This window comes from Pelodiscus sinensis, chromosome 1, assembly GCF_052426305.1.
Source record: "Pelodiscus sinensis isolate ZL-2025 chromosome 1, ASM5242630v1, whole genome shotgun sequence".
In the NCBI taxonomy this organism is placed as follows: domain Eukaryota; kingdom Metazoa; phylum Chordata; order Testudines; family Trionychidae; genus Pelodiscus; species Pelodiscus sinensis.
Window position 1 is genome coordinate 334038579 of NC_143052.1, and position 143349 is coordinate 334181927.

Sequence of the window (143349 nt, forward strand, 5' to 3'; positions counted from 1 at the left end):
ACATTTCTAATGAAAACCAGGGCAAGAGAACTCATGTTAAAATTCTGACATCTAATCTAATGGATATTACTCCTGCTGATGCTAGAGCTGTCATACCAAACCTGTAGTTCATAAACATGCATCCAAGCCATTGAACTATATGCCATGCACCAAAGGAGAGGCATTTTAAATAAAATAAAATTCCTGAGTGAAAGCAAGAAACCCCTAGAATACTCCTCCCACAAGATCCCCTCCCCATACTTCTAGTTACAGAATTTGGATGCTGCAGTGCAACAAAATATCCATGGGTGTTGGATACCACACCAACCTCCCACAGATCACCCCCACTCAGGTCTCCTGGGGCCTGCCCTTCAGGAGAAAAATATACTGAAGGGAGGGAAGGAGGAAGGACAGTAGGAGGGAGAAGGGAGGAAAAGGTGAGGGTAGCTGGGGAAGGGAATGGAGGGACAGGTGGGGTAACTGGAAGGAAAGGGGGAGGGTGTCTGGAAAAGGGAGTGGAGGGATAGGTGGGGTAGTGGGAAGGAAAGCCGGAGGGTAGCTGGGGAAGGGAGTGGAGGGATTGGGGAGGGTAACTGGGGACAGGAGTGGAGGGATAGATGGGGGGAGTGGGGAGGATAGCTGGGAAAGGGAGTGGAGGGATAGGTAGGAGAGTAGGAAGGAAAGGGGGAGGGTAGGGAGCGGACGGATACATGGGGTGTGGGAAGGAATGGAGGGATAGCTAGGTATGTAGGAAGGAAAGGGGTAGGGAGTGGAGGGATAGGCAGAGGAGTGGGAAGGAAAGGGGAGGGTGGCTAGGGGAGAAAGTGGAGGGCTAGGTGGGGGAGTGAGAAAGAGAGGGGGAGGGTGGCTTGGGGAGGGAGTGGAGGGCTAGGTGGGGGAGTGAGAAGGAGAAGGGGAGGGTGGCTGGGGAAGGGAGTGGAGGGCTAGGTAGGGGTGTGGGAAGGAAAGGGGAGGGTGGCTGGGGGAGGGGAGGGATAGGTAGGGGAGTGGGAAGGAAAAGGGAGGGGAGGGATAGGTAGCGGGAGTGGAGAAGGAGAAGGAGAGGGGGTGGCTGGGGAAGGGAGTGGAGGGATAGGTAGGCGAGTGGGAAGGAAAGGGAAGGGAGTGGAGGGCTAGGTGGGGGAGTGAGAAGGAAAGGGGGGTGGCTGGGGAAGGGAGTGGAGGGGGAGGGGAGGGGAAGGGGGCGGGAGTGGAGGGCTAGGTGGGGGAGTGAGAAGGAAAGGGGGTGGCTGGGGAAGGGAGTGGAGGGATAGGTAGGGGAGTGGGAAGGAAAGGGGAGGGAGTGGAGGGCTAGGTGGGGGAGTGAGAAGGAAAGGGGGGTGGCTGGGGAAGGGAGTGGAGGGGTAGGTGGCGAGAGAGAACAGCGCAGGGCAGGCAGCCTGAGCAGGTCTCTAGTGTGAGGGCGGGCTTGGCAGCGGGGAACCTCCCCTCCCTGGAGAGATGCTCTTCTCTCATTGGTGCGAAGGGCCCGGCGGTTCCTGTCCTAGGCGCGGCGCTCACCTTTCCTGGCCCAGAGGCGGCGGCGGCGGCGGCCGGGGCAGCAGGGTCCTGGAGGCGGTAAGTCGTTCGGCGCTGGTCCCAGCTCGGCAGGAGGGAACTAGGGGCAGCGCCCTGATTCCTAGGCGGGGAGGCGCAGCCGAGGAGCCCTGGAGTTTCGGGGTGAGTGAGAGCGGAGGACTGATCAGCCCAGGGACAGAGATCCCGTCTCTGCTCTCCCGTGCGCTGCTAAACAAGCTGGGGCGATTCCTGAGCCCTTCTAGAGGCTGGCGCTGGATGGAGAGGGAGCAACATGCAGTTAAACTACTTTCCCCTCCCCAGCCCTAGCTCCCAGCTAGCCAAGTTGCCAAAGGACTTCAGTTGATAGCCCAGAAACATTAGATTCTGATCTCCACTTTCCTTAAATCGCCCGTTAGGTGGCTGCAGAAGCTAGGGGGCTGTATGGAAGAAAGCGAGCCTTAAAGTGCCATTCGGGGATGCCTGTTGAGTATTGTGGACACGGCAGCATGATCGTTTCCTCTAAGCACAGAGTTGATACAACCAGAAGAGAGACAAGCGAAAGCAATGCTTCCAGGTTGTGTGTCTGTTCTTATCTGGGCAGGTGCTAAGTGTTGTCCGATATGTTTATGTGGGTGTTCTCTTCAATAGATATTAATGGTGTGTGGTAAGATATTTAGATGGTGAAAGTACTACAGTATTGTGGCTATTTGCATTCATTGTAATATTTTCTCAACCCAATAGCTAAACTTTGAAGCTGTGTTTTTTTTACATATGTAAAACAAATATGTAGGGCAGGAGCAATTAAAGACTGTTTCATTTTGTCAGAAGTATTTAGCTAGAAAAATGGCAACTGCTATGTCATGGAGTTATTTTAAGAATCTAGTAAAGATGAGTGTTCTGTGGTAGCCAGTGTCCTTCTTCTGGGTCAAGGGGGAAAAAGTTTGGTATTCTGGTTATAGCATGGTGAGCATGTCCAGAAATGAATTGCCATCAATGTTCCCTCTAATTTTTTCCATCCATTTGCAGAATAAAATGTATTCTGTGCACTGAGTCATGTGAAGTTGTGCACCACCATAGAAACACAGGCTGCTGGCTGTGAGTAGCTTTGCCAATCAGCTGGGTGGCACTTGAATCTCCCCTGGGCCGCTGCCCAAGTGCACAACTTAGAGTAGTGTTTCTTAGACTTTTTGAGATCACGGAACACCAAACAATATTTTTTTATGTGGAACACCTATGAAAATTTTCTTAAAAAAAAAATTGTAGTCAGACAAAGAAGTAACACAAACAAAGAAAAGCTCGTGGTACACCTGCGACTTGTTCTCGGAACATGTTCCATGGAACATAGTTTAAGAAACACTGGCTTAGAAGGAGCACTGCTTACCATGCTCTGAACCTTTGCATTTGATGCTCAAAATGTCCAGATTGTGGGAGTTTAGCTCTTTATCTCTGTCTTCCTTCAAGTTACCTATTAATCTAGTTAAAAACATGGTTTATTTTGCTAATGTAGTGACTCAATAATAATAAAAATTGCACTAAAATCACCCATTCCTGGTAATGCTGAAACAACGTAAAACCACAACATCTAATAGAATGCAAATATAGTCTAATTTATTTAGCTTTCTGGAAATGAATGGAGAACAGGGATCAACTGGATGGATGCATAATTGCTCTGAGAGTCTTTTGTACTGAATGTTAACTTGATAATTGCTGAGATGGCTTATAAATTCAGAAGATACCTGAATATATGGTATGATTGTATTTATTATTTGTATATGTGTATACTTCTCATCTCCTAAAAAGTGGCTTTCTTTCCTCTGAAGCATAAGATATTGACCATGGCCAGTGGCAGGATACTAAACAGATCACTGTTCTGTGCTAAATTAATTTTATCCTGCAATGTAGGACTTGCCAGTTTCCTAATATCAGATACAAATATGGTTCTAGGTTTGTACTTGGGATCAAAAAATGTTCTGTAACACAGAATGTGGAATAGAGTTAGTAACAGAGATTAATCAAGAAACTAAACAGGATGAAATGAAGGAATTCATTGTCTTTTTTTTTTCTCCCTCTATCAAATTTCCTGTGCTCATGACTGAAAGGAATCTGGCTTGTCCATACTTGATAGAACACTTCTTTCTTCTGTAAAGGTATCAGATACATTCCCCTGAATAGGACTGAAAATAAAACTCTAACAAGCACCCACTATTTCAAGGGGAATGTAAAAATAATGCTTAAATATTCAGTGAAGGAAATGTTTTCTTGTATATTATTATAATTTTATTAATTTTACTTCCTCCCTATTTGGCAGTGGTGATTTCTATTAGTCAAGCCTGTCATTAGCTGTTGTAATAAAGAAATGGTGGCCTTAATCAGGTGGTAGACTTAAGTTCAGATGCTGCTTGCTATCCAAGCTTCTAAGGCAGTAGTTCCCTTTCAATGGGTAAAGTTCAGCAGCTGTTGCACAGTTTTCATCTAATACCAAATCAGTTTAATGAGGCTCTTAGATCCTGTCTTCAGATTTTAGGATGTTTCAACATCATTGCATGCCAAGTGCATGACATGGATTGTGCAGCAATGGGCTGAGGTTAGTTTCCAGTTATTTGGTTTGTGGGTGATTCAGAGGGTTGGCTGAAGGCATTGTTTTTTAGAAGACTTATTCAGCACTTCATTCCTGTGATAGGGAGTCATCTGACTTCACCCGGGTACAGCAACTAGCTCTGCTGGATTCTCACCTCACTGAAAGTATATGGATTGCTTCATCTCTGTAATTTGATGCCGTTTATTGCTTTGGGGATGGCAAAAGGAAGAAAAATGCTGGAAGAAATGTTCTCTTATGAATGTTTTCAAAAGTTCTGAGTGAAGCTGTACTCCTGACTGTGAATATGTGAGGAGATGTCAAGTCTAGTTCTGCTGACTCACTTTCCTTTTAACTATTTGACTTGAATTTTGTTGCATTGGAGGGAATCTAACTAAATCTCCTGGTACTGCACTTTGAAAAGTTTTCAAACATTATGGACTCAATGTTGTTGTCATTAAAGCCTTTGGAAGGTCTGCTATTGACTTAATTGGAAGCTATTTCTCAAACCATATACCTCTGGTGGCTTGTGGGCCATAGTTAGTGGTAGGCGGCATGGCTTATAAGAATTGATTATAACTAAATGTATTGTAATTCTGAAGGTGGTGTGCAAAGTAGTAAGAATTTTAGATGTTATGCTAACTCAGGAAGCTTTAGAACTACTGGGTTAGATAAATGTTTTAGTTCGGTAGCATCAGGAAAACAGACTTTAAAAGTGTCGACAAATCTCTCTTCTCCTACCCTGTTTTGTTATATGTAAATGGCTTATTTGCTTTCAGAAATGAGTTTTTAAAACTGAACACATGTTTCAGAGAAAATTCAATTATTTGAAACATGGAGAGCATAATTCAGACAAACACTTGGGTTGCTGAGCAGCACAATATCGTGTGAAACTCAATTTGCTGCTGAGAGTGACGCTTTCACAGTTGACTGACTTCATGTTATGGTCAATATCTGAAATCACAATTAAGGGGGACTGATGCTCCAGTTTTCAATTTTGTTTTCAGGTTTTTGTGCCAGGATGAATCCACTAGCCAGGAAAATATGAAATTATGAAGGTGGCGCAAGCATAAATGTGCCATGTGCATCAGTGCTGATTTCTCCACTGAAAGGCTTAAGGATGGCATAGTGCTATTTAACACTTTAAATTTCTGAACTAGTCAATTTGTTTTGTTGGAAAACCCAATTTGTGTTCAAGAGAGGATGAGGTCTGTCTCACGTTATTATATTTTTCAAAAACACACATAGTTTGCAGTATCGATTTGAGTCATGATCTAAACTGGTGTAGTGTTTGCCATCCCTGCTCCACTGATGTCTTTATCACTGCTGGAATCTTGAAGACAATCACCTTTTTTTTTTCCTGTTGGTAGTGTCAGTCTCAATAATTCACTTGGCTCTGAGCAGAGTGCTGCTGTTGGAGTAGGTGTGTGCTTAAGCACTAGTACTGAAGCTGGATTTATGTTTACTTTATACAGATCATAAAAGGGATGCCCAAACTTTTCAACACTGAGATCTTGCCAGAAGCCTAAATAGTGCCCTGATTTCCCCCCCTCCTATAAATGTGTATGTATATTTAGTCTCAAAAAACATTTAAAAAAAGGGATTCCAGTTGCTTAGAGCCTCACATAAGAGAAAACTGATGGAGAACTTTGTTCAGTCTCTTGGCTGTTTGCAGGGAGTAGTCATTGGTTACAGCAGAACTATGTGTTAATAACAAAAGCAGTGGCTATGCTTGCAAAACAGGGTGGTGATAGCAAAAAGGTAAAATGGGACAGTAAGGCATGATCTAGCTAGCCACACTCTGTTTCCTACCCTATTAAACATGTGTAACAATGGCACGTTGGCCTTCGGCAAGTTAATGCATGACCTCAGCTTAGTACTTTGCCACAAGCAAAACCACTCTGTCCCGTTGTGGAATTCTGTGTGTTGAATATTGAGATTTGAAGTTCAAGGCAGTGGAGAGTTGGTCCCTTCATGCAACCATTTCCTCCAGTGCAAACATGGGTATAAAATGCTACAAATTCTGATTTTAATAGAATTTGGCATTCAGTTTGCATGGATATTAATGGTGCCATCAGGAGCAGGGTGATGGAGACTTAGACTAATAGGCTTGCAGTGGTGCATCACTGTATATAAGATATGCTACCATGAGAGGGCCGCAGGCTGCATGTTTGCAGCTTCACTATTAAGTCTTTTAAATGCTAGAGGAAACTTGGCAATGATTTCCTAGTATTGACAACATTGGCTTAGTTCCCTGAGTGTCAGCTGTGTTGTGAGCCCACATGTAGATAAGATAACTGCTGCCACCAATGTTTTAAGTTTCTATCTGTTTACCGCAGGTCTAAAGAATGATGCCAGCAACCAATTTACACTAGGGCTTCTGATGTTAACTTTGGTGGTAGTATTTCACTTGCAATTGAGAGCCTCCAACTTATTCTGTAGTTCTTGTGCCTCTTCATAATGCTGGGCTAGAGTCAAGCTCAACAGAATTCTCTTTCACCACTGATTCTGCTAAGCCGCAGTTCTGGTAGATGAGAGGTAGGGACAGGAGGAATCTCATTCACCATCAATGGTGCTGAAGTGAAGATAGTAAGCCAGCAGCTATTTTGAACCTAGGTTGAACCAGGGACCTCTAAGGATGAAAACATGTTTCTGTAGCTTGATCTGAAGAACCAGGCTTTCTAGCTATGGACTATAATAGGCATATCCTTTGTGAGGCACAGGGATGGGGCTGGAGGTGGCACAACATCTGTAAAAGTCCACAACATTTTCCTGTGTGTGGACAAGTCTTTGAAGTGAATCTTCATTTCAGTCTAGTTGCATTCCACACTGATAATCCTCCTGGAGTGCAGCAGTTACCACCTAGTGGACAGGTCTTCAGAACTGTCTTTCCAGCCTGCATCTGCTCAAGGAAACATTTAGAAAGAAATTACTGCTGGTTCTGTAGAACCGGTGTTAGCATTGGTGGGTGCCCTAATATAAACATGTATCTGAGGGTAACATTGGCAAATGTGCACAAAACCACACTTTTCTTAGAATCTTCTATCTATGTATTAGATGTAGTGGATATGCTTGTTTTTCTACTCTGGTTCCCAGTGACTATATAAACTTCAGCTGAATAATCCTTCCCCCACCCCCCTACAGAGAGATGCTTTGTAAATTGAAAACAAAAAAGCAGGAAATGTCTCACTTCCCAGTAGCTCCTAATGAAAATTTCTTGATAACTAACTGCTTTCTTTGTTATGTATGTTGCTGTTCTTGACTCATGTAACTATCAGCCTGAGTCCCACAGTGCAAGCAGAAATGAGCTCGCATGTTAGCTACTGGGCGTGGGGGCATGTCTGTCAGCATTTCCACTTTGTAAAGTGATATATTGCAGAAGCCTCATAACTTGACTGTAATTTGCTGAGGCTTAACTCTGGCAGTAGCTACTGAAGTCTGGAAGCAATTTTTTTAAAATTAAAAGCACAAAACTATAGGCCTGTTGAAATTATAAGAAGGCAAAGAAAATTAGAGTCTAGTCAGAGGTGCAGAGATTGTGTTCCTATAATTTTTGGGAAGGACTTTCTCAGACTGTTACATGTTCATTCCTGAGAACTCCAGAGCTCCTAGGGGAAACTTAAGTTAAATGAGTGAATTATCTCTGATTGGGGCTGAAGTATGGTTGAGTCAGTGATCATGGTTGTGTGAATCCTGCTCAGTTGGTCTCCTCAGCGTTTGCTTTCAAAGCCTGGGTGAGTCCACCCACTGACTTACTTTAGGAAATCTCTGGCCTAGGTTTGCCAGATGCTTTCACCAAAAATCCCAAACATGGCGCGCAAAAAAAAAAACCACATGCAAGGAGACAAAAGTTTTTGAGTGCCTTTAAGAATCCCTGTGGTCCTCACTTCCCCCCACCCATGCCAAGGGAAGTGTCCCCATGGGCCTTCCGTCCAAGAGAAACAGAAAATACCAGGCATTTTACTGGGCAGGGGTCAGAAAAAACTGACTGTTCGGGCAAAAACTGGACACCTGGCAACCCTACTCAGGCCATATAATTGGGTAATGGCCAACAGCAGTATTGAAAGAATATTTAATGGTCTTGCTGCTGAAGATGGAAGGTGTGGAGTGAGGGAAAAAAAGAAGGCAATTGAGTTAGTAAGCAGCTCTGCTCATCTGAAGCGTCTCCCCATTGGAGGCTGGGGAAGAGCAGACTGATTTGCTGCTACATGCCCAGGTTGGAAAGAGCAGGTCACTGTACTCTTGGAGGGAAAGGAATAACAGTCACAAGGCCTTCCTAGAAAACTTAAATAGGTGGCAACCTAATGGAAAAGAGAGGATAAAGAGGCTGGCCTCTTTGGGGTCACAGGAACTTCTGTGAGGTTTCACTTACACTTTTCTAGGCTGTGAAGGCTAGGACTATGAGAGTTTAAAGAGAAGCTAGATAATTTCATGGAGGTTAGGTCCATAAAAGGCTATTAGCCAGGGGATAGAAATGGTGTCCCTGGCCTCTGTTTGTCAGAGGCTGGAGAGGGATGGCAGGAGACAAATTGCTTGATCATTGTCTTCAGTCCACCCTCTCTGGGGCACCTGGTGTTGGCCGCTGTCGGCAGACAGGCTACTGGACTAGATGGACCTTTGGTCTGACCCAGTATGGCCATTCTTATGTTACGTTCTTCTCTCCTGTGTTTTGCATTTCTGCCTAAATTTTTAATGGGGTCCCAGCAGCTGGTCTGTTCATTGGTTCAACAGCAACACTTTTCAATGAGTTGAAAACAGTATTGCCTGGTGTACCTTGGGCAGAATTATGGTGGGTTTAAAGATCAGTCCACTCCTATTATCAAACCCCGCTGGAAGCAAGTTAGATGTTCCCTACGAAGGGGTGAGAGGCCTCAATTTAAAGGAGGCTGCAGGAAGGAGGCTCCTGTGACCATCTGAGAAAGTGAAAGGACACTGGATTTCTGCAGCCTATTTTTAGCTGTAAACTTTTGCTATTTTGGGTGGCTTTGTTTGAACTAGTAAAATGGTGCCCTGAAGGAAGGGCCTGAGAATTAAAAGCATGGCAGGGAGTCCTTCAAGGGCTGGGGAGACAGGCCATGAACCCATGTGCTGTATTTTTCTTTGATATGTTGCAATTGTGCCCACTGGCCCTGATCCTGACTGGGACCTCGGTTGTGTTAGGTGCAGCACAAGTACTGTACATAATTAGACACAGACCCTGTCTGTAATCGCTTACAGTCTAAAGATTCAATAAGCAGATTTAATAACTAGCAGCAGGGTAACGGTGGTGAGGTGACACCTTGGCATTGACTAGTTAATGTATTACTTGAGTAAGACCTGAATACGTCTTTTATCATCTGCCATGATGTGACCAGATGCATCCCTGTATTCACACTACACATTATTGTGATACTCGGTGCACAATATGCCTTGTGAGGTATCAATTAAAAATTAATTTGCTTAACAGTATCTTTAAAGTTAAGAATTCCCTCTGAATGATGTTGGTAGCACATGTTCAAACCCCCATAGCTCCAGTTAGGCAGGAGTGGTTTAACAGGTCTGTCTTAAAGGAATGTGTGTGCGCACCTCAGTTTACAGATAAGAATCTTGTTTACACTTAAGAACAGCAATAGAAAGGTCAGAAAAATTGGTGTTTGAGCATAGACAGGGGAGACGAGAGAGCATGGAGTCACCTTTACCCCCCAGATTCCGTATTGTGCCTTTACTGTTTGATTAAACTTTGCCTTGAGGTGTAATCCTTAGAATAATACTCTTTACAGAGGACTGGACTAAAAGAATGAGGGGCAAAACTGCCCTGGGGTGTGGTGCTCACTCTTACTCTTTGTCTTTCACCTAGGAAGACAAAGGGACCAGCCCTTCGGACTTTGTCCAGCCCTGACTTGAGAATTTGGTCACTATGTTGTTGGGAACTTGTTGTGGAAGGAATTTACTTTGATCCAAGTCTAGTGTGTTACATTTCCGTTACTGGGAAGAGCTTTATCTTTTTCTCTTGTAACCATTTCTGACTTTAGTGTCTTGTACTAATTTAAAATCAATCTCTTTGTATTTAAATCAACTTGTATTCTTTATCAAAACAGATCCCAACGTTGATTAAACTGAGCTGTTGGGTACTTTAGCTAGAGTTACCCCAGCTGTTGCATATTGATCCCTGTGACAAGGTGAAGTAGGCCCAAATGCACCCCACCCTAGGGAAAAGAGCAGAGGAGAGGTCCTCCAGCAAGCTGAAGTGGCTGCTTTGGCTGCAGCCAATTAGGGCCCAGAAAGCTGGTATACAGAAGCTGCAGGGCCAGGTCCTGGTAGTTCCTCTCTGGAGCTTAAGCCAGGCAGACCTAGGGACTGACTGGGAAGGCAAAGGTACCTCGGACAGCTCAGAGTGTGGGCTGGATTGCAGACCCAGGTCTAGTGTCTGAAGACTGGCTGTGGTGGGCTACAGCAAATTGCTGAACCCCGGACATAGTCATTGTGAGAAATTTATCTCAGACTCCAGAAAGAGAAGAGTGGACAGAGCATCTTCTTGGGGAAGCATCCCAGGGAGCGAATAGCAGTGGACAGTAAGGATACATAGCAGGCAATTGCTATTTTCAGGGTCCCTGGGCTGAGACCCAGACTAGTGAGCAGGCCTGAGTCTCCCTTAACTCCCACTAGCTATAAAAGGGGATAGAAAAGAAGTCTGGTCTCAGGCACCTGAGGAAAAAAGGGCATCTGGGATACCTCTACTCCCAGAGCCAGTCAGAACAGAGGTGCGTATGGGTACATGTCCTCAAAGGAGGGCGAGTCCTTTGCCATCCATTACAGGCCTATAATATCTGAAGAGGGCTGGACAGTGCAGGATGCACATTTTGCAGGAAGATTTGGGAGTGTGTTAGGATCACCCTACACTACAGGTAGCAACCAAGGCTGCTGGAAGCCTTAGTGTGGCTGGTGTTTCCTGACAGTCAGCTGGCATTAGAGTTGCTGCACAGGGCTGTGACTATATACAGACACTCAAGGTGAGACCTACATGCTGGTGGGTGGATTGTGAGCCACCAAAGTTGGGAGCTACCAAAGCAAAGCATTGTGAGACACCCAAGGTTGCAGAGGAGGGATTGTGTTACCCCCTTACTAATCTGGAGTGTATGCAAAATGTAGCACATGGATTATTTCCATTTATTTAAACCTGTGCCTATTTTCATTTTTAAGTATCTTTTTTTTGAGTATATGAAGTGGGGTGAGCAATGGGAGGATAAGTTCTCCAGCCAGGATGTAGTCTGTAAAATGCTTTCCCCTGCTATACCTACCTCTTGGGAAAAGGACTCATCTGCTTACTTAGCCAAGCATCCATTGTACACCAATTCTGTTTTAAATACAAGTATTTTGGTGACTGTCAATATGGAGACAAAAGGATTGGTCTACATAAACTGATGGTGGTATCAGTTTCTTGTAAGCTGTTTGCATAAGAGAGCAGAATCTTAAGGTGCCCCTTTAAAAAACAAAAAGAGCAATGAACTGAATTTTGAGAGAGCCAAAGCTTTGTAACTAGCAGGTGTAACCACACATCTGTGGATCAATATGGAGAGACAAATGGCATGCATTCACCAGTGGGTCACAATTGCATTTAGCATCCACGCTTTGTAGCTATGTTGAAAAAGTTGATCAAGAAGCATTCTCTTTGCATTTGAAAATCTCTTTGAATGCTGATTGTAGGATAAGGACCACAATGGCTCAGGAAATTAACTCGTTTGAAAATTTTCACAAGGATCTCAACAATGTTTGTGATGATAAAGAGATCTAGGGGGCAAAGGCAGCAGTGTCTTTAATTAGGTTTCATTAAGCTTGTAACTTTGATGCTGCAGGAGAGGTAGCAAACATGGGAAACTGACAATGGAAGACTTAATCTCTGTCACTCTACTACTGGTTCCAATTTTTGGAATGAGAACAGCCCTCTGTCAGAAGCCCTAACCATGATGATAAAACATAGGGAGCTCTACCATATCTTCACAGACCCATCCCTGTGAGCAATCAGAGTGAGAGAAGCAATCCAGAGTTTTTTTTCATTGGCACAAAAAGTCTCTTATGCAGTGGTTTTATTTTTGCACTGAAACTCAGCAGTTTCCACACACAACGCGCACTTCCAATGAAGACACTGGTGCAGGTTTTGCATAAAACCCTGACTTTTTGTGCTAAAACTGGTAAGTATAGACATAGCCTGAATCACTTCTTCGTAAGGTCTGTCTCTCTAACCTGTCCTTAGGTGACCAACAGACAAAAGATCCCTAACTTAAGGTGAAGCTTTAGAAGGTTGAGTTCTTGTGAGTTCCAGAGGGTGTACATTTGTGTATACATCCCGCCAGAGATTTTCTGGGAAACCATTTCACTTTAGAAGTTGACATTAATTGAACTAGTCCTGTGGAGCTCATAACACTTCCCTGGGTTTAGATTAGTCATCTCCTCTCCCTTTTAAAGAAATTACATGTGGTCCCCCAATAATCCACAAACATTTGCTTTTTTTAATACAGGTAATTTCTAAAATACCTGGACATAATTCAGTAAGATTCGTCCCACACACACATATTATGGTCTACCATAATATAAGTAAGCTGAATATCTCTGAACAAAGACTATATGCTGCAAATATGAATAGGCTTTTGTGACATATCTGGGCTTTAGAAAAGTAAAGAACTAGTTATCTAAAAGGAACAGCAGTCATCATGGTGTCAGTTTCTGCTTTTGCCAAAAATTGCATAGGCAAAAATATAACTCTTAAACTCAGTTATCGGATTTCTCCACTTATAATTGTTTGAAGTTTCATGATGATTGTTTTGTGTTAAGTGGTTCATCTGTTCCTATTGTACCATGTAATTGATGTCCTCAGGGAGTTACCTCCATATCTGCAGTTAGGCCCATTGTAACTACAATGATAATATCTTGAATAATGTGTACATAGTTTGGATATTATATCGAGGCAAAGGTTAAGAATTCAACCTGGAGAAGTAAGAAGCAGACTTTCCCTAAAAACAAACACTGACCCTTCTTGGATACAATATCTAAGTATAGCTATTATAGCTGGCAAGGAAAAAACCCAATGCTGCCCATATTGTTGATCCCTGAAACAAATGAGTAAGATTTTACAGTCTCATATTTAGAATTTAACATTTTGTTTCTTACCAGTGACATAATAGATCTCTCTCTAATAGGAACTGTTTTACTCCTTATCAAGATGCTAGCTTTGACATAAGTTTCCACTGCCAGCTCTGTTCTTGAGAACTTCTGCCAAGTCAGGTTGCCATAATTTCTGAGATTGGAATTAAACTAAAAAGCTCTTATCCTCTTAGTTTTCAGCTAATATCTTCTCATTTTTATGGTTTTAGTAAGTAACTTCTTGTCCTCCAGTTTAGAAAATGTTTGCCTGTCAACTCTCAACATGTTTGAGCACTTGGATCTTACAGGACAATAGTAACCTAGAAGGCAGACAGCTTCGAATGCATCAGAGAAGTACATGATATCGAAGAGGTTTGTGAGTGAAATTTTCCTAAGTGCCACTCACTGGCCTACTTTGACTTTCAACACTGCTCTGACTCTCCCTGTCTGAGATCCCTTCTTGAAAACCCTTCCCATAAGGTCAATAACTAGAGTGAGGTGATTCTTTTTGGCCAAAATGCTTTTTGGTAAAAAATGCAGATTTGGAGACCTCAGTTGTTTAATTCAGACACACTCATTGCCACTTCCCCCCCAAAAAAGTTTAATTCCCATATTTTTTTAAACAAAAGATTTTGTTTTTTGTTTGATATGACTCATTTCAAAATTCATTTTTATTTAAAAAAATTCAACAGTGTTAAATGGTCAAAAATCAAAAGATGGGTTTTAATTTGTACAAAAAAAGAAATGTTTCATTTGACGAGAAATTATTTTATTTTAAAACTTCATAGAATCACATCCATTCTTCATCCAGCTCTACCAATAGCTTTCTATTCTAGCAGGTTGAAGATTGGTATATCACTATATTGCCAAGCTTTTTCTAAAATATGAGTAATCATTATGACTGAGTAGGATTAAGGCTTGTTGCTGAGGATTTAACATTTTTCTCCATTATGAGATGATTTCTGCTGGGCATAACTATGGGAAAATATGAATGTTCTGTGCATGAGAGTTTTTAATTGTGACGTTCTAAAGCTGAATGAAATATTTCACCTTTTGTGTGTTCTAGGCTTATTACAATTTGGCCAAAAATCAATATGAAGTTATGCAGGAAAGATGACTATTCTGCGCATCCCTATCTAAATGCTAGCTACTAGGAAATAATTCAGCTCCCCTTGATTAAATATGTGTTTGATGCACAACATATACTGCAAGATAACCTAAGGCCCAGTTAGCATTCAGGCTGTATTAGCTCTGCATTGTAATGTAAACATTCCGATAACTGCTCATACATGAGCCGTATAGTAACATCTAGAGTGGTTCTGATGTGTGTATCTGCACCTCTTGTCAGTCTTTTTCTTTAAGCATTGGTCATCTTAGTTGGATTATCTGGGGCTGTAACACAAAAGTTTCTCTGTGAAAGAAAACGCACAAATAGCTGGGTTCTATTTTTATATACCGAATTGTAGACACAGAGTTTGTGGGGGAAAAGGAGTGATTGTTTTTGCTCTGTTGCCAGAACAGATTATCTAATCTGACCTGCATAACATGGGCAGCTGATGCATACCTAATTTTGTGCAGTATTAATGTAATTTGGCTTCCGTAATCTCTAATGCAGGGGTAATTCTATTTCCCTTCTGTGGGTGTAGTCAGGATAAACTTGATTGAGTCTTGCATAGGACAACAGTGGTTGCTATGTAAATGCAAATTGTTATTGTTGGAGGCAAAGGAGGAGCAAGGGGAGAGTTAAAATGGTGGTGGTTCTTTGTCACCTGTTAATGATGTTATTTGGTTCCCTAAACTGTTGGAGTGTTGTCTGTTAACCCCCTATCCCTTCCCTGAGTGAGTGTAGAAGAATGTCTGAGGTAAACAGCAGGAGTAAACAACAATGCACACGGCCCCAAGAGGCCCAGACTCTGTGGCTGATCCTTAAAGTAAAGAGGGACAGACACACAGTGGGTTGACCATCAAGTGGAGCCTCCCAGATCGCCCTCTGCTTGGTTTGCCTGGTCAGCGGACCAGCTTAGGAGTTAACTTGGGAAGATCAAACAATATGAACTGCCTTCTGCTCGCCTTATCATCCTGCCTGGGACTGTAAGTGTGATTGAGTGTATGAGTGAGATTCCTCTCCCTTCCCAGTTTTAACTGAATAAACAAACCCTTTACACTCCTATGTGGTGATCCCCTCTCCTTAGTGTTTAATCCACATCCCCTTGCAATATTTTTTTGCACACTTTATTTCCCTGTGCCCCTGGCTCCAAGCTTATCCTACTGACACTTCATGGACTCTAAGGAGCAAAATAGTTCCTTTTACTTGAGAATGCATAAATATAGCCTCTGTTTTCAAAAGAGAACCTGAGGGGATCATGTTAGCTGAGTAAAACATGGACTGGGCACAGATATAAGAGCTGCTTATCTGCAGGGCCTGTGATTGTTCTCTCCAATAGGAGTTGGATGCTCTAGGAAGCAGCATCCCTGCCAAAAGCCTTGTAGCCAGGAACTGTAGGACTGGCTTCCAATTTGCTTGTGTGATTAGAAGGCATAAGCTGGAGAGCAGCTTTCCCGAAACAAAAATATTTGTATCAACTGCATGAGGAATATTTGAAAAATGAAATTGCAACAGAACATATGTAGAATGCGTCTAGGTTCCTGCATGAAAGGGGAGGGTTGGTTGACTTAAGTACAAGGCAACATATTAAGGGCTTTGCTCCTCCATTTCAGGTTGTACTGTCAAGCTTAGCATCTGTCAGTACTAACTGCTCCAATGCTATTCTGCCCCCCCGCCTCATACCACCACGATATGTGCATGCGCACACACATTCCAATGTTCCCTCTCTTTTCCATCCATGTGTGGAATATTTCCATTCACGCAAGGAATACATTTTTCCATGTGCACTGTTAAATGGTACTTGAGGCATGTGTGACTGTGCACTACCAGTAGAAATAAAACCTAGTTGTGGGGGGGCTCTGCTAATCAGTTGGCATTTGAATCTCTCTTGAGTGACTGCACAAGTGCAGTTTACAAGGAACACTGACACACACATGTAGCATATGGAAGTCTAAAACTGTGGTGTGTGGATTTATGGCACCTCTTAGGGTCCGGAACCGTGGGGGACAGAATTCAAGTCTTTTGCTTGAACTCTGAGCTGATGGAAGAAGTGGGGCTGGATGTTACTTGTTTACAAGAATCCTCTGACTGGATTAACTTGATTATGATGTTTGGAACCAGTTTAAAGCCATGGATGAAGAATTAAAAGGCATAATTAAGTTTTGGGCAACATAGTCCATAGTACTGTCAGCCCCAAAGCACTAAAAAATCATGTTAGTGCCCATCCTTCCTCCTCCCCCCCCCCCCCATTGAAATTAATGGATATTTAAGTCAAACTTCTGAAAATATGTACTGGATTTTATTTAATTTCTGGTTTGAGAATTTAAAAAAAAATCATACCTAGTGGACATCTTCAGGTACTCTATGCATGTAACCATATAAGATAGAAACATTTTTTTTTAATTTCGAAAAAATTCCCATAATCACAAGCCTCCAGAAACTAGAGCTGTAAGAAAAAACTCAAATATAGTAAAACTCATAATTTTGAGTTATGGAGTTCCACTGAAGAAGTGGGCTGTGCCCACAAAAGCTCATGATACCATCTATATGTTTTGTTAGTCTAACTGTGTGATGTACCCAAAACTCCAGCACTCAGTGTGTAATTGTGATACTCTTTCACTGTCATGTAGCATTTTTTGGTATTCATGAAATACAGAGATGGAGTGGGCAAAACAAAACACCAAAACCAAAAAAACCATGCAATAGCTGTACCTATTACGGAAGTGCCTGCATTTTTTTTAAGAGTCAAGTTTTGCATCATGAATGAGTTGTTCCTGTCATTTGCATAAGACTTTTAAATGTTGGGTTTTTCTTTTTTGAGTCAATCAGGTATTGATTAAGTGAAGCTTAATCAATTAATCATTATAAACATGGGTGGCAGGGGATTAAAATAAAAAAAATTGTCAAACTTTTAATTCTTTTGGCCATGTTAAATAGCTATGACTGCCTCTTTTTTTTTTTTTTTTTTTTTTTTTTTTTTAAAGCTTACCCTCTTTCAGAATTTATGACATGGCAGACTAATGTGTGTAGGAGAAGTATTTTGTGAATTTTTTTTTGTTGCATGATTTGAAATGCAGATATGTCAAAATCTTACTGTCTTTGGAAACCTGGCTTTAAATTATGGAACTTGATATAAATCTAAGCCAACTGCCTCACCTTTTTACTCCTGTATTAAATGTTGTTGGAGGCAGGGTGTTTCTGCAGCAAATTAGCCTTGTTCCAACTTGCACTGAATGGGCTCACTTTTTTTTCCTGTGTAAGCAGCCAGGTGTTCTTTGCTGACTCTAGGAAATGACATCTGTAATATGCTCTACTTTGTTGCTTGTAATCAGTATGTGTCCAGTGAGCTACTGACTTGCTATTATGGCAAATGTAATTCAGGATTTATACCTTTCTGGTGTTCAGAGAAACTAATTACAACCACTTAACTACTTATTCAGTGACTCAGGTATCTAATTCCTTGAATAATTTCCCTTGCCCATTTCTTATGTGAGGCATCACACTTCTCATTGCCAAGCCAAGTGATAAGTCACTGAGGCCTGGTCTACACTAGGAGTTTTGGTTGAACTTAACCAAATTAGGTCAATTTTTTCCCCCCTAAACAGTGAATTCATACCACTAAGCCTGTTCTGTCACCTTTAAGGGCCATTAAAGTCTATTTTGATATTTCCTGCTTTTTATGAGTAACAATAAATTCGTCCTTGCATGGTTGGCTTTAGGGTAGTGCAGACAGAGCTGTAATAGTACATATTCTTGGCCTCCAGGAAATGTCTCAGTGCCCAGTGTGACCGCTCTGTCCAGGACTTTCAACTCTGCTGTTCTCCAGGTGCCTAGGAAAAGCCCTGGCAAAATCTGAATTTCATTTCCTATGTGGCCAGCATGGTGAGCAGACCTCAGAGAAGGCAGCACATAGCAGCAGCACACTTGGCCATGAATGCCAAGGGTCACAAACAAGCATGAGCTTAGAGCATGTAAGAGAGCTTGGACCTCATTGCTCTGTAGGGAAAGGAATCTGTTCAGGCAGAACTGAAACACTCATCTCTATACCAAGATGGCAAAGGGCATGGCAGAGAGGATATGCCAGGTGTAAGCGGGGGAATGGTCCCGCTATTGTAGAGAACTTTCCTGGCTTCTATACCACCCCCGTGAAATGGACCAGCAAAAGGATCTGAGTCCCCACTCCCACTTCCTTTACCCCACAGCTTCCCTGATCCTGAGGGCTCCCCCTCCACTCTCCTGAGTAGCAGAGTCCTTGAAACCCCAACAAGGCTGGGCCCAGGTTTCCTGGGGCTTAATCCCCTACCTTGTAGTCACTAGGGGCAGGAGTTAGGGTGTCCCCACTCTGAGGTGCTAAGAATGGTTAAATGAGAACACACAGCCCTGCTCTGTAGCACGGGGACATCAAAACAGCAGTCTGCAGAGTGTAAGGACAGTTCACAGTCTCTTCCTTATAGGCCCCTTAGAGGCCCTGAATGTGCTGCAGAGGGGCTGCAGGCTGGACACGCTTGCTCTGGCAGTGACCACACAGCCTCAAGCTCTAAGTGGCCAGACCCCTCTCCCAGTCTGGCCTGCTGGGCCTCTTGGCTGGTGATATCTCCCTGCTCAGAGCCTCTCCCCGCACTTTGCTGGTCCCAGCTGCTCACCACACCCAGCTGTAGGCTGTGCTGCTTTGCCAGTCTCCAGCTCCTTGCACTGCATTGTCCCTTTTGGCTTCTCTGAGCACTGCCAGTCTGCTGCTTAACACAAGGTCTGCACTCCTTGGGCTGTGTGTGCCTGGCTCTGTTGCTGCAGGATTTCTCCACACAGCTTGCACTGCTCTTAGCTGTCTCTCAGTTCTCTCCTTGCTCAGAGAGACCCAGAACAATCCCAGCTCACAGGGAGGACGGGGCCTGGCCTCTTGCTTTCCTCACTGGCCTGTCCAACCTGTCAATCAGGCTGAGCTGGAGTGTTGGCTGCTTTCCATTGTCTCTGGGGTCTGTCAGTCTCATGGACCCTTCCCCTTTTGATACTGGGAGCTGGCGAACCAAAAACTCCCACAGAGTTTTAGTAAGGGGCTAACAGTCCCCTTACACAGGAATGCCCAGCAGTGCCATGTGAAAATAAAGGAGATCAGAGAGGTAAACCAGAAAACAAAGGAGGCAAACAGATGATTTGGGACAGTGCCCCAATATGCTGCTTTGGCTACGTGGGATTCTAGTCGGGGACCCGACCATTATCCAAAGCCAATCCATGGATACCTCCCAAGACACTCCTCAGTCGTGCTGGAAGATCATAACAAGTAGGGTTCCACAGAGGTTTGTTTTGGGACTGGTTCTGTTCAATCTCTTCATCAATGATTTAGATACTGGCATAGAAAGTACAATTATTGAGTTTGCAGATGATATCAAGAGGGGAGTGGTTGCAAGTGCTTTGGAGGATAGGGTCATAATTCAAGATGATCTGGATAAAGTGGAGAAATGGTCTGAGGTGAACAGGATGAGGTTTAATAAGGACAAATGCAAAGTATTCCACTTAGGAAGGAACAAGTAGTTTCACACATACAGAATGGGAAGCAGCTGTCTAGGAAGGAGTACTTCAGAAAGGGATTTAGAGGTCATAGTGGACCACAAGCTAAATATGTGTCAACAGTGTGACACTGTTGCAAAAAAACCAACCATGATTCTGGGATGCATTAACAGGAGTGTGGTGAGCAAGATCCAATAAGTTATTCTTCTGCTCTATTCTGCACTGATGAGGCCTCAATTGGAATATTGTGTCTAGTTCTGGGCACCACATTTCAAGAAAGATGTGAGAAATTGGAGAGGGTCCAGGGAAGAGCAACAAACATGATTAAAGGTCTAGAAAACATGACCTGTGAGGGAAGACTGAAAGAATTGGTCTTGTTTAGTTTGGAAAAGAGAAGACGGAGAGGGGACATTATAGCTGTTTTCAAGTATCTAAAGGGGCGTTTCAAGGAGGAGGGGGGGAAATTGTTCTCCAAGAAACAATGGACTTAAATTGCAGCAAGAGAGGTTTAGGTTGGGCATTAGGGAAAATTTCCTAACTGTCATAGTGGTTAAATGCTGGAATAAATTCCCTAGGGAGATTCCATAATCTCCATCACTGGAGATATTTGAGAGCAGGTTGGATTGACACCTTCTAGACCATCCCTGATAGATGCTTCATCCTGGCAGGGGACTGGACGTGATGACCTCTTAAGATCCCTTCCAGTTCTAATATTCTATGCCTGACACCAGAGTCCAGCTGTTCCTTTAAGGTCTCTGTGGTGTACCTCCTGCATAGTGGATGCTTAAAAGCATAACTGTGGTCTTTTACATGACACATCCCTGTCATCTTGGGACAGACCTTCATTTATGCTAAGAGATTAGTCTATGCTCCACAATGTATCTCTTCCATCTATTGCCCCGCCACAGTTAGGGAGCCCCATCACAGCAAAGCCATCTTCTATGTCCTGCACATTTCCCAGAATGCCTGCTCTTTGTAGCAGAAGTGTATTGATTGCCTTGGCTACTTGGAACACAGCAGCCCCCACTGTAGGTTTCCCTACTCTGTATTGATTCCAAGCTGACTGGTAGCTGTCTGGTGTTGCAAGCTTCCACAGGGCTGTAGCCACTCGCTTCTCAGTTGTCAGAGTGGGTCTTGTTTTAGTATTGCTGCGCTTCAGGGTGGGGGGAAAACAATTCGCAAACTTCCATGGAAGTGGCCTTATGCTTGCAAAAGATTTGCAACCACTGCTAATTGTCCCATAGCTGCATGACTATGTGGCCCCACCAGTCTGTGCTTGTCTCACGGCACCAGAACTGGCGTTGCATTGTGTCCAGAGGATCAAATGATGGTGGCATTTGCAATTCACTCTGCAAAAGTACTTTGCAGAAGAGTATGTTCATGGTTTCCTGAGATTTTTCTTGTTCCAGTGGACCTTGGATACGCTCTGAACATACTGCAATATAAGGTGCAAGATGTTTGCTATGACTGCCATAGCACTTTGCTGCTGAATTGGTTCCATTCAGGTCTTGCTATGGTATCTGCATGGATAACCAGGCTAAAAAGGGTGCGAGAAGATTGCTTTCAAGCAAAGGGTGGAAGGCGAAGGTGAGTCCGTTATAGGACACTGATGACATGTACCCAGAACCATCGCTGTACTGTTTTAGTCCCATCGGGTACTGGGAGCATAAGCCTCCAAAATTCAAAGGGGCGAGAGGAACTGTGGGATAGTTACCCACAGTGCATCACTATCAAAGTCAACAGTAGCCACCTTACTGGGGGCACACTATATCAAATTCTTGCACACAGTGGGGACATGCACCTTCGATTTTACAAAAGTGTGTGCTAGAAAATCAACCTTACTAAATTCAGCCTTATCTTATAGTGTAGACCAGGTCTACAGTGCACTGAAGGATTCTGCACCATTTAAGCCTAGGCAGGTTTTTTTTGTCATTCATTTGAGTGGGAGTAGGAACAGATTCTAAGTAAACAAAACATCAGGTAAAACTGAATGCAAGATGAGGGTCATATATCAGCAAAGTAGCATTCTTTTAAAAAAATTTCTCCTATGAGATTTGGAGAAGAATCAGCTAGTCTGGCTAATGCAAGCAGCAGCGGCGGATTTAGGGCAGGGAGAGCGGGGCGGCTGCCCCGGGCCCCGCGCATGCGCTGTGGCGCCACGGCGTATGCGCCGTGTCAAAGGAGGGGCCCCGCAAAAGTTCGCTGCCCTGGGCCCCGCGGCACTCTCATCCGCCCCTAGCAAGCAGCAAATGGTATGCACAATTACACACTATCTCAATCCATCTAATACTCAGTCCTGGAGCCACATTCTTGAAGAAAGAGAGTGTACGTATCTTTCCAGGAGTGGTGGTCTTGTGTGAGAGTTTTTTAAAAAGAGGCGCTCACTATCATTTGGTAGAAATCTCCTGAAGGAAAGAGGAATGATAATCTCAGATCTAACTGCAGAGCAGAAAGAATCTTCTCCTAGACACTGTCCAGAGCCAGGTTTGTGCACTCTAGTCTAGCTGTTGAGCAGGGCTGTGTAGAGATTCAGGCCTTAATAGGGAGATTTGAGGTTTTGGTTCCTACGACTTTAACAACAATCTCATGAGAGAGATGAACAAGTCCCACCTGTTTAGTAAAGTAGTCTCTGCCCATCTTTTTATACTTAAATCCTTTAAATCAAAAATAAGAATTAACGTAAAACTTCTTCCCGTTCCTCTTGTATTTCTCCTGGAATGGCCTTTTATGGCAACATAAATCTTGGTAAGCCTAAGGCAAGTAGAAAAATTACTTGATAATTCCAGTTCAGAGTTGTCTGAGGTTTCTGTCCACATAATTTAGTTTTTGTGTGGGCAGCTGTACATCTGCAACTAAATCAAGGACCTTAGACATTAACACAACAGATGCTGACCAGGGCTGCTTATGTTGGATACACTTCACCTGTGACTGTCAGAGCTGCTAATATAGATGCTTTTTTAATAAACGAGATGATTGTTCCTTCCAAGTGACTGGAGGAAAGCATTATTCGAATTGGGCTATAAATCCTCTATGTTGAGATCTGTAGGTGGAGCTGTAAGTATCTGTGACCTGGAATTTACTTGGAAATGGAGATCCAGATGATGTTTTTTGAAGAATCTGGGTCAGAGCTTTTCAAACAGAATATAGAAGGGCCATGCATGGCTGCCTAAAGCTTCTCTAGATTGTTCATTGTGGAATAATTAAAGTGGAATTATTATTAGAAAAATGGAAAAAATGACACCTTGCTTTGGAATTCAAAGAATTTAGACTGAGTCTCCACCTGTTTGCTTCAGTACTATGTGTTTGAAGTTGGGGAGTGGAGAGACAGGCTTTAATCTGACTAGTACTGCAAAATCTTTTACTGTGCTGGACGATTGAATTGGACACTTTAGCCTTAGAGCATTGCCAACACAGTTGATGCCCAAATTCTAATGTCTGAACTTTATTCCTGGTGACATTAAAAGATTTTTATGGGATTTCAGGCTTTTTTTGCAAGGCTCTCTGTTCAGAAAAATTGTAAACAGAGCAAGATGTATATAAAATTCATTAAAAGAGGATAAATAAGTTATCCCATGATGTCACTTCCTGAAATGCAAACAGGCATTAGCTTATCTGCAGGTGTCTTTCGCCTATTAAAAATAAGGACAGTTATCAGTTGAGCTCAAGTTTTCCTGTTGTGTAATGCCAACATGATTATCTTGCTCTAATCGCTTGTTTCAGCGGTTTTTAGATTAGGTTGTCAAAGTGAGCAACTTGATGGATCAGTCACATGACTACATCTAATCATACAGTCACAGATGTAGCGAGATTTTTAGTGCCTAAGTATAAGGAGAGACAAAAAAACTGATAATGTTGTTCTGAAAGTCCTCTAATAAAGGCAGCTGGCCCAAGAGGGGGAGGCAAATTCACTTATCTCCCAATAGTTTGAGACTTTTATGTATGAGTAATATGAAGTTTTCACTGGTTCGTTGGTTTCCCCATCTCAAACTACTTTTCACTCTAGCATGACCTGTAGTAGCTGGGGAGTATGCTCTCTACCAGTGCTCCTTTTTTTCCCTCTGTCTTCATTCCTTCCCGAGTTGTGTGTCCAGCTAGTTTTACTGTCAGGTGACAGGAATTATCCTGCAAAGAAGCTGTTCTTCATTTGCCCTCTGTCTGTCTTGGCTCTCTCTGGTCTATGGGCTGGAGCCTTGATTCAAGAGAACAGAAACAAAGCAACATTCAAGACTTCTAACTGCTTTTTGAATCAAGTGAAATGGGATTAAAATAGTGTGCTCCTGCAGAACCATACACCCCTGATTCTGCATAATGAGTTGTGAGTGACCACTCCAGTGTTTATATTTTTGCTTTTTTTTTTTTTTTTAAATTCCATATGCCCTTTCTAGTAATGGAAGGGGGGAGGCAGTGCCTCTCTTTGGTCATATTTTAGTATTAATAGTAAAAATACAATATTGTTCCACAGGAAGCAAGACATCCGTGAAAAGGCTAGGATATCCTGTATTATGGCATGCCACACTCTATGGTGGTAGAAGGAGCAGAACTTGGATGGCCCTGCTCTGGAAACACAGGCCACTACCACTGGAGCACAAAGAATAGTTACTAGCAGAATATGCTCCCGTAGATGAGCCGTTCTGATACCATCTGGCTGAGAGCAGTAGCTTGCATACGCAGCAGAAGGCGTTTACTGGAAGGAATTTAGGTTTGGCAAACCTGGGACCTGACTCTGTTGTTCAATCAGAACTTGCACTAAAGTCATTTGGTAGTCTATACATATTAAATGGCAAGATTTTGATCATAGCCTTGGAGAGAAGCTGGGGAGTTAACACTCTTGTCAAGCTATTGCCATCTCATTGAAATCTGGAAAGCTGACTTTAATTTAAAAACAAAACAAAAAATTAACAGAATATATAAAGTAAAATCCTATAGAAACTGTTGCTACTATCAAATTAGTGCTGATATGGTGCCTCACTCTTTAATTCTCACACCAGTTCTTCATATTTGGTGTCTATATAGCACTGTACATCTGCAAAGCACCATGCAAGTGCTAGCCTATTCGTACCATGTCCCTGTGAGGTTGATAAGTTGCAGTATTTCCATTTTAGAAATAGGGCTATCAAGATGGTAAGATTCATCTATCCTACAGCTGTATCGATGGTACCTGTTATAACATAGGGTCCCATGTCCTAGTTATAACACTTATTACTTGTATCGTGGTCGCATCTAGGATCCATTGTGTGGCGCTCTATTACAATGGTTTCCAACCGCCGGCCCGCAGACTGGTGCCAAGCTGTGAACTGCTGGCTGTCAGCCTGCGGCAGCTGCCACCACAAACAGCCAGCTTCAGCAGCTGTCTGACAAGGCCTGGCTGTGCTGTCCTTTGGGGGGGGGGGGAGGGTGCACCTGGCAGCTTGGCCTCTCCCAGGAGCCCCCTGCACCCAGCCAGGAGAGGGTCTGGCTTCCTGGGTGGTGAGCAGCGTGGATGATCTCCATTAGCTCCTCAGTCTTGCGAGGTTAAGGCCTGGTGGAGGCATGGCTGTGCAGCTCATTTGGGTGAGGGGAGGGGATGGGGGCAGTTGGGGCTTGCCAGCAGCGGAGTGGTGAATGAGGATGGAGAGGTGAGCACGGAGACAGTAGGGTAGTGGGGTGGGGGGGAAGCATTGAAAAGGGGAATTAAAGGGCTCACCCACAATGGACCCTCAGCTTCTCCTTCAGTGGGGTAAAAAAAATCCCTGGTTAGGGAGCTGTTCAGAAGGAGCCTTCGGCCGGCTGGTCAGCGGGCGCATACTATATAGACATGAGCTCATTCATCCCTCCTTGCTGATGGGGCGGCAGAGGCTCTGCAGGATCATGCCACTGGCCCAAGAACACAGAATGAGCTCAGCTCAGGCCTCGGGCCTCCCAGCCTCTGCCACCCCCAGGCCACGCTGCCCGTCTGTCCGCCAAGTCCAGAGACAGACACAGGCTGCGGGACAAGAGAGAGGTATTTGCTAAGAGCTGGGGTCTTCAAGCTAATCAGGATCATCTGGACCATTTTGGGGTCCCCTCTCGGCTCTTGCAGGGGCAGAACATGGGCTAAACCCACTTGCCTCTACCCTACTGCCCTGAGAGGCCTTGATCCCCTCCAGAGAGCCAGCTGCCTCACTGGCACGTCCCCCTTCTCCTCCTCCACAGCGCTTTCCCATTAACACTAGCAGGCCAGGTCCCCACCACTGGTGTCAGTCGGTGTGGCGCCAGCAGATACCAGCTGAGCGTTTGTTGCTATCCTAAGATGCCCCTTGGTCCTGCAGGGAAGCTGGCTGCCCCCAGCAGAAAGGGCAAGGGCAGCATCTGTACAGCCGGCGGGGCGAGGTGGGGAACAGTCGGCTGAGCAGCTTGGGCGTATTGCCTTGACCTGGCAGAAGGAGCCACCCGCAGCGGAGAGGGCATCAACTGTAAAAGGCCTTATTGGAACCCCCCCCCCCCCCCCCACAATCCCATAAAGTACATGGCACTCAACATGCAGTCCTGCCATCCTGCAGCTCATGCCACCTGCTTGCCTGACGGACGCTCCAAAGAGCAAATCTCTCCAGATCTTAGCTATTGGGATGAGAGAGAGCGAGATCGATCCTATCTATCTCCAGCTTTCCCCTCCATCCCTTCTGTTTTCAGCTTGCCTGAGTCCTCAGCATGAGGGTCAGAACCTGCCTTTCTCTCCCCTCACACCCTTCAGCCCAGAATACTAATTACAGCAAGCTAAGGAAGAGATTTATTTTATTTTTCTGTCATTATTACGTGAGTATGTTAGAGATAATGGGAACAGCAGTCTGCATTAGAGGCCAATATTTCATGCGTCATCAGATCTCGGGACCGCCATGTGGTGGGCAGCTGCCAGAGCTGTACCTGGAATGTTTGCAACGGCACATTTTGGCGGATCAGTAACATTTTATTTGCACATTTGCATATTTGTTTTCATAATGAATATGCAAATAAAATGTTACCAGTCCACCAAAAGTTTGTGAATGGGTTTCCCAAACCACAGTATAAAAAGGGTTGGGAACCACTGCTCTATAAACACAACAAAAAGTTATGTCTAAAAGTCATAGTGTAAATGGGAGCAAACTGTCTCTCTCTGACCATGGTAATGTCGTGGACTCTCCCCTGCTACTTCGCTTCCAGGGACAGTCTTCTAAGTCTGTGTGCACAGTATTTACTGCAACAGGGTCCTACTTGAAGACTAAGGCTCTTTGAGGCTATTCTATTATAAGTAATAAAAAGAGTAAGTTTGCTGTTGCCAACTCAGAATATCATCATGAGGATTGGTAAAACAAAAAGAAAAAAATATGTAGCACTTTAAAGACTAACAAGATAGTTTATTAGCTGATGAGCTTTTGTGGGGCAGACCCACTTCTTCAGATGTTTCTTTCTTAAAGTCACAGATTTTCCTGGAGTCATGAATCTCGGATTTCATTTAAAACACAAAAGCATTGTGAGTGTTTTTGTTGTTTTTGTTTAACACCTCCTAGCTGCAGAGAAGGACCTGGAAATATTACCCTAGGGTATCTGAGGTTCTAAAACTAGAAAGTAAATAAAAGGGATCCCTCAACTATATATGTATTTTTAAGCACCTCCTGATATTTGGGTCCTGGACTAACAATATTTGAATGTTTGGAGTTGGCAATATTGTTCTGTCTGCCCAGTCTGTTCACACCTTTCATCTGTCTGTTAACACATTTCATCTGAGAATCTTTGGTGAATCGCTATTCAAATCTCCTGGTACATATATTTATTTTACATGGGGGGAAACTGAAGCATAGAGCAGTGAGCTGGCTTGTTCAAGATCATGTAGGAAGACTGAAACTGGACACTATTTCTGATTCCCAGTCCATTCTTCACAGGAAAGTAACCACAACACCACACACATAAGTCAGCTACAGTGTTGTGGTGGTGGTTTTGTTTCTTTAAATCATTTTATTTTCAGTTCTCTTCCTTTGAAAATTTAACATCCTGTTGGAACTTATTCTCTATCTTCTGATATGTAAGTTATGGCATTGGCCAGAAATATGTTTTAATGACCATTTGGTGTTAAGCTTGCAAAACAGGTTTGACTTGAAGTGGGTGGTGTTGGCTTTTTGCTTTTTTGTGGTGGTTGTTTTTTTTGGGGGGGGGGGGGAGGAGGAAGGGGAGGGTCAGACTAGAGATCTTGTGATGAGCTTCAAAAAAAAAGCCTGACAACCCTGCTCCATAATGCTAGAGCTTATTCTTCCTTGTCTCTTTTGTAGGTGATCTCTGACTACAACTGCTCTACACTGGTTAACAGCATACGCTTGGTCGATGAACTGTTACTATAGGAAGCAGAGCTGAGAGACTGGCACCTCCACTGAACATGCTTGTGATCTGAATAATCAGGAATGCAGCCCTCTATTGTGAGAGTCTCTGACCCAGAGAAGTACTTTCTCCTACAAGAAAAAAAAGTTCAGGGCTTTTTATCCCATTGACTGTAACTCAACACAACGGTTGGAGTGCTTTTTGAATTCCACAGATCGGGGATTTCTGTATTTTTGCACCTTTAGCATTGACTCCAACACCAGCCCCCAAAAGGACTTGTTAGGATTCGCTAAGCTTCCTTTAAATCTGGTAGCAAGATGATTGACCTAAGCTTCCTAACAGAGGAGGAACAAGAAGCAATAATGAAGGTGCTTGAACGGGATGCAGAACTGAAGAAAAATGAAGAGGCGAGGGTCAGGTAAGAGACCAAGGTGATCCCAGCCCACACAGAATCTTTGGCTAGTACAGGAGTCAGCTGCCTGCCTGCCTGCCTGCCTGCCTGCAAGGAGAGATGAGCAGGTTGTATGAGAAGTTGTTTCATAGGCCTTTTCTACACTGGGAGGACTCTATGGCTATAGCTATAGGTGTACCTCAGTGATGGGCAACCAGGACTAGTGAGCGGGGCTGTAGGAGTGGCCCTCCTTCCTCTCAGTAGACTAGATGATTAGTGGTGGGCTCTGTGTGACACTTAGATAAAGGTCACAGACCTGCCAGCAGCCTACCCAGGTGGGCCCATGACCCACCTTTGAAAAACCACTGCTTTAGGACACAACTTACATGGACACCATTTATCCTGGTTTCAAGCAGGAATAAGCTGTTCTAGTGCAAACAGAAGCTTTATATTGGCTTTGAACTGCCACTAGGGATGCCAAATGGTCAAAACAAAAATGCCCCCCCCCCCCGAAACCACACAGGGAAAAAATTCTGTTGAAATACAAAAAGGGGGGGAGGGGAGACCAAAGTTGTTGAGCAAAAGGAAAAAAAAGACTCCAAGGCTTTTTAAGGGGAAAAAAAAATTAAAATAAACCAGGGTTGAAATAAAAAAGCATTGCTTCCCCCTTAGTCGGCAGCCATTTTGTGCCAGCAGCCTTGCAGAACCAGGTAAGCATGGGGTCTGGGGGTGTTGGGAGCCGGGGGGGGGGGGGGGAAAGGGGGCGGCCGGGTGTTGAGTGTTTGTAAGGTTGCCAGGAGCCCGGCATTTTTGCCTTATGGCTGGGGAAAAAATCAGAAAATACCGGACATTTTAGGTGTCCAGCATTCGCTGAAATTTTTTTTACCGGACAGGAGGCGAAAATACTGGACTGTCCGGGTAAATACTCGACACCTGGCAACCCTAACTGCCACCCAGGCACATAAGTACTAGGGGTGCAAGCCAGTAATTGAGTCAAGTACTTGTTTGCCCCCCCACTTTCTGCCTATTAAAAGCTGGTTCCCCCCAGCACTGTCTCTGCGTTGCCGCCTCCCCCTACCCCCCCCCCCCCGCTGCCTCTATCGGGCAGCAGCGAGGGGTGGCTGTGTAGGGGAGGCTGCCACAAAGTAGCTTCTTCCCGCGGTGGGCTGAGGCTGCGCCGGCAGCAGCCCCTGTCCATGGAGGGTCCCAGCTCCCCATTGGGACCTCTTGCAGGCAAGGGCTGATGAATCCAGTGTGAGCCAGGACCAGCAAGCCTGGCTCAGTCCCGGATCATGCCGGTCTGGGACTGCTGCGGCGCTGCATTTTAATGTAGTAAGAGCTGGGCTGCCTGCGTGCCCGTCTCCTACTACATTTAAACTGCAGAGCTGCAGTGGGGTAGCTCCTGGACCAACACGAGCCAGGACAAACACCTTCCCTTATTGACTAATCATATAGTCGATACAAATTGTATCGACTACACAATTAGTCAGTTATCCACCTCTTAACATGCTTAGTAAGTACTAGAGTTATTAATTGTGATTTATCACGTGGTTAATAATAGAATAACATTTAAATATTTGTAAATTTCTTCTACATTTTCAAATACATTGATTTCAATTACAACACAATGTAAAGTGTACAGTGCTCATTTTATTTATTTATTTTTTGTTACAAATAGCTTCATTGTAAAAAAAACTAAAGAAATGGTATTTTTCAGTTCCCCCACTACAAGTGCTGTATAGCAATCTTTGTCATGAAAGTTGAACTTACAAATGTAGAATTAGGTATATAAAAAGCACATGCAAAACCAAAATAAGGTAAAACTTCAGAGCCTACAAGTCCATTCAGTCCTACTTGTTCATCCAGTTGCTCAGACAAACAAGCCTATTTACATTTGCAGGTGATAATACTGCCTGCTTCTTGTTAACAATGTCACCTGAATGTGAGACCAGGTGCTCGCATGGCACTGATGTGCATCTTGTGATGTCAGCCACTAAAGATTCAGTTGTCCTTTCATGCTTCAACAACCATTACAGAGGATGTGCTGATGACAGATTCTTCTCGATAATGATCCAAAAACAGTGCAGACAGACGCATGTTCATCATCTGAGTCAGATGTCACTAGCAGAAGGTTGATTTTTTTTTTTTTCTTTTTTGGTGGCTTGGGTTCTGTAGATACCATATTGGAGTGTGGCTCTCTTAAGACTTCTGAAAACATGCTCCACACCTGGTTCCTCTCAGATGTTGGAAAGCACTTCAGATCGTTAAACTTGAGTTGAGTATTGCTGTAGCTATCTTTAGAAATCTCCCATTGGTATCTTCTTTGCATTGTGTCAAATTCACAATGAAAGTGTTCTTAAAATGAACAACATGTGCTAGGTCATCATGTGAGACTGCTATTATATGACACACATGGCAGAAAGCAGGTAAAACTGAGCAGAAGACATACAATTCTCCCCCAAAGAGTTGTCAGAAATTTAATTTTTTTTTATGGACACATGTCCTCTGGAATGGTGGCCAAGCATGAATGGTCATACAAAATGTTTAGTATATCTTGCATATGAGTACCTTGCCGTGCTGGCTACAAAAGGGCCACGTGAATACTTGTTCTCACTTTCAAGTGATACTTTAAATAAGAAGTGGGCACCATTGTCTCCTGTAACTGTAAAAAACAAAACAAAAAACAAACAAAAAAAAAACACTTGGGCTGAACAAGAAGGATCGAGGGGCTTTATAAGCTCAAGTATCACCATTTTTTTTTGGTTTTTGAGTGCTGTTATATAACAAAAAAAATCCTCTCCATTTGTAAGTTTCACTTCCACAATAAAGCGATTGCAGTACAATACTTGAATGACATGAATCGAAAAATATTTCCTTCTGTTTATCATTTTTGCTGTGCAAATATTTGTAATAATAATATAAGGCGAGCACTGTACTTGTTGCATTCTGTGTTGTAATTAAAATAAATATATTTGAAAAGTAGAAAATCCAAAAATATGTAATAAATTTGAATTGGCATTCTGTTGTTTAACAGTGGGATTAAAACTGTGATTCATCATGGGTAATTTTTTTTTTTAGTTAATCACATGAGTTAACTATCATTAATTGACAGCCCTAATAAGTACATTTTTAGTTGAATCTGCAATGTAGCTCAGCCCGCAGTTTCCTCTGTGATAGAGTTGCATATGTAGCAACTATAATGACTACTTAAGTCAGTTTGGGTGGTATGATGATGGTTCCCAGAAAAATGGAACAGAGAATTATAAATGGGAATATTTTATTAACATAAATTTGCATTTGCAACTCTTTACTGAAGTGAGATTTGAATTTCATTCTCAGAAGCTTCTGAAATGCTGCTGGTGTCTCCAGGATCCTTTAGTTGATGTTCCTTAGATACCCCCATTTTATTTAAACTCTCCATAATGACAACAGGGGATGCTGCTTTCCTATTGAACCACCTTTCTTGAGAGACATTCTGAGCATGTGCATCTCAGAGGGGATGAGATGGCAGCCTGCTCCTTTGATCTGCAAGCTGCTTCTCTTTCTGCAGCAGAACAGTGCTGCCATAATTGCTGGTCTACTGCCAGTTACTGTACAACCCAAAGTTTTGCAGAGTATCAGACAATCCGTGTCTGTATATAGCAAAAACTCTAAAGCAATAGGAAACCAATAATTTTTGTGAAATGAGGATCTGGCATGAGAAACTTTACAGAAGGGCTAAATTTGAAAGCCACCGAAGAACACATTCCTAGCTTTATGGTACTTAATGGGGGAAGCTTACCACATAATTTTGCCTGTTGCTTCAGAGATGGGTGTTGCTGAATATAAAAGCAAATTAGAGAAACAAGGGTAGCCCTGGGGCACCTTAGAGACTAACAAAAATATATAATATCGAGAGCTTTTGTGAGTAAAACCCACTTCATCTGAAACAAGGGTGTCCATCCTATCTGTGCTTTAGAACCATCAGCACTAATCTTGGTGCGGTTTTATGTGATGCAGGCCTCAGAAGGGGGAACAAAAAAGGGGGTGGTTTAAGCCAGCATCCCACAAGCACTGGATCCCACGGAGCTGTTTGCTCCCCCTCCCCGATAGAGAGGCAGCAGTGCAGAGGGTGAGGGGAGCAGGCGGGAGATGGTACAAGCGGGAAGCTAGCTTTCAAGCCGTCTGCCCATGCATATCAGCTCCCATGGAGACGCTTGCCTCAGCACGCTTCTGCCTCTTTTAGATGCACCAATGTATGTGGGGGGGAGGTAGGTGGGAGCCTATATGCATGGGTATCTGGCTCAGTGGAGCTGCCTGCCCCTCTCCCCCTCCCGTAGCCTCCCACAGAGGCAGTGTGGGGGGCAGGCAGGCAGGAGCCGGTGCTCAGAGGGAGCCAGTTTAAAAGCCCGTCCCCACGTGCACCGGCTCTGCGGAGCTGCCTTCACCTCCTCACCTATGTGGGGGAGGGGCGGCCAGGGGAAGCTGCCACAGAGCAGCCTCTGTTCGTGACTGACCCAGGCCCGTTGTGGACAGAGGCTTCTCTGTGGGATTCCAGAGCAGCCTCTGTCTGTGGGGAGCTCCAGCCCCCCATGGACAGAGGTTGCTGCTGTCCTGCACTTCTGTCTCTAATACAGAAGCAGCAGTGCAGGGTGGCCGGGAGCACACTGGCTGCCAACCCTGTGCCCCGCGGGGCTATCAAATAACCGTGTAACCATTAAAATTTGATGCTGTTACACAATTATTCAGTTAACCGATATCTAACATCCCTAATTTGCAGTATTTTGCTTTTGCCCTGTTGAAGATAGTGTGCTTTTATGAACATGACTGTACAGTCATGTATCTGATCATGTGAGTTGGCATGTTTCCTTGCAGGAGAGGTTTATATCCTCAATAGGAAACAGTTTCTCAGAAGTTAGAATGAAAAAACGAGAAGTGTATGCCTCAAGTTGTCTACTCAGGTCATGAACCATGACAAACTTTAAATTCCTCCTTTTGTAAATAACTGCTTGGTCTTGGTCTCCAACTAAATTTGCTCTTGTGGCTGTATAAACTTCACAGATGTTCCTGAAGAGTTGAAATGAAGAATGTAATGTAATATAAACATTACACCTTGATGGGGTGCTGAGGGGTGTTTGTTAGGTTTATAATCTCAGTTTTATATTGATACCTTCCTATATTTCACATGATCTTCTGCTGCTGGAGAGAGAATCTGAGCTTTGAAGGACCTTATAATAGCGATTTAGTCTATCCACAGTCTGTGGATTTATACGTTTAAGTGTGCTCTTAGATTAATGTCACAAACACCTCTCAGCTCTGAACTCCCTTTAAAAGGAAATAGCTGTAAAACTCCACTGGATCCTTCCTGCACAGTTAATCTCTGCTAGCAGCTCTCACTGTTGCTGGCCAGGAGCTGTAAAGATGCTCAGGGAGAATAGTATGGTGGTAATTACCAGGCTCTCCCATGCTTCCCCCATGATTGCTTCCTACATGTTCAGTGCACGTGGACTACCTGCTTGTACTCCTGCACCGTGGGGTATGATTATAGAATGGCCTCTCCCCCCCAGTCAGCACAGTAGTACTGTAGACACCAGAGTACTTTCTGTAGCTTTTCCTCTGTTGTCTAGAAGAGCTGCTGAAGAGCTGAGAGTGGAGTGGGTGCATCTCCTCACCCCAGTATGCCTCCTTCATGGGAAGGGAAGAGGGGAGTGGTTGCCTCCTCTTCAAACTAAGAAGGACGGTGGAGATCCGCCTCCCATATGGAGACTGAGATTTGGGAATTGGAAAGTTTTCACCCCTTTCACCGTGTCTGTCTGTGAGGTGTCTCCCTTCTCCCTCCATCATCCCATTTGGGGCTGGGTCACAGGCACATTCATCGCACTGTGGTGGGGAGGTGGGCTGGAGCTTGTGAGCTGAGTGAGAGCTCCAAGAGGAGAACTGTCCAAAGACTTAATGCTACTTCTCTAAATATACTACAGGTTGGACCTCCCTAGTCTGGCACCCTTGGGGACCTGATCAGTCCTGATGAGGGATTTTGCCGGACCAGGAGAGGTCATATCTTGCTCCCTCCCAGCCCTGGACCAGCCGCTGGCCTCCTGGCCAATTTCCCCCTTGCCAACAGCCTCGCTGCCCTGCTGGTCCCTCCACCTCCTTTCCTGCTGCGCCAGGCAGCTCAGCTCCAGCCCAGCTCCCTGTGCGCCGGGCTCCTGGCCCACAGGGCTGCCCAGTGCTGGCACGCGGGCTCCTGGTCCGCTGGGCAGCCCGGTTGCAGGGAGCCAGCCACCAGCCCTTCACTGGGGCTCTCTAGTCCTAGAACATCTATGGTCCTACTGGATGATTGATGTTGCCGGACCAGGGAGTCCCGGATTACAGAGGTTCAACTTGTGTTACTGTGGGGGAGGGAAAGAGGGAAGATAAAAGAATTAATCCCTTCCCAATAAGAAACAAAATTGGGAGTAGAATTTGAAATATGTCTCTGCTGTTCCCTGTTCTGGCTTTGGACAGGGGAGGTGTCCTTCAGAGGACAAGTGTGGTTGCCACATGGTGTGAGCGGCTGTATCTAATGGTAAGGTGTGTTAAGGAAAGGGCTCTGGATTTCCTGGGATTGGCTGCAGTGCAGTCCCTGATTCCTCCTTACTATTTTGTGGTTCAGCATAACTACAGCATGGGGATCTGTCAGTAGAGAGTAACATACAACAAAAATACACTGAATTCTTAAGTTCTAGACTGTGATTTGATGACGTGTGGTGGAGCAACTGACCGCTGGCACCAGGGTGTCTGGGGAAACCCTGCTGTGGCTATATGCCCATCCTCCCCAGCAGGAGCTCTTGGAATTGTGGGTGGTGACTTGTATAGGCTCGTGCTCCACCTATGTGAGAGCACGGGAGTCCAGCTCCACCAAAGTTCTGGCCCAGGCCTCTCCTCTGGTCCCACCTGTGGCCCCGCAGCAATTTGAAAGGGCCAGGAGGTCCCCACTGCTACCCCACCAGCAGCACAATGGGACTAAAGCAGCTTCCTGTTTGCCTGCTTCAGACTGCAGGGGTGTGTTTGCACAAGGATGTGTGTGTGTCTGTGCACTGCCCCTGTCCCAAGCGCCCCTGCAGCCAATGGGAAGTGTGGAGGCATTGCCTGTGGGTGCTGTTCTCTCACCTCCCTCCTGTACCCCATCCCCTGACCCAGCCAGAACCCACCACCTGCTCCCCAATCCGCTCCCAGAGCCTGCATTCCAGACTCTCTCACATACCAAACCCTCTTCCCAGAGCCTGCACCCCCAACCCCACCCCAGCCCAGAGCCTGCTCCTAGCATCAAGCTCTGTCTCAGAGCCCACACCCCAAACCCCCTCCACTCCCTCCCAGAGCCTGTACCCTTCCTGCACCCAAACTCCATCCCAGAGCCTTAGGCAGGTGAGGGGGGAGGCTTGGACCCATTCTGGGCACTACCAAAAATTCTACAAACCTACCACCCCTTCTTGGAATTACAGGAGATGGTGTCGTGACTTCTGTTCTCATTTGTTTGCTCCTTCTGTAAACTGAGAGGGAGGCTAATGATATGGAAATTCTGATGTGACAGGAGCTCAGTTTGCAACCACCACCCACTGTACAATATGTCAGGGCCAAGTCCCTTAATATTTACCTTGGTGTGGTGCAAACCTAAAGGCTCTTGTATTAAAACGACACAAAAAGCATCCAACTGAGAGCCTGATTCTGCCAAGTACCTCGCAATCTCAACTGTCCTGTAACTTTCAGTGTGAGTTAATCATGCTCAGGACCTTGTAGAACTGGGTCTTTTACCCAGTCTTGATGTGACTGAGTTTTCATTTTGTTGCTCTGACAGTTTAGATTCTTTGTACTTAAGTCTCAGGGTTGGAGGGAGGTGTGTAGGTGGAGTGCTGACTAGTGAAAAACTGAACTGCACCATGTTAACGGTCAGGTGTACATTGTAACGTGTCAGATTTTAACGTGCATATGGCAACTTTCGTCCCAATAGAGCCTTAAGCTCTTGACAAACGAAGCATATACAGTGCAATTGAAATGCGGTCATATTTGTTTAAGGGATGCAACAGTCAGAGATAGTTTTAAGTAATAAGTCACAATGTTCACCGCTGGCCACAAACCGGGTGTGTTTCAATCTCTGGTTGCCCAATTTGATAACCTGGCATTGAGCACTCACAGCAAGTCCATGGGGGTCTAGGATTTGAATGTATGAAGTACTCCTCTATAAAGCTGTTTACTCTGTTTAAAAAAAAAAAACCTGGTCCCAAGTGTTTCAAGTTGGATACCCAAAGTTAGTGGATGTCCTGTCTCGCTGTGAAATGATGTGACTTTCAGGATAAGCTTAGAGGAGGAAAGCGTTTTGTAGTGCGATACTGGCATTTGTCAGCCTCATCACATTCTCATCAGCTCCACCCAGCCACAGAAGTGCTCACAGAAGTTTGTGCCATGAGCTGTCGAATGCCTAGCTAAATCAACAAATACTAAGACTTATTAAAAGTTAGAGAGAGGGTATTGTGATTAAGGTCATTATACATACGGATATTAATAAATTTCCTAAGTCTATTTCGTATGAAAGAAGGTGAGTTGCTGAGTTGAAAAAAGTCTTTTCTGGAATCAGTTCATCAAGTTATAGTCCAAACAGGTGGTCTATGTCAGATATTAGGGTAATCCGAACTAGATCGGGGTACGTCTAGACTACAAGCCTCTTTCAAAAGAGATTGTCTAGACAGCCATAAAAGTTTAGAAAAAGTGAGCCACTTTAATCTGACACAGTTTAAGCAGTCTGTCACTGGAGAAGGTGCAAATAGTGATGGAAAGAAAGAATTTAGGTCTAAAGATTTCACATGAAAATACATACAATGGTGTTATCTAGGCTTGTTGAAAAGGTCAAGATATTCCTTCCCAAGTCTGAGGAGACGTTGGTATGTTGAGCACTTCAGATACTTGAGTAATCTGACTGCAAGGGATGCTAAGCATGAATTGGATATATGATGTAAAATTTGGACTTGCAGCTTCTGCTCCAGCAGTCATCATATCTGAAGAAGCAAAGTGTAAAATTAAGCTGCTGCAGTCTCTGGTGCTGAGCATCTTGCTAGATGTGTGAGAGATGTGGACATTTAAAGGTACAAGACATAAATAAGTTTTCTACCTTTGAATTGAAAGACCACAGTGGATAGTGATGCATTTAGCTATTTTTCTCAGATGACTAGGATAGAGGATTTATAGCAGAACTGATGTGATACTGAGACCCTGAAGATGATCTGATGAAGAAAACATGAGTTTGTGGGTCCTGTGGACTGGATGAGCTGAGGAAGAGTGCTGAAATAGGTGCAGTGTATGTGTGTCATAAGGACTGTGGTGAGTATGGTTGGAGATGGCTAACTGGAGCGGTTGTAGTGTGGTGCACTTCTCAAGATTGTGAGAAGACCATAAAACAGGGAGGGAGATAGTTAGCCAATAACTCTTGTGTGTTTATTGTTCATAGTTATGTGATTCTCTGCACTATGAGAGACTATGGGAGTGAACTAGCATTGGTATGGCATACCACTTCAGTGTAGCACTGCATGTAATGAATGTGCTTTCCAAGTGAAAACTCAGAGCTGTTTAAACTAGTTGTTGTGAACAATTTCATTCACTCCATCCTGCATTGATATAACCTCTTAAATACCAGGGAAGATGTCTTAACGTGTGGTGTTTTTTTTTAATCATTCTAATTTTTTCTCCTATAATTTTGTACCCTCGCTTTTTTCTAGTTTACTATACTGGATTGTAAAGCTCGATGCAGTGAAAGGGGCAGCTGTGCACAAACTCTTTCTATTAAGATATAGTTCCCTTCTGAAAAGTCACAGTGAAATGCATCATCGGGTAGCATGTTAATTGGCCATTTGGTGGCCCCAGTGCAAAACTGTTCACATTACATGTGAAGCTATATTACTGTGTTTGTTTCCTAGCTGTCAGCTCTACAACCTGAACTGGAATCCAACATTGGGCTGGATACTCTCTGGCTGAAGCATCACTAATATACATTTTTGCAGTTTAACTGAACCATTTTGTTGATGAGTGAGCTAGGATAGACTCTAGCTCATTCACCCAGTGCGGTGTTGCAACACGAATAGAGATAAAATAGTAGAAATTTGTTTGAAACATTGAAGTTACATACATAACTCTGCATATGTACAGGGAGCAGAGGGTGCCATCACTGGTTACAACAGAACTCAAGAACTTGTCCACGTAACAGGTTAAGGATTCACAACCCTGGTTTCAGCAGCTACCGCTGAGGAACGACTTACAATGCATGTTCGTCAGTGCTGAGTCAACGGTGGTCGGAGTTTATCCCAGAAACTAGAGATAAGACCTGAATCTCTCACTAATATAAGGATTCTGTCTCTTTTTCCACCTAGGAAAAAAGATCTGGCTACATATCTGCACATGCTCTTTAAGTTTCTTCTCTGTCGGTTTTTTGGTAGGACTAACAAGCGGAATGAAGTGAGTGGAAGCCCTGCGAGGCAAAGGTCAAATGGTCAGATCAGCTAGAATGGAAAGCGCAGAAAGTTAAAAGAATTATGGGGTTATAGGGCAGGCAGGTGACCTAGTAAGAAGGGGCTTAGTGAGCATAGTTAAAGCTTTTGCTTGGGATAGCCAAGTCTAATTTTTTTAATTAAATGTGCAGTGCTTGATGTAACTTTTTCCACATTGGCACTAGAGCTGCGTGTCCAAAAGCAGGTAAAGGCCTGACCTAACTAAGATGCATTGTGGTCTTGACCAGCAGCTGATACCCTGCCAGTGATTGAGCTGGGAGTTGTTTGACCTGTCAGGATCCTTCATCATACAACAAAAGGGTTAGCAGTGCCTGTTGCAAAAAGGACTGACTTAAATGGGGTGGAGAGGGGCATAGAATGCTGTCACACGACTCAATACCGTTTGGCTGGAGAACTTAGCTAGGCATTTATATTGCAGTAGTGACTAGAGGTCCCAGTCAGGATCAGAACCCCACTGTGCTGTGTGCTACAGATTTAAAAAAAAAAAAGACCTTGCTTCCTTGTCTTGATAATTGGCTGGTTTGAGAAGGTGACATGTGAAACGTGGGGAGAAGGAGAAGAATCTAGCATTAAAAACCGCATCTCTTGCTGGTGTGATGAACTGGCTGAGCAGTGATGGGTCAGAGAGGACAGGAGGGAGAACAGACTGCTGCTCTTTTCCTTAACTGAGTGGATTCTGTGACAAGTAGGAGCCTGGAAGGAATGTCTGGTGCCATGGCAGGAGAATAGTGCTGAAGGTAGCTGAGGCATATGTATTTGGATCCCCCAGGTGTTAGAGACTATAGTGCCTAAAGTTCTGGCCTCAGTCCTAGTACTCTGGATGTTTCCAGGGTTACTTCAAGACAGACAGGTGCACCCCACGAGGGGCTGACCATTACAGCTGCTTTCACTAGAATATTTCAGTGCTGACATCCTGGTAATTAATACATAACTCTCTTATGCTGCCAATGGTCCTTCTAATTCCTAGGGTGTATAGATTATGTTGCCACTGCTCACCCCCATTCTGTTAACACCAGCCCTTTCTTGACTCCTTGAAGAAAGGAACTCAGGGAATGGGAATATTCACTTCTGAGGGTAAGTGGTTAGCCTCTGCGCACAATGTCCCTTCTAGGGATCTGATGTGTACAATACAGCCACTGTTAGCAACCTCCCCACTGTTGAATAACCACAATAAAAAATATGACCATGGTCCTAATTGCTTATACTTGTATTCCCTGGTTACATGAGGAGCTTCTTGTGTTAATCTCATAACAGTGTAAAGTTGCCATTGACTAGCTTAGCCCTTAGCTATAGGAGGGGTTGTCCTAGTTCTGTATATAATAGATATATGAACTCAGTTTGGTTGAAAAACCTGCATTTTGCACACCAATAGAATGGGATGATTTCTTTCTCTTTCTCTTTTTATGAGATCACTCACTAAAAAATGTGTCAGAGGATGGAGAAGATATAAAATATGATGACAAACTAGCTGGTTGACTTTAGTTCAGCCTTGTGTTAACTGATCCAAACACCTCTCCATTAACTCCCCTTGGTATAAGTCTCCATACTGCTGTCCTAGCATTTACATGAGTAACTCAACATTAATCCTGAGTTTTATGCCTTCAGGAGATCTGCTCTGTTCTGCCTAAAGTGCTCACAGTCATGTACTTTATGTTCCATAAAGCCCCATTCATAAAAACTGGATGACCCTGCTAGGATTCATTTTGTTGGGCAGACTGCAATATAGAACTTAAAATGTCTCCAATTCATGTGACAGATACAAATAATAGAAATTGTTAAAAAAATGAACTTGGATTCTCATTCACCCTAACTGACGTAGTTGCATTCCCTTGTGACTCGCATATGCAAGGGGCAGATAAAGCACAGCATCACTGCGGGCAGATAAAACACAGTGAGTCTGGAACAGACCCATTTTGATGTGAATTTAGTACTTTTATAATGTGCCAGACTAACAGCCCCAGAAATAGAAATCCAGGGAGCTATAGAACAGTCATTGCACAGACAGAACCAAGGCAAGCTTCCCTGTGTAGCCCTGGAAGCATGAAACATCAATATCTGGAAATTGTGACTAGAACCAAAGGCTGGTGATTAAAGTCAGACAAATTCAGTCTACAGGTTGAACCTCGCTAGTTTGGCACTCTCTAGTCCAGAATTATTTTAGTTAGCCTGATGTCCACTTATCATGGGTGTGGCCAAATTTCCCGTGGTCCTATAAAATTTGTTTACAGCCACTGGTCCTGGTTCTCAGTATTCCGTACTGTTGTTTAGCTCTAATTTACTCTTAAATGTCGTCTTCTGCTTATTGGGTTCTTAGAAGTGTGGGTAAGGCTGTTAGACAATACTGATCCTGTGGTTTGGCAAATTCTATGGTTCGGCACCAATCAGGTCCCAAGGGTGCTGGATTAAAGATATTCAACCTGTAGAGATAAGGCCCAACTTTTTAATAGTGAGGGTTACCAACACTGGAATAAATTTTCAAGGGGAGTGGTTGATTCGCCGTCTCTTGAAGTCTTCACATCAAGAGAGGATTCCATTTTGGAAGGTATACTTTAGCAAACACAAGTATTTAGACCCAGCATGAGCGTAAATGGATAGCAAGCCAGTGGTATACAGAAATCAGACTATAAGATCTAAGAGACCCTTCTGGCTTTAAAGGCTGTGGAATCCAGTTTAAAGCTCTGACCTTGGAAGCAATGCTAAAGCAACCCACCCTATGAATGCTGCAGCTTTAGGAGGCCTCAGATCCAGTCTGCAGTTTCTAGGCTGTTTCAGCTGATGTGGAGCAGACCAGAAGTAGTGCAGTTGTATGGCTATTTGCCTGCTCAAAGTTCTACTGCAGATGTGATTAACAAAATAAGGGAGGACACATGGTGGTTGAACTCCTTAGACAAACATGCTATTTTGTATAAAGTATGTACATTCCATAGCCATGACAGGTGGGGAAATGCCCCAAGCCAACTCTAAGGAACAGAGATAGTATGCTCCCTTCTTTCACTTTTTTGTTTACAGTTGTAGGTGCTTATTGGTGCAAGGTCCCTCACCAAAGGCTCTTAAGCAAAGTAAGCTGTTACGGGATAAGAGGGAAGGTGTTTCATGGACTGGTTAAAAGATAGGAAACAAGGGATAGGAATAATTGTCAGTTTTAAGAATGGAGAAAGGTAAATACTGGTTTTCCATGAGGTCTGTTCTGGGAAAAGGGCTGAACTATTAGTGTCAAAATTTACACTAAACTACTGTCCAAAATAGACTGCAAAGAGCTGCAAAGGTGTCTCTCAGAGGTGGATGACCGGACAACAAAGTGGCAGATGAAATTTCATGTTGATAAATGCAGAGTAAAGCACATTGGAAACATAATCCTAACTATACGTATAAAATAATATCTAAATTAACTGTTACCACTCAGAGACCTTGGAGTCATGGTGGCTAGTTCTCAGAAAAGATCCACTCAGTGTGCAGCAGCAGTCAAAAAAGCAAATGGAATGTTGGGAATAATTAAGAATGGATTAGATAATAAGACACAAAATATCATGCTGCCTCTATAAATCCCATGGTACACTCACATCTTGAATACTGTGTGCAGATGTGGTCACCCATCTCATAAAAGATATTTTGGAACTGGAAAAGGTTCAGAAAAGGACAACAAAAATTATTAGGGATATGGAACGAATGAAAGATTAATGAGATTGGGACTTCTAAGCCTGGAAAAGAGATAATTAAGGGGGGGATATTAGAGGTCTATACAATCAGAACGCATGTGGAGAAAGTAGAGAAGGAAGTGTTTATTTACTTGTTCTCCTAATGCAAAAACTAAGGATCACCAAAGGAAATTAATAGGTAGCAGGTTTAAAATAAAAGGAATTATTTCTTCACACAACACATAGTCAGCCAATGGAACCCCCTGACAAGGGATGTTTTGAAGGCCAAGACAAGAACAGGATTAAAAAAAGACCTAGATAAATTCATAGAGGATAGGTCCATCAATGTCTATTAGTTAGGATGAGCAGGGATGTTGTCTTTGGCCTGTTTGCAGGGAATTGATAACAGGGGATGGATCACTCGATGATTACCTGTTCTGTTCTTTCCCTGTGGGGCACCTGGGATTGGCCACTGATGGAAGACAGGATACTGGGCTAGAGGGACCTTTGGTCTGATCCAGTATAGCTGTTCTTATGTTGTTACATGTTATGCTGCTGTTTAAAATTAGGTGTACAGAGCATATGAATGCTTTGTGATCCTAAAAACAGAGAAACTTAAGGCATTTTATTATGTATGGGATGTAGGGTTGCCAGGTGTCGGTATTCTATCAGTCTGGTATTTGCGCTCTTTGTCTGGTAAAAATAATCAGAGAATACCAGACATGTGCAATGTCTGGTATTCTCTGATTTTTCCGGCTGCGCACTGGATGGAAGCCTGGCGTGGGTGGGGGGAGCGGCTGGAAGGCGGGGCCACGATCGGTGGTAGGAGTATGTGATGGCACAGAAGGCTGGCGGGGGGGAGTGGCTGGGACTCCCCCGCCCCCACCAGGCTTCTGTGCAATCACAGGACTCCAAGGCTGGGAGGCGAGGCTGCAGTCCGGTCTGGGCCTGTCAGAAGGGGTGGGGGAGAGGCAGTAATTATTATCCCGTGTTCCCTCCCCCCCCCCCCTTTTTTTTTTTTGCTTGACACAGAGTTTTAGCCCGACCAAAATACTGTGTGTCGGGTATTTTTTGGGGGACCATCTGGCAACCTCAATGGGATGGACTACAGTGCTCCAACACCCCTCGAAGGCCTCATAAGCCCTTGCCTTTGAGGGAGTGTAAAATGTTGCCTTTCAGTTTCACACGTTACATTGCATTTCAATTAGGGCTGTCAAGAGATTAAAAAAAGTAATCGTGATTTTTAAAAAGACTAATCAAGATTAATTGTGAGATTTGTAAAAAATGAATTGTGATTAATTGTACTGTAAAACAATTAGAATACTATCTATTTAAATATTTTGGATGTTTTCTACATCTTCTAATATATTGATTTTGGTTACAACACAATACAAAAGTATATAGTGCTCACGTTATATTTATTTTTTTATTACAAAACATTTACATTATATAAAAAAAACCCTCCAGTTCACCTCACTAAAGTATTGTAGTGCAAATTCTATCATGAAAGTTGAACTTCAGTTATTCTATATAATCACTATATTTCTGTCCTATTCAAAAGAGTCCTTTTTTTAGCTCAGCCCAAGCTGCGGGCCGCACAGGACCAGAGGGTAGTAGACTCTGCTGTGGGCAGTGCAAAGTTTGGGAGGGCTCAGCCCCCAACTGCAGGTAGCAGGGGTGGGGGTCAATCCCCAAGATCAGGGGAGGGGTCAGCCCCTGGAATGGGAGGTGGGTAGACCTTACCATTGGCTGTGAAGAATTCAGGAAGGGGGACTCAGTCCCAGAATTAGATGTGGGGGAGGGTCAGTACCAGCCCCAGGAGGCAAAGAGAAGGTGGGTTGGGTAAGCCCTGCTGGGGGGTCAGGACAGTTTGGGCAAGCCCCCTCAGCTGTTTTATTTAAAAAAAACAAACAAAACAAAACATGGTCACCTGGGAGGAGAGAGGGACAGGTGTCAGGGTCTTTGCTTCTTGTTTATTTCTCTGTTGGAGTTGGGAGGCCTCCAGGTATTTTTCCCCTTTCTTGCTGCTGCTTTTTTCAGTTTGCCCTCTGGTGGGCGGTTTACATTACTGAACCTTACCAGAGAGCAGCTAATGCTGGTTTGCTGCCCTCTGCGATTAACGTGTGTTAATTTTTTTAATGTGTTAATTCTGCCCTGTGTTAATGCACACTAATTGACAGCCCTAGTTTCAGTGTAGTTGAATGGCTCCTTCTTGTTGTGTTATGATGAGAATAAACGAGAGTGGATGTGAAAAAGGAATGGGGATAGGGATTGGTGAAAAGGCTAGATGTGGCCTTTTCTGCATCACCTTACTCCCAGTTTTGCCATCTATCTATAACCATCTGCACTGATCCATAAGATGTCAGGAAGTTTTAGAAAACTTTTATCAGGTGTGATAAAACCAAAGGGGGGTGGGTGGGTGTGTGCGTGTGCGTGCGCCAGATTGAGACAGCTGCACTTCAAGAGAAATTTTACTCCTGGCATCTCTTCGAATGTAGCTTCCTGGTTTGATTCTAATCTAGAAAAATGACTAGTGGTGCATGAAAGAGCAGAAACTGTTGTTGTGATAGAGCACAGTAACTGTCAAACAAGTGGAAGAGAGGAGCTGCAAGAAAACAAGAATAGCCACAGTGAAATATGGCCCAATGCAAGTTAAAGGTAAATTTTCCAAGTCACAATGAAAGGTTTACAGAAGAAAATTAATAAATGGAGAAAACATACAGTGCAACTGGCTCATCTGTTCTGATAAAGTGGATGCAAGTGTTCTGTTTTTATTGCAAATTATTTGATGTTTGTAAGTATAGTCTCATTGGTGGTGGCTTATGGGCATGACAGTATATCCATTAAACTCTTCAAACTCATGAAGAAAGCCGCCATGTTCATTTAGGAAATACGGTAAAGTGGTAGGTATACAATACAGAAAGCTGCAGTAAGAGAAATCTAGAGTTGCCACTGAATGTCATTTTCTTATTTTATATTACATAATACATGCCTCTTATTTTGGAACATTGTGGCCACAGACTGTAATGGTGATGCCATAAATCTATTCCCTATTTTACTTCAGCATAACTTAGCTTTTCCAAAGGAACCCCATTATATACCTGTTTTCTCAAAAAACAGAAGTGCCAGTGAGTTCAGTGGGGTTTACTACAAAATTAAGAGCACTCTAAGGACAGTCAGTCATAACTTTTTTGGTAACTTGATTTAAATCAATCCACCCTTTGACAATCTAATTTGCAATTGACCAGACTTTACTTTCATTGCTTAAAATTGAGACACAACACCTGCGAAGTGTATTTAAAAGTATTGTGGCCATTATTCTTCATTTAGTTGAACTGTGGAACATAGTGTTTTGTGGATCAGTGAAAATACAGAAGTGTGGAAATGAAAACTTCTTAGGCCAAATCGAGTTAATGGTTAAATTTGAGCCTGCAATTATGGCTCTTCAGTCCTCACTAAAGAAGAAGGATATGATTAATTAAGCCCAGCAATACAAAATGATAATGATGATAATTTCAAAATATTTCAAGATGTAACAGGTAAAATTATCAACAGGATGAAGTATAACTCTGGTCATCTGAAGAAGTGGGCTGTGCCCACGAAAGCTCATGATGCTATCTACATGTTTTGATGGTTTTTAAAGGGCTACCAGACCATTCGTTGTTGTTGTTTTTTTCTGCAACAGACTAACTCGGCTACCCCCCTGAAGCTCCATTATTTTGGTTTGCATATCTAATATTGGCCATGAAGAACAAATTTCATAAAGTATATTAAGATCCAAGAGATAGAAGTCAATATCGAAGAGCACTTCCTATCATTTTTTAATGTGAAGGAGACTGCTGGAAAGTCTGAATCAGATGAGATTTTTCAGGAATTACCCAGCTATGGTATGACACTTGGTAACTGAAAAGGATAGGCTTATAATAATAGAACTCACGTGAGAGGACAGCATAAAGTATGCAAGCTTGTTTATTTAAAAAAAAAATCTTGCTTCTGGCCACTGCCGTTCTTTACATCTAGTGATGAGTGATGCAGCAGATTCCTCAAGCTGGTCAAAACCTTTGTTGGGCATTCAACTAATGTACATTCTGTTTGTATCTTCAACCAGTAGCTAGAAAGTTTTGAAATCCTGTGTGACAATAACATTAAAGCCTCTCTCTGACACAAGATGAGAGCACAAAATGGAAAATGTCAAAGACCTGCTATTTCAAATACAGTGCAGTCAGCACTGTTGAAAGAAACAACACAAGATAGTGGGGTGTACATGGAACTCGACCCACTGGAGAATGAACACTTCTCATTTTGGTTCATCAGTTCACTTGTGGTTTGTCACAACTTACTGTTTGCAATGTTTGTTTACAATATTAACTTTAGAGCTCCACATTGGGTCTTGATGTCAAAAAATTATTGGAAATTATTTGAACAAGAATATGGAGTTGCCATCATAATGGATTTGAAGGGACATTGTTAATCACAAAACAAAAAGCAGAAGTAATATCAGTAAGTGTGGAACTAGCTGAAACAAGTCAAGAAGAAACTTCAGCTATGAAGTTATAACCACCATGTAAAAGAAGCAGTGAGGGACAAAAAGGTATCTTTTAAGAAGTGGAAGTCCAATCCTAGTGAGATAAATAGAAAGGAACATAAACACTGTCAAATCAAGTGTAAACATGTAATAAGAAAAGCAGAAAAAGATTTTGAGGAACAGCTAGTCAAAAACTCAAAAAGAAATAAAATGTTTTTTAAGTACATTAGAAGCAGGAAGCCTGCTAAAAAACCTGTGGGTCCCATAGATGATCGAGCTATAAAAGGAGCAATCAAGGACGATAAAGCCATTGCGGAGAAACTAAATGATTTCTTTGCTTCAGTCTTCACGGCTGAGGACGTTGGGGAGATTCCTGAATCTGCACCGTCCTTTGTGGGTAATGAATCTGAGGAACTGTCCCGGATTGAAGTGTCATTAGAGGAGGTTTTGGAACAAATAGAAAAACTTAATGTTAACAAATCTCCGGGACCGGATGGCATTCATCCAAGGGTTCTAAAAGAACTTAAATGGGAAATTGCTGAGCTATTATCTGTGGTTTGTAACCTATCCTTTAAATCGGCTTCCGTACCTAATGACTGGAAGGTAGCCAACGTGACACCAATATTTAAAAAGGGCTCTAGAGGCGATCCTGGCAATTACAGACCGGTAAGTCTAACTTCAGTACCGGGCAAATTAGTCGAAACAATAGTAAAGAATAAAATTGTGAAGCATGTAGAAGAACATCATTTGTTGGACAAAAGTCAACATGGTTTCTGTAAAGGGAAATCCTGTCTTACTAATCTAGTAGAGTTCTTTGAAGGGGTTAACAAACATGCAGACAAGAGGGATCCAGTAGATATAGTATACTTGGATTTTCAGAAAGCCTTTGACAAGGTCCCTCACCAAAGGCTCTTGTGTAAATTACATGGCCATGGGATAAGAGGGAAGGTCCTTTCTTGGATTGAGAACTGGTTAAAAGACAGGAAACAAAGGGTAGGAATAAATGGTAAATTTTCAGATTGGAGAGGGGTAACTAGTGGTGTCCCCCAAGGGTCAATCCTGGGACCAATTCTTTTCAATTTATTCATAAATCATCTGGAGAAAGGGGTAAGCAGTGAGGTAGTAAAGTTTGCAGATGATACCAAATTGTTTAGGATAGTCAAGACAGAAGCAGACTGTGAGGGACTCCACGAAGATCTCACCAAACTGAGTGATTGGGCAACAAAATGGCAAATGAAATTTAATGTGGATAAGTGTAAAGTAATGCACATCGGGAAAAATAACCCCAACTATACGTACAGTATGATGGGGGGCTAATTTGGCTACGACAAATCAGGAAAGAGATCTTGGAGTTATCATGGACAGTTCTCTGAAAACTTCTACACAGAGTGCAGCGGCGGTCAAAAAGGCAAATAGGATGCTAGGAATTATTAGGAAAGGGATAGAAAATAAGACTCAGAATATCTTACTGCCCCTGTATAAAACTATGGTACGCCCATATCTTGAATACTGTGTACAGATGTGGTCTCCTCACCTCAAAAAAGATATTTTGGCCTTGGAAAGGGTTCAGAAAAGGGCAACTAAAATGATTAGGGGTTTGGAACGGGTCCCATATGAGGAGAGGCTAAAGAGACTGGGACTTTTCAGTTTAGAAAAGAGGAGACTGAGGGGGGATATGATAGAGGTCTATAAAATCATGAGTGGTGTGGAGAGGGCTGATAAAGAAAAGTTATTTATTAGTTCCCATAATAGAAGAACTAGAGGACGCCAAATGAAATTAATGGGTAGCAGGTTTAAAACTAATAAAAGGAAGTTCTTCACACAGCGTGTTGTCAACCTGTGGAACTCCTTGCCAGAGGAGGCTGTGAAGGCTAGGACTATAATAGAGTTTAAAGAGAAGCTGGATAAATTCATGGAGGTTAGGTACATAAAAGGCTATTAGCCAGGGGATAAAATGGTGTCCTTGGCCTCTGTTTGTCAGAGGCTGGAGAGGGATGGCAGGAGACAAATCTCTTGATCATTGTCTTCGGTCCACCCTCTCTGGGGCACCTGGTGCTGGCCACTGTCGGTAGACAGGATACTGGGCTACATGGACCTTTGGTCTGACCCAGTACGGCCGTTCTTATGTTCTTATGTAAGCAGAGGAAAAAATCATTGGAGATGCAGACAAGATTTAAATTTGACACTTTCAATATTGCTGTAAATTCTGCTCTCGTGAAACTGGCGAAACATTTTTAATTATTGCGAGAGCACATGAATATGTTTGGATTCCAGTGTGATGTGAATAGCATTGGAAACTCTTTCTCCTACAAGTGAATTGAAAAAAATTGTGTAGTCACCTGGGATCAGCTTTGATGAGTTCTTTGGCAGTATTTTGGATGTGGATGGGTACGACCTGGTACATGAACTCCATAGTCTTTCTGGTGTCTTGCCAAACCCTCTGGATGTGCTTAAGACACTTGAGTTCATTTTCAGAAGTGGTTTTCCCATTGTGTAACCAAACGTGTACTGCTCTGTGTGTTTCTTAAAGTGTCATTCTCTGTGGGGTTTCAGGAAGAAGTTTCTCAAAAGTAACTTATTTGGGGTCCATCCTGTCTCAGGAACATTTGGTAACATTTACAAGACAATGGAATTCAAGATTGCAATAGATGAATTTGTCAGTAGAGTATTCAGTTACTGGTACTTGGCATAAACACCTTAAAAAACCCCTCCCTCCCCCCAGTAGCTATCCACTGACAAGAGTAAAACACAACATGCTGTTTACTTATTTGTTGAGATGTGAAGGTATTTGCAGCCAGTTACTAGTTGTGGATTTATGTATGTAGTTTGCATACTTGGATTACTTTGGTTTATGGAATATTATTAATGGAAAGGGATGACTTATGTCCTCTCACAGGGGGCCTCAGTCTCTTTCTGTGGCACTGCTGGGAGAGCCAGCCTTCAGTGGTGGGATGCTCCGGATGCAAAACTGATCCAATTCCTGATCTCTTTGGAATTGTCCTTGCTTGACAGTTTTGTCACGATCAGATACATTTGTGAAGAGTTGAGTCAGCTCATTCAGTGATGACCATGGCTGACTTGCCCTTGTAGACTATTACAATTAATGATAGGAAAGTACCTGCCTGGTCAGAGGGTACAAAGAGAAGGCACTGTAGAAATGAAAACTCCAACCATCTGATCTTTACTGCTGTGTATACACTCCTCACTGCACCCATTACTGAAGTGCCATCATCTTGCTAGTAGTGGGCAGCAGTCAAGTGAACTTACATTTAGCACAATGCTTAGAAACAAAAGAGAAGCATTCTCTTTTTCAGGGCACTGAGGCCATCTCTTTGTTCATGAGAAAAGTGCCATGAAACCTCCTACGTATGAAGTGGAGAGGGCAAGACCTTGTTCACAAAAATTCTAACCTATAAATTCCAGTTCATTGTCTTGGAAAGTTGAAGGGCTGCATCAACCCTGCTGGGGTTTCAAACACACCATTTAAAGGAACCTGATTGTCACTGCCCTGATGCTTTCTGGGTGCTATGGGACCATTGTTGCTTTTTAGTTACAGACTGACACGGCTACCCCTCTGAGACTGGCCTGATGGATAAACAGCCAGAACAACCCCTCTGGCTAAAATGCCTCAATGCCAGAAATTCAGGCAGTATTGACCTACAAAATAAATAAGCTTTTGAATTCACAAAATAACCTAGTGGCATGACTGAAGCTAAAGGGACTAATAAGGCACCATAATTGCATCATGCATGTTTGTGAGAGGACAGTTTGGAGATGGCTCCAGGTGAATTTGAGGACAGTTTATATCTTGTACAGACTGTTTGCTAAAATGGCAGTGCTTATGTAGTTGCATGGACTGAATTTTTTCAGCAGAGAATGAAACGTAGGATTTTTTCATAGTCGCTTAGGGGAGCTGAATGCCCAATTCTCATTAATTGTACTCTGCCATAAGTTCCCCTCTTAAGATTTTATTCATGCATTTTTGATTTGTTGTGCAAAATTGCCCCATGAAAGTCCAATGTGAAAATCAGTCCCTTGTCTGTACAAAGTGTCCATTCAAATTAAGGAGGCAGGGGGAGTCTACCTCTTAAGAATGCGTGTAAGGGATAACAGAACTTGTGCTATGAAATTGAATTGAATTCACTCTCCAAAAAAGATACAAACAGGAGTAATCTTTATATGATTGGATTTGGAGACTTACATATGTGTAAGCATGACGCCCTATGCAGGATGTAAAATTAAATTACTGGTTTTGAAGATTTATCCAACACTCTTTTCTGAAAAGACTATTCTGTATAATAGTGTATTGAACAAATTTGTGAATAGCTTTGGTCAAATATACTATTTGTCCAGGGCCCAGCTCACTTCAGTGAGTGTTCTGCTTGAGGAAAGACTGAGCAAAGATTTCATGAGTAAACTTACGTCAGCTGCCTTTTTAAAGCAGCCAATCTGTGTAATCTGAGTAGAAAGGAGGATGAAGCAGCAAGAAAATGTACTGTTAGCTTTATAATACCACTACTGTATATTTTCCTCATCTAGCCTTCAGTACTAATGAGAGCCAGTAGCCTCTTTCCCCCCCCCCCCTTCCTTCTCTCCCTCTCCCATCCCAAAAAGTTTGGTTATTCTCCTCTAACCTAGTATTTCCTATCCACATGTACTGTGGCTGACTTTATTTTATTCACACAAATAAGCATAATCTTTTTTCCTTTTTGCAGTCATTTACCAGAAAAAATTAAGAATGACAATCAGCTAAAGAATATGAGTGGGCAGTGGTTTTATGAAGCAAAATCAAAGAGGCACAGAGATAAAATACATGGAGCAGATATCATTAGAGCATCGATAAGAAGGAAACCCAAAACAATAGGTAAGTTTATTTCAGAGATCCTGGTATAGTGACACTTCTCATAGTTAGTGCACCCAAGGCATTTGGCATCTTTGAAGGTGTTCTATAAAAATAATGCAATCTCCTCCTGGGCAAGACTTGCAGTAAAAGAAGTATGTCTGCTGTTTATTGTGTGAAGTACATTCTTCTTTGAATACATCCTGTTAATGCTGACTACAAATGTAGATGGAAAGGATTATCTTCTGCTTACAGAATAGGACCCTTTGACCTGGGTTCTGTTTCCAGCTCAGGTGATGATTCCTTGTGTGACCCTGAGCAAATCACAAATGACCCCTGATTTGGGATGCCCCAGCTTTTGGGTGCTCTACCCAAAGTTTGGTGCTTTCTATTTGTAGTGGTTGATCAGAGATGCTTCAACTGATTGCTCATCTATTCCTGAGAGTAACGTACCTGTGGCAAAAAGGAAGTGCTGTACTGTTAATTAAGCTGATGGTAAAGTGGTGTATATTCATCTGATAATGCAATACGAGTCCCAACAACTTTACTCATTATTAATATATGCAAAAGGGTATATTATTTTCTCTATAACTTAATATCTTGTTCCATGTCATTTTTATTATGAAAACAGCTCTGAGCATTTGAAGAGCATTACTTCTGTAATTGAATTTAGCACATCTTTCTCTTTTTGAGAGAATCTGTAAAACTAAGGTATTTTTGTTGTCTGTTTGCTGAAATCTGTGACCCTTATTGTCAGCATGGCCCCTATTTATGATCATTCTGTGTGTTTACGTAAAATAATTTGCTTTGCTAGAAAATTTACCCATGTCAGTTCCATAGATAGACTTCAATGCAACAACTTGTAAGTTTTCTATAACTAAAACTCATCCCTATTTCTGAATTGAGATTATTCTTTATTCTTATAAACTGCTTTGCCTGTCCTTAGAGCAAGTATAGAATCAAGTATGGAGATCATGTTTGGTAAGTAGTAGTAGCCTGGTCACTTTGAAAAGTACTCTTTGTCTATCTATGTGAGTAAGAGAAGACCTAAAACAAGGAGAAATACAGGGAGCCAGAAATGGGCAAGAAGACCCCTATTAGTATTCTTTCTAATTTAGAGCTTGATCAGTTGATATTCCATAACATTTCAGGTTGTGTGTTTAAGCTCTTGCTGAAGAGTTTCTCTATATGTTTAATATTGAATACTGTGTCTGCTACTTTGCAGCTTGAAGGAACAATAATTTATTATAATTTAACAGTAATAAGACTGCAATTACTTGGACAGGCCATGTATTAAGGTAGGGGTTCCCAAACTTTTTGACACAGGGACCAGTAAATCCATTCACGAGCTTTCGGAGGACCGATAACATTCATTTGCATTTTCATTAAGCAAATGATGAATATGCAAATAAGTTGTTTCTGGTCCTCCCAAAGCCCCCAGTGCCTGCTTTAGCAAAGCTTTTGATAGTCACCCACAATATTCTTGCCAGCAAGTTAAGGGCATATGGATTGGATAAATGGACTGTAAGATGGATAGAAAGCTGGCTAGACCAGGGTTTCCCAAACTTTTTACTTTAGTTGGAACCCATTCTTTTCAGTACTGTTTTTTGCAGCCCAAAAATATAAACACCTATTTACAAAAAAGAATTAAAAATGAATAAATGTTCAATGTTTCACCGGGCTGCATCCTCCGCCTAGCCTGGGCCAGGGTTGGGGGACCCGGCGCTGCACGGGCACTCTGGGAGGCGGGAGCAGGAGCAGATTGGGGGTAGGGTATCTGGCTAGGAGGGAGGGTGCAAGAAGGGGTAGGGTTTCCAGGTGTCCAGTTTTGTACTGGACAGTCCGGTATTTGAAGGTTCTGTCCGAGAAACAAATTGAGAAAATACCGGACATATAAAATGTCCAGTATTTTCTAATTAGGTAAGTTTTATTATTAAGTGTATCAGTCCGTAGCTGCGAACTGCCTGGCTTGTAGATGTGCTCACGCTGCGTGAGTGTGTGTACCAGCCAGGCAGTTCGCAACTACTCGAGGGCGGGTATTTGGGAGGAGGGGCAAAATGGAATCCCCGGGGCCGGACTCACTCATGTGCCTGGGTCTGCATGTGCCCGGGTCAGTCCCGCTTCCCGATTCGCTTCCCCGCCCCCCCTCCCCTTCCGCCCCACTTCTCCTCCTGATATCCCCTGGCCAGCCCCGCTGCCCCCATCCAGCCCTGCTTCCAGTGGCTGGTTCTTCCATCCTCCTCCTCATGATCTTCCCCATCCAGCCTGCCCTGTCCCCTGGCTAGTCCGCTGCCCCCATCCAGCCCTGGACTGTGTCTCCAGTCCTCCTCCTCCCGATCTCCCCTGGCAAGCCCTTCTTCCCCCCCCCCCCCGCCCCACCCTGCTTCCGCTGCCCGCTCACCCTGATCTCTGCCTGACAGCCCCGCTGCCCCCAACCCTGCTTCCCGGCAGCCGGTTTCTCTCTGTGTCTCTCTCTCCCCAGCCCAGCCCACCCCACCCCGCTCCTCTCCCGGAAGCCACACTGAGGCCCAGTATTTTGTACCGGGCTGTGGCCCATAGTTTGGGAAACGCTGTATTACGGCATTCAAAACAGACTTAAATCTGACTTGTAAAATACACGGAATTGTTTAGCTCCAATGACTCATAAGATGATTAAGCAATTTCCCTCACTGCTCTGCTCTGTGAAAACATGCACTCACAGGCGGCCCTAGACTAGCTGCAGGCAACTGGCGCCCTAGGCGAACCATGCAATTGGCGCCTACACCTCCAAACCCCTCAATGATATTGCGCCACCATTTGGCGCCCCATTTAACTTGGAGCGCTAGGCGACTGCCTATTTTGCCTATACGTACGAGCCGCCCCTGCAGGTACCTGAAAGTGACACACACATTTCTACACGCTAAGAAATAAATCTTGTTTTCGGGATTATTATGGAAGTATAGACGGCAACAGAAGATACTGTAAAATATTTTATGACTTCAGCAATCTAGAGTTCTGACACTCCTCCCCCAAATACAAACAAACTAACAAGCCCAAGCAAACATAAACTTAATTGCATGATCATTGTTCAAGTCAGCTTATATCTCTTCTATTGCAGAGATTCTCTGTAGTTTTCTTCCAGGCACAACCTCTTCCGCTTGTCCCTCCCAAACACACCAACTAGCTGTTGTTCCAGGACGTCCCGTCCCCTAATTTAGCAATATAGAAAGGGTGCAAAGTGTTCCTTTCACTCCATTGAGAACTCATGTTTTACAGAACTCTCCCTTTCATTTGACCACCAAGTATTGTGGTTAAGACTCGTGATGCTAATGTTGCTTTCCATGGGCATTTAGCTGCCGTTAGAGGTACAAGAAGACCTCTGCTAATTCATTGATTGTGATACTTTACCAATTAAAATTGTTTTAACATGTAGGACTCTTGGTGCAGTGGATATTGCAATTGGGTTTTCATTTTAACATTCCACCCCACGAATCTACTTTAGATGACTCAACATACCCTTACATGTTATCCAAGTACAATATAATTGTGAAATAATGTCGAAAGCTATTGGAACTACTTGCCTGTATTTACCTGCAGTGGAAACCCACATGAAGATAATGGGAGATTAACCTTGGTCTTGTTTATTATTTTAGCTGAGCGGAGGGAGAACAAATCGGACAAGACAAAGAACAGTTGGGTGAACAGTGTCAATAAGGAAGTTTATGTCCCAGCAGAGCTCTCTGGTATCATGGAAGAGACAGAAGATGGGGAAGTGAAATCCAATCAAAGGTAAGATGTTCTTTGAGATGGAATCGGTAACCTGACTCTGTATTAATTAGACTGAGTAAAGTTTGTGACGTGTTTCCTCTTTCAGCATTTCACATAAATATTTCTGCCATTTCACGCAAGGTCCCCAAAGCCTCCCATTGCAATTTGATGACAGTGGTGTGCCAACACTTGCTCAAACTGGCCTGGAAACCCACATCTGCAGTAGCTTAACATGTCATGGCTTTGCACATTCAGAAGTTCCTGGAAACACCATGATAGCCATCTTTGGCAACATTGACTCTGGGTAGACAAGCCAGGGGTTTATAAAGCATTGTCTCTCATATGTTTATGTAAGCACGCACCAGAGGACAGGTGGAGTTTGGAAACTGCCATGGATGTATGCAGTCTGGCTTGATTTCCAGACGTGCCTCAGAGATGTTCCATTCTCCAGTTAGAATAATGGACCAAACTGAGGTGCAAAGCCCCTGGCAGCCACAGATAGCGGAGGTGGCCTAACTGAGATCAGTTTCATTTTCCTTGCTAGCAAGATGGTGAGCAGATTTGGGACTAGACCAAACATTTAGGATACTCCGTGAGGAAAAAATCTGATGCTACCACTCTGCAACTTCTGATGAAGCCATCCCCAGGACAGAGCCATTTCCAGCGAGAACATCCTGTCTGAGACATTCAAAAATTAGACACAGTTAGGTTGAGAATCCCAGATAATTTCAACTGTTGTGATAAAGCCTGGAGAAAGGTGGGCTTGGAGGGGTGCAGGACCTGATCTATAAAGGACGTGATAATTTTGGGGGCTTGTCTATTGTTTTATAATATAAACGGGAATGGCAGTGACGTTTATTTCCAGCCACAAAGGGAATAGATCATTAGAGTGAAAGTGAAATGTACTCTCTTCGTGAGACACACGCAGAGTGCAGTGTTCCAGCTCAGAGTGACAGGAGCATGAAAACCTGTAGAGTAGGGGCCCCAGACTGCCAGGCACATACCTGTGGAGAGGGCACAGAGGAATGTTTGCAGGGGGTGTGGCAGGGGTCTGGGAGGCAGAGAGGGAGTGCCATACAGCTCCATTCCTGTCCCTGCGTCCAAATCTGGCCTTGGTCCCTTTACACCTGTCCAGAGGGGAATGGGGAGGACAGGGCTAAAAAGTTTGGAGACCACTGCTATAGAGGCTTCTGAAAGGAATGAAGCGAAGCAAAAATGGAAGAAAATTGCTCTTACTTGCCTCTTGTATATTGATTCTGCCATTCTTTCTTATGCTGCAGTTCCATAGGCTAGAGGGAGCCATCAAATTCTTACAGCAGTTGAACCAGTTATTATATTCAACACTTGAACAGCATCTTCCATTTTTTTGTTTTAGTGGATTACAGCTGATATACTGGAATAGAATTCAAAGCTTTCCAGTTCCCAGCCCCATGCTCAACTCATTTGATCACGATGCCACTTCTAAAGCTTGCTTATACAGTACAGAATGGCTAATGGAAGTGTTTGAAGGCAGAGTTCAGAGAATGAATTGCAATATGTAGATCAAAGCTCAGTATTTAATCAAACATTTTTTTGTAATGTAGATGCAAACACCAACTAGAACTGCACTGTCACTTGAAAAATTACCCCATTTTAATTTATTTTTCTATATATGAACACACAACTCAAATTTTGGGGAAATGCAGGGAGAGACCAGCTTCTTCAAGGGCCCTTTAAAGTGACCTTTTCTTCTGTTCCCTGTAGGGTGGATGTCTTTTGATGTACTCCTTTTGATCTATTTCTGTTTAATTTCTGATCTATGTGCCCACTTCTAATAGAAACAGCTGATCAATAGCAGCCAGGAAAAGCTGAATCCAGGTCTGCTGGATTAGTGTGACGAGAGATTAGCAGCCTACCTAGAATGTCAGGAAGGGTAATGCTGAAAGCATTCAGTTGTCTTCAAAAGGCAGTAGGTCTTTGAAGACATATTCTCTTTGGCTACGTCTAGATGGGCATGATTTTCTGCAAATGCTTTTAACGGAAAAGTTTTTCCGTTAAAAGCATTTGTGGAAAAGAGCATCTAGATTGGCATGGACGCTTTTCCACAAAAGCACTTTTTGTGGAAAAGCGTCCGTGCCAATCTAGACACGGTTTTGTGCAAGAAAGCCCCGATCGCCATTTTCGCCATCGGGGCTTTTTTGCGCAAAACAATACCACGTTGTCTACACTGGCCCTCTTGCGCAAAAGTATTTGCACAAGAGGGCTTTTGCCTGAACGGGAGCAGCATAGTATTTCTGCAAGAAAACTGACAATCTTACATGAGATCATCAGTGTTCTTGCGGAAATTCAAGCGGCCAGTGTAGACAGCTGGCAAGTTTTTCCGCAAAAGCAGCTGTCTAGACTTGCCAGTCTAGACACAGCCTTTATGTATATCGAAATGGAAGAGGCATCTGACGGGTGGCCTCTAGGCAGAGCTGTAAACAGATATTTGAGCCAAGTGTAATTCTTTGCAGGATAACAGGGTAAATGTTTCAAAACCACCAGAGCCATTTTCAAAAGTAGCTTGGGCATTTAGCTGATGTGTGACTGACAGTCCATGGGATTTAGGCTCCTCAGTTGCTAGGCTGCTTTTGAAAATGCTGCTGCTCTTTAATGATAGCAATCACAATTTTTGTGTAGAGACGAGTGCAGGCTACACGCCCACTCTTCAGTCTTTACGTAGGCAAAACAATTGCTGACTTCAGGATCTGACCCCGCACTTATTTGGGGGGAGGGAGAAGAGGGATGTAGACAGGAAATGTAAAAGCAAAATCCCTAATCCTTATTTGTGGTTACTGTTCTTTAGAAAACCTGCACTTATGGCCATGAATAACTTAGGATCAGCCCTTTTCATTGGGAGAGCTCCCTGTATAAGGACTGAGAACCAAATTCTGCTTTCAGACTAGTGAATACTTCCAGATCAGTGGTGTTACTTGATGTCTAGTCTGGATTTAAGAGCAGAATATGGATGATTAGAATTGGACTGCAAAACTTGTTGTGGTGTTTAAATTCCCATGATACTGTCTTTTGCATATCATAACTTTTTGTGAGCTAGGTGTGTGAAGTGTGTCTTTGGAGGTATAACCTTGCGCAGAAGGAATTTCAATAGAATGACTCAATCTGTCAATATTTTCTCTGATGATATGTAGATTGAAAATGTAAAATATGCGGCCTAAGGAAGGGTAGAGTTCAGGTCCTCTCTTCATGTTCGGAATCACTGTGTAAAAAAATCAGTTTCTTAATCCCGAAAAGGCTCTGGGCTAATAATTTGCATTGTCTGTGAACACTAATCCTGGAGCCTCTTGCATCCAAGTCAGCTATCCCTGAACTTATTCTTAAAATGCATGTGACTTTAGTATGTAAGAAAGGGGATAGATCTTCTGCTTATCCAGGTACAGCATGAGCAGCAGCAGTTGAGATTTCCTACTTACACTTGCGATTGTGGCTTATCCCTGATTTAGGAGAATTCACTTCTCACTTTGTGCTGTCTCAGTCCCTGACCTCTCCACTGAGCTTGCCAGCAGTGGGATACATCAATTTCACTGTTTCTTGTGTACTTTGAAGTGTTATGCTACAAATGTCTTCTCACAAAATTTCTTCTTCCTGCATAGGGAAAGGTGGTAAGAAGCTTGCTTCCAGAACAAAGAGAAACAAACTGAAAAGAGGACTCTCACATTTGGATTATGTCTTCTACAAGCATGTCACAGCTGAATTTTCATATTTATAGCCTTCACGCTAACCAACTTGTTGTTGTTCTCTTGTAGTTCTAATGCATTGGCTACAACCTTAGACAAACCACAGGAAAGGTCAAAGAAGGTAGCTGTGTCACCAGCAAAGGTAGGTTAAGCAATGGTATGCCAGGAATGGCTTTTTAAAGCTAATCTTTTGCCACTTTGACACTCCACTAAAAAACAGGGAGAATTTAGACAGAAGAATCAAAACTTTAGGATATTGCTGAAGGCAATGGTGCATGATGTATAAAATGGCGGATTGATAGGATTCCTCTTCAGCATGTTTGAGAGGCAGACAGAAATTTTTCATCCCTTACCTATATATGGAGCCAATATAGACCTCTTCACCCTCCAGAGAGAATTGCCTCCGTTTTATTTTGTTCCAATTTCGCTTGAATCTTCTCATAGGTCTGAATCCCTTTTGGGAGTCACAATAGCAGAAATGAGACTATCAAAGGGTTTGTTTCCCTGCCACACTGTATCAGTGTAGCTACATCAATACAGTGCATCTAGTGATGGGAAAGCATCACATGCTGATATAGTGCAGTATAGACAGCACTTTAAGTTGATGTAACCGTACATCACTGCAGGGAAGAAGGATTCACACTCCTGAGCAACATAAGTTATATTGACTTAACCGGTAGTGTAGACAGACCCTAAAGTTTGGTTTGCACTGGAAACTTACATCAGCATAGCTTTGTCTCTCAGAGGTGTGAAAAATCCACACCTGATGAGAGGTTAAGTTGACCTAAACCACAGCATCAATGGTACGAGGCTGACAGAAGAATTCTAATATTGAGCTAACTATCGCTTCTAGAGGAGGTGGATTCATTACAACAGTGGGCAAATTCCTCTTGCTATATTGTCTCTATTGAAGTGCACTGCAGCTGTGCTCCTGAAGCGCTTAGTTCACAAAGGAGGGGTTTTCAAATGTCCTAGGTCTGTTCCTGCTGGCTTTAAAGGGAGTAGAGTTAGACTAAGCACTTGCACAATCCTTTAACGTCACTATTCTGCCACTTCTTCTGTCTGTCTTATGAGAGGCATGTTTAAACCTTATTCTGCATTGGTGACATCCTGGTATTTTCATGTTTTTGTTACTACTACAGTTCTGTTAAACTTATGACATATGTTTTATGTCCATTCTTTTCTAGGAAAGGAAAAATCCATTTAATGACTTTACTGCACCCGAACACAACATAAAAAGTAGGGCCTCAGAAAGTGGAACTACTGACGTATCCCAGATGCCAAATGAAGGTAAAACTATTTTTTTCTTTAAATCTACATGTTTTATAAGTAATTCTTCAGGGGTATTGTCACCAAGTTGACTGTCATTTTCCTGAGACAATACATTTTCTGGGGGGGAGGGGAGGGAAATCTTTTAAAAATCCTGTACTAAAGCAGAATTTAGCAGAGTTTTACCTATTGTCTCATGAGCCTGTGTCCTGCCTGTTCTTCAGGACTGTGCTGTAATTAAAAACCCACAGCAGGCTCAGGTCTTCTGACTTGGACTATTGGGGCTTGTGCTAAGGAGCTGTTTAACAAAACACCTACTAGGGATGGTGCTTGGCCCTGCCATGAGTACAGGGAACTGGACCTGATGACCTCTCAAGGTTCCTTCCAGTTCTGTGATTCTACAATATAGACTTTTAGGCTTGGACTGATGCCCAAGCCATAGGACCCTAATGTCCGAGTCCAAATATCTGTTGTGCAATTAAACAGACTCTTAGCCCAGGCCCCAGTTAGCTGACCTAGGCCAGCTGCAGGTGTCTAACTGCAGTGTGGACATAAGAACATAAGAACGGCCGTACTAGGTCAGACCAAAGGTCCTTCTAGCCCAGTACCCTGTCTGCTGACAGTGGCCAGCACCAGGAGCTCCGGAGAGGGTGGACCGAAAACAGTGATCAGCGATTTGTCTCCTGCCATCCTTCTCCAGCCTCTGACAAACAGAGGCGAGGGACACCACTTCTATCCCCTGGCTAATAGCCTTTTATGGACCTAACCTCCATGAAATTATCTAGCTTCTCTTTAAACTCTGTTATAGTCTTAGCCTTCACAGCCTCCTTTGGCAAGGAGTTCCACAGGTTGACTACACGCTGTGTGAAGAAGACAAACCAGTATCCACCCAGCTGAGTAGGGGAGCTTCCGTATTACAAAGTTCTTGAGGATTCATTGGCACAAAAGCAGTTTAAGATATTCTCTTTTCTGTCTTTGCAGCAGTCTCAATCATTGCTTCTCTTGGCTCAGCAGCAGGGGATCAAGCTAGGGTCCTAACATTTGATCTCATCCTCATGTTGTTTCTTTGACAGACTTGATATCAGAAGGGACCATCATGATCATCTAGTCTGACCTCCTCCACGTTGCAGGTCACAGGACCTTACCCACCCACTTCCTTAACAAACCAACCCCCTAACTTGGGCTGAGTTATTGAACTCCTTAAATCATGATTTAAAGACTTCAAGTTAGAGAGAATTCACCATTTACCCTAGTTTAAACCTGTAAATGACTCATGCCCCATACTGCAAAATTACTTATCCTGCTTTCTGCCATGATGCTTGCCAATAGGGGAAGGGGACAAGTGTGTACTAACTGCATTTTTTTTATAACACTTGTCCTAAGTGGGCAAGTTTTTACTAAGTTTTCCATGTGACTCTGACAACATTGTACAAAAATTGACAGACACAAATACAAGACACAGTAATAAAAATGAACTCTACAAGAACTGTACTGATTAAATGTTTACAGAGCTCTGACTTTTGAGTTATGTTTCTTTGTGGTAAGAATGCCTGTCTATCAGCACTCTATAGTACAAAGAAGTTAAATCTAATATAAAGTTGGATAACTTCTTAGTTTTCTAATTTACTTGTTCCAAGAGTGGGTACTTTTATATTGCTTAATGCTTTGACCATTCATGTTATCTTTGTCTTTTTGCATTAAATCCTAGAGCTGCAAAAATGCTTTTGCCTTGTCTTTTTTATGTAGAACACTTGATGCTTAAACTAAATGCATGCACTTAAGCTTGATCTGTTTTGCAGTATGTTTTTCACTCTTTCCCTTGTATGCATGTCTTGTCTTTGCAGAGTCACTGTCACCTTCAAAGGAGAGCCAATCCAAGAGAAACTTACTAAACAATAGGTCAAAGGAACATAGGCAGGCTTCTGGAGAACTAACTGATGAGTCCCAGAGAGAGGTAGATCAGCCTCCTGTACCAAAAGCTAGAAAAGTCATCTACAAAATAACAGATCCCATGTTGGAGAAAGATGGTTCTTTTCCCAAACCTGCTAAAAGGACCGATTGGGGTAACGGTGCTGGCACACCACCTAGGGGGATTCTGAAACGCAGTTCGAGTTCAAGTTCCACTGATTCAGAAGTTCTTCGTGTTAATCAGATTTTTGACCAACAGAGTAAGACTGGATTGCCCTCTTTACCTGCTCTCGAAAAAGTAGCTGAAACAAATCCTCCTGCAGAAGACTCCTCACAAAATTCTCTAGAAAGACTAAAGCAGGTTAGGTTCTCTTCCAGTATAGGTAAAAGCCAACCTCTTCAAAGCCCTCAGCTGCACCATGGCAAAGATATAGGAGAGTTTGACTTACTGGAATCAGACTATGTTAAGAATGGAGAAAATGACACCAGTAGGTTAGATGCACTTCAAAATGAACAAACCCTCCCTATAAAATCTCCACACTCGCAATCTTCTGCTTTAGATGTTAAAGCAATAGACAGAAATGTCTCACAAGAAGAGAGATCACCATATGTATCCGATGCTAACAGGTCATGCCTACCAGTAAATGAAACCTTGCAGTTTAAGACAAGTTCTTCTGTGGAACCTGTAACTCCAAGAAAATCCTCCAGTAATATTTCACCAAATGTCAAGAAAGTGCAAACTGTTGATGAAACATTGTCTCCAGATACATCCAAACAGTCCCTGAATCCTGACTTGGAGTCACCAAAATACACTATTGGTAAGACAACACAAGTCAAATGAGTTAATATTGAGATGGGTAAATAACAATTTAAAAAATAGTCATAAATCTGCCCAGTAATATTCTAATCAGAGAGAGAGAGGGAGAGAGCGTTCTGTATTTTCCAGAATATTTCTGCTTGTTTACTAATTTTACTGGTTTCACACACACTAAACAACTTAATATTTAGCATGTTAGAAAATACTTATCTGAACATTCAGTCTTTGGGAATATGCTCTGTTAATTTCATTTTTTTAAAACAGAAACTGGTTAATAACTTTCCCAGGCTGAAATGTGGATAAGCATATTTATTAGCAACGAGAGAGACACATATATGGACCAAACATATCCTTACCCAAGCAAAACTCCTGTGTTAAAGTCTTTGCTAGCTTTGCCTGCATAAAGACTGAAGAAATTGATCAAATACTGTCTGTTGTTAGTAATAATGGAACTATGATTTGGGGTTTTTAACATGTATGATTAAATAAGAAATGTCAGTTAAATGGAAACAAAATACAGTAAAACTCCAATTGGCGGGCATCCAGTGTTTCGGTACTCCTGATAGTCCGGCACCAACTGGAACCCGGAAGTGCTCCAGCCAGACGGACAATTGGAGCTTCCCAGAGGTGGCGACGGAGAGGGGGTGAGAGGCAGGCAGCTATTTAAGGCAGGCGGGGGAGGGGGGGAGCACTGTGAGGGGCAAACCCTCTGCCGTGTTGCGGGGAGGCGGTGGAAGCCCTGCGCAGCTGGCTTGCAAGTGAGGAAACTCAGCCACCAGCTTGTCAGCGGTGGTGGCGGAGAGGGGGCGAGAGGCAGGCAGCGTTCCCTACCGACCCCCATCCTCCTTAAACATCTGCCTGCCTCTCGCCCCCTCGCCGCCACTGCCGCTTGCAAGCTGGCTGCGCGGGGCTTCCACCGCCTCCCCGCAACACGGTGGAGGGTTCGCCCCTCCCCGCGCCGTTCCCCGCCAACTCCCACCCCCAGCGCAGTGCGGGTCCCAGGAGACCCATCACAGCACCCCGCCAGAGTACCTCCCGATACTCTGGCATATCCGATAATCCGGCACCCTTTGAGTCCCAAGGGTGCCAGATTATCGGAAGTCTACTGTATAACTGTTGAAATAATGAAAAATACATTTTTGAGTAAGAATCACCATGCCATAATTATAAGCAAACATAAATGTTTCTGAAGAGCAAACCATTTCTAAAGTTTTAATTTGGATCAAGGCTTTACTTATTCATAAATTATTCTAGTTTTATTCTACAAGCCTATTTTAATTGCTGTGCTGCCAGTATATCCATATTCTTCCCAAAAGAACAAACATGTGGGCGATATGTGTGTTAGCTTGCACAGCAGGCTGACAGCCACTGCGGGCCCTGGGGCAAGGTTGTGGGCGCTGGCTCTGCGCCCCTGGAAGGAGTGGGGGCCAAGGGCTGTCAGCCCTTAGTGCTTCCAGGACCGAGGCACTGGACTCCAACCCTCAGAGCTGCATGGAATTGCGCTCTGGCACTCACAACAGTTCAAAGGGGGCCGGGGCCCCAGCCGCCACTGCTGTAGTAGCAAATTGCCTCCTTTGCCCTGCCCCATGCTGGTGGGCCTGAGATTGTGTAATTTGTAGTGGTGATTTGCTGGAAAGTGAAGCATCATGTGGCTGTCTAGACGAGGACTCTCTTAACCCACAATTTTTTTAATCACAGCCATTATGATGCAAAACAAAAACAAATCTCAATTATTTATGTACCCCATGAAGAAATTTTGTGGTTTTTACCTCATCTCAAGATACTGCTAACTCATCCCTGCAAAAGGCAAGGAAACCACCCTTACTTTTGGTTGTAAATTGGTTGTAAACTTTGACAGGCTCTCAAGAGCGAGTCCTCCCAACCCCATCACATCACTCTTTATGTTGGGTTTTTTATTGCTGGTCTTGTTTAAGTTTTAAAAATAACAAGCAGTAATGGGAAGGGGAAACAAGGTATGATGATGAGCACTAGTAGTGTTTTTTTATCAAGCTGGATGGAAAATCTGTTTCAGCAAAATCATATATTTATCAACTCCTTATCATGAAAGGTACTTTTATGTTACAGATCAGCAGCCACTTTCTGCTAAGACAAAATCTCCTCAGTTGCCAAATGCCAGCTCTGCAGACCTTCAACAAGGTAAGCCTGTTCTTGTTGAGGATCAAAGGGCTAAAACCACTTCCAAGCCTGACAAGCATGCTTCTGAGTTCATTAAGGCAGCTGATGAATCCATATCAAAAGTATTAGATTGGTTTAAAAGAAGCTCCAATACTGGTGATGAGAAAACTCCATCGGTAACCTCCCAAGGGAGGGAGTCTAAAGAAGAACTGAACTTACCACCCACGACAGGAGTCTTACATAGAAATGATACTGGACTTAGCACAGATGAAAATACACAACTGATTGACTTGTCACTTGGAAGTAATGGGAAGCAAAGCAGTGTTTTGCCTGCATCAGCTGATGCAGGAGACATACAAATATTAAAAGTAGGAAAAAAAGAAAATCAAAATCAAGAGATTCAAGGAACAGACTATAACAAAGGACCTACTGTACTTGGAAAGAGCAAAAGTGGTAGAGAGAAGATACATTTACAGTTCACTGATCTCCCAGTTACTAAATTAGATGAAACAAATATTCTTAAAAAATCAGGTGCAGACGGCAAAATGTTATACAAACCAGAGAATGAAAGTGCAGCATATAAAGAACCAACATTTCTTGACGATGGAAAAGGCAAACCAGGTTCAAATAATTTCATTTCTCCTGAAAAGCTAAATGAAGAGTCGATATTGAAAACTAATGTGCAAACAGGAATTCCAAAAGAAGAGAAAAGGAGCACTATCAAATCTCTCGTAGAGGAAGACCATGTTCAGTCACAGACTGGATTTGATAATAAAGGAAGAGAGAGAAAAGAACCTGGTTTACTGGATCAAGGAGTTATGCAACTAGATTCAAACAGCTCTAGGAGTAAACTACCCATTTTGTCACAGCATGAATCCAAACAGCCATCTCCAGTACAAATCTCAGATGATGAGACTGAACAAAAGAGAAGTGTAAGGGATATTAGGGCCTTTTGGGAAAGGGACAAAATTGGCCCCAGGCATACAACTAAGGAAGGTGTTTTAAATACAACCCCATCAGCAAGTAGCACAATACAATACATCGGTAAAGAAAGTAGCAAAGTAAAACCTGCTGATGTTTCTGCAGCATTCTTATCAAACGAATCAAAAGATCAAAACAAGTATCATTTGGTTTCATTTAGAAGAGTTGAATTAGGTGATGATGAGACATCTAAAGATAAATTTCTAAAGTCGTCAAAGACTGGGACAGATACAATGGATAAATCCAAATCGGATCATGCTGTTGAGAAGCCCAAAAAAACACTTGAATCTGATGGTAAGGTTAATGAATTTACAAAATTGCCAAAAGCAAACCACTTGAAACCAGGAATTGGTTTTACTTCTGCTTCACCAAACAAGTATGAAGATGGGAAAGAAGTATCTTCAGAAAATGACAGAATTCCCTCTTCTACGCAGCAGAAGCCCAGCTTTAAGGTTTTGTCTTTGAAGGAAAAAATAGATGAGGAGTCTAAGAATCAAATTTCCAACCCATTGCAATTTGAGAGTTTGAGAACCTTTTGGGATATTGGAGCTAAATCACAGAATAGGACCAGTATGGAAAATGAAACCACTTTCCCAAGTAGTAATAGTTCACTAACTTACCAAAAAGAGTCAAAGGAACTCAAAGGAAGCAGAGCAGAAATGAGTCAGGAGGAGGTGATGGTTCCACAACAAAATCAATTTTCCTTGAGGGAAAAAACAAAGAAAATAAACATCAAAGTACCCGAGTCACCTAGACAGGAAGGGCAGCCCATTCCTTGGTCAGTGAATCTGACACGAACAGAAAATGCAGAATCTGTCCAGATAGTGGGGAAAAATGTAGGAAACTCTGTGATCTCAAAACCTAAAGAAAAGGTGGATCTTCCAGAGCAAGAAGTTAAAGAATATATTGAAAAAATGATTGATCCATCAAAAGTGCAGCATAGCACATTTAACAGTGGCTTACAGAAACTGCTTGAAGAGATGTCTCAGGCACCCTTGCTAACATCCCAACCGGCTGGTGTTAAAGGTGTTCCAAGAAAAGAGTTGGGACTTGATCAACATCTAATTTTTTCTGCAAAAGCAATTCAGAGCAAGACTGCTCCCACAGACTACAAGGAACAAGCAGCAGAATCTCCTAAAGAGGAGGTTGTAGAGACTGTAGACAAAACTGTTGCTCCATCAAAAGCTGAAGTTGATGCATTTAATGCTGCATTAGAGAAATTGCTAAAGGAAACAACATTCTCTTCTAGTCAGAATGTACCAGAAAATATTTCTGAAGAGACGGTTTCTTGGCCAAGTCAGAGAAGATTTTTTGAAAAGGTGATGGAACGGAGTCACAACACTTTTCCTAGTTATCAAAGAGAGGTAGTACTTCCTCAAGAAGTAAAAGAAACTATAGAAAAATCAGTTGTTCCATCCAAAAATGAATTTGATGAACTTAAAATTGGTTTAGAGAAGCTGCTTAAGGAATCTGATGCTTCCTGTCCATTAGATCAGTCAGCAGATGGGGATGAAAATGTCTGGAGAGAAAGTTCTCATAAAGAAGTCATCCCAAACTCTTCTCAAAAGACACCATGTCCTAACATAGCTACTTATGTCATGACCCAGAATGAATCACAGCCTCCTGGAGAAGCAGTCTCAGAGACTGTGGAAAAAACCATTGTTCCACCAAAAGCTGAATTCCACAATCTGGACACAGGTTTAAAGAAACTACTTAAGGAAGCATCTGTAATCTCACCATCGTACAAGATAGAAAACCGTAACAAAGCAGTGCCTGAGAATATGCCTGAAGAAGATAAGCACACATTTTATAAGAGGGTCATAAAGATTGAGCAGGCTACTTCTCCTGTTGCCCATGAAAGGGCTGGGACTCCAAATGAGACTAGGACTGCAGAGAGAACTGCAGTTCCATATCAGGATAACGTTAGCTCAATCAGTACACGCTTGGAGAAACCAAATGGTGGGGCAGCTAAAATGCCATTACCTTTACATGCAAAAAGTGGAAAATATGTAAGCTCTCAGCCAGAGGATCGGACTTATTATCCTGTTTCTCCTGGTAATCATCAGGAAGTGACTGAAATACTGGTAAAAACAGTTCAGGCAAAACCTGAACTCCATGAATTTAATGCTAGTTTGCAGAAACTGCTTCAGGAAGCTTCTGAAATGTCACCTTCTGAACAAAAAAGCATTGACAACGTGATGCATGTTAGGATACAGCCTTGCGAACAAGATATCGACTATCCTCAAGAAGTAAAAGAAACCATAGAAAAAGTTGTTGCTTCTTCCAAATCAGAACCCAGTGAATTTAATGCTAGCTTACAAAAATTGCTTACGGAAGCCTCTGAAATGCCTCCTGCTGAACTGAAAAGATTGGACCATGAGACATACAGTATAGTGAATGTTAAAATACAGTCTAATAGGCATGTGGATTCTGCTTACCAGCAAGAAGTAAATGAAACGGTCAAAAAATCTGTTGCTACTTCCAAATCAGAACTCAATGCATTTCATTCTGGACTAGAGAAATTGTTGATGGAAGTCTCTGAAATGGAAACTCCTGAACTGAAAAGCATGGACAGTGGAATGCGGAGGAGTGTGGGGATACAGCCTAATCAGGGCTTAGATTTGACTTACCAAGAAGCTATTGGCCACCCGCAAGAAGTAAATGAAACCATAGAAAAAGCTGTTGCTCCTTCCAAATCTGAGCTTGGAGACTTCAATACTAGTTTGCAGAAACTGCTTAAGGAAGCCTCTGAAGCTCCTCCACCTCTTAAACTGAAAAGCTTGGATAGTGAAATCCAGAGTATGACGCAGCCTAATCAGAGTGTGCATTTCCCTTACCGACAAGAGCTGGACCATCCCCAAGAAATAAGAGAAACTGTGGAAAAAACTGTTGCTCCAACAAAAGCAGAGTGCAGCGAACTAAATATCTGCTTAGAAAAACTTCTCAAAGAAGCATCTGAAGTTTCATCTCGGCTGCCAACAAAGATGGGAAAACAGGAAACACCCAATGACGCAGAAAAGGGAAGTCTAGGCGTTAAAATGCCACACTCTGGTCCAAGTGCTTCAAGTGGCTATCGCACAGAGTTTAAGATACCAATCAAGAGTGAGACTGTGAAACAAAATGACAAAGCTGTAAAGGAAGATCGTGTGTTAAATGAAGTGAGAGTTTCTGCTCTCCCTGAAAGAAATGTAGCATTTGAGAAAACAGAACAGACTAATCTAGAATCGACTGAAACCCTTCCCAAGGAAAAAGAGAAGGGTACACCTGTTATCAAGACCTATAAGATGGATATAAATGAAAATAAAGCAAAGGAAGAAACAGAAAAGGATTATGATAAATGTACTTCCTTAGCAGATGTCAGTGAAGCAACATCTGAAGTGAATGCACCATCTAGATTCAGGAGAGCAAGCACACCACTTAAAGATAAGCGCTCCTCCAAAATAAGTAAAGTGGAGGTGTTTTTAGCATCTCCATATGAGGAAAATGATGCCATAAGTTTTGGCTCTGACCTTTCAGGTTCAACATGTGAGCATTTTTGAATTCTTAATCAGTATTTCTGCATTTTTATTACTTTTTCATTTTTATATATTTAAGAAATATGGGTAGAATTTTTGATAACCTACCTTAAGAATGGTGGACCAAAAGCATGAGTGAAATTCTCCTTTTTCTTAACTGAAGGATTTGGGCATAAATTCTCTGTGCCTGAGTCAGCAGATGTTTTGTAAAGGCATGCATTCAATGTGGCTTGCAAGCCAGGGAGTTAGGCTGGAATAAACCTATTGCACTGACTGTATAGAAACAGTCAGGCTTGCCGCATCTCTTTCTTGCAGCAGTTTGTTCATTGTGGGATCAGTCAGTTCTGTTATTTAAGCTTTGGGCTTTAGAGCTTCTTTTTTTACAATGTTTCACTAGCTGATGTAAGACAGGCACCCCACTAGCAAGGGATATCTTGCTAAACCAGGGATTTATTTCTGCTTTCCATCTGTACTTTCCAGTTTCAAAAACAAACCACAGTGTGCAAAGGAGAAGGCCCACCCCTGACTTAATCAACTCATTGCTACAGGCCACTGCACCAGACCTTGGTCTGTGTTCATTTTCTTAGTGGTTTTTTTTTCCACTGAAAAATTAGTATTCAAAGAGAGATGCAACTGGAACAAATGGAGTGGCTCTGGTCTCCTGCACAGAGTGTGATAGGCAGTGTTGATATAATTGAACGATTGGAGTCACTTCTGATGGAGGGTTAATTTAATAATTTTTTTCTCAGAAATCAGGATTGTTCCCCTTAACTGGAGAGGCTGAGAAACCTTTGATGTTTCCAAAGGCTGCCATCTGTGATCATTAATGCCTCACTTGGGCAAAACATAACTGAAGCTAATAAGACTTTTGGCCTAAGGGAAGAATAAGTAAAACTTAAGAGCTCCAGAGTTTGTGCCATAGCTGAAGGGAAGTATTCTGGGTCAGTTTTATTCCTGGGGAAAAGTGGGGGAAGGTGGTAGCAAGGGATGAGATGGCACATGGGACTGCCAACTGGGACAAATGAGCCCATTAACTAAGAGCTGAATCTGTCCTGTGGTGGTAGCAGTTGAGCTTTCATGTGGCTGCTATTTAGACTCTGTTTGTTTGTTTTTAATTAAAGTAATTAATTAATTTAATTAATTCATCCTTATTATTAAAATAACACCCACTGTTAGCACCCGTCAGGATGAAGTTCTATATTAGGGTTTGGGTTTCGAGCTAGCCTCCTTCTTCTTGGTAGATTCAGCTAAGTCAACAGTGTTATGGCAGCTTCAGGTTAAATTTCCAACATACGTATTCCTGAAAGCCTGTGTCTTAAGGTACGTCTAAACTACATTTTTTTTTTTCCTTCTTCCGATCTCACGTTCAAAAGAGCATCTTTCCAGAAGGTAGTCTGGACACGGTTTTTTCAGGAGAAAAAACCTTTTTTGAAAAAAAATGTAAACCTCATTTTTTAAGGAAGAGCGTTTTTTTCCAAAAAGGGTTTTTTTTTCTGAAAAAAATGCACCCGGACTTTCAGTTTCGAAAGATCCTCTTTCAAAAGTGAGATTGGAAGAAGATATGCAAATTCCCATAGACATAGCCTTAGTAATATCAGGTCCTAGAAGATTTACCCAGTGTTGCTTGGATCCTTAATTCAAATTAGTTTGGTTTTTCTTCATTTAAGTCATTGTTCTGGAGTAGGACTGGGGATGAGGAGATTAAGTATACAGGCTGCTTTGGGGAGACAGGACAACTCCAGGCTCCTCTCACATCATCAGCTTGAGTCCAGGTGAGACATGCCTATTCATGTCTGCTGCAGCGGGCAGTGGAGGAATGTATATCCCCTGATGGTGGGACAGACACACAAAGAGACAAGCTTTTTAAAATATATAGTAGATAGCTGTCCCTTTCTCCACCTCTGCCTCTTGCTGGCCCAATGGGGTTATAGCTGTTCCAGTCCCTATTTCTGGCTCCTTGCTGCCCCCAGTGATCATTGGACAGCACTACTGTTGCAGCTAGCAGACTCCTCCCTTTCCATTTTAAGAGTAACAATTTAATTCCAGGCACATCCCATTGTCCTGGCACAACTAAACCCTTACCTTACTTTAAGTTATAAGAGGAAGCTGCATACCAAATATGGTGGTCCTAGCTCCAGCTTAGCTAGCAGCTTAGGAAAAGTTCTCGAACAAACAGGCTCACTGACAGACGGACGCATATTTCTAAAATATATAGTAAGATTAAATTCTGTGTCTATTGAACCTGCTGGTCTTTTGTAGCGCATGTATTTTTATCTAGTAATTTTGAATTCCATTATGCCTCCAAATCCATGACTAAACCCTGTCAGCTTTCCCTAATTTTTCTTTTGATCTTTCACAGTTGTCAAAACTAGAATTTTTAATGTTTTACTAAGGGTTAAAAATCTCTCTTCATTGGTTAAAAATAGCAGTTGATTTCTAAGTGGCTCTCGCTTAAAGCATGTGTGTCTGTTTGTGCAGTGTTTATGTATTTTGTCTTGTGACAGGTTCAGAAGAAGAATTAGATCCTATTTTGAAGGCTTTGAAAAGGAGTGCAGATAGGCAAAGGCCTTCCAAAAGTCTAGAGGACATTCCATCAGCCACATCAAGTGAGCACAAAGCTTGTCTGCTGTCTTCCATGCCCCCAACTAAACTTAAAAATACTTATATACTATCTTTCCACACATCTTCACCCAATTGGCACACTAATATTCCAATAATGGGTTTTGGCAGGAAAACTGTCCTCAGAATGAGCATCCAAAATATATAAATATTTTATAACACTACTTCTGATTAAGAAAAAAGGAGCAGTGCACCCATCTAAATGGTGCTTTTGACCAAGTTTTTATTTCAATACTGCATGCTCATTTTGAACACTCATTCCTGGATTTCTTTCTCAGTCACAGCTGAATATAAAATAGGCTTCTTTTTTACACGCTTTATTGAGGCATGATTCGTTCCCTCATCTCCTCTCACATTCCATGCAGAGAGCCATCTTTGTAACAATGATTATACCTGGAATGGCAGGAAATAGGAGGGCAAGGATGCAATTGCCATGTCCATTCCTATTTCCACTAGCAAGCTTTAAAGAAGGTTTAAAGAACGCTTAACTCTTCTTTCCCACTAGCTATAAATCCATAAATGTCTGTGCTGTGACTGAGAAAATATTTAATCCTGTCCTCCCATTTGCGTGGGGCTTTTTAAAGCTAGAGCAGACTTGAGTTTCCTGAAATAGTCTCTCAGTGGTTACAGTTTTCTCTTATGGGCCAGCTCTATTTATAAATAACTTGCATGGAGTTTACACAGTAGTGTTCGTATAAACGTATCCACTCAGCAGCCTTCTGAGAAATATGCATTGCATTGGTCTTAACCAGTATGGCTTTGCTCAGTAGTGGACTTTATGCTTGTTTTGTCATAAGGAGATAGGCAAACCCCCAAAGAGGTATTCAATAAATACCCATTTGTGAGTGAAATCAGGTACGAGGCAAATTGAGTGGCGCATGTGAGAGCAAGCTGTACTGACTTGAGTAAAGTTGCACATACTTGCACCAGCAGTAAATTTGGCTCAGAGTTCCTGTTTAAATTTTGCAATTAAATGTGTTCAAAGTTTCACTCACACTTATGTTCACAGTTGTGTATTTTTGCAATAATTTGTTGATTGCTATGCATAATTGGGAAAATGAGTGAAACTTCATGCACATAGATATTTGTGAATAGAGCCATGGGTTTTGGAAGGAGCTGGTCACTTCAGGCATCTTACTCTAATTTAAAATACAGATATAAAAATTCTTATTTCTCTTTATTTTTCATGTGCTGTCGCTTATTTGTAACTGCCTGTAGGACCTCATGCATCCACGTAGCACTGTACTGATGTAACCTGTATTAAACAATAACATGGGAGCTCCCTTTTGTAGCATAGTAGTTGCATTTTGTAATCCAAGTAGAAAGTGTTTGTTATATGGACAGCATTTAACCTTGTGCTTTGTGCATTTAGCCTTGGCTATGCCTCTTCTGATTTTGACCTTATTTATTATAAACTCTGTGGCTGGCACTATAATCCATACTGCCTTCTTGAACAGCAATCTTACTAACTGTTCCTTTTTCCTGCACAGATAAAGGAAAAGTAGATATGCCAAAAGAAGAATTAGTACTTAGTGCTGAAGATGGTAAATATCTTATTTGTGTCTGCATGAACATAGTATTTTTTTTTAGTGTCCTCCACTCACCAGCCAAAGAGTTGGTGAATTTCAGAATTGTATCACTCGTATATGGTAATTTCTGCGTGATTTAAATACTTGGGTAGCATTTCTTTACCTTTGCTTTTATTTCTAAGCAATGTATTAGTTTTGTTATATCCTACTATTATTGTAAGAAACTTTGCTTATGTTGTATAGTATGTTACTGTATCTGGTCTCAATCCTTCAGGAATTACACATGTGTCATTGCCACTGAAGTCCAAGAGAGCTTTGGGTATTGACTCAATGCAAAATTAGGCTTCTAAAATATTAAATTAGCATGCTCATTTGTTGCACTGTAAAATGACACCTAATGCTTGCTCAAATACTATGCAGATTTTAATGGAAAAAGGTACATCTCTTTAGTATGTGCAGAGAGTAATCAATGGTGCAGAGAGTTAATCAATGGGACTTTATGCATATGCTTAAGCATTTTTGTGAACTGGGGACATAGCTGTAGATTTCAGTGAAAATATATGTGAAATGTGTACCTATAATTTAGCTGAATTTTTTTTGTCAAGCAGCCAGATTATTTTTATGCTCCAATCAGTCATAGTAAAGACTGACACAAATATCTACCTTTGTGGGTGGGAGTTTCCAAAGTGCTTAGTCAGACATTGATTTCAGAGGGAAAAGAGTCAAGCCAATACAGAAGCATTTTTTAAATCCCCCCCCCCCCCGAATGCTTGGATGTCACTTGCTGCCACATCCAATTGCATTCACTGCAGTCCAGATTGTCACAAAAGGAAAATGCCCCAAATGTATAGGGAGGAATGGTATGGGGTCCTGGAAGTCCAAGATGATCTTCAGGTTGATTGTATAAAGTATCTGGTTTTACAATCACTATACAAAAGATATGTATATCTTTACTACTGGATGAAAATACATTGTTCTCAATGTTACCCTTCTGAGCAGATCAGAAAATCAAACCACAACAAGAGACAAATGAAAATGTACAAGGAAGTGAGTAGCAGGATTTTTTGCATCAACCTTGGATATAAATCTCCACTGATTTAGTTTCAAATCCATTTTAATATCAAGTAACAAATGCATCTTGACTTTGTTTTTGTTACTAAATGCTGCAGCTCACAAAGCTAACTTTGTGCCAACAATGCCTTGTGGGTTTTCAGTGTAACCTTGAGGTACAATTTGAGTTTCAGGGATAATTGGATTTGAGACACCTTGTCTTGTGCCAAGTTTGGGATGCATGTGATGGGGGGAGGAATGGTACATGGTTGCTACAACATTTGCATGCACCCTTAACCTGGGCTGTATTTGGCATGCTGCCAAATTGGTACTCCCTGTCATGGGAAATGATAGTGCATGACACTGTAGCAAAAGCAGTTAGTACAATTTTGCAAACATCATGTATATTGCGTAAGTCCTCAGCTTGAGGCTTTGAACTAGTATTGGGGGATCACCTTACCTTTCCCATGTTCTTAAATGGAGCTGGACTTCTGGGATTGAAAAAAGATCATGGTATTGATAAGTTTGAGAACCACTAGTCTGGTATAAATCATTACTTGCAGGGCTAGCTTCTGCACTGTTGCTATGGTCCATGTATTAAATTAGGAATTTGGCACTGTACTTCAACAAAGACACTTCTAAAGGTAAACAGGCATGCTTTAGCTCCTGAATCATTAACACAATACATTGTGTAACAATATCAGAATATTTGAAAATTATTTCCCGTTCTGGGACTAACCCCGGCTCATTTAACAGATGAATAACCTCACTGTCATGAATGAGACTAATTGTATGAGTAAGGAGAACAGGGCTTGGCCTTTATTTACTGATCAAGAGCCATAGTCCATAACTCTGTTATCTCAACTTGTCTAGAAAGCACCACTCCTCCTTCTGTAAGAGTTGGCAGGTAGAAAGTTTTTTAAAGTTAATCTTTAAAGTTTGTGGTAAAAACATTCACGCAGCACCTGGGTTAATGTATTGTAGAAAAATATGCAAAATTATGTTGTGTACAGCACAGCATAGTGGATAAAGGTTCCTTATCCTGTTGCACTGATCAGACTAGATGATCAAAGTGGTCTCTTCTGTCATTAAAGTCAATGAATCTGTGAAATGTCTTGCATACAAGTTACATGTAGATACAGCATGTGCATGTAAAGGCATTTTTGTCCAAAGTAGTCTATCCCAATCTCTGCTTACTAGGACCAAGTTTTGTTAATATCAGAGGCAGGATAATTTTGAAACTTGAATTGCTGCTTTTTAGTCTCCACAGTGTCTTCAGACCTTGATAACCCGTTTTCAAATCCTGAGAAACTCAAAAGATTGAGCAAGTCAGTACCAGCATTTCTACAGGAAGAGGCAAGTACTGGATTTTTTTTTAAGTGTAAAAAAAGGAGTAATTTTAATGTATTAATTTTTGGGGCCTTCCAGGTCATCTTACTTTTGAATCACTGGTGTAGTTTGAGGTATCTTCTATGTGTAAATTATTTATACTACATGCACACTGCATGTACACCAGAAGCTGAATAGTGGTGACCATAGAGTGTAGGCAATCGCCTGTTTCAGAACTCTCAGCCCAAGTAGCAATGTTCAGTTCCTGGAATGTGACTCTATTTCAAGAACTGATGCTAATTAGAGCAATTAACCAAACTTTCTGTTTGCAACAACTTCCCTTAAACAATTTCTATCACAAAACTAACAGACCAATTTTTTTTCAGACTGTACACTGATCACGTGCTCAGAAAGAGAGCTTGTAAGATGATGTGTACTAGTAGCACCTGGTGACTTCTCCCATAGCAATATACTGGGGAGATCAGCTTGTGGCCTAAGACAGAGGTTTAGTTAGAAATCTGTCTCATTCTCTGAATTAATAGGTGTTCAGTGTTACAGACAGCATGCACGGTTCTTGTGGTAAAGTGTCTGAGCTAACAAAGTCCTCTAGCCCCTTCAAAGGGGTCCTGGAGTGAACTTTTTGGTTCTCATCTGTGCATTCCAAAAACAAAACCTGTAGCTGACCAGGGGTGTCCATGTTGCCATCTAAAAATACCTGAGCCCTGTTCACGTTATAGCTCCAATTTCTACTATCACTGGCAGAGTTGGATTAGTGGACTCCAGAACAGCAGTGACTTAAGATCGCAGATGTCCTAAAAATGAGCATGCACATTGCTACCTGCAGAATCCTCTCTCTCCCCACACCATGCTGCCCCAGCTGCAGTTAGCACAGCATGCCTGAGCTGGAACCTTTTGCTGTAGAAGAGAGAGCACTCTGTCTATGAACTTTGTCTGAAATTTGGTCCCCACCCGAGATATCTTGAATTTAGTGACCTTTTGAGCATGCTCCCAGAGTACCTGTTTGATAGATTTTAATGGAACAGGCGGTGCTTCTCATAACAACAAAGAGATGGACAGGTGTTTCCACAGGCATGTGTCTGAGTAACACCAAATCCATGTCTCCTGGTGTAACTGCTAAAGCAATCTCCCAAAAGTCATTTATGGCCATTTCTACTCCTTTACCACGCATGTTCTTCTTTAACTAAACTATTTTAAGCAGAATAGCGAAAGATTTTTGTGTAGTTGCATTATTACACTGAGCTAATACATAAGAAAGTGAAACTAATGAGCCTAGTTAACTAATGACTGCATGAAAGGTGTTTAAAAACATTTTAGATCAAGATTTCAACATGTAAGATAGACAGCAAATTCTAAAGTGTATGGCATTTCCCTCTAACTCTTTTCTTTTTTGGTGCAACTAACTTCCCACATGTAAGGCAGAAGCATGGTCTAACTTACGGATTTGTTGTTTGTTTACACTGCACCACTATGGGATGTGACTCTCAGAACTTGAATCTTTACAAGTCATCTTTTAAAAAGTCTGATAACTGTGTTCTTTGTGATAACTTAACTGTGTTCTTTGTGACTCTGAATGCCCATGCTGGCCTTCTTTGTGTGATGTCTTATAGAGTGATGACAGAGACACAGATACAGCTTCAGAAAGCAGTTATCCTCATGGCAGAATCAAGAAGAGCCCCAGCTCTCTAACCAATCTTAGCGGCTCTTCTGGCATGGCATCCTTGTCTTCTGTATGTAAAAAAGCTTGTATTAATGGCATTCTGTTTTTGCTAAACCCATACGCTGCTCTCCTCCTTTTATATCTGTCTCTATACTTTCATCACTGTGGTATAAGAGTATATGTAAAGTTGTCAAATGTGCTATTTCTTTGACCTCAGTATATGAATGTAACACAATGAACCATTTTTATTTTATTTTCAAAGGACTGATGTGATTACAAATGCTTTTAATTAGTACAACAGAGATAATTTATAGTATTATGGTGAAGAGTCTCTGTGGACATGGCTCAGAATCCCATTGTTCTAGGTGCTGTACACACACAGACCAAAAAGCTAGTTCCTTCCCCAAGAAGTTTACAATGTAAGTAACAGAGTAGAGGCTACAAATGGATTCTGACAGACTGGAGAGTACAAGGAAACAGAGAGACAATTGTAGTCAGCATAATGGACCTAACTGTTGCCAAGCTTTCTTTGCAGGCATCATGACAAGAGATTGTGGGGATTTGAAGGAGGACTATGAGAATAAAAAAATAAGAACATAAGAACGGCCGTACTGGGTCAGACCAAAGGTCCATCTAGCCCAGTAGCCTGTCTGCCGACAGTGGCCAGCACCAGGTGCCCCAGAGAGGGTGGACCGAAGACAATGATCAAGCGATTTGTCTCCTGCCATCCCTCTCAGCCTCTGACAAACAGAGGCCAAGGACACCATTTTATCCCCTGGCTAATAGCCTTTTATGGACCTAACCTCCATGAAATTATCTAGCTTCTCTTTAAACTCTATTATAGTCCTAGCCTTCACAGCCTCCTCTGGCAAGGAGTTCCACAGGTTGACTACACGCTGTGTGAAGAAGAACTTTCTTCTATTAGTTTTAAACCTGCTCCCCATTAATTTCATTTGGTGTCCTCTAGTTCTTCTATTTAGGGAACTAATAAATAACTTTTCTTTATCTGCCCTCTCCACACCCCTCATGATTTTATATACCTCTATTATATCCCCCCTCAGTCTCCTCTTTTCTAAACTGAAAATCCCCAGTCGCTTTAACCTCTCCTCATATGGGACCCGTTCCAAACCCCTAATCATTTTAGTTGCCCTTTTCGGAACCCTTTCCAGGGCCAAAATATCTTTTTTCAGGTGAGGAGACCACATCTGTACACAGTATCCAAGATGTGGGCGTACCATAGTTTTATACAGGGGCAGTAAGATATTTTGGGTCTTATTTTCTATCCCTTTCTTAATAATTCATAGCATCCTATTTGCCTTTTTGACTGCTGCTGCACACTGTGTGGAAGTTTTCAGAGAACTGTCCACGATAACTCCAAGATCTCTTTCCTGATTTGTCGTAGCCAAATTAGCCCCCATCATACTGTACGTATAGTTGGGGTTATTCTTCCCGATGTGCATTACTTTACACTTATCCACATTAAATTCCATTTGCCATTCTGTTGCCCAATCACTCACTTCGGTGAGGTCTTCTTGGAGTCCCTCTCAGTCTGCTTCTGTCTTGACTATCCTAAACAGTTTGGTATCATCTGCAAACTTTACCACCTCACTGCTTACCCCTTTCCCCAGATCAATTATGAATAAGTTGAACAGGATTGGTCCTAGGACTGACCCTTGGGAGACACCACTAGTTACCCCTCTCCAATATGAAAATTTACCATTTATTCCTACTCTTTGTTTTCTGTCTTTTAACCAGTTCTCAATCCAAGAAAGGACCTTCCCTCTTATCCCATGGCCATGTAATTTACACAAGAGCCTTTGGTGAGGGACCTTGTCAAAGTCTTTCTGAAAATCTAAGTATACTATATCTACTGGATCCCCCTTGTCTGCATGTTTGTTAACCCCTTCAAAGAACTCTAATAGATTAGTAAGACAGGATTTCCCTTTACAGAAACCATGTTGACTTTTGTCCAACAAATTATGTTCTTCTACATGCTTCACAATTTTAATCTTTACTATTGTTTCAACTAATTTGCCCGGTACTGAAGTTAGACTTACTGGTCTGTAATTGCCTGGATCGCCTCTAGAGCCCTTTTAAAATATTGGTGTCAAATTGGCTACCTTCCGGTCATTAGGTACGGAAGCCGATTTAAAGGATAGGTTACAAACCACAGATAATAGCTCAGCAATTTCCCATTTGAGTTCTTTTAGAATCCTTGGATGAATGCCATCTGGTCCTGGAGATTTGTTAACATTAAGTTTTTCTATTTGTTTCAAAACCTCCTCTAATGACACTTCAATCCAGGACAGTTACTCAGATACATCACCCAAAAAGGATGGTGCAGATTTGGGAATCTCCCCAACGTCCTCAGCCATGAAGACTGAAGCAAAGAAATCATTTAATTTCTCCGCAATGGCTTTATTGTCCTTGATTGCTCCTTTTATAGTTCGATCATCTAGGGGGGACACAGGTTTTTTAGCAGGCTTCCTGCTTTTAATGTACTTAAACATTTTGTTATTTCTTTTTGAGTTTTTGGCTAGCTGTTCCTCAATCTTTTTTTGCTTTTCTTATTACATTTTTATTCTTGATTTGACAGTGTTTTTGTTCCTTTCTACTTATAGAAAAATCAACCTTTATATCTGTTTTTCCCTCTTCCAATCCACTTAGGGTGAAACTTAAGTTCCTAGGTCAGTTTGGCACTCTCTCTATTCCTGCTAATCTCTTTTGAGCATTCATAGAATACCTGTCACCAGAGTATCAAGGCACCACTTCCTCCAGGGGAAACAATAGAGACATGAGAATAATAGTTGAAGACTCTGACTAAGAGTATGGTGTATATGGTGTGCTCTTTACTTTTTCTTGTATGTTGGGCAATAAATAAAACTTTGCACTCTTACATAACACCTTTCATTTGAGTTTTTGAAGCTAACACTATTATCTTCTAATAAAACCTAGTTAAATGAAAATATTTCTCATTAGATAGATAGATTAAAATCTCTCTCAAAGAAAGCAGTGTCTCCAAAATACATCTAAGTGGAATACAGTTGGTTTCTTTACAGTTTCTGAACTGAGTGCAGATGAATTTCATAGATATTTCCCATCCTACTAACACATATGTCTGCCCAGAAGCATGCACTAAAAGATTTTTTTCCCCTTTTTTATGCATACAGGTGAGTGGAAGTGTAATGAGCATCTACAGTGGAGACTTTGGCAATGTGGATGTGAAAGGCAACATTCAGTTTGCCATTGATTATGTAGAACAGCTGAAGGAGCTCCAAATTTTTGTTTCCCAGTGTAAAGACTTGGCAATTGCGGATGTTAAGAAACAACGTTCAGACCCGTAAGTGTAGTTGGGGTTGCGCAGTTTTTCCTAACAGAAGTTATTTTCCACACACAAGAAATGCATCCAGAATCTTTCAATCACAATTATCTTTGTCTTAAAAAAGACAGCCCCTCCTCCAAGAGAGACACAATACACACACACACACGAAATCACCTGGAAAGAATGTCATATGTGCCACCACCATTTCTTGCACTGAAACAAATGCAAATGGCTGACTAGTTTAGCAGATCGCCTTAAAATCTATTAGAACTATTCATTTATTGAGAACACAACGGTGTAACTGTTACAGTTAGAAATTATGTATACTACATGTGTGTGCATTTACTTCCATAGCGAAGAATATAAGAAGCCCAATTTATTAGGAACTTTGAATTCTATTTTTTGATATGCCAATTAATAATCTGCATGATAAATTCCCCAATTTGTGTGTCCAGATTTAGATATCCTAGCAAAAAGTCTAGACATTCTATCCTGACAAAGGTAGGAGACTAGATGATCCAATAAGTATCTTCTGTCTCTAATTTCTGTGATTCTAAAGATGAGATTTTTTTTTTATCGGTAATGTAGAAAGCATCAGTGTTCATTCTAAAGGCAATTTAATTTATAGAAAACTCAGAATTATTGAAATAAGTGCTGAATGACTTAGAAATCATGACTTGAAGAATGTACATTACATGAACTTGGTTAACAATGCAGTTATCTTACGTAAAATTGGCTTTTAACTTTTAGATTTGTGTATTTTGGGGGAAAAATACCATGCGTTCAGCTTTACTCAATATCTTGCTGTTATCAATGTGTTTTGTTTACATTTTTAGATATGTAAAGACTTACCTGCTTCCAGAGAAATACAAGCTGGGGAAAAGGAAGACTTCTGTGAAAAAGAGAACACTAAATCCAGTCTTTAATGAAATATTGCGGGTACTTATCTAATATTTACTAGATGAACACATAGATGATATTAATATACATTTTGAAATTCCAGGAACTGAGATTTTCAAGGCTCCATGTTCATGTGGCCCCAGAATCCTCCATTTTTATTCTGTGTTGAGTATTTGAATGGTGGTGATGAATATTTTTCAAGCTTAGCATCCTGAGTCTAAGCTAGATGTGAGTTGTGCCCACAAAAGCTCGTGATACAATCTTTTTTTAGTCTCTAAGGTGCTACAGGACCACTTGTTTTTTATGTTTTTCTAAGCTATCAGGGTTTGGAGAAGAGGAGAGACAATATACAAATACCTACACAGCCATCTCATCACTGGGGATTAGGCTTTACATCCATAGATTGTAAAACGCTTTCCAAAGTAACGCTAATGATTTCATTTCACGGTTGGAGGAAAAAGAAGCACAGAGAAAGTTAATGGAAAAATTTCTTGAGGCCCCAGCCATACTACGTCCTTTCTTACTGGCCAATATTGTAGGATGCAGTCGCCCCCCTGTGCTTAACTATGATACTACCATAACCCCCTCATATATTTTCTTCCTGGAGATAGGTCGCTTTGGTTATTCTTTGAGTGACGTCCCTGTGGATGCTCCAATGTTGGTATCAGGCTTGTCCTGGCACTGCAGATTGGAGATTTTCTAACAGTATCTAGTTGGGCCACAAGTTACTTAACTTCTCCATCTGCAAAATGGGAAAAATATTTTGTGAACTTGAGTGCTGTGAAGATTAAATAATTATGTACATCTATTTGTAGATAGCAGTCCAAGTATTATTCAGTACATTTGGATATAATGTTGGATGTATTGATTTTTTTATGTATTTCTTACTAACAAATCTGAAGGCATGTCTACACTACAGATTTTTTTTTTTTTTTGAAAAACGGCTGTTTTTCTGAAAAAGCTTCAATTACGTCCACACTGCAATCGCGTTCTTTTGAAAGAAAATTAAAAGAACAGAGGGGTTTTCTGAAAACTCTTTCAGAAAAAGGTGTGTGTGGATGGGGAAGATCTCTTCTGGAAAAGCTTCTTCCGAAAGAAGCCTGCAGTCTACACATAGCCTGAAATGTACATAAATTTGAACTGTTTGAATTAAGGATGTTAAATAACAATTAACTAATTGAGTAGTAGATGGAATTTCTCTCGACTAGTCGATAGGCACTTCTGCATTTCAAAGTTGGAACTCCACGTGCAGCCTGGGGCCACTATGAAGTCCTGCTGACTCCATGCTCCACATGGGCGCTTTTCAAAGCGGAAGTACCTTCTTGGAGCATGGAGTCAGCAGGACTTCCCACTGGCCCTAGGCTGCATGCAGTGTGCCAGCTTTGAAATGTACAAGAGTCCCCACTTGACCCCGGCTCTGCGTGGCACTTCAAAGCAGCAGCGTCTGTATGGAGCAGCAGCGTCTGTAAGGTCAGCAGGACTCCATGTGGTGCTGCCGCTTTGAAATGCCTTGTGGAGCCAGGGTCAGGTGGGGACTCCCCAGCTGACCCCAGGCTCTGCGCGTCATTTCCAAAGAACTTGAGATCAGCCGGGGACTCTGTGGCATTTCCACAAAACCCTAATCTTAGCCCGGGATCAGTTGGGGAGTTACCAGCTGAGCCCTGGACTCCACGTGGCGCTGCTGCTTTGAAACACTGTGGTGTCATTTCAAAGGGGCAGTGCCGCACAGCTGATCCTGGGCTCTATGCAGCGCTGCCCCTTTGAAACGCCAGCAGCACCACACAGAGCCCGTACCCCGGGCTCTGTTCGACGCTACCACTTTGAAGTACTTCCTCTTTCCCCCTCTTTGCTGCCTCTATCTGATAGAAGCAGCAAAGGGCGTGGGAGGGGGAGAAGCAACTAGTCAATTATCCGATAAGCTTAAGTCTTTAACATCATTAGTTTGAATCAGAGTCTCAATATGTACAGTATCTGTCTTTTAGGCCTACCAGAGGGGACGAAGAAAATAAGCTATTGAATTGACATACATTGTCCCAGTACAAATGGCTTTCTCCTAATCTCAATCACTCCTGGATTCTTGAGTGTTGATGAAATAGTCCTTTGCATCAGTGCTGCAGCATTCCCTGTGTTGAAGTGGTTTATAGTCAATGATGCTCAGCACTCCTACTATACAAACTCTTCTATTGCATCTGTTCCCTTGTTTAAATTGTAATTCTGTTGCTTCCCTCTTCTTGCAGTATAAAATTGACCACGCACTGGTAAGGACCCAGAGACTGAATCTGTCCGTGTGGCACAATGACACCTTTGGGCGCAATAGTTTCCTAGGTGAGGTGGAACTTGATTTGGGAACATGGGACTGGAATGACAAACTGAACAAGCAGATGAATTGGTTCCCACTTAAGCCTAGGGTAAGTTCTTGGGTGTTTACTGTATTGTGTGTGTGTGTGTGTGTGTGTGTGTGTGTGTGTGTGTGTGTGTGTGTACGAGACATGTGATTTCCCATGCATCTGACGAAGTGGGTCTTTGCCCATGAAAGCTTATGCTCCAACACTTCGGCTAGTCTATAAGATGCCACAGGACTCCTCGCCGCTTTTGCAGATTCAGACTAACACTGCTACCCCTCTGATACGTGATTTCTATTCAATCACATGCTCCTGCCCATCTTTGTATTCTGAGGTCACCCATCCTCTCACTTGTTCCTTCTGGCATATTTTTGTTGTTGTGACAATTTAGAAATGCCTTTTGCAGGCAGACAGATAAGATGTACATATTTGAGAAATGTCCTTATGCTGATGAGTGGGTAGCCAATAGGGATGCTTTCAGGGAGAAACACCTTGTACCCCAGGAGTCCAACTCTGTTTTCTCAACCAACGAGGGAAATGGAAATCCCAGATTGACTTTCCAGACTTTGTGGCCTATGTGGCTATGTAATGTAACTGGAGACAGTCTACCAACTACATCCTCTTGCAGACAGAATAATTCATATATACAGGATACATGTTAAAATGATGCTATGCTTGATCTAAGGGCATGTCTTTCAGAGAATGTTGTACTGGTTTAGCTAAAGGCTCTGTGAGCACTTTCAACTTGGTTTACAATTGGCTTAAGTCAATTATAGCTAAATTTTAAATAGACCACTACTTCTAAATTAAAATGTATCCATACAGTCATTTTTTGTATTGATTTTAACTTAACTGGTTTAACATTTTTTGCAAATAGGTAAGGCCTTAGCCAAAAACCAGGTAGCAAGTAGGGATGTTAAGAAACTGTTAATAATGTAAACCATGTAACTGTTAAAAATGTGTAGAGGTTGCATGCTACAGGCTCTGCGGTATAAAGCTTATACTTGCAGAGCCCGTAGTGCAGCTGTCTCCCCAGGAGTGGGGCCAGCAGCCAGTGCACACTGGGAGCCGGCTCATGGCCCCATTCCCGGGGAGCCAGAAGTGCTAAGGGCACTGCAGTATAAGTTTTATACTGCAGAGCCTGCAGTACAAGCCAACAGCCAGTTTCCCAAGAGTAGGGCTGGCACCTGGACCCAACGCATGCCAGGAGCCAGCTTATTAGTGAACCAGCTCCCAGCTGCTGTCCTGCTCCTGAGGAGCCAGCTGCTGCCCTATGGTGCAGATTCTGATACCATGCCAGCAGTGTGGGGCAAAAGCTTGCTCCCCGGAGCCAGTGTGCACCAGAAGCTGGCTTTTAAGCTGACTCGCAACATGTACCAGCTCTGCCCTGCCACCAGTGCTCCTAGGGAGCTGGCTGCTGCCCTGTGCTGCAGATTGATACAGAGCCAGCAGTGCAAGGTGGCAGCCAGCTCCCTGGGAGCAGTGCTGAGAATTGGTGTGTAACCGTTATGGAAACCGATACGCTCATGCTTATTGGTTAACCATTTAAACAGTTTCACTCTTACATCCCTAGTAGCAAATGGTCTACTAATAAAAGTAGGTCTACATTATAGTAACAAGCATCCTATTGCTGAGAGCCTATCTGTTTGTGAGGATTGCTTTGATTTTTCTGTACACTGAATGAAGTTAGAAAAAGTTTTCACTTTTTATAGTGCTCCAAAGTGTGCTATGTACTGCCCAGTGCATATAAGAAAATGTTACTGCTCAAAAGAGCATATGATCTAATTGTAGACATGACAGAGTGAAGAATAGGAAGGCAAAACTGTGGAGAAATCTCTTGAGGATGATGTATAACTATTCATAGGGCTTGATTAGTACTACAATATAGTAAGAGGTACCTATCTACACCTGAAGGAGCTCTCCACAGGTTAAACTCCTCTCATAAACTCTCTTGTTTGGCTGCACAATGAGGAAGAGCTAACGGTAAGAATGCAAAAAATCTTGCAGAAGAAAATCTCTGCTTCACATTATAATACAGTAAAACCTTTCACTCCCGTAGAAAACTTTTGCCCAGCAATTTGTACTTGTAATCTCTAATGCCTACTCATTAGAAATTCTACTTCACACATAAGTATCAAAGCACAATGTCCTGCTTGCTTGTGTCACCTCATTGCAAGTGAGAGACACAAGAAATGCTATAAAATGTGGTATTGCATTACACTAGGATGCAACCAGAGTGGTTTTGTTGTTTTTTTTAAATTTTCAGACTCCAACTGCAGCTCTTGAACTAGAGAACCGAGGAGAGATCAAACTAGCCCTTCGATATGTCCCACAGTCTACTGGGGGTATGTGCTCATTCTGCATGGCTTGGTTTTTGGTTTAGTTTTGATATCCTCTTTGGAAAATTTTTCACAAAGTTCAACTATCTTTTTCGTGAAGTAGAAATTTGTGAACAGAATCAAGGTAACTTGACCATCATTTCACAACCACAATTTAGTCAGTGCTGTTTATTAAGGAAACAAAGATACTCTTGTTCTATAAATCTATGTAATAACAATCCAAGTATTGTCATTTCAAGGTCTGTTGGAGTGGAGAACCTTTTTTTTGGGGGGAGGAGGGGGTTGAAGGGCCAGTCTCCCACAGAAAAATCAGTTGGGAGCTACTTTCAAGTGAGAAGCACAGTCCTCTCACTCATGCAACTTGGGACACCCCGGTTCCTTATTGCAGTTTAGTCTCATGGGGGTGGGGCGCCAAAGCTCAGGGCTTCCCCCCCCCCCCCGGACCATACTAACTCTTTTGGGGGCCTCAGGGGGCTAGTAGATTTTGTGGGACCTTCTTACGCTCTGGGGCAGGGTGAGTTCAGTGTGTGGGAGGGGCTGCTGAGGAGTGGGATGGGAGTGTGGGGCTGGGCAGGAGGTAGGGTGCAGGAGTGGGCTGGGGTGGGAGGTCTGGGTAGAAAGTAGGGTGCAGGAGCAAGGTTTGGGCAATAGGAAGAGTGCAGGAGTGGGGTGGGTGTAGGGTTCTGGGCACGAAGGGGCAGGCGATGGAGGTGCCTACCTGGTGCAGCTCCCAGGTGTAGCCTGCAAACAGCACAGAGGACAGAGTTTCCCTGTACTGCCATTCCTGGCACAGAGCCCAGAGGCTGGATGCTGACCATGGTTTGCCTTGTTCAGGCCTGCAAGGCTCCAGGCTCCACTGCCAGTGGTGGGCAGTTGGCACTGGTGGGGGGCACTGAACCTTGGCACCTCCCATATTGCTGGAGTGCCAGCGCTGGCTCACTTCTGCTGGGGAGAGAAGTCCTGAGCCTCACAGGCCAGATCAAGGCAAACCATGGGCCAGATCTGCTCTGTGGCCCATATGTTCCCATCCCAGTCAAGAACGTGTGAGTCAGAATAAAGTGATGGAAATGGTTATAAGCATGGTTGAGAGCTCTTTTTGTTTTACAATATCAGGCTAAATCATCACTGGAACTCAGTCTATCGCCATTCAGTTTAAGTTCTGTGCTTTTTATATACATATGATGTTAGGAATTCCACCTGAATGACAGCATGGGCTTTTAGTGACTAGATGGTTTATACGTCTAACAGAGCACAAGGAATGAGGTCTGACTTTGTCAGTAGTTATTGTAGTGATCGTTAACAGTCAGGCAAATGCCCGTTTGCTAAGCAAACAGTAGCAGTGAACTGAGCTCAAAAGGTGGTGGATTTGGAAAGAAAGATAATTGCTCAGTACAGAGTTCATAATGGTGATAATGATCTGCATCAAGTTGTTATTTGACAAGTAATAATTGGCTGGGATGGGGTGGCAGCAAAGCAAAGGACTTTAGCAAGTTGGCCAAAAAGAAATAGATTCCTTCCTTCCTGTCAGCAGCTTTGGTAGCTGAGTTGGGCACTGTGGAGGCAATTAGGAAGGAGTCAGAAGAGTAGAGGAATCCTCTCAAGATCAAATCAATGACCATTTAGATTAGGGGTGGGAAAGGTATGGCCCGAAGGCCAGATCCAGCCCACCAAGTCTTTTGATCTGGCCCACATCTGCCCCTGCAGCAGGGAGTGCCACCAATAAAAGTGGCTAGCTTCTTCCTGTGACTCTCTGCCCTGCAGGGAGAAGGAGGGAGGGAAGGAGAGGCTTCAGTGTGCTATCCGCTTTCCCCCCAGCAAAAACTCTCCATTCCTATTGGCCAGAAACTGGCCAGTAGGAGCTGAGAGATTTTGCTGGGGGTGGGTGCAGTGTGAGAAGCTTCGCCTTCCCTCTCCCCTTCCTGTAGAACAGAGAGCCACATGTACAGCCAGCCTGCAGTCTAGGGCTGCTGGGGGGAAGCCTGCCTGAGAGTGCAGCTGGCTGGGAGCTGCTTTGGTAAGTACCTCCCAGTCAAAGCCTGACTCTGGCACCCCAGCCCCTCCCTTTCCCCACTCTTTCCCACACCCTGCACCCCTCCTAAATCCTCTCCCAGGTCAGAATCCTTTCCCTGCACCAATACGCTTTTTCCAGATCCTGCACCCAATCCCCTGCCCCAGATCACAGCTCCCTCCTTCACCCAAACTCCCTCTCAGACCTCACACCCTCTCCTGCACCCTAAACCCCTACCCTCTCCTGCACCCTTATGCACACAGCCTCCATTCCAGACCCCAAAGACGCTCCATAGAAAAGTGTGGCCCTTGACCACTTACTAATATCTTGGTCTTACCCCCAGCAAAAACTGACCACCCCTGATTTAAATGCTTGTGTGCACTTAAATCTTATTTTTGGGTGCTCATTTAGTGGTAGTTCATACCAGTTGCATGCAGGTAAATTTGCCCAACTGTGATGCTGGCTCCAGCTTTACAAATGTGCATGCAAAATAAGCAAATTTTGTGCCCATTTATTATTTCCCAGTGTCTGCCTACAAAAGAGAGGGAAAGTAGTAGAAGTTTACCTCACCCACCATTGAAATTTCCATAATTTCTGAGGTAGAACGTGGCACAGTACAATTGCGTGAGGATTTGGGACAGGAAGTCTAGAATAACCTCATCCAACTTAAACTGCAGGGGAATGCACCTGCCCTACTTTCATCAGGCACCTAACAGTTCTGTTTTCTTTGGGATTTGTTTGGTGTACATAAAATACAAATACAATGATGGAGGCATGCCTTTATTTAATATTTGATATTTCTTCCCAAATTTGTACAGTCACCTTCTCTGACTTTTTTTCCTCCTTTTGATTCTCATGTTTAATTTCTAAGTGGAGTGAACTGGTTTCCTACTTGTCTCTTCCAAAGGTACCAATGCCCCGTCCACTGGAGAGGTCCACATCTGGGTGAAGGAATGCAATGACCTCCCTCTCCTGAGGGGCAACAAACTCAATTCCTTTGTTAAATGGTAACAGCAATAGTAGGTTTACTACTCCCTTAATTTGTGAGGGTGAGAGACTTCCCAGATGTTGCCTTGCAGATGCCTTGTGGGGTTTTGCAGGCCTGACACATTTCATCCACCCATCAGACACACTGAATATGGCAAGTTCCATCTTGCACTTCCCCCAACTTCCTGGTTGACTGATTGGCTAGTTAAAACTGACTACTATTCCCATTAACCACCTGGGCTAACTTAAAATGCAGCTAGCTTTATTTAGTGTGCATTTTAAACAAACTAGATTGGGATGGGTACATGTCCTACTTGGAGGGAAGCCATGTAGTAGGTGCAAAAGAGGGAAAGCTGTCCTGTCTCCTCTTCTCTTCATATTAGCTATAGATTATAAATCCATAGGGAGAGCATTAGAGACAAGTGACTAGGGAATGTCTGGCCACAGCAAGACAAGCAGGGCACTTACTGTTATGGCTGGAAACCAACACCTAGGTTCTCCTAAGCATCCTTCCTTCCCCATCCATCTGTCTCAAGACTTCTGAGGTGGGGGAGGGGTAATTAATCCCACAAGGCCTGAAGTTATCTGAAGAGGATGAACAAATGTGCTTCCTTTTCCCCCAGTCTCCGAGCCCATAGTCTGTTGATGAGAATGTTAACCTGCAGATATATAATTCATATAAAAGAGAATGTTAATGTAGGCCTGAGTATTTTAATATAATCTCACAGTTTTTTCTCTTTCCAAAGCACCATTCTTCCAGATACTAGTAGGAAAAGCCGCCAAAAAACAAGAGCAGTGGCGAAAACTACAAACCCAGTGTTCAACCACACCATGGTTTATGATGGCTTTAGAGCGGATGACTTGAAAGAAGCATGTGTAGAACTTACAGTCTGGGACCACAACAAACTAGCCAATCACTTTCTGGGAGGTCTCAGGATAGGAATGGGAACAGGTAGTGACCATTTATTCAATTAATTCTTAACTTGCAGAATACAGGCTGGACCTCAATTTACTTGTCTTGCCTCTCCATTTTCCCCCTCTGTGTCCAAAATACCACTAAGCAAATTTGCAGGCATGAGGCGCTTTTTTTCCCCTGTAAAGATCTTGACAAGGCGAGATAATAAATAGCAACAAAAGAATATTGAGATTATGAGGTCCTTCTGCAGGCACAACTCCCATTAATTAGGTTTAATGGGAGTTGTATAGAAAATGCAGAAACACACCATGCAAATTGACAGCTAACTCAATTAGGGTAGATCAACAAAAATCAGCAATTTCCCCCTCTTCTAAAAGCTTTTGATGTATGGAGATTTGCCTAAGAGTGTACTCTTCACTGTGGTGGCAGTTTTTAAAAAGTGCTTAATGTTTCCTTTTAAATAATAAATTATGTTTTTCCAAGGTAAAAGTTATGGTACTGCAGTGGACTGGATGGACTCCACTTTCGATGAAACCACTCTATGGGAGAGAATGATGAACTTCCCAAACACATGGGTTGAAGACACCCTACCACTCAGGATGCTAATGGCAGCAAAGCTGACAAAATAAGATGACTTTCTAATTGCTAGTGTCCAAAATGTTCACTTGCTGGATCTTGTGAGGCAAAGGAAATAATGAGGAATTTGGAAGAATTCTATAAAAGTGGACTATAGTGATCTGTAGACAGCCTCTGGCCTCTGTTCTGCTATTTTATTTTGTGCTTCTAAATGTTACTCCGTAATAAAAATTACACATTCCTGCTTTCAGATTAGTTTTTTTAAACTAAAAGCCTTTTTTCTTGTTCATTGACAATGATATAAATAAAGAATATACTGTTGAAATTCAGTGGTCCAATTACAAGGGGCGGAGGTGCGTGTGTCCACCTGGAATTGTGCAAAATGTTGATAATTCACTAAATAAGCTAAATAGTGCTCCCAAAACAAAATGCAAAAAAGCTCCAACAACTTTGTCTCTTTTGTGGGATATTTTTAATAAGCTGATAATAGGTCTCTATATTCATATTCACTGTGTTTGTGGCTTAATTTTAATGGTATATTCAAGTCTCTCTGATACTTACATCCTTTGCTAGAGTTCATGATGTGGAATTCCATCTGTAGTCTTAAATTCCCAGGGCTTGGAAGAGCTTTATTTATTGATATAAATATTCTGTGAAGAGTGGTGTTGATGACCTCAATCTTACAAAGTGCTGAATTTCTACATGTTCAGGATCAGGGCTATTAGGAAGGTTTGACTGGATATGTAGTACGTATACTAGTAGTCTTGTTAGCTTATCTCTAAAGTATGGATTGTTCATGGAAGCAATTAAGTTAAATATACTGTGTTTAAATGTTACTCTAAAGAATCTTTTCATCCATTAAATTGCTGATTTTACTGTTGATGAATAAATTGGATATTTATTTTAAGCATATACATTATCTGTACTTGGTGGCTTGCTCTTTTGGGTGTGTCAAGACTTTTTATATGTTCTTTGGAGTCACTACTACAACACAGCAGAAATTGGGTGGTACTTGGTTTAAAGACTCTATGCCATACAAAATAGCAAGAAAATTGCAATCCTATAGTATTGTATGTAACTATAAATTTGCATTTACAAATGTAGAAATGTATTATTCTTACATTGTTTTTAACTAAAATCAGCCTATTAAAACTATAGTTGTGTTCCAAAAAGCAAATGGTCAATTAAAATATACACCTGATCAGTTATACTACATTTGCATTTCATATATCTGTGAAATTTTCATATTGTATTATTGAAAGTCAGTCCTCAAAATAAATGCATAGGTTACACTTGTGTGTGTATTTATTGCAATTACTGTAGAGTCTGTTACATTTCCTATATTTTATTAAATTACTAATCTGAAGCAAGAGTAGGGGGAATTTTGAGAATTTTAAAAGTCACTAAAGGAGTTAAGTGCCCAGTTCCCATTAACTTTCAATAGATATTGAGTGCCTTAGGCATTTTGGGTGGAATTTTTCAGAAGTACCCATATAGGGTCATGATTGCAGTATTTCCTACTACGCTGGAAATCTGGATAGTAATGAAGCTTAGAAGCACAGTAATTGTCAGTTAATCTTTTTACATATTAAAAATTCTGAACTGAGGCACATATGTGCATGTGATAGGGTAGCTAGCCCTCACTGAGTACGTAAGGGATTAAAGCAATCTTTGGAGGGTATGTGGGAGGCAGTCAGAAAGGAAAAGGGTTGTATAGCCAGCCAATGAAGGAAATGTTTCCTGGAGGAAGCCAACAAGGGCCCACTTGGGTGACAAGAAGGAGCTACTGAGCAGAGCAGAGTCAGTAACTTTCTAGAGTTCAAGAGACAAGAACTGGCAGCCTAAAGGGCTGAAGCATCCTGGACAGAGCAGCACTGGGTAGAGTCTGCAGACTATGAGGGACTAGGTTGATGGCTGCTAGATTGAGGCCCTGATACCAGGTGCACAGAGTGTGCTAGGGCTGGAGGAAGTGGCTTAGCAAATGAGACAGAGTTGGAGAAGGGGCAATATGTGGCTGCTGGCTATAAAGTCCCTGGGCTGAGACCTGGAGCGGTGGGTGGGCCTGGCCCCCCCCCCCCCCCCCCCCCACTTACCACAGAGGCAAGTAGCTAGGGCATGGTCTGTAGCTTGCCACTGAAACAAATGGTTAGACTGAAGACTGTTGGTCCCCCTGGAAGGAGAGAGAGGCTGCAATGGGGCACGACCGGAGGGCTGTGTCCAAAAGAGCACGACGTGGGTCCTAGAAGTGGAGACAGAAGTGACGGCAGATGAGGCACTGCTAGATGAAGGTGCCCTGGTGAAGCTGAGCTGATTCCCAGGAGAGCCAGCTGGAGGTGCCATGATGGTGGGCCCTAATCTCGCTACAACATAAATAATTTGTCTTTATTCTTGCTACATTGTGATTGTTTGACATGAGGAGGCACTTTATAAAAATACCTGTATATTTGGTTGCGTATGCAAAGGAGGATTATTGTGTTCACAATCTGCAACTTTCCACTGGCTAACTTGCATGTGCAAATATACACATTTGTAACTGAGGCCTTGTCTACATGATGCAGGAATACACACCAGCATGTTGCTCGTGGAATGTCTGTGTGTGTCCTGTAGGTATGAACTAAAAGTTCCCAAATGTGCAGTGATGTAGTACTGTTTGAAATTTTTAAATACATTATTTTTATTTGAAAATAGTTCCAGGAACTTATAAATTAACAGTAGCATTGGAACAGGGCATCTTTGGACTGAAGCTCACCAGGCACAAATCATGTACAGGTTGAACCTCTCTAGCCTGGCACCTTTGGGGCCTGATCAGTGCTGAACTAGAGAATTTGCCAAAAAATGGGAGGTCAATTTTGTCTAGCAGCATTATCAGCACTTCCCCTGCTTTTACTGGGCTTTTAGAAGACATTTAGGGATAAATTAGAGGTAAATAACAGCACAGAACCCTGAGCCAGGACTGATGCCTCTAAACAAACTTTACGGGACTGAGGGAAACTTGTCCACTTACCTTGGGTGTATCCATCTGCCTAACTAAAATCATGTGTAACTAGAGAGATTCAATTTGTAATACTTTGTACAGTACAGACATCTTTGAAAGTGCTCAAGTTAGGATATAACCAAGTTAAAATATCTACCTCATCATAATGCAAGCCTTGGTTCAATTAAATAGTAATCAGATATCCCATTTTTTTTTCTCTTGATTTAGTTGGGGTTGATCTTGCTTTGAGCATGGGGTTGGACTAGATGACCCCCTGAGGTCTTCCAACCCTAGGTTATGTCTAGACTGCTCCCTCTTGTGCAAAAATATGCAAATGAGGCAAAGCATGAAATATTGCCACACCTCATTTGCATAATTAATGAGGCCCTGTTTTTGCACAGGAGGCTTTTGTGCAAATAACCCCTCTTGCGCAAGAGCCGTTCTTCCTCTTTTTTTCAGGAAGAATGGCTCTTGTGCAAAAACTGAGCCTCATTAATTATGCAAATGAAGCATGGTGATGTTCCATGCTTTGCCTCATTTGCATTTTTTAATATTTTTTTTTTGTGTGCAAAAGGGAGCAGTCTAGAAATAGCCATAATCTTCTATGGTACTGGTTCTAACTAAGAGCAGAAGCAGCTACCTCAAAAGCCAGTGTTAACCAGTACTTCTAATACATCATCACAATTTTATTTTAGATTTAAATTAAACTCCACACCCATATAGAAGCTTTCCATACCCAAATAATTAATTAAACTTGCAATCACATAATTAATCTGCATCAAATACTCCTATAGAAATTAACTTAGCCAATAAACCAAAGCAGTAAAACAGACCCTTTAGCTCTCATAAGGAACACTGCCACAAATTGCCCCAAAAATCTGGACAAATAGCTTCTGTAGCATTCCAGAAGATTAAGTGCTTTACGGACCAGTAGATTGGGCTTTTTCCCACTAAGGCAAAATTCACCATATCAAACCCTCAAGCTATGCCATTTTCAAGCCTATAATAAATTATGCAAGGCCAACTGAGCCAGTCACAACAGTAGTTTAAAAATATAGCAGTGCTCAGTAGTGCTGTGTAAGAAGGCTATATTTATATCTTCATAAAAGCTTTGATTCACAGCCCATTGGTTTAAGTGGACTTTGATTCAGATCCTAAAAGCTATTCCTTTCATATCTCTTTACAGCTAAGTTTATTAAGCTTTGGTGTTGTTTTACTGCATAACCTCATAAAAGGAAAAACCTTTTCAATGGGCTATGCTGCAGTGGAAAGAAATGCAACAAATCAAGTATTAAAGAAATTGCATCGGCTTTAGAGAACATATGATAGGAAAATGGTGTAGGGTGTTACAGAACCAGAGCCTTAAAATTCCTCTTCTGAAAAAGTATTTTTTCCTTTTCAATTGGTTTAACAGGAACTTAGATCAATCAACACATTTACCCTGCAAGCAGGAAATTTTTAACACAAGTAATGTGGTGAAAAGAACTAATATTTTAAAATCTGTGTTAACAAAAGATATTAACTTATTGGCAATAATCACTTGAAATTGTGTCACAACCAATATGACTTTCTACTACTACCCATGCAAACAGCCCTGTCACTCAGCAATCAGAGGGAAGAAGGCTTCCAAGATATCAATAGCCAGGTGTCTCAGGACATGTACTTGAGACACACAATACAAGAAGGCAAAAGACAATTTTCTAGGAAAGTGCATGTCAGTGAGTCAACAGCTGTCTTGAACTAAACTCCGAACTATTTTTTATGAAGGAGCCTGAATGCTGTAAATAGCCAAGTGTCTGTCGCTTTTTCAGTATAATACGCATCTGAAGGCTGTTAGTCCAATAACCTTACCTTTGGCAAAACTGTCATAAGCAGTAGTACTTCAGTGATTCTAATGCGCCTAACTAAAATGTCTACTAATTGTATTTAAAAAAATATTTATTTGTATATAATCCTTCCTACATGAAATAATTTCGTACTTATATGATTAGACATAATTTTATCTCCTTATTTCCAAACCAGTGTTGTTGAATAAAGTGGAAAAGAGGCCTTTCCCCCCTTGCCTACAAGCTCTAGCTTCTTCCTGTCTTTCTGGTTGCATTTCTTTTTACTGCCATCTTTGCTCCATAGAATACACCAAACAGTCCCCATACCTATTCCACTCTCATTTAGGGTCATTTAGGCCTCTGTCTATACTTCCCTATAGGCAGCATGTATTCCCCTCTGTTCTAGACCATAAAATCCTACATGAAAATGCATTTAATTCACCAATGAAGCCTATAAACCAGAGCTTGCTCTATATGCCTGTCCTCTCTGACAGTTGCATGTACATACCTATACTTTTTTCACCTAATGGAGATAAAGACATATACAGTAAAACTCCAGTGGTCTGGCATCCAATGGTCTGGCACTCCTGATGGTCCGGCACTATCTGGAACCCAGAAGTGCTCCGGGAAGCCGGACAATTGGAGCTGCTCTGCCCCCGGCTTCTCCGATTCAACCGCTGCTGAAGCTGACCAGTGGCTGAGTCGGGGAAGCCGGGGGCAGAGCAGCTGGGGTGCTGCCGGGTTGGTCCCGTAGCGCCACCCCTTGGCGCTGTGGGATCAACCTGGCAGCACCCCAGCTGCTCTGCCCCAGACTTCCCCAAGTCAGCCGCTGCTGAAACTGACTCTGGGAAGCCTGGAGCAGAGCACCCCAGCTACCTGGGGCAGAGCAGCTGGGATGCTGCCAGGTTGGTCCCGCAGCACCGAGGGGCGCATTCCCCCCACTCCATCCCAGACCCCTCATAGCCCCCCCTTCTGATGGACCGGCATATTTGATAATCCGGCACCCCCTGGGTCCTAAAGGTGCCGGATTATCAGAAGTTTACTGTACAAGATCTCTCCTCCCAATCGCTTTTCTGTTACTCTTCTCTTTCACCTAAATCGGCATGGGGAACTTTTTTCTGATGTGGGGGCCCAGGCTAGTAGATTTTGTATGCTCCAGCCCCTTGGTGGGGGGAGGGGAGGCAGGGCCAGCACAGGCTCCCCAATGTTGGGGGGGGGGAGGAGTCCTGAGCTCAGGGTGGGATCCAGGCAAGCTGGGGCTGCATCTAGCCCCCAGGCTTGAAGTTCCCCAACCCTAACCTAGATCTTTCATTGCTTTTTGGGGGAGGAACCATTGTGATGGGTTGGATCACAGAGGTCCCCTTGTTACCTGGTGTGCTGATCAATCCACTGATCTGATACCTGCACTTTGTTCCCTCTGGGGTTCACCATCCCTCTGTCCTGCTGGGCCAGATGCTCTGGTCTCCCATAGCCAGGGCACAGAGTTAGGGTTACTGACCATCCCCTCCTGAAGAGCAACACAGACTCTCCACTTACTACCTAAGATGCCTATTGGAAACATCTAAGACTGAACAAGGGGAAGGATTGGGCCTAAGCTAGGAGGCTTTCTAGTTTATAAGAGAGAGAGGATTAGAACAACTGTAGAGTAAGAATTTGCATGTAACACATTTCTTAGTGTTTTAAGATTAGCTGGCTGTATTTTGTTTTATTTTGGCTTAGTAACTTCCTTTGATCTATCTGTTTTTACTCGCAAGCAAAGTGAATCCTACCTTTTATACTTAATGAACACTTTTGTTTACTATCACAATCCATGTAAATAGGGGCGGGGGAAGCAATCAGTGTGCATATCATTGAGAATGAACTACAGTAGACTTCTGATAATCTGGAACCTATGGGACCTAGGTGGTGCCGGATTATCAAATATGCCGGACTATCAGGAGGTACTATAAACTGGTTATATATATACTGTATACATTATATACTCTACATAAAGTGTTCTTAACCCTTTTTATTGTACATACTGTATACAGTATACTGTAATGTTTTAGTTTTTTTAAGCCTGTTTTACCCTTTTTGCTCAGTTCAGCTGCTGCCGCTGTTACCTTGTGACTCATTTTTTGCCGAAACTCACTCACTAGGCTCTTGCCATTTTGATGCCGGACTATTGGAGTTTTACTGTAATAAGCTTTCTCTGTGTAAAACTTCTATACAGAGTAAGACTGAATTTATTTGGGATTTTGGTTCTGTGGGGGGTTGGGCTCCTTGGTGCTGTCAACAGTGTCCTATAACTCTGCCAGAACTGGTTCAGTATCTGTGTTGCTCTGCAGGGAGGCAGTAACTTTAACTCTACGCAGTGGTTGGAGGACAGGGTGGTGAGGAGTCCAAGAAGGCAGGAAGGTGGGCTTAATGGCTTGACCAGCTCACTATGTGACAATCCCCAGGGGTCTTCTGTGATCCAACCCCTCATGTGTATGAAGAGAAGGCCCCAACCTGATGTTTACAGCCTGACAATGTGACTCTCCCGCTTTTTGAGTTCAGGCCTGCTTCTTTTAATTTCAATACTTCCCCTTCTGGAATATCCATTTCCCTTTACAGTTCTTTTAAAAAGTATGTTAGTGGCATTTGTTTGTTGTGAAGTACTTCCAGCTATTTCACTGGCTTATCAGCTGACCTGGCAGCTTTCCAAAGTAGCCAAGTCACAGGCATAAGCTGTGGAGTGACTACAATCTGGATCAGCCCCATGTCTCCATGGTGACAGAAACTCCACAGTAGGAGTAGCAGACAAACCAGAGAAAAGAAAATATCCGGTAAGGAAACATTTTCCTGTTCTCTTCCTACATGTTACTTTCAATCTATCCTCTTACGCCTGTTGTCTGCATCCCTTGCACCCAGCCCATCTAAACCTGGTTCTCTCTTCTCTCCCCCATTTCTTTTCTTTTTTGTCAGAGGGAAGAGAAAGTAGCTGCAACAGCAGGTGTGCATGACCCTGTAATTACATAGATGGCACCTGAGTCTGTTTAATCTCTGCTCTAGTTGTATACCCTGACTCATCTCCTTCGCATTCTCTCCCTTGCCCTCGGTTCTCTTTCTCCTTCCTTTTCCTTACATTGACTCTCCTCTTCTGTTATCCTCTTAACCTACTGCTACCTCACAATCTAAAATAAATATAATTAACAAAATGTGATACTTTTCAGCATGCTGATTTACATGAATGTTTTATTCAGCTCTATTCATGTGTCTTTTTTGAGTAGCAGCTCTTTAGTGAAAGAGTGTTTTTCACACATTTCTGCAGCACCAAGTATGATAGGACCCCAATCTTGACTGAGGACTTTTGCTCCCGATATGATATAAATATTTTCTTATTTTTACATGAAGAAACTTAGCCACACACGGTTACATGCCCAAGTCAGTGGGAAGGGTAAAATTAAAAACCTGGTCTCCAAACCCATACTTGAACCATTAGGTCCCTCATTTTCAGTAACAATAAGCACTTAGCCCTTTTCATTCACAAATTTCCAAACAGTGGAAAAAGGTGCATTCAGTGCTATTAAATGGGGAGCAGTGCATCCTTTGCAATAATTTATAGTTAGTTAAAAGACCAGTCCAATAACCCCTGTTCTATTTGCATTTCTAATAACAGATATGGAATGAGGAATAGAGGGGAAGAAAATTGTGTGAGGATTTATTTGTCTTAATAATGTTATAGTTAAGTAAACAATTTGTGCCTGGAATCACAGCACCAGCATGCCAGTAAAGCAAAGGGCTTGTCATCAATGGGTAGCTGGATCTGGATAAGTATTAGTCTCTTTCTTTTTCTGATTTGGGTTATGGCTTCATATCTGCAGAACCAAGGAAAGTGACCAGTTTGAGTTGTTGACTAACTGCAATCTGTTCTGGAATGTCCAGATCTCCTGATTTGTGATATAATGGAACTCCTAGGGCATGTCCACCAATTGCAGCCCTGTTGGTTGGGAAACTAGAACTGCTAAGTAATTTTGAATGTTACTAAGATAAACTGTTTGTATGTAGCTTGAATTACAGACTGCAGGAGGCAGCAGCTCCATGCCTCAGGATGAGAAGGACCCAGAGATGTCCTGCCCTGTCAATGATCCAAAGGAGACTGAATCAGAGGCAGGAGATATGGGAGACCTGTATGAGGCTCTGGAGAAGCTCCACGGGCTCTCTGATGGGGAGAAGGGGGAGAAGGCTCTGTTACGCTCACGCCTCCATGAGCAATCTCAGCTCATCTGCATATTGAAAAAGCGAGCGGATGAATCTCTAATGCGTTGCAAGGCACTGGAGAGGCTTAACATGGAGCTGGAAGAGTTGAGGATGGAGGATCATGTGAGTCTGGAAAGTCAGACCCGGCGGGCCCAGCAGCTGGAGGAGCGCTTTATGGACCTTGCTGCCAACCATGAAGACATGATCCGCTTCAAAGATGAGCACAAGCAGCAGAACATGCTGCTGAGGGAGGAAAATAAGCTCCTGAGACAGGAAAACCAAAGCCTTTTCAGCCAGGCTCTGAAGGAGAAAGAGGCTGAGGTTCTCCATCTCACTTCCCAGGGGAAGAGGCTCTCTCAGGAAGTAGATTCCTTCAAGAAGAAATATGCTGAAGAGAGCCGCAGAGCCCAGGAGCGAGAGAAGGAATTATTGGAAGCTCAGAGACAACAAGCCAGCGTCCATGCCAAAGAAACTGATTTACTGAGAAACCAGCTGCAGAGCTTAGAGGAGAAGCATTGCCAAATTGCTGCACAGTGGGAGCAGACAGAAAAGCAGAAAAAGGCTCAGGGCAGTGAGTTGCAAGCCAAGTTGGAGAAGGTGAGCCAGGAGAAAGAGGAGCTGCTGCATCTGGCTATGGAAAGGGGCAAGACACTGCAGGAGAAGCAACGGGAAATTCAGCAGCTGGAGAAGAAGCTGGAGGCTGCAGAGAGGGCCAGGCTGACAGCAGAAGAGCGCTTTGTGAGAGAGGTAGCAGTAGTGGACAGCAACCTAAGGGTCCAAGAGCTGCAGCAACGTCTGGAAGGAAGTGAGCAAGCATGTAGTGAGCTCTGGATGCAGTTTGATGCTTACAAGAAACACAGCACAGACTTACTAAATAAAGAAAAAGAGCTAAATAACAAACTCCGCCACTTCATGTCATAACCCCTCACTCTGTTGCAGCTGTTATTGCACACCTGTTTATTAGTAACCCTTTAACTAAAATAATATTTATCAGATTTCTTTAGAATGCCTCCAAGATTTACAAATCTTTTATGAGACCTGATTTGAAGACCATTTTTTGTTTCCATGCTACCCATTTTGAAATGGCAGCTTAAAATGTGTCTCTTTGAGTTAGCAAGACAAGTTATGTTAAATAAAACTGGGAAACAAAGGACTTTAATTTAGAAAATTCATAATCATTTATGAGTTTGTTTGTTTGTTCCTTGCCTCTCCTATTTCTAGCAATTTCACAGCGACTAAAAATATTAAGCATTTTATGTAGCAAATCAAAAGAAAAGTCTCCTGCTCTCAAGAGATTGGATTTATTACAACAAATTGTTGATATACAGTTCAGTGGAACTGGAAAGGGAAAAGGGATCACACCAAGAACATCAGAGTTTATTATCTGGGTGGAGCGATAAAGCAGATTAGTATTTGTACAGTATCTTTTATTAGTGAGAATGATTTCCAGGTAGATGATTAAGTTATCTATTTGTTAGGGATCTGATTCAAATTGATCATTCAAATGAAACAGGAAAATCCCATCAACTTCCATAGAGCTTGGTCGAGGTCCTAGGTTTGAAAAATGTAGATCAGTGGAAATCAGGTTTAAAACCTGACTTAATACATCATCCCTAATAAACTGAGCCTCACACTGTGCTATATGATATACCAGGATAATAAATATAACACTTTATTATAGCAACGGGTCTGGGCAACAAGTGAACATTCAGCTGGGGAAGGCAAGACCAGCCCATGCCCCTTTTGCAAGCTATATTCTCAACTCTGGACCCAGCTCTCTCTCCCCCCATTCCTGGTTATTGCCCCCAGCCCTTGAACATCCCCAGGACCCTTAGTCTCACTCACCTCTGTAGATGGCGCAGACTGATCCTTCCTAGTAGGCCAGAGAGCTGGGCAGCCTCACTACATCCCCAGCCCTCCCAAGAGCCAGGAAACTGGGCAGTTTTGGGAAGGCAACATCTTCCCTTGCTAATATTACCCACTGTCCATGCCAAGAGGAGTACTGGCAGGGGTTCTGGGCAAAACCTTTCCACTCCTCTAGTGTGACTTCTCTGTGCGACAGAGGTGGCTGCATTTCAGTGGTACTATATGGGTTCATAGACCTACCCTGGGTATAACTCTGGGGGTGAAAGTGGCTGCTGCTGCTTCATCATAAGTCAGCATTTATAAAAGTGGGCCACAGACTCTGAGAAAGCTGCTAATGGGCCACTCCAGTTTGTCTACTTACTGACTCCGCAGCCACAGAGCCTCGCAGCTTCCATTGGCTGTGGTTCTCTGTCTGTAGCCAAGGGGAGTTGCAGGAAGCAGTGCCCTGGGTGGCCACGCCACTTCCTACTGATCTCCTTGGCTGCAACTGGTGAACTACAGCAAATGGGAGCTGTGAGGCTCCACAGCTGCAGAGCCGGTAAGTAAACAAACCAGAGCAGCCCATTAGCATTAGTGGCCTGTGGTCCACTTTGAAAAACACTGTTGTAAGTAGATGGAGACGGAAGGCACTTTTCAACAAGGCAGCCCGTTTTTCTAGCTTTATAACACAGACATGGTACTTGTTGCCTCTAAGACAGGGGTGGGCAAGATCCAGCCTGTGGGCTGCCCTGCCAGCACCCTCAGGCACAGAGCAGCGCTACACCGCTTTAGGAGTATGTCTAGACTACAGGTTTTTTCCAAAAAAAGTGGCCTTTTTTTGAAAAAACATCATCTGCATCTAGACGGCCGTCACATTCTTTCAAAATTAAATCAAAAGAACCCGGCGGTTTTTTTGACAGTGGTAAACCTCATTTTACGAGGAAGAACACCTTTTTTTTTTCTAAAAAGAGTTCTTTCAAAAAAAAAAAAAAGGCATTCTTGAATGCAAACAGGGCTTTTTCAAAAGAGAGCATCCAGACTGCCTGGGTGTTCGCTTTCGAAAAAGAGGATCGCTTTTTCTAAAGTTGTGTGGCTGTCTAGACGATCTCTTTTGAAAGAGCTTTCAAAAAAGTCTTAGACGTACCCTAACTGGCTGACTATTCCTTGTGTGTGTCTGCTGTGGGAACCTAGGGGAGGCGGAAGAGGGTTTGGGGAGGCTCTCATTGGTTCTGGCATCCCTCTCCCCCCGGAGAGTACACAGCCATTTTGAGCAGCATGGGACTGTGGGTGGCAATGGGTCTGCCTCAGAGTTTTGAAGGGCTGCTGTCCAAAACCTGCCTCTGGGATGCCAGTCCCTTCATTCCCTCAACTCCCTGCCCCAGGCCACAACCCCCTCCTGCCCCAGCTCATCAGCCAAATCCTCTGCAACCCCTCGCCCAGGGCACAGCTCCCTCTCTCCTACCCACTCCCGACACTGCACTCCATTCCCGTGCCCCAGCTCACGTATTATACACCCCTCCTTCAACTCGCTCTCAGACCCCACACCCTGTCCTGCACCCCAGCCCCTGCTACCTTCTGCACCCAACTTCCATGCCAGACCCCGCACCCCCTCCAGAGAAAAGTGCGGCCCTTGACCACTTACCAAATACTGACCTCCCCCCCCCCCCAAATGTATTGCCCACCCTTGGATTAACATAACCCTATGGCTATCCTGTCCTCCCCCTTTTTCCGGTCTGGCGGCCGAGCAGCCCTTCGGTGCGCAGGCGCGGCCAGAGGACGCGCCATTTCTAGGCCCCCTCCCCCACGCTCACCGCGGCCTGCTCGCCGGGTCGTCCGCGGAGCCGCCCCCTCCCCCAGACCTGCCTGCGGGTCTCGCCCCCTCCCCACCATGCGCCACAGCCTGACCCAGCTGCTGGCGGGCCCGTCGGGCGGGGAGAGCCCCCCGGCTGCCGCCTGGCACCTCCCCGGCGCGGGGGCCGGAGGCGGCGATGGCGGGGAGGAGGAGCCGGGGACCCCCCGCACCAAGCCGCAGCGTCGGGACCCAGCCGCGCTGGAGCAGCCGCAGCGGGCCATGGGGGAGGCGGCTGCTGGCGCCGAGGAGCAGGAGGACCCGTTCGCGGGGCTGGAGCTGGGTGATCTGCTAGAGGCGGCCCAGCCGCACTGGGACCTGGGCGTGGAGCCGAGCGGCTGCTTCTGCGGCCAGCTGGACGAGCTGGAACCGGCCTGGAGCGCAGCGGGCCGGAGGCGCAGCGGGGCCAGCCTGGGCGGGACGGCGGCTGGGAGCCGGCTGAAGGCGGCGGCCGCGGCCCGGCTGAACCGGCTGAAGAAGAAGCAGTACGTGCTGGGGCTGGAGAGCCGCCTGCAGGGCCTGGCCGCCGAGAACCGGCAGTTGCGGGACCGCAACCGGGGGCTAAGCCGGCGCCTGCGGGAGCTGGAGCGGGAGACCAGCTACCTGCGGGCAGTGCTGGCCAACCAGAGCACCCTGGGGCAGCTGCTGAGTCGCCTGGCCGGGGCTGGGGGGCTAAGGCTCCGCACCAGCCTCTTCAGGGACACGGACCCGCCCCAAGGCGGCGAGAGCAGCGACCACGACTACGCCCTGCCGAGCCAGGATGCGGGGGAGCCGGAGGCGGAGGAGCGGGCGGCCTCCGGTGGGATCTGCCTCCACGTGGACAGAGATCAGCTGTCGGTGGAGTTCTGCGCCGTGTGTGCCAGGCGGGCATCTGCCTCCTTCAAAATGTAGGGTCAAGTACCTGCTTCAGTCTTTATTTTTCACCTGTCCGTGCCCACATCCAGGGGCTTCGGGCCGTGGCGGAGCAAGCAGGTCATGGCTTGAAAAACAGGGGCTAGGCAAAGCTGGCGTAGGAACGGCAGAGGGTAAAGAGCTCGCGTGAACTTCATACTTGGGAGCCAGTGTGTGGCACTGGGTAAAAGATCGCACAAAACTGGCTCACAAATGGCGCGCTCGGAATCTGCTTACAGCAGCGTGCCAAATATCGTGCAAACTGACACATGCAGTTGTATTCGGAGCCCGTTTGCAGCAGGGAGTGAAAGATCATGCAAACCTGAAGCATGAAGGTGTGCTCCGTGCCTGTTCACAAATGCCAGTAGAGATAATACTGCCTACCCTGTTTTGAATCAGATAAAATATAGTCCGCTTATCCTGAGGAGCTGAAAATACTTGTTTTTTTGTTTTTTAGAAAAAGAAAAATTCGACTTATTAGGACATCGTCACTGGACAGACTTGAGAACAAAATTAATATTGATGAGCAAACAGTTAAAGCATGCATATGAAACTGTAATAAATATTAATTATACATTACTATTAAACCTCTCTGACAGTTTCTTTTTTAGGTGCTTGCCCTGCCATGCTCCGTTGTGTAGGGGTTAAAGAGCAGTCGTTTTCCACTTCGCAACCTGGTAAGGATCCATATATTCCCATAATGCGATATCAAACCTTTATTGATGTTTAAGTCCTGGTTTTTCTGACTCTTGGTTCAGGACCAGTGATTGGAAATGTTTTCTCATCTTGAAAGTGTTGATGCTGATTTGCCTATGTGTTTCCAGTTCTGGCTGATCTCCGGTGGAGGGTATTTCAGTCACATTCTGATTACTATCCTTCTTCCCCTTGCCCCTGTTCTGCTGTGGAAATTTTGACTTAATTTTATTAGCTAGTATCTCTCAAAGTAATTAAAGTTATAACTTATACCATTTTGTTTTCCATCAAATAGCAGTTTTTTAAGATGACTGCTACTGAATGACTAGGGCAGGGGACAAATCATATGGTAATCAGTATGATATGATTTATTTCTGATCTTCCATCTTTAGACCACCCAGAACTTGATGTAAATGGTCTTCTCTTAAAGATCAGGATTATGCATTCCAGGATATAAGATCCCAGAATCTAGTCCTGATGGTTTTCAAGATCACTTTAAAAAAGAAAAACTTCATTAGTCTACCTTATTTGGTGATGTAAACTTTTGTCTGTATGAACAATCCAAATATTGGTTTCAGTTATATCATTGTACAATGGTACCCTAATGCAGGCAAGACACCTATTTTTTTCACAGAACTGTAATGTATATTGCAATTTAAAGATTACAGTGCTTGGAAATAACTCATGATTTAAATTCTAGTTCACTATAAATAATCTGTGTACACCCAAGATAACTGAGATTCCTTGTATTAAAAAATAGCTTATTGCATGCACACTTGTGTAATTTTACTGTAGGATCTTAAATAGACATCTCTGATCATTCAGAAATATCTCTAAATTTCTATAGTCAGGAAATAAAATATGTAGATGAACAAAGGTTATCTCTTGACACTGATGGTTTGAAAAAATAATGCTCATGCAGACCTCCATGTTTAGTTGAGAGGAGGAATAAAAAAGTTTTGGGATCACAGACAAATGTTTGAGTTGCTTTTGGACCAGCACTAATATTACCCTATCATGCAAGATAAATAGGTTATAATACACCTTTTTATTTTTTGGTTGTATTAAAATGGTTAGATTATTTACATGTATGTAAATTGGGGAAAACGGGTTATGAAAAATTACTAACTGTAAAGTGAGGTTTCACAAAGAATGAGTCAACCTAAGTATAGCGTTAACAATTGAGATGTTTCTAAAATGATTCGTTACTATTCTTAAACCTTAAAACTAAGATGTAATAAATTGATTTATATGTTGGATTAAGATTAAATTGAGGGGTCTCCTTCCAGTGATGTGCTGAAGTAGCTTCCACTAGTGGTAATAGGAGTTGAAGGAAAAGCAAGTGACAACTAAATTCTTTGTGAAACATCACTGTTTGATAAAGTATATGTGTATTTAGCATCCTTATTTTTCTTTATGCTAAAGTGGATACAGCTGTGTTGGGGCAGAAGAGACGGGACCAGCTGCTGGCCACATTTCCTGCTTTATTTTAAAAGGTAGTATAAGAAATGAGGAAAAAGAGGTAACAGGGCTTCTGCTGTCTTTCATTTTTGAAAAGCTTGAATGTTTGGAAAAAAATAATCTCACCACTCCGAAGTTAGTGTGGTACTAGTTTGAAAAGGGACTAGGTACAAAGATAATCAATCTTCTGCTTTCTGTGAATTCGGTTACCTGTTCACAGAAATACAAAGCTAGTACAGCTAAGAACTAATGAGCTGTGGATTCTATTCCATCTTGTGCAGCATCAATCAGATTGTCTACTCAGTTCCAGTCTTTTATACTTGTACAATCCCCTTGTACGCAGTGGGGTAGTCACAAATGTCATTAAGAGCGTTATTTAATTGTTAGCACTCTTATTCTTGGTGGTAGGTGAAATGAGAAGAACTGAGCTTGACTGAGCCAAGATTGAAGTTATAGGGCTCAATCACTTGTTTACTTGTAATCATCTTATTCAACATAAAAATCATTAAAACAGTAAGCATGGAAGATTGCTGTGGCATTTTTAGTCTGCTTTACGGTAACTTTAAGTTACCTCAACTTAAATATAACACTATCTTCCTCTGTAATAGGATTCCCTGTTTTGAACAATTATGAACACTTTGTTAGATCAGAGCAGTCTGGGACTTAATCCTGACTTCTGATATGCACATGTGCACCACTGTATTCTGTAAAATATACTGCAAATGGGCAATAGCTAGTTTTACAACATGCAAAATGTGTGCCTGTACAATTAAGAGCAGGATCCACACCCCAGAATGTGGCTGCAGGGATTTTTAGTGCCTTCCAAATCTCATGTAAACCAAGCAGAGGGGAAAATTCTTTGACTTCTAATCAGTTTGTGCTATCTGTATGGAATATTGTTAAATACAGCTTTTTTGGAGCAGAAGCCTTGAATTGATACCTTAACAATACTTGAAAAACTTGTAAATGTTTGTAATTAGCTCTGTGCTGTACAAATAAGAATACAGTACTATAATAAAATCAGATGTGTTGATCTTTCAGTTATGGGCTCAAATAATTTTTTATCTTGTTCTTAACATTTTGTTTTTGATGAATGAGTCTTATGGTTGAATCAAAAAAGGTGGAAAGAGTGTTAAGTGTTTGTATTTTTTTTTCAGTTGGGAAGCTTTTAAAGCAAGAATATAAAACTTGCATTGAAGAGTTAAACCATACTTTGGTTTGTCTGAAAGCTTTTTAAAATTACTTGTTCTTTTAAATGAACAACTTTTGTGGGTGGGCATGGAATAAAATTGTTGATATTTCTCAAGAGTCTGTTACAGTGATGCTTTTCCTTGGAGTTTGCATTGACTACTCTGATTTATTAAATACATAAAATTAATACAGGGGTAGGGAACCTTTTTGGGTCAGGCCGCTTACCCACAGAAAAATCAGTTGGTGGCCCCACACAAGTGAAAACTGCAAAAAAAAAAAAAGCCCCTCAAAACGCAACCCCTCACTGACGTAACCCCTAACTGAGAAGGAGAAAGACACTCCTCACATTCCCCTCGTACACCAGAACCTAGGCTGGCCCTGGTTCTGGAGATTTTGTATGCTCCAGCCCCATGGGGAGATGGTGGGAGAGCTGGAGTGCTAGCATGGGCTCCCCAAAGCTGGGGGGGGGGGAACCCTGAGCTTCAGGGGGGCTGCATCTAGGCAAGCCAGAGGCTGTATCTGACCCCTGGGCCTTAGGTTCCCCACCCTTGATTTAATAAAATACACTTAAACTGTGTGGCACGTTTCTTCAAGAATCCATGTAACTTAAGTAGAAATCTTAGTCCTGGTCTACCTAGAAAACTGGGTATATAAAAATACATTGGTTAGGGGTGTGAAAAATCCATATGCTTGAGTAGTATTGTTACCCTACTAAGTCCCAATGTAGACAGGGCTAATTGATGGAAGAATTGGATTATCTACACCAGTGAGAGAACCTTTCCTGGTGGCAGAGGTAGAGTCTGCACTGAAGCACTATAGCTGGCACAGCTGTGCCACTGTGAAACTAGAAATATAGACAAACCCTTAGTAAACACTTCCATGTTCTGGTGACATCTTTCTCATTTTTTCACTTCATTCTTCCTAAGTCTCATGAGACCCAACTCTTTCTATTTACTGTGTTATGTTCAGAATTTTGTCATAGTTTGCAATTTAGTGTGTGATAACAAAAACAAGAACCAACAAAGGGTTATATTTAGTAATAGGCACACACATAAGGCCCTGCTAGAATTGCAAATGATAGTCAAAAAATTGTGGCTGATTTGTAGACAAGCCATAGCAAATTGTGGACCCTATTTGCAGTAACACAGTTCATTATTACTTTTCTGTGATTTTCTGCTCTTGGCCATCTGGAGATGAGCAGGGGCTCCTGTGGTGGAATCTGCAATCTCCCATGGTGAAATTCTGTGGAAGTTGCAATCTTGCAAGTAGGGCCTCAGACATTTTTCTATTTTGATGAATTCTGCAATATGCTTTTATAAAAATGTAAATACAATATTCAGATGTTTGACAACTTGGCTAAATTTGATGCAGTGTAACTATTGATTTAGGTGCATTGCTCAGAGGAAGAATGCTTCCATCATCATTGATTTAGCTACCATGGTTGGGGAGTGGTTTTCCTGCAGCAATAGAAAAATCCCATCTGTCATCAATGGTACAGAATTATACCAGCAAAACTATATAATTGTAGCCATGCTGCTGTAGTAGAGACATGGCCCTACAGTTCCCATGTGGTTTATATTTCTGGATATGTGTAGTGGTCTCAGAGTACACAGTTGATACATTTTAAGATTTTTAGAATTTGACTACAAGGCTGCCTCATGCTCAGTTGTTGAGAGCATCTTAAAGATCTTTGTACTTTTAGACAGTGCACCTCAAGAAAGTGGCTTGTTGGTGTGGTTATTGGTTGCCTCTCCATCTCTAACTTAAGTATAGGCATTGCATGTACTGAAAGTCTGAACTTAGACTATATCTGTTATAATGAAGGATAATTGTGTCATGGAAGTCATGAATTCCAAGACTTTCAGAGACCTCCATGACATTTTCTGCATCTGCTTCAGTCCCATATTTTGAGATGGCAGACACTGCGAGCTCCCAGCTTCTGTGGGTCCTGTGGGGGGCCTGAAGTTGTAATTCCTCCTTTCTTTCCCTGGTAGTTAGCTTCAACATAATTTTTAATTCACCGTCAGGTCACAGGCATCTCTGAATTTTTGTTTTTCCCATGACCTGTCCGTGACAAAATAGCCATGACACAATCTTTGACAGAAGTGGGGAAATACTTTAGGAAGGAGATTAATGTATAAAAAGAAGTTTAAAATTATTTATAATGACCTAAGGAAATATGTTTCTTGGCTTAATGGCCAGCTGGAAGAGTTAGTGACTGGGTTTTTGTGCTGTCCATTGCCAAGAAATAACTTATTGAAGGTTTTATTTGGAGTTATAAACCGAATATACATATATACAAAGGGAATTGCCACTTAACTGCCTGGAGATTGTACTAAAAAAAAATCCCTAATCTTTTCCCTAGTAGTTAAAGACATTACAATAATCAGTAAGAAATAGAACCTCATTCATAGTAATCTTAAATACCTGTACATCTTAATAGCATTGCAAATTAACCTTTCTTTCTTTTCTCCAAACAGCTTAGCAGCATCTGGGGGGAAAATCATTTTTTCTGCAATCTGTAACTGCCTGGAGAGATGGCATCAAAGTAATTTTGGGGAGCCATGTCACAAATTTTGGTATCTACTGATGCATCTGAGTTACCAATTTTTTTTGTCACTTGCCAAAAGTGAAGAGTCAGTGTTTCCTTTGAAATTTTGAGGGACTTATTAAAATATACAGCAAAGGCTTTTTGTATACATCTTTCATAAAATTAACCATTTTTAAAAACCTTGCCTGTAATGTGTTTTGGGGATTGTGTGTTTGGATATGGTTATCTTATGTATTGTAATACTTTGTATTCAATCTATTATACATGCCTCTATTATTTATGTAGACTTAAAAAGCTTCAGTAGGTATATATCAGATCCATGGGTGTCCAAATAGATATTCTTTATTCGGAAACATTTTTTGTAGTCTTACACACAGGAAAAAGGTCACAATGATGGGTGAGGTATTCTTCTCTCCCACCCCTTGGGATAGAAGAGTAGTTGGGATGGGGCTTTTTTGGGAGATGTGCCTGTTTTGTGCTGCGGAGAAATCAGGAGGAGAAGGGCATGTCTATTGTTAGGGGATTGGTTGTGATGGATGAAGTGACATTTTGTATCGTTGTTCATAAAATTGAGAGCTTTGCCCATGATGGTACTCTTAAGACAGCGGTTCCCAAGCGCTGGGCCGTGGACCACTGTCGGAGCTCAGGCTGGCTGTTCCCAGCGGTTCAGCAGCAGGAGGCGCCTCCCTCCACTCTGCATTTGGGGTTAGGGGGAACAGCTTTTGCCAGCAGTCGCACTGGGGCTGAGGTGGAGCAGGAGGCACCTTCCCAGGGCCTCCCTTCCCCCCTGCCTGCATGACTGCTTTTGCTGGTGGCAGGAGGAGTTGGAGCAGGAGGCTCCTTCCTCCTTCCCTCATGATGGCAGCCTGGCTGGGGCTCCATCCTTCCCGCCCCTACCCATGAGGGAGCAAGATGGGTTTGGGGAGGAAGGGTGTGTGAAGGAGGGCCATTCTCCCTGCCCATACAGCAGTAAGAGATACACTCCCTAAAGGGGGCAGCCTTGCTCTGGGGAGTGTGGGGGTGGAGGTAATGGGTGAGGCAATGGTGAGGTCACGGGGCAAGAGGGTGTTGGCATGGGCTGTAGGGGTCAGAAGTTAAAGGGCATGGGGCATAGGAGTGGGGGTCAAAAGGTGTTAGGCACTGGTGTGCAAAGGGCTGGGTTGGGGCTAGGCAGACTGGCAACATTTTATTTGCATATTTGGATAATGAATATGCAAATAAAATATTGCTGGTCCGCCAAACTTTGTGAATGGGTTTGCTGGTCCACGGTGCAAAAAAGGTTGGGAATCACTGTGGTAAGACACACATTTTTTTCCTCCATTCCTCTCTAACCCTGCCTTGTGTAATCTGAATCACCATCATTCTGGCAGAAGGTTGGACCATGACTACCTTCAGAATCCATTTATGCTTCTTAATTGGACAGTAGATTTCTTCTTTAAAATGCAGTGAAAGCTACTGTAGTGATGATGTTTTTATTTGTAACCCATTTTTGCCATGATGGTAAGAATTTGTACAGATGATAAAAATGCACCTAAAAATAATTTCCACCATACCTGTAACTGCTGACACTAGAGTTTAAACACCTTTTTTTTTGTTTGTTTGTTTGATACTATGAAAAGTATGTTACAAATTATAGGAATATAATGTATGATGGTAGCTACTATGTAACTCAATCACCTGGGATTTTTGTGTGTGTGTGTGTGTGTGTGTGTGTGTGTGTGTGTGTGTGTGTGTGTGTGTGTGTGTGTGTGTGTGTGTGAGAGAGAATGCTAAAAGATACTGGGCATACTGAGAAGTGTTACAGGTATAAAAATGAGAAAAATTGTTCAAATGCAGGGCTACTTGCCTATCTGTGAACCTTTAAATAGTTATGTTCACATATTTCACTGGGAGAAATTGCATCAGTAACCTAAATATTTTATCCTGATGCAATTTAAAGTGAATTATTTCAGTATCAAGCATTGTAACTTTTTAAACAGAGACTGGCTAGTAGCCAATATGTGTCCCTATTTTTTCCCATCTCCTGATATAGACTGACTTGTTAACATTCTTTTGCACTGAATAATTTATTTAAATGTTAACAAAATTATCTAGCGAGCAGTTTTTAAAAAAAAAGTTACAGGGTTGCAATTGTTGGTTTTTAAACTTTCTGCTTTGGAAACAAAAATGTATGTAATGCTTATTAAAGTCTGAATTAGGGATGTGAAAGTGTGCTGCATCAGAGGCAAGAGTGGAGGGAGAGGTAGTAGCCAATTCTTGTGGGAAGCAGGCTTTTGCATATCCCTTTCCCCCTGCATGTAACTATGTAGCCACTGAAATTTTCAATAGTTACACATTTACTTGAATAAACACATTTTAAAGACCTCCCTAGTCTTTAAATAAAAAAGCTGGTTTGAGCTAGGCATTGCTACATAACCTTCTCTTAGCTCAATGATGCAGCTTTCATACTGTCCTGTAAAATACCTTTGCTCTGATCATGGGACTCTAGAGTGCAGGTGGTGAGTGCTAAACAGTATAGTGGCTAAATGTTTTACATGCAATCCAATATTGCAATAAAAATACAAGAATGAGGGGGACTGTTGGAGGTCTCAATACTGTGTGTAAGGAGGGAGGATGGGGGCGGGTTCCACTAGCTTAATAAATATAGGGCTCAATTCTCATTATTTTCCCTGTATAAATCAGATTAAACCCACTGGTTTCTAATTAACTAGGTATCTAGAAGAATTACTGTTGTATGTATAACTTTTTTTCTGCCATAGCAATCACATTGGTCATATACCTATTCAGTTCATGCACATAATTTTTGGAAAGTTAGACAAAAATATTAAAACCGCATCTGTACGTTCAGTTTACTCTAATGTAAGAGTATAGATTCACAGCCAAACCTGATGGTTGTCTTCTGTAATACTCTGAAATTGGGGAACAAAAGCACAAGTCATTTTATCTCAGAGCTGGCCACCCTAGAACATTGTCACTCTAAAATTTGGGAAGCTTGTTGGCTGGCAGACTGTTTTTGTGGAGGGTGTTCTGTGTCCTTCAGACATTACTGCTAGGACAGATTACACTATTTTGTAGAGAAGATACATTTGAGGCCCTGCTATGTCTATGTAAGCCTTTATGGTAATTACGCCTTCAGTGAATGTGTAGCTCTTAGTGTTTCAAATTGGCACCTCACAAAGTATTGTAGAATGTACAGTACAGGCAGTCCCCGGGTTACGTACAAGATAGGGATTGTAGGTTTGTTCTTAAGTTGAATCTGTATGTAAGTTGGAACTGGCGTCCAGATTCAGCCGCTGCTGAAACTGACTGCCAGTTCTGACTTACATAGAGATTCAACTTAAGAACCCCAAGTCAGCTGCTGTTGAAACTGATCAGCGGCTGATTCCAGGAAGCCCGGGGCAGAGCAACTGTGCCTCGGGCTTCCTGTAGTCATCGCTGGTCAGTTTCAGCAGCGTTCGACTTGGGGACGCCTGGGGCAGAGCAGCTGGGGTGCTGCTGGGTTGGTCCAGTAGTGCCCAGAGCGGCGCTGCGGGACCAACCGGCAACGCCCCAGCTGCTCTGCCCCAGGGTCCACAACTAAAGCCTGGTCTGCTGGGGAGGGGGGGGCACACTAGCTGCGCCCCCCCCAGCAGACCAGGGACACGGGGAGCAAAGCCGCAGTGGCGGGGTGCCGCGCCTCTGAGGCTTTGCTCTGGCCCGGGACCCCGCTGCGGCTTTGCTCCCGGTGCCCCTGGCCTGCTGGAGACGGTCCCCAGCAGACCAGGGGCACTGGGAGCAGCTTTTCTCACCCCGGAGGTTGAGGTGGACTGCTGCCTGCGAGCTCCGGGGCGAGAAAGCCCCGTTCGTAAGTTCGGATCCGACGTAAGTTGGATCCGCGTAAGTCGGGGACTGCCTGTAGTTGAATGTGGTTGTACCTTGACATCAGCATAGACGACTTCTTTTGTGAGACCCAAAGATATCTTTGGTTAACCAGGGGTGCCATTACTCTAGCAGCATAGATCATGCACGGCCTCTTGACTCACTGTCCTATTCAGGAGAGAGATAATTTTATGTGCAAAATTGGATGGTGGGTAGGCTTCAAAATTCTTTCTGCTTGACCTTTCTGGTATCTGGGTATGTAGATTTTTAAATTAACTCCTCTCCACCAGACTAATAAAAGTGGAAATGAAGATATGTGGCTTGCCATTCAGGGTTCAAATAACTACAGAATACTGTATATGTTGGAAGGCTAGCTCATTTTTGGGAAGTAAAATCTGGAAGAAATTAGTCAATACTAACATTCAGCAGGATGGCTTACAAGTCAAGAAATTTCACAACTCAAATTTACATTAATGTAAATTTAACTTGCCACTTTGTCTTTCAATAAAAGACAAGGAAGAAACACACAAGCAGGGTATTTAAGAATTTTTGGTTCTGGATTTTTTCCCCTACATCTTAACAGGTAAGGGGGGTAGTAATAGGCATAAATAGACCCTTGTTCTTTATTAGTAAGTAGGCTTGGAATTATTCACTTTCCTTTTTGTTTAATATCTGATGGATATCAATGTTTATTTTTAAACTCCTTATTTGTGTATGTTTAAAATTAGTTGTAGGAAATTATGGGGGGTATCAAGCAACGAGATTCAAATTAACTTATTAAAATATAGATTTTTCCAATATCCCATTGTCAAAATATATAAAATGAATATTTTTAAACACCTCAGTTCTTTCTTTGCCTATCTGTAAATTTCTACTACTCTGGAAAGTAGATGGGCCCCCATCCTTACTTTTAAACTTTCCACAGACCCCCTGCAGTATTGTTGCAGACCATGAAGGGTCTGTGGACCACAGGTTGAGAACCACTGATCTAGATACGTTCTTGGAACAGATTGAGGCTTAGAAGCTAAAATAAATACAATGCTTATGTTACAGTAACTTACACACCAATATAGCTTTTTGGGTTGTAACTTTGTAAGTGAAAATCCAGTTATACATGTAACTTGTGTACTTCCATTGATTTAATAGGTGTTCAAATAAGGCAGGTCAAAGGTATGAGGCACCACAGAAGTATTAAATTGCTTTATCAGAGTACTAAGTTCAAGACTATGAACCACGACCCTAATTCAGTACTGAATTAAGTATGAATGGAGGTAGAAATTCTTCAGACCTAGTCCTACATATTGCCTCTGGATTCACTTGACAGGTACACAGTCAGCTTATATATTTCATAGTACATTTGGGGAAGATATGAGTACTCCTTGACAACGGGAGAACTGCTCAAACTTTGCTGTATAAGTTAGTAGGGGTCATAAATAATCACTGAACTGTGCTTTCTAAAAAAGTGTTTGGATTGTGCATTTCCTCTCTAAAAGTAGCACACAACAAAATCCTCTGGTTCAGTTTCTAATTTAATAAAATAGACAATATGTTGTGTATTAAAACAAATCCCACAAACCACTTTCTTTTCTAGTTTCACGGTTTATTGTGGTAACCCCCCCAATCAGGGGAAGAGGTGATATTTTTTCAGTTTTAATCTTTGAGTTCTTCAGGATTGCTGTTTGGTTCAGTCAACTGGAGCATTTTCATAAATATTCCATACTCCCTTGAGCTGAGGTAAATTCCAAATGCAGCCTGCAGAAGTATAGCATAACTCATCTTCTTAAAGACTGGTTTAGAAACTTTAATCCAGAAGTGTAACATATTCTCTTTTCCAGGCAAGGGAGCAGAGCTGTACCTGTATAGAACACAACCATAAAAAAGTCCCCTATTAATTATTACACAAAGTTTAGGTGTTGGGAGTAGAGAGTGCATATACAAAACAAAGCTGACGGTTTTGGCTGATCCATGCCAGCCAACTCAGGCTCATGGACCTCAGGATGAAAGGTTAGGGAGGGATGTTTCGTTGCTGGAGCCCAAATTTTAGGTCTCACAGTTCTGTCTCTAGCCCAAGCCAGAAGTCTATACAGCAATGGAAGAACACCCTGAGGCTGACTCAGACAGCCATGGGTTTATTGTTGTGTAGACGTACAAGCTTATTTGGGTACTAGGAACCAGTGTTCTAGTATTCTGGATTAGAAATACAATATAAATACTTATAATAAGGCTCATCTTCAAAGTGCTTTACAAATTAGTCCTTAGAATACCCCAAGAGGTGACTATTACCCTCATTTTTGTCAAGTGGAGGCAGAGTGTTAATTTGCTTAGAATCATGGAAGGGAATCAATATTGAGATATGCCTGCCTCTCTAGCCTCAGTTCCAACTGGTTAGAAGTATGTTTAGTTACCCACCTTCTGTTCAAAGACCTTCAAACATTTGGTTTGACATTTCAGGGAACTCTGGTTTTCCTACAGAACACATATCCCACTCACCTGTAGAACTCCTTATACAACCAGTATGGGGTTGGATAGCAATTGTTTTGCCAAAGATTATTTTGCAATCCTACTTGTTCCATCTTAAAACTCTCTTTACTATGAATATCCAAAAAGATTTAAATAGACACATGTGCTTTGATAAGGACTATGTAGAATTAATCTGTCACACGAAACAGAAGTTTGACACAATTTTCACATACCTGGCTGCAAGTCCTGCATTTATAGGAATGGCCAAGAAAATAGGATATAGACCACCTATAACAGATCCAATTAATCCTCCTCTGACCATGGCACAGGTTGCACATGTTAGATCACCTAAATGACAAGTCATTTCACAGTTAAAATACAGTATCTACATTGCTGTTACATTTTAACCTGAGGTTTTTTAAAATGTATTGTCAGCAGAAATGGTCATACTGAACTGCAACTAAAGAGATTAAACAGAAGATTCTACCAATTGTATAGCACTCTCTCTAGAGTTCAATTAAATATAACCCAATTTGTATTGCTGTAATTGCACCTAAACTGAAGCCAAGTAGGTGTCTTATAAATTGAATTACCAGGATGACAAAGATTACTGATTCAAAGGAGTTGGAAAGACAGAAGCATTGATAGTAAAATGTTCAAAAATTAGTGAAGCTCATCATAGAAAAATCGGCTCCATCCGTATCCCTACACTTTAATCCCCTACTTTTGGCATATGCATAAATATAAAAGTGTTGTCTTTTGACAGTGTTCTGTGCACCTGGAAGTTCATGTACAAGGTGAGGTTTTCAACACAACGTTGCTTCACTGTTTTGGAAATAGCATAAGCTTTCCTGATACGTATTATATATTTTGAACAGTTTGTTTGTGGATTTGTTTGTGCAAAATAGTCATACTTTGCAATTACCTAGAGATACCAAATTTTGCATAAACAATCCTGCCATATAAATTAGCCGAGTACACTACTTATTATACCAGAATATGCTAGGTTAAAGGTTTAAATAATTTTTTTTCCATCAGAAAAAATGTCATGACTATTTTGATTAGAGTTCATAAACATATTTGCTAAGAAAATTAAAATCAAGTTACCTATTCAACTGTCATTTTAAGCGATGAGGAGTCCTGTGGCACCTTATAGACTAACTGAAGTGTAGGAGCATAAGCTTTCGTGGGCATCTGACGAAGTGGGTCTTTGCCCACGAAAGCTTATGCTCCTACACTTCAGTTAGTCTATAAGGTGCCACAGGACTCCTCGTCGCTTTTGCAGATTCAGACTAACACGGCTACCCCTCTGATAACTGTCATTTTAGTGGAGGAATGGATAATACATTTTAATAGGGGACCACTCCCAAGATTTTGGTAATTGGTCAAGGGCCACACTTCTGTTGAGGGGGGTCGGGTTCTGGGACAGTGGATGGGGTGTAGAAGGGAGCTTGGGATAGAGGACTAAGGTGCAGGAGGTAGTGTGGTATCTGACATGGAGTGTAGGTGGAGGGGGTTATGATCTGGGGCAGGGTCCAGGAGGGGTATGGGTGCAGGAGAGGACTCTGGCTTGGGGGAGGAGAGTAAGAGGGGGCGTAAGGTAAGGGAGGGGATTGTGACCTTGAGGAGGTGGGGAGAGGGGATACAGAGGGTTTGGGTGGTGGCTTGGGGGCAGGTATTGGGGAAGAAGGGCTGGGGTTCTAGAGGTAGGCTCTGGGTGGGAGGTGCTTACCTAGGCAGCTCTCAACCGCCAGCTCTGCAAGAACCTGACACAGGCTCCCTGCCTGTGTGCTGGATGAGCTCCTTCATATGTGGCTCTGTTCCAGCACAGGGAAAAGGGAGAGAGTAGGCTTCATTTGCTGCCCCTGCTGTCACCAAAATTTCTCAGCTCCTATTGGCCAGAAACTGGCCAATGGGAGCTGAGGGATTTTGCTAGAGTGCAGGGACAGTGCTAGGGATATTAAATATCCACTAATTGAATAGTTGAGTAACCTCAGAAATTCTTATCAATTAGCTGACTATTCTATAGTCCCCAGAGGCAGGGCTGGCAGCCAGTGCTCTCTGGTCTGACACCTGAGGAGCCCCCTGCCACTCTGCGCTGCTGCCTCTATCACAGCAGCAGCACAGGGTTCCAGGTGGGAGCTGGTCTGCAAATGGAGCCAGTTTAAAAACCAGTTCCCCTTGTGGACTGGCTGCTTGTTAACCCTGTCCTGCTGCTTCTGATGAAGAGGCAGCAGCACAGGGTGGCAGCAGTCCTTGTCTGGAGTGGGTCTGAGCTCCCAGAGGCGGTGCGAGCCAGAACTGAGCCACGCTATCTGCCTGCCCAGCTCTTAATACGGTTTAAACGCAGCGCCGCAGCAGGGGTGGGTCACAGACCTGTCACAAGCCAGGACTAAGCTGGGCTGCTGGCCAGCCTGCTAAAAAAACTTACTGGCAAGGGGGGGAAGTGGGAGGGAAATGAGTACAGTCTATAGCATTAACCTATAACCTTTTACTTAACAGTTAATCAACTACACTATTACATCCCTAGACAGCGCACAAAACTTTCACCTCCTTGTCCAGACTGCATAGCGTGGAAGCAGGAAAAAGGGAATTTGTGTGCAGCCATCTTGGTCTTGTTAGCAAGAGAGCAAGAGTAAGCTAATTCTGACTCTTGACAACACAAGAGCTATAATAAGATGCTGTCTTCGCCTCCATACGGAGATAAGGATAGAATGCTGACTCTGGCAGGGACCTTGAGATAAGGAGCATCTGGGTGGAACCAAAATAACTGTTAGCCATTGGTGTTTGTAATGGGAAGGAGACTAATTGTTATTATATCTAATGGACAGTATATAAACTGCTTCATAATTGCTTGTATTCGAAGATCTGCCTGGAAAAGGGGGGGGGGGGCTTTTCCCCACCCCCCCCCATCTGAATCATTTTTTCCCTTGCTGCAGCTCATAATAAAACTGCCTCTGGCTACTTGTTGCTTACAAATGCAAAGTGAGGACAATGTTTTCTTCCACAATAGCAATTAGCAGCCTGCTATTTAAAGCGGCTGCAGCTGCTCTGTAGTAAGGGTGCTGGTGAGGCAGCCGTGGGCCAAATCTGACCAGCTAGTGGCCTCTTGCCCACCCCTATTTTAGTGCAAAGAAATTTTTTACTGTTATAAATCACAAAATAATTCAAATTAGTTACGGAAAGAGTAATGGAAGCTTGACGAGTTTCTGATTCAAATTTACTATGTACGGTAATTATTCAATAAAATGAATGTTTGAAGTTGAAATCCTACAAATGTAAAACATTTTTTACTTTCCTTTTGCAAGCACATTAATAACAATTCTATTACATATGTTTAATTATTGAACTTTCCTATAAGTGTAATCTACCCAAAATGACTTTGCCCGATCAACAACAAGCCTCACCTACTAACTGTACATAAAACATGCTGACAGTTTTTATGACATGAAAGCATTGAAAACAGTGCACTTCATAAGGAATTAAAAAAATGTACCTGAAAGTAAAGGTACTGTTACAGCAGCATGGTAAACTGCTGCTGTTGTGAGGAATGGAAGTACAGCCATTGGCAAACTAGAAGCAAATCGAGCCTCTGTGACATTTAGGATACGTCTGAAAAAACTGTTCGCTATTAAACCACAAAAGCCTCCGTTTATTCCAATGAAGTATGATCCATGTTCTAAGAGTTTCCTGGGAAGAGGGGAAAAAGTAGGTCAAAAATTTCAGCAACTATGTGGTGTACAGAAAATACATTTGTTTAGTGCTATCATATCTTTATGAACATACTATATTAAATTACAACTCTGAAGATTATTTAAAGTGGAGTCCTCCTACTTTCAGAAGCAACCAATACAGTATTCCCTGCCCTGTACTGTGATAGTGGTGAGGATTAGGAAAGAACAACTAAGTAAACTTGAAGTATGCACAATTGGTCAAGTGAATTATGTGGAGAGATATATTGACGTTGGAAAAGGTTCAGAAAACAAACAAAAATGAGTAGGGGCTTGGAAAGGGTCCTATATGAGGAGAGATTAAAAAGACTGGGACTTAAAAAAGAGGAGACTAAGGGGAGTGGGGAGATATAATAGAGATCCATAAAATTATGACTGATGTGGAAAAAATGAACAAGGAAAAGTTATTTACTTGTTCCCACAAGAAGTTTAGTGAGACGAAAGCCTAAAACAAAAGCCCATGCAGCACAGGCCTGCTTTGAGGCCTCAGGTCTAGCTAACAATGGACAAAACATGTCTAACAAAGCAAAGCTAAGCTTTAAGCAAGAGGCAGGCCCCTGCTAACAGAACTTGGCACAAACGGGTTAGAGTGCAAAACACTAATTGGTAATAGGCCCTGGTGTAGAAAAATAATTTGTACTGGTCATAAGTTGAAAGCATATGGTACCACAAGCTCATTAAAAAAGACCTCGGTACATGCTCCCCACAGATACAGACCCAGGTTCAGGAAAGGGTCTAAAATGATAGCATAATGGATAGAGATAATCATTCTAATCAAATTACGAGGTACAGCAGGACTACTCAACTTTGGAAGCCCCAGGAGCCACAATGATACTCTCAGCACACGTTGAGGGCCATAACTTAAGTGTGGTTGCATATACATGCAAATATCTTTTCACACTGATGGGCATGAATACAAAGATTAAGGCAGGTCTACACAATACACAGGCCCCATTTAAGTCAGTTCTTCTGATATTAATAAAATGCAATATTTACCCGATTTCCACCCATATGAAAGCATTTTTAATGAGCAATAACTGTCCAGGAATTCAACTGTTAAAATGCATATAAACAAAAGACCATTATATGGAGTACTTTTCCGTTTTGGCTTCACAACAGTTGAGGAATTTAACTACTAAAACACATATTAACCCAAGCCGCAACGTAAACCCAAACTGCAGTGCAAACAAATGGGCCGCATGCTGAGTAGCCCTCAGATACAGGGTGATGGGTGGGTATCTAAGTAGTGTAACTTGTTTGCACATGTATATAAATGTGGTGTCTTGGGGAGACACACTTTGTCCAGCTGGGGAGCAGTGGGAGTTTCCCACTGGTTGTGCTGAGGCCACTGTTGTAAGTATATGTGTGTAGTGATTTGATGGAGTCTACTGACAACTATTACTGTACTTTGCTTAAAAATAAACCCGTTGGACACTTTTGATCCTTATCTGATTTTTGGTCTTTGGGGGCCCTCTTGAGGTCTGCGGTGGTCATTGGGCCCACATCATTGAGCACACATGCAAGCAGCCTTCTGGTTACCATCATCGACAGAGGAGAGGCCTGTCCGGACACCATGGCAATAAATCCTCCTGACTATTGTAAGAACTAGGAGTCACCAAATGAAATCAATAGGTAGCAGGTTTAAAACAAAGGACGTTTTTCTTCACACAGTGCTCAGTCGGCCTGTGGAATTCCTTGCCAGAGTAGATTGTGAAGACCAGGACTTTAACAGGGTTCAAGAACAAACTAGATACATTCATGAAGGTTAGGGCCATCAATGACTAGACCAGGATGGGTAGCAACCTCTGTTAGAGGCTGGGAATGGCTGACAGGCGAGGGATTGCATGATGATTCCCTATTCCATTCACTCTCTCTGGGGCATCTGGCATTGGCGTCTGTTGAAAGACATGATATTGGGCTAGATGGACCTTTGATCTGACCCAGTGTGGCCATTCTTATGAAAGGTTATCTTCTAAAACTGAGATTCAACAGTTATAGGGGGCCATATGCATATCCAGACAAAAGTTATATGCAATTCACAGCGGTAAAAATACACTTTTGAAGGAATAACTGATTTGGTACAGTAAAAGTAATGATCATTTGTGCTTCCCTAGGTAGCGTTCTAATAAAAAACCCTAGGTTATGTGAGAAACCCCCACATAAAAAGCTGTCTGGAAAAAGTGACCAATACATTGAAGCATAGCCTTGGCATTAAACAGCAAAAGCGCAATCACATCTTAAGCAATATAGGGTTTTAGATCCCAGTTCATTTTTTTCAAGTCAATATTAACTATAGGTTTGATCTCTCTGGTCCGGCACCCTTAGGACCTGACTGGTCCCGGATGAGGGATTTTTCTGGACCAGAGGAGGTCATTTTGGATCCCTGCCACCAGCTCCCCAGCTCTATCATTGGCCTCCCAGCTGGATCTCCACTGCCCTGTCAATCTGCTGGGCAGCCATCGCTACTGTGGTTCCACCAGGCAGCCCGATGCTGGGGCTCCAGGCAGCCGTGTGCACATTTGTGGGTCAGTGCCTGCTACCATGCAGATGGGACAAGGGACCCGCACCGCAGCTAGGGCCACATGCCACCATGCAGCTGGAGCGAGGGGTTGGCACCCAAAGCCCCAGTCAGAACATGCTTCTTATGGCCAGGGCTGGGTTTTGGCACCTGGGAGAACAGCCAGAACTGGGAGCTAGGGGTCAAAACCCCACATCCAGAGCTAGTAGTTAGCACTCAAAGCCCTATGGTTGGAACTTGCTGTCGTGCAGATGGGCATCAGTGCCTGGGGCCAATACCCGCTGTTGCAAACCTGAAGTCTGGAACAGGAATCGGAGGCCAGTGCCTGCCACACAGCTGGAACCAGGGACCAGAGGCTGAATGCCTGTACCTAGAGACCAGGGCCACATGGCCGGAGCTACCTCAGTACCTGCTACCCTGTAATTGGAGCCCAGGGTCACACAGCCAAAGTTCCACTGCTGAAGCCTGCTGTCCTGTAATAAACAGGAGGTGTACTGACCATCACCTGCTGACTAAGGGGTTAACTCAGGTAGTCAGGAAAGGTTTTGGCCAGAGGGCCCGGAGAACCCGAGATAGAGGGCTGCAATTTGAATTGGATATAGGTTCCCTGCAGGCTTGCTTTGTGTGGGAGAGATAAACCAGAAGTTGAAAGATACAGAATGATTTAAACCCAGGCAGGACTACCATGCCCCCACAGAATTCAGAGCATGGGAGTGAACTGAACAAAGAGAAAATAAGAAGTAAGTAGCAGGGAAATGTGAATTCAGTCACGTTCAGAATAATTTTTCTTTATTTTGTGGTTTGCTTTGAACTGCTCTGTGTGAATCTATGCCTCGGCTCCCCCTTTACCATCTAAGCATTATGACAGAGATTTTCTATTGTTTTAATTTATTCTCCTTAATTGCTCTGTAACATCTAGCAAGTAAGCTTTATACACTTTATCTTTTGTTTTGTAATAAAAATCACTTCTTTTAAGGTGATGATTTGATTCTTGTATCCTGGAACATCTGTCTGTGTGTATCTGCATGCCTCTGAGGCTATGTCTAGACTGCATCCCTCTGCCAACAGAGGGAGGCAAATCAAGCACTTGGGAAGTGCAAATAAACCCGGGATTTAAATATCCCAGGCTTCATTTGCATATTGATGTTCCGACGCTGTGCCGATCAGGCTCAGTGTCGAAAGTTAAAGTAAAGTATAGCCGCGGCTCTGCCGACAGCGGGGAGCTTTTTCGGCAGATTCTGTACTCCTCAAAAAATGAGGAGTAAACGCAGTGTAGACGGGGCCATTTTGTGCAAAAAAACCTTTTGTACAAGATCCCTTATCCCTCAAAAAAGGAGGTATACAGGATCTAGCTCAAAAGGGTTTTTTTGTGCAAAATGTTCCAGTCTACACTGCGTTTTTTTCTGCAAAAACCTCTTCTGCAAAACGGATCGGAAGAGACTATGCAAATGAGAGCGCAAGAAATGCTAATGAGCGCTTCATCTGCATTTTCTCTTCCAAAAATGCTACAGTGTAGACATAGCCTGAGTTCCAGAGTGGGGAACAGCCCTGAAATGATGGTAGAGCGGTGGGATCATTTTGAACCAGGAACACAGACACACTCCTTAAAGTCGGTCAAGAACTCACCTTGCTCCTGCAGGTAAGCCATCCAATTGGGCTTTCACACTCCCCCCTGCCCCTAGCTGTTGGGGGCCTTTTGTTTGCCCCTGGCTGCCCCAGCTGGCAGAGGCCTTCCCCCACCTCCAGCTCTCCGGCAAGGGGAGAGGGGTTTGAGGCAGGGGGGAGAAGGGGAGCTACGCATTCAGTCTGATGACAGGGAAAATGGTGGAACCCCACTCCTGCTGGCCATTGTCTTGGTGATATGCTGCCCCCAGTGGTCACTCTCAGTATTGCATCCCTCCTCTCTATGTCCTTCCCTTGCCATGATATGGAAAAAAGCCCAATTCCTGGGACTCTCGTTCTCTTGGCACAACCAAACCCTTACCTCACTTTAAGTTAGGAGAAGAGGATGCTGCATACCAAATTTAGTGGTCTTAGCTCTTATCGTTTATGAGACATTCTTGAACAAAGACTCACAGACAGACAGATGCACAAGTCTAAAATATATATATAATTGATGTAGAGCAACTAAGTGCTTAGCAACAAGCTCCAATATAAGGGATTTATCATGCCTCTGCCACAATATTCCTCCTGGTTCCCCTGCTGTTCTGGGTAGGGAATGATGCATGAGCTTACACTGGGCAGAGCATATTCTCCCTGAGTAGACAATGTAGCTGTGCCATTCCATGTGCTGGAAGGAGTGGAACATGTTTTTTCTCCATTTCCCATCCACCTGTGGGAAAGGGATATAGCAGTTCAGTGCACTCTGCATCTCCTTTCATAGTACCACCTGAGATTTGGCTAGACAGTGCAAGGGGATTCCCTTTAAAGTAAAGAAAACATTGAGCTCTAGCTAGTTTAGCTATTTCCCTGAAGTCACCATTTACAATTCAAATGCAATTCAAGATCTTTGGAAATGAAAAACAAAAAAGAAAGTCACAATCACTAGTTGGTAAAATATATGAAGACAGGAACATCACTTACTGATCTGCTTCTGGAAGTCGAGCAAACATTTTTAGAAGAACTTCCTTTCGTGTGATATGGCGAAGACTTGGACTTTCCTGTGGTGAATTTAGTTCAAGCTCTCTTCGTTCCATTTTGAGGCTCTGGTTCATAGAGTGAGAAACAAAAGTTTTGTGTTTTAAATGATGCTTCAACAACATAACTAGATTTTTTGCATGACAATGCTTAATGTCTCAAGAATGTAAAAGCCCTCAAGAGATTGAAAGGATATGATCCAGCTAAAAATGTCCAGCTTAAATGCCGGTTCCCCCCAGCAATGTCTCCGCGGGAGGCAGAAGTACAGTGGAGAAAATGGAATGAGCCGGGACTGAGCAGTCCCAGCTCACGCCGGGTCCCAGACACTGCGTCTCTGCTTTATAAACGTAATAAGAGCAGAACTCTTAATACATTTAAAAATTAGAGCCACAGTGAACCCCCTTATCAACTAATCGAGTAGTTGATGGAAATTCCATTGATTGCTTGATTTAACATCCCTAATAGGTTCAGATACTGCAAGGATTTTGTTTAAACCAAACTATCAGTGTTGATGCACTTGTGCTATCTACTATATATTTTACAGTTTGTTTTTATCAAGAACTCCTCCTAAAAGGTAGGAGCTAAGACCACCAAATTCAGTATACAGCTTCCTCTGATCATAACTTCAACAACGTAAGGGTTTGGTTGTGCCATGAAAACAGGATGTGCCTGGAATGGAGTTGCTTCTCATAATACCAAACAAGAGACAGAATCACCAAATCAAGTACATTCCTCAAAATTCACATAACTGAGCAAATGTTAAAAGAGACTGAATCAAGATGAGCCAGAAAAACAGGATGAACCTGGAATAAGATTGCATTGTCAGTTAATCTCAGAGATTAAAAAAAAGAAATTTAGAGTAGTACGCTGTTTTGGCACAACCAAACCCTTACGTTAAATCAATGCTTGCAGTCTGAAAATTAGAAGACAATGTTATTGTACACAAAATTGATTATAGCCTTTTTGTTAAAACATAGTGAATGATAAGCGTTTATAGGAATGAAGAAAAAAATACACTTGATGGAATTCCCATTTAAAAATATTAAAAAAATTAAAGACACAAATGTTAACAATTCCTTTTTTAATAAACTCAAAATGACAATTAACTTCATAAAAAATACTGTATTTTTTTAAAATACAATCATTTAAATAAAGCATGTACATTTGCCTTGTATATAAACAAACAACTTAATAGTTATGCACCTGAGCAACATGGAGTAAATCTCCTAGTTTTAAATAAAGGTAAGGATGAGCAGTGGGGAGAGTTTCCTAAAGTTGCAGCACCTTAGAGACTAACAAAAATTTAGATATGTTAAATGAAACTACCAAACAAAGGGAAAGCAGCACTTTTCTTCTGCATACTAAAGTTTCAAAGGCATATTAAGTCACAGAATCATAGAACTGGAAGGAACCTCAAGAGGCCATCAAGTCCAGTCCCTTGCACTCATGGCAGGAACAAGTACCATCTAGGACATCTCTGAGAGGTGTTGTTATAACCTGCTCTTTAAAATCTCCAATGATGAAGAGTCCACAACCACCATGAGTCAATGCTCAGTTGAAAACTCTTAAAAGAAAAACATTAATATTTTGTTCAGTGTTAGGAATATTTCAGAATTACAAACTCTATTCCTACCGTGTTCATACCTATGAGAGTCTACTGAACAACAAGATAACGTCAGCCTTCAAACTTTCTTCCTGAGCCACCTGACTTATAAATTGGCTGTAAATTTTCTCTCAGATGATATCCCCAAACTTATATTGAAGAGCGTGATGACCTGGCCCACTCCTGTTTCTACTTAGTGAAGAGCTGCTGAAGAGAACACAGAGAATTCATAAAGTGTTTTGCAGGTGTTAACTATCTCACTTCAATCTGAGCATAACAAACAAATCTGACTCCTTGTTTAACACTAGTCACATAACTAGAGCTTTCAGCTCATGTGATGAGGCGGATTTTAATCATGATACTATATATTTTGTTAGTTTCTCAGGGCTTGTCTACACTAGGGAGTTACTTTGAAATAACTCTCCTAATTTCAAAATAACAAGGTGAGCATCCACACTACTTCAAAAATAATGATCTTGTTATTTCAAAATAATAACTCCTGCTTGTGAAGAGGAATAAATTTATATTGAAATAGTTGTTTTGAAAGTTATTATTTTGAGAACTTATTTTGAAATAACCTGGTAGTGTAGACATAGCCTAAGGTGCCACAGGACTACTCGTTTTGAAAGTTACAGACTAACACGGTTACCCCTTTGAGACTTTATAACTAGAGTTGTTTTTGCTTGCACCTAATTATACTGTTCTTTAACTTTCAAGATTTCAGTAATAACCTCCCAAGTGAGGGCACAATGGCTCTGCCTCTACCTTCATTCCCCAGCCTCCCCGTTAAGCAATCCCTCTCCCATCACCCATTCCAAGCCTGACAGAGGCTAAGGACACCATTCCTACCCATCCTGGCTAATAGCCATTGATGAACCTAACCTCCGTGAATTTATCTAGTTCTGTCTTGTACCCTGTTAAAGGCTTGGTATTCACAACCTCCTCTGCCAAGACGTTCCACAGGCTGACCATGCGCTGTGTGAAGAAAAGCTTCCTTTTGTTTGTTTTAAACCTACTACCAATTAATTTCAATTGGTGACCCTTAGTTCTTATATTGTGGGAATAAGTAAATAACTTTTCCTTATTCACTTTTTCCACGAGTCATGATTTTATAGACCTTTATCATATCCCCCCTTAGTCTCCTCTTTTCTAAGCTGAAATGTCCAAGTCTTTTTAATCTTTCTTCATATGGAACCCATTCCAAACCCCTAATCTTTTTAGTTGCCCTTTTCTGAACCTTTTCCAATGCCCTTTTCTGAACCTCCTCTCCTCTTTGAGCTGAGGAGACCACATCTGTACACAATATTCAAGATGTGAGCGTACCATGGTTTTATATAGAGGCAATAAGATATTTTCTGTTTTATTTTCTATCCCCTTTTAAATGATTCCTAACATTCTATTTGCTTTTTTTGACTGCTGCTGTACACTCAGTGGATGTTTCCAGAGAACTATCTGTCATGGCTCCTTCCCCACTCTGGCATGATAAATGCAGAAGTGGGGGCCAGCAAGTGTACCCCAAAGCCTTATCTACCAGGCTTTGGTATAAAACTTCCCCCAAAATCTTAAAAACCTAGATCTTGGGAACAAAACTTCCGCTGCCACCACCCAAATGTTGATAAAGAAATCAGGGGGAAGATCATTTGGGAAATCTCACCTCTAAAATAAAAATCAAGGCACACAATTAACCACTGCCCGGTTAATAAAAAGAAAAGAAAGAACTTTTATTATTACAACCATATTCCTGTTGCAAACATAATGACTAGATAGGGAGGTAACAAAATATACTCATGGGCTACGTCTACACTGGCCCCTTTTCCGAAAGGGGCATGCTAATTTTAAACTTCGTAATAGGGAAATCCGCGGGGGATTTAAATATCCCCCGCGGGATTTAAATAAAGATGTCCGCCGCTTTTTTCCGGCTTGTAGAAAAGCCGGAAAAGAGCGTCTAGACTGGTTCGATCCTCCGGAATAAAGCCCTATTCCGGAGGATCTCTTATTCCTACTTCAAAGTAGGAATAAGAGATCCTCCGGAATAGGGCTTTATTCCGGAGGATCGGGCCAGTCTAGACGCTCTTTTCCGGCTTTTCTACAAGCCGGAAAAAAGCGGCGGACATCTTTATTTAAATCCCCCGCGGATTTCCCTATTACGAAGTTTAAAATTAGCATGCCCCTTTCGGAAAAGGGGCCAGTGTAGATGTAGCCATGGAGAAACTCCATGGGCCTAGAACTTAGTTATAAAGAAAAGCCAAAACATCTTTTAAGGAGTGCCAGATCTCAGATCCCATACCCAATCCTTAAAACAATAAAACCTAACGAAACTACCTAAACTTTACCCTACGTACAGAAAATGAAGAATGGTGTCTTGGAGAGAGAGAGACATGCTTGTCCCTCTCTGTAGCTGCAGAGAACTCTCACAGAGAGACAAAAGGACAAAGGAAAAAACCCAAATTCCTTTGTCCCAGATTGAAAGTCCCACGTACGTTCCTACTGGTCACTCCACCTGGCTAGGAGTAGTTAACCCCTTAATCCCCAGGCTGCTGGTTAACCCTCATAATCATGACACTATCCACAGTGACTCCAAGATCTCTCTCTTGAGTAGTTGTAGCCAAATTAGTTCTCATCATATTGGGCATAGATTTGGAATTATTTTTTCCAATGTGCATTACTTTACATTTATCAACATTAAATTTCATTTTCCATTTTGTTGCCCAATCACTTAGTTTGGTGAGATCTTCTTGAAGCTCTTGACAGTCTGCTTTGGTCTTAACTATCTTGAGCAGTTTGGTATCATCTGCAAAGTTTGCCCCCTCACTGTTTACCCCTTTCTCTAGATCATTTATAAATAACTTGAATAGGATTAGTCCCAGGACAGACCCTTGGGGAACACCACTAGTTACTTCTCTCCATTTGGAAAACTTACCATTTATTCCTACCCTTTGTTTCCTGTCTTTTAACCCATTATCAATCCATGAGAGGACCTTACCTCTTATCCCATGACAACTTTCTTTACTTAAGAGCCTTTCGTGAGGGACCTTGTCAAAGGCTTTCTGGAAATGTAAGTACACTATATCTATTGGATCCCTGTCTTTCTTGGCCCCCTCAAAGAATTTTAGCAGATTTGTAAGGCATGATTTCCCTTTACAGAAACTATGTTGACTTTTCCCCAACATGTTCATCTATGTGTCTGACACTTTAATTCTTTACTGTAGTTCAGTGGTTACCAACCAGTAGATCTGGATCTACTGACGGAGCTTGGAGTCTCTAACAGGTGATCCTGATTGGTTTGGCCAAGAGGCTATCAAGTGCCAGCACTTCAGCTGCTCCTCCCCGCACTGCTGTACATCTCCTGCCCTTTGCTTTGGAGCTGTCCCCTCAGGAGCTTCCTCTTTTTATACAGAGGAGGGAGAGAAGAGGTACTCATGTCAAGGTGCCCCCTCCCACTCTATAACCTTTTTCCACAAAGAACAGAGGGGGTACAACAAGACTTGGGAAGGAGTTTGCTGGCTGCTTAATCGAGTGGTACAGGGCCAGGGCAGGGGTGAGCCTGCCTTAGTCCCACTGCACCACCAGCAAGGAGCCAACTGAGGTAACTGGTGCCCAGCTGGAGCCCAAATCCTGAAACCCTACCCCAGTCATAAACCTCCTCCCACACCCCAAGCCCTTGCCCTAACCCGAAGCACTCCTGCATCCAAACACCCTCCCAGAGCCTGTACCTAGAACCCCCTCCTACATCCCAGCTGCCTGCCCCAGGCTTAGCTCAGAGCCCCTCACACTGCAAATCTGTTAATCCAAGACCAGAGCCTGTGCCCCAACCCTCCATCTCAGCCTAGTGAAAGGGAGAGAGGATGGGGAAGGAGGGGGTAGGGAATGTGCAGGGGCAGGGCCTCAGAGAAGGGGCAGGAAGGAGGCAGGGCAAGGGTATTTATATTTGAGGTAAATCTTGGATTGCATTTAAATTCAAAAAGTGATTTTGTGCTTAAAAAGATTGGAGACCACTGTTATAGTTTCAACTAATTTTCCCAGTATTGACATTAGACTTACTGGTCTATAATTGCCAGGATCACCTCTGGAGCCCTTTTTAAATACTGAAGTCACATTAGCTATCTTCCAATCATTAGGTACAGAAGCTGATTTAAAGGATAGGTTACAAACCACGGTTAATAGTTCTGCAATTTCATATTTGAGTTCTTTCAGAACTCTTGGGTGAATGCTATCTGGTCCCAATGACTTGTTACTGTTCTTCTAAAACCTCCTCTAATGACGCCTCAATCTGTGAGAATTCCTCAGATTTGTCACCTAAAAAGAATGGCTCACATTTTAGAATCTTCCCTACATCCTCAGGTGTGAAGACCGAAGCGAAGAATTCATTTAGTTTCTCCACAATGACCTTATCATCTTTGAGTGCTCCTTTGGCATCTTGAGGTTTTCCGCTTCTGATGTACTTAAAAACATTTTATTATTACTTTTTGATTTTTTGGCTAGCTGTTCTTCAAACTCCTTTTTGGGTTTTTCTTATATTTTTACAGTTAATTTGACAGATTTTATGTTCCTTTCTATTTTCCTTACTAGGATTTAACTTCTACTTTTTAAATAATGCCTTTTTATCTCTTATTATTTCTTTAACTTGGTTAAGCCAAGCCATGGGTGCACTTTTTTGGTTCTCTGACTGCAGGGCTACTCAACAAGCAGCCCGAGGGGAACACGCAGCCTGTGACTTGTTTGTTTGCAGTCCACGGTGCAGTTTGGGTTTACGTGGGGCTCAACATGCAGTCCACAGGTAGATCCTTTGAACATGGCTTCCATTGGGAACATGCTTCACAATGGTGAGTCAATATAATGGTCTTCTGTTGCTATGCCTTTTAGTAGTTAAATTCCTGGACTGTCATTGCTCATTGAAAGTGTTGTCATATGGGTGGAAATCAGGTAAATATTGCATTTTATTAATATCAGCAGAACTGACTTAAATGGGGCCCGGCCGTTGTGTAGTCTTGACTTAATCTTTGTGTTCATGCCTGACAGTGTGAAAAGCTATTTACAACCACACTTGTTAAGTTGCAGCCCTCAGCATGTACTGAGAGTATCACCGTGGTTTTTAGGGCTTCCAAAGTTGTGTATCCCTGTTTTACTGTGTTTTTTAATTTGAGGTGCATTTAAATTGGGCTTCTGTTATGGTATCTTTGAAAAGTTTCCATTCAGCTTATAGGGATATTACTTTTGTCACTGTACCTTTTAATTTTTGTTGAACTAACCTCATTTTTGTGTAGGTCCCCTTTCTGACATTACACTCCCCCTTTTTAAGGTCTTTTGCTGTCCATGTCTTCATGCATCACTAGCCTACTAGCCCAGTGGCGCCTGCGGCTGTGTGGCCAGGGTCCCACTTCAAACTGATCTCTCATCCTATCGCAGACCCAGCTCGACCTTGAGGCCAGGTTTCTCCCGTGCTGCTCAGCTTCTGCCTTGGAGCTGGCCAGATGCGATTTTGGTCTGTCTCAGGAGGTCCCTCCAGGCTCTGTGAAGCAGCGTCATGCCCCGCTGCCCCTCTCTTACCTTGTGCTGGATACTCTACCCCAGCAGCCAGCCTGCGACAGCTCCTTCGCCGCTGGAAGTCCTAACCGTACAGGCCCCACACATGGCCCCTCCCCGTCACATTCCTCCTGTGGGGGCCGCCATCTTGTCCAGTCACATGATCGAGGTGAAGCTGTCCCGGCACGCGCTCGGAAGGCGTCGATGATTGGGCGGGCCCCGCAGGCCCAGCATGGAGACTCGTGAATGGCTACGCCATTGGAGGGGGCGGGATCGGTGGTGGGCCCGGTTCTCGTTGCTAGGGGAGGAGGATGGCGACGGCATCGGCGGCTCCTCCATGGAGACGGGGCTGAGCCGGGACCCTGCAGCTGGAGATGCGGAGACTCCCCTTAGCCGTGTCCTCAATGGGGGCCCCTCAGCCCTCGGGGTAATCGGCTGACACGGGCGGAGTCTGCGGCCGTTCATCTGCCCCAGGCCTCAGCATCCCATTAGGCGCTGCCCGCGGTGCCTCCCGCCCAGCCGCTACCGTCTCGCCGCCTCGCTTAGCCGCCTGCCAGCTCCCGGCTCCCTCCCCACCTTCCTCATCCAGTCCCGCCCCTGCCCCGCTCCCTCTCCCCCCTCACCTGACCTCCCCGCGGTCCAGAACCAAGCGGGGCCGCCCTACACTCACCGCAACAGACCTGACGAGCCCCCCTCGACGAGGACGAGGGGAAAGATTTGTCTGTGTGGTGGGAAACAGAGAGCGAGAGGTCCCGGTCCGAATGGTGAACGTTAAAGAGCAGAACAGAACAGCCCCCAAACACAGTGTCCATCTTTCTTAGAAGATAAATGCAAAGCAGTTATGTAACATGCACCACGGCTCCTCATGCATGCAGGGAAACATTTGGAGGCTGCATGACATTTTCATACCTTTCTTAACAATCTAGATGGGGGCAAATTCGTCTCTTCTGCTGATCAAGGGGGAGAGAAGGGCTTATACTGAGGCCAACCAGCTGCGCCCTTGTGTGTGGAAACTCTGGACTCATTTCATGGCTTGCTTTTTTCTTTATTCCACCGATACTGCAGCATCTCTGAAAATTAACCTTTTGTGAAGTTGTGCTCCAAACCCTCTCTGCTCCTCCTTCATTAGGCGGCTGCTTTGCAAGGAAAGAAATGGCATGAAGTAAATGGCTCCAGAATAACACAATCTGCTCTGCCAAAGTGCCCAGTGAGCAGAACTGTCACTTTAATAATTCCATTGGAAGGGATTGCTTTCCTTCTTTTCAATCCTCTCTTTTAATACAGTATATGGGAGGATCAGAGGGACATTAAAGACCATAAGGCTGGGTGGCTTGGAGAGAATAAAAATGAAAGTGACTGGCGAGTGATTTCTGTTGGTTAAGAGAGAGATTTGAAAGCATCTTTGCAGTGATGAAAAAGGGAACCTTTTCAGTCTGTGTATACACCCAGTACAGCTGTACATAACTAGCAACATTCACCCAAATTCCAGTGAAAGGAGTTTGGACAATTATTTTTGATCGCTTTTGTTCTCCACCAGAAATTTATTTGGATTATTTGTGAATTTAGTCCTGAAATTCAGATGGCTTTGAACTGGTTCAGGTGGAATATTATGACAGCTGCCTAGAGATGGATTGTGCCTTAATCGTCTTACATAAAATTGTAACTGACAAACTTTTGCTGCCAGAAGAGGAGTTATTATAGGGTTTTATATCCCAAGGAGGCTTTTCTCTTGTATTTTTATAGATTCAAAAATATTTTACAGAAATTGAAAACCACTCTTGCAAAATTCAAAACTTCTTTTTCTGTGGGAGGCACTTGAAGTTTACTTGGAGGAAATAGTGAGTACTGCTAGAAAAAAAGAAGATTGAAGTTTTATTTCCTAACTGAACTGTTTAAGTAATTTGAACAAATACCTAGTTCTTGGGCTTACAAGCTGATTCTAGTGGGACATCATTGATACCAGTAAATAAGCACTTGCATCCAGTACCGGAAGTAAGACTAAGAATGCCAGTCAAAAAGAAAGGTGGGCTATGAAGTTTCCTATCTCATTTTATAGCTATCTTTTTTAAATTGCAGATTTCTAGTACTTGCAATTTGAAATTTAAAAACATTTTAATGGTGGGGAATAATTGGGGTTTTTTTGTACGGAAGGAAACAATTTATGCATTCACAATTGTACTTAAAATACCTCAAACATTTAACAACATTTTAAGATTTGATCTAAAAATTAGGTTTTGTAAAAAATCAGGCTTTAGAAAACTTAAAACTAAGAACAAAAGAGAGTTTGAAATGAATTTATATATCTAAATTACAGTAGAAACAGCGTATATAGTGCAAAGTAAGCCATAAAACCTTTGTTATAATATTCTAAAATGATTGTAACATTAGTAAGATTTGTTTTTTTTAAAGTTTTTAACCCAATACCTTTCTTTTAAACATACAGCAGGTAACTCCACCACCACCTGCAGCAAGAATAAATGTAAAAGATCATTTCATTGCACTTTGTCAGTGAAACATTTAAGCTCCGAGTTATCAAAAATGTTTTTTGTTAGGAAAGTTACATGATTTCAACAAGCTTGGCTTTTTTGTGTGTTAGAATATAAAAGTTTAAATTACTTTCATAACAGCAATTTTGCATTAAAAAACAGCCCCATGTTTTTCTTCTTACACATATAGGTTCACCACATAAATATTTGTTTATAGTATTATTGTGGTTGTGTTGGTCTCAGGGTATGTGTGTCTTATTTCTCTCATAAATATGTAACACAGTGGATTTAGACACAACTTTGGCAAAGTGCAGTTCCCATGATCATCAAATATCTTCTTCTATCTCTGTTCCATGATTCATAATTTCTGGTGTAAATAATTGTAAAACCAAACAAATTATTAATCCCACTTAAAGTTTTACTTTGATCATATTGCAAAGATTGCAGAGTAGAAACAAAATATCAAATTTATACAATTCTTTATTAATATTAGTCACTGATTTAGTAAATTCTTTTTAATTAACTGTAATAAAAATAGAAATATTTATGGAGAAAAATAACCCCCTCATAATGTTGCTTTAAGTCATCCTGTTGTGCTGTGAACATGTCATCTTACTCCACTATGAGGCTTACCTAATATACTTATTAACAACAGGTGAGTTAAGACAGTGTCACTTTAAAGATAGAGCCTTACCTCTGAATTGCACATTTTTCACTATGGACTTTTTTTTTAATTGGATGTTAAAGTGTAGCTTACTCACAACATACTCAGTTGATGCTGGAATTACTGGGTGAAATTCCATTGTCTTACTCAGATCATCAAATTGGGTAAACATAATGATCCCTTCTGGCCTTAAAACCTATACATTTCCAGTCTTTTTTTCAAGACAGCCTAATTCAGACTGCTAATATAATGTAAAATTTTAATCATAGAATCTATGATTAAAATTTTACATTATATTAACAATCTGAAAACCTATATTAACAATCTGATGATGTAAAATCTTTAATTTTTTAACAACTATAATAATATTTTAAGTTTTTAAATATGCAGTTGGTAGACCAAAATGGCTCTTTTAGCTCAATTTTGCTCAATTTAATACATCAATTAGTGTACTAGAGCTTATCAGTGTGAAGATACTTCTGTTTAAATATATTTAAAGCTGTAATTAAATTGTGAATATGTACATACCAAAGGGAACTGAAAAAGTTAGTGAATCAACTACTTTATTTACCATGTTTTAGAGTTACTTAAATTTATACTGTGCCCTATGTTCACTCTTACAAAATGTAATTAAAGGCAGGGTATCAATGTGAACATCTCACTTCCATAAGAAATTATTATATTTATTATTGTTACAAGAAATAAAGGGGTTGGAAAGGGGAGGGAAATAGGTTTTTTCCCCTTAAGTTTTGCAGTTTGTTTGCTTTATGTCTTTGATAGTACTTTGTTTATGGTTATTTTCACTGTTTTATTGATAATCAATTTAATTTCTGGTTTTATGCAGCAAGGAGTTTGTATGCACTGTCTCTGGGGAAAACTCGTTTGTGCATTCTGGTAACAGCAGCAGTAGTAGTACTAAAAGTGAATGCGTTATCAGGGAGATAAGTGAAAAAATATGATAGGTAGAGAGATAATCCTACCAGGAGTTATTCTGGTTTTGATCATAATCAAAATATCCTTTAGAAATAAGCAGATGAGCAGAAAATCCAAAACAATTAAAAACAATTTTAAAAAATCCTATCATTGCATTATCAGGAGGCTGTATCAGAACACTGAATTCTTTGAAACTAGTCACTTTCCAGTTATGTCCCCCTTTAAAGAACAAGGAATATGTTTAAAGTTTTATTTTGGAGGGAAAACTGCTTTTTTTTTTTACCATTTTACTTCAAACATCATACAAATTTGGACTGGCTTTTATGCCTTGCCTTATCTATTTAAAGTAGGTAAGCATTACAGGGCTACTTTTCAAAATTAGTTTTATTGGCCAGTGCAGCCAATGTGAAAAGTTTAGGTTATTTGTATTTAGTAAAAATATGTAATTAAAATATATGAACAACAAGCTGGTGTTTTCTGGATGTGAAATAAGATGAGCCTGCCATTGGTTTCAATCCAATTTATGTCAGAATATGATTGTGTGATGACTTGAGTGAAATGAATTGATGGTCTCAGTCCATTCCACAAGGAGATAAATGCCCACATGATTAGGAACTTGCAGTTGGCACCCTTGCTATGAGTCTCAACAAAGAGACCAAGGATTAAAATGAGCCAGAAGTATCTTCTGACTGCTTAAAGTACTTCCTTCAGTGAAAGGATGAGGTAGTTTTAGAGATACTGGCATTGCTGTAACTGTTCTGATTACTTCAGTTTCTGGAGCTTTCAATTTCTCACATTTCATTGGTTCCAAATACACTTTAAAAAATGAAAATCAAATTAAATGCTTCTTATTACCAATCACATTTATTTGTTGGACAATACACTTTCAAGACTATGATTACACAGTCTTAAGTGAACATACACACTCCTTTCCTTTAGTGTGTAATACGCTTTAGCAAATGTAAACTAGAAATAGAGGTAGGTGTAAAGCAAAGATACTATATACATATGTCTACTACACATTGCTATCGCAAATGTGATTGTGCTGGTGTTGTGGTATATCTTAAAGGTGACCTAATGACAAAATAATATACGTCCTCATTAGTCTAAGGGAACATTTAGCACAGAACTTAAAAGTCAGCTTTTCAGATTCCTCTTGGAGTCCACCAAGGTCACACCAGCTGGCTCTAGCAAACAATGAAGACCTATATTTATTTTTATATTTTCCTGACCTTTTGGTATATTTACAAAATAGAATAAAAACATGAAACATAACTCAATTGCTTCTGTTTATGACATCACAGCTGTTGAAATAGCTTGCATGGTCATGTAGCCAGTTCATAGGTGTTCTTCTAAATAAGTGCTGTTTTCCATAAACATTTTTTCAAAATTTCTGTGACGAGATATAAAACACTTTCTAAGATATGCCATAATAAACATAACAATAAAAAATGATTTAATATGAGCCCACTGAGCCACCAGTGTGCTAAAGCAGAGCCTGCTGCTGGTAATTATGACTAAGGCTGCATTTTACTCATGGGTATTTTTAGTAAAAGTCATTAACAGGTCATGAATAGTAAATATAAATTCACAGCCTATGACACTATATATCCTTAACTAAATTGAGGTTGGAGGTGGGGAGCCCGTGGATGCCACAGGTGCAGGGGTGGAGAGCTGGGTGATAGTGCTTGGCTCAGGACCCTAACTGGTGTTGGGGTGGGGAAAAGGCTGGTGGTGCTAGAAGGCTCCCCACTTGGCTCTGCACAGCTCCTCAGAAGAGGCTGGCATGTGTCTACAGTTCTCAGAGGGAAGAAAGGCCTGGGGGAGTCCTCTACATGTTGCTTCTCCCACAAGCTCCAGTTCTGCAGTTCTTATTGGCCAGGAATTGCTGCAAATGGGAGTGGCAGGAGGCAGCATGCAGAGGAATCCTCCTGTGCTTCCCTCCCACTAGGAATTCCAGGGACATTCTGACTACTCTGGGGAGCACTTCCCCCAGTAACGATGTTAAGGACTGGTAGACAAGCAAATGCTTATCATAGAGTCGAGTTGACTAGTCTGTTTCCTTCCCCTCGCTGCCTCTGCCAGATAGAAGCAGCAAAGGGGGGAGAACAGGGAGTACTTCAAAGCTGCAGCACCACACGGAGCCCAGGCTCCATGCAGTGCTGCCACTTTGAAATGCCGCCTCAGCGTTTCAAAGCAGTGGAGCTGACCTTGGGCTCAGTGCGGCGCTGCTGCTTTGAAATGAAACTGACCCTGGGCAGTTGAGGTGGTGTTTCAAAGGGGCAGTGCCGCACAGCTGAGCCCAGGATCAGCTGTGCAGCACAGCACCTTTAAAATGCTGCTGTAGCATTTGCGTGGAGCCCGAGGTCAGCTGGGGAGTTCCCAGCTGATCCTGGGTTCCGTGGAAATGGGGCCAGGAGTGGAAGACATGGGAGGGATGAGGAGGTGGCTGGTGGCCCGCTCCAACCACAGTGCAATACACCCCATCACCGAGGTGAGAGAGGAGCACATGGGATCATACTGGCTTGTCAGCTGGTCCCAGGTGGCCTTCTTCTGCTTCCGGTCAGAGGCCTGTTCCTGGTGCTCGCCCTTGAGCCCCTGGACAAGGGACTGCAGGCAGGCCATCTGCTCTTACATCAGGTACTCGCTGACTCTATTCCTCCTCTGGATCCCGTGGAGTTGGTTCAATGGCGTGGGAGGTGAGGGATGCAACAAGCTCGCAATTGTCCCAAATGTGAAGAAAAGTTACAAGGGCAGTCATCACAGGAGACACTGTTCATGAAACCTAGCCCTAAACTCTGAGCTGACACCGAAGGTGATGTTCTTTGAGTAAGGCCATATGTTGCCTAGACAGAGGGCACTTTCCAGCAGGGCTACAGATGTTTTAGGGGAGCATCTCTACACCCATGGCCCAGAGACAAACAGGTATTGGAAGATGCTGGCCAGGCCTGGAGCCTGTGGGTGGGACGGGGAGGGATGGAGTGGCTTCGCTTCATTCTGTGTCTTGCAGATGCCAGGCCCGGCACTGGCAGCATCCTGCAGAGAGAACTTTTATCCCTGCCTGCTGGAGATGGGCGGGTGTTGGGGGAGGTGTTTATGAGCAGCAGATGCCATTTAATGGAGAGAGTGCTACTTGTTTACCCTCCTCCTCCTCTTCCAGCAGGTTCCCATGCATGGAATCAGTCTCCTCCGCATTGCCATGCTTCATCAGGAGCAAATGCTGCCTCAGTGTGGGAATGACCCTGTGCTGTGTGCAGCACTGTTATGTGGTTCCATGACCCCAGACTACCTTGTGGTGGCTTGTCGGGGAAGGTGTCCCACCACAGAGGCTGGAATAAGGTGAACCTGTGTAAGAACTTTGTGAGAAGGACTGAGGGGTTCATGTGTCAGAGCGTCATGGGGCTGAGTGCTCTGGACTAGCACTCCAAGTGCACCCACATACACAGATTGTTGTGCAGTCCCCAGGTCACGTAGCCCAAGAGAAGAGCAGGCAGCCTGCTGCCTGCCCCTGTGTGTATATAGCAGCGGTTCCCAAACTTTTCAGCATCACACCCCCTTTTTGATTTTTTAGAAACCCTCATGTCCCACCCCAAAAATAGCAGCAAAACTTGCTGAGAAAAAAAAATTGGCCTTTTAAGAGCAGAGCAGGAATTGTCTTTTTAAGGTGGCCATTTTGAAGTCTGCCCTAGGCAGCCTGGACGGAAGGACCAGGCTCTTTCTTGGGGGTATTGATGGGAGGGGGGCTGAGTTGCCTCGCACCCCCCAGGGAATTTCTTCATGCCCCCCAGGGGGGCACGCCCCCCCAGTTTGGGAACCCATTGTATATAGGGAAAATTATAGAACTCATCGGAAGTGCCTTCCTTGAATTCGTCTGAAGCCTGAGAGACATCCTGCGAAGGGGGGACTGGTTGCAGGGTGAGGAGCAGATTCTGGCTGGCAGGCATGGTTGCTTGGCTGGCCTTTTTGTTGTCCTTCTCCTCCTTTTCTGCAACCCCGTCCTGCTGGTGGCTGACGCTGGGCATGTCCTAGCCAGACTTGAAGACGATGTGGGGAGAGTGGGAGGAGGTGACCGGTTCCACTCCCAGGATGGCATCCAGCTGGTTGAAGTACTGGCAGCTATGTGGTGCCACGCTTTAGCATCTGCTCTGCTCCTTGGTCTTGTGGTAGGCCTGCTGGAGTTTCTTCATCTGCCAATGGACCTGGTCCAGGATCTGGTTATGGCCTTTATTGGTCAGGCTTGCAGTGATTGGACATAGACATCTGCATTCCTTTTCCTGGTAGGGAGATCATGGAGGTTGGTCTCCTCTCCCCAGACCTTGATGAGGTCCAGGATCTCCACACCAGTCCAGGCTACAGCTCTCCAGTGTCCCTGGCCATTGGCAGCTGAGGGAGCAGCAGGAGTGCTGGCAGCTCTTGGAGGCTCTGAGACGTCGTCACTGCAGGGTTTCTGTGCAAGAAGCCTTTTGCGGAAGAGTTCTTGCGCAAAAACTTCTTGCGCAAAAGTGCATCCAGACCTCAAAGCACATCACAAAAGCGATATGGTTTTGCACCAGAGAGCATCCACACTGCATGGACACTCTTGCACAAGAAAGCTCTGATGGCCATTCATAGAATGGCCATCAGAGCACCTGTGCTTTTTCAGAGAGGGGTTTCTTGCGCAAAACCCCCTCTGGAGCGTCCACACTTGCCTTTTTGCGCAAGAGTTGTAGTGCAAAAAGGAGTTATTCCTCGTGGGGAGAGGAATATCTCTATCAGCAAAAGCCCTCTCTTCTGTCAATTTTCTTGCAAAAAAATGTGCTTGAGGTGTCTATGCTCCGTCGGTTTTTGTGCAAAAACAGCCATTTTTGCACAAAAACCTTGTTAGTGTAGACATAGCCTAAGAGAGTATTGGGATCTGTCATGGCTCCGTTGGATCCTGCTGTGTGGCACAGGGTTTCCAAAGCTCTCCACGTGGTACAAGCCCTTCTGCTACAGCCTGGAGTTTTAAGCTCCACAGGAAAAGGAGAGCAGTGGAGATGCCAATTATTTCAAATTAGCAGCAGTGGAGCATCCACACTAATGCTATTTTGAAATAACAATTTCCAAATAAGTGTTATTCCCGGAGGAAAGCAGGAGTACAGATTTTGAAATAACCAGCACGTGATTTTGAAATAATAAGCTTGGTAGTGTGGACGTTCTGCTTATTATTTTGACATAAGGGGGTTATTTCAAAATAACTCCCTAATGTAGACCAGAGCTTAAAGACTAGTAGATTTGTTAGGTCATAAGCTTTCCAAAAAAGTGGGTTTTACCCACGAAAGCTTATGTCCTAATAAATCTGTTAGGCTCTAAGGTCCCACAGGACTTCCCATTGTTTTTTCAGATACAGACTAAAACAGTTACCCTTCTGAGAATTCTAAATACATATATTTTTATATCTAAATAGAAGTAGACTGGTTTTTCAGAAGTCCTGAGAATGTCAACTCCCAGGCTATGCAAATGAGGTGAAGCGTGGAATATCACCGTGCCTCATTTGCATAATTAATTAGGCTCTTATTTTTTGCATGAGACTTTTGTGCAAAAAGGGGCTATTTACATGGCTCCTTTTTGTGCAAAAAACACCTCTTGCGCAAGAGCCGTTCTTCCTGAAAAAATGCGGAAGAATGGCTCTTGCACAAGAGGGGGTTTTTGTGCAAAAACGAAGCAGTATAGACAGCTCCTTTTTGCGCAAAAGCCTCTTGTGCAAAAATGGAGCCTCATTAATTATGC

General features: G+C 42.7%; 5 protein-coding genes across 22 annotated transcripts in view; 4 read left to right on the plus strand and 1 right to left on the minus strand.

Annotated features, from left to right (window-relative positions):
* The first annotated feature begins 1399 nt into the window (after positions 1-1399).
* Positions 1400-92978, plus strand: SYTL2 (synaptotagmin like 2). 6 transcript variants are annotated; one of them, XM_075919417.2, is made up of 20 exons: positions 1432-1557; positions 1914-2071; positions 28058-28521; positions 51881-52029; positions 55638-55773; positions 59535-59607; positions 60653-60755; positions 62579-63460; positions 65545-70101; positions 72596-72697; positions 74201-74254; positions 76551-76645; positions 78247-78366; positions 81467-81636; positions 82455-82557; positions 84756-84926; positions 87127-87205; positions 90115-90214; positions 90941-91146; positions 91594-92978. In XM_075919417.2, the coding sequence occupies exons 3-20, from the start codon at positions 28421-28423 to the stop codon at positions 91737-91739; spliced, it is 7347 nt and encodes a 2448-aa protein (XP_075775532.1). In that variant the 5' UTR covers positions 1432-1557; positions 1914-2071; positions 28058-28420; the 3' UTR covers positions 91740-92978. The 6 variants fall into 6 exon arrangements, with proteins under 6 accessions (XP_075775534.1, XP_075775530.1, XP_075775535.1 ...); XM_075919415.2 differs by lacking the exon at positions 1914-2071 and having other exon boundaries at positions 1401-1557; XM_075919420.2 differs by lacking the exon at positions 1914-2071 and having other exon boundaries at positions 1401-1557; positions 65545-65616.
* Positions 92979-99147: 6169 nt separating this feature from the next.
* Positions 99148-101819, plus strand: CCDC89 (coiled-coil domain containing 89). Its single transcript, XM_006118357.5, has 2 exons — positions 99148-99293; positions 100516-101819. The coding sequence occupies exon 2, from the start codon at positions 100549-100551 to the stop codon at positions 101626-101628; it is 1080 nt and encodes a 359-aa protein (XP_006118419.2). The 5' UTR covers positions 99148-99293; positions 100516-100548; the 3' UTR covers positions 101629-101819.
* A 2466-nt stretch (positions 101820-104285) lies between these two features.
* Positions 104286-108486, plus strand: CREBZF (CREB/ATF bZIP transcription factor). Its single transcript, XM_075919441.2, has 3 exons — positions 104286-105288; positions 105892-105969; positions 107411-108486. The coding sequence occupies exons 1-2, from the start codon at positions 104441-104443 to the stop codon at positions 105938-105940; spliced, it is 897 nt and encodes a 298-aa protein (XP_075775556.2). The 5' UTR covers positions 104286-104440; the 3' UTR covers positions 105941-105969; positions 107411-108486.
* Positions 108487-116557: 8071 nt separating this feature from the next.
* LOC102449831 (transmembrane protein 126A) lies at positions 116558-133688 on the minus strand. Of its 7 annotated transcripts, none has more exons than XM_075919442.2 (6): positions 133543-133684; positions 128026-128202; positions 126339-126460; positions 121003-121196; positions 117740-117854; positions 116558-116901 (listed from the first exon to the last, which is right to left on the minus strand). In XM_075919442.2, the coding sequence occupies exons 2-6, from the start codon at positions 128032-128034 to the stop codon at positions 116697-116699; spliced, it is 645 nt and encodes a 214-aa protein (XP_075775557.2). In that variant the 5' UTR covers positions 128035-128202; positions 133543-133684; the 3' UTR covers positions 116558-116696. The 7 variants fall into 7 exon arrangements, with proteins under 7 accessions (XP_075775557.2, XP_075775560.2, XP_075775559.2 ...); XM_075919445.2 differs by having other exon boundaries at positions 128097-128202; positions 133543-133683; XM_075919444.2 differs by having other exon boundaries at positions 128037-128202; positions 133543-133682.
* A 95-nt stretch (positions 133689-133783) lies between these two features.
* Positions 133784-143349, plus strand: part of DLG2 (discs large MAGUK scaffold protein 2) — a 1584089-nt gene continuing 1574523 nt past the window's right edge. For 4 of the 7 annotated variants that reach the window (XM_075919421.2, XM_075919423.2, XM_075919426.2 and 1 more), the window contains exon 1: positions 133785-135541. In XM_075919421.2, coding sequence (XP_075775536.2) covers positions 135523-135541 — 19 coding nt within the window. In that variant the 5' untranslated portion in view covers positions 133785-135522. Of the gene's footprint in view, positions 135542-143349 lie in introns of all 7 variants that reach the window. The other 3 variants (XM_075919430.2, XM_089775764.1, XM_089775765.1) reach the window with 1 other exon arrangement.

What these genes read in the sequence shown, in the direction of transcription:
- SYTL2 (XM_075919415.2), top strand. Translation starts at nt 28,421, where the DNA reads ATGATTGACCTAAGCTTCCTAACAGAGGAGGAACAAGAAGCAATAATG. An exon ending in TAGCTGTGTCACCAGCAAAG is followed by an intron (nt 59,608 to 60,652) that starts GTAGGTTAAGCA and finishes ATTCTTTTCTAG; the next exon opens with GAAAGGAAAAATCCATTTAA. An exon ending in CAGGATAGGAATGGGAACAG is followed by an intron (nt 91,147 to 91,593) that starts GTAGTGACCATT and finishes TGTTTTTCCAAG; the next exon opens with GTAAAAGTTATGGTACTGCA.
- CCDC89 (XM_006118357.5), top strand. Translation starts at nt 100,549, where the DNA reads ATGCCTCAGGATGAGAAGGACCCAGAGATGTCCTGCCCTGTCAATGAT.
- CREBZF (XM_075919441.2), top strand. Translation starts at nt 104,441, where the DNA reads ATGCGCCACAGCCTGACCCAGCTGCTGGCGGGCCCGTCGGGCGGGGAG. An exon ending in GCATCTGCCTCCTTCAAAAT is followed by an intron (nt 105,289 to 105,891) that starts GTAGGGTCAAGT and finishes CCTCTCTGACAG; the next exon opens with TTTCTTTTTTAGGTGCTTGC.
- LOC102449831 (XM_075919442.2), bottom strand. An exon ending in AACAGTACCTTTACTTTCAG is followed by an intron (nt 117,855 to 121,002) that starts GTACATTTTTTT and finishes CTTGTCATTTAG; the next exon opens with GTGATCTAACATGTGCAACC. An exon ending in AATGCAGGACTTGCAGCCAG is followed by an intron (nt 116,902 to 117,739) that starts GTATGTGAAAAT and finishes TGTTCTATACAG; the next exon opens with GTACAGCTCTGCTCCCTTGC.